The sequence below is a fragment of the Triturus cristatus genome, chromosome 5_2 (assembly GCF_964204655.1).
Source record: "Triturus cristatus chromosome 5_2, aTriCri1.1, whole genome shotgun sequence".
NCBI classification, from domain to species: domain Eukaryota; kingdom Metazoa; phylum Chordata; class Amphibia; order Caudata; family Salamandridae; genus Triturus; species Triturus cristatus.
This window is the reverse complement of record NC_140588.1, coordinates 526,761,302-526,905,480: the sequence shown is the minus strand read 5'-3', so window position 1 is coordinate 526,905,480 and position 144,179 is coordinate 526,761,302.

Below are 144,179 nucleotides of genomic sequence, written 5' to 3'. Positions count from 1 at the left end.
AATTTCTTACGGTACGATGGAAGGTACAAGGAGGTCTGGACTCAGGGGTCCCTTCGATTCAAGTCTCTCAAGATGGGGAAAGGGGGTAGCGGGACAGTCTGGTTACCAGTCTGGTAGTTGAGGTGGTACGGTGGATAGCTCACAATCCTCGAGCTCGGTGTTCTAGCTGGGACGGGCCGCTGCAGCGCCAGCAGGTCCCGGTGAAGATGGTTGATACACGTCCGCGGCAGCGCCAGCAGGGCCCGGAGAGATGGTCGATGCACGGTCCGCGGCAGCGCCAGCAGGGCCCGGAGAGATGGTCGATGCACGGTCCGCGGCAGCGCCAGCAGGTTCCGGTGAGGATGGTCGTTACAACGGGCCGCGGCAGCGCCAGCAGGTCCCGACGAGGATGGATGTTGCAGAAGGCCGCGGCAGCGCCAGCAGGCAGGACGGTAGTTCACAAGATAGGGCTACGGCAGCGCCAGTAGTCCGTCAAGGCTGAGTTCTCTCGGTGTCTCTCGACTCCAGGATACAACTGCCGTCCTGCTCCGGAGCTGCCCTAGTTATAGGTCTGGCGCCCTTTGATGTCCGGACCCTCGCACTTGGAGGTCGGAGGGTCCGGGATGAAGGTGTCCAGACACCCAGCAGGGGGTGGAGCCAGTGCCTGGGGGAGCTGGAGGCGATCGGCACCTGGCGGGGGAGAGCCCTTGACGCTTCGTTCTCCCATTGACCTGCCAAGTGGTCCGCTCACCTCCTGGGTGGATGGTGGTGCCGGGATGTCGGGGCCGGCCAGGCCCAGGGTTAGGGTCGGGTGGAGGCCACGCGGCCTCGTGGCGCAGGGCCCAAGATGGCGGCTTGATCCGGCCGGGGGAGCCGGTGGTGGCTCGGTCCCGTGATACATGGAGGTCCGGGGGCAGGAGTTCCGTCGGGAGACGGAGTGCGGGTGATTCGTGTGGGTCACGCCTGGCGGGCCGGGGCTTAGGCCCTGTCATGCGGGGAGGGAGCAAGCCCTTCGTGTGGCCTGTCCAACAGCGGAGAGTTGTTTGTTGACGATCTTCTCAATGACTATGGCCGGAAAGGGGAGGAGCGAGATGGGGCGGAAGTTCTTGAGGTTCTGTTACCAGACGGAATTCCTGCTCCTAGAATTGAACTTGTATTTCCCTTCACACTACCAATACGCAATGCATTTGGGCAGGTGTCGAGATTGTGTGTGGTCTCGTGCTAATTGAAGAGGAATCAGCTGACCTCCTGTTTAAAATGAGACACGCCCCTACGCTAATTGCTTGGCTTCTCATTTTCGTTAGAAACCTGCCCGTCCTGAACTATTGTGCCTCTCATCCTTGACACGCTGCAAGCCGTGAGAAAATCTTGAATCTGTTACCTGATACTTTTCCTTCCATGCGCAAGGAAACGCTGCATGCCGTGAAGAAGCTCTTGAATCCTGTTGCCTGATACTTTTCCCTTCACGCGCAAGGAAGTATACAAAGATCTCCGCGGGGAAAACCAACAACGCTGTTGCACTCACGTAGTGCACGGATACTTCGCCACCCAAACCTACAAGGAACCCCACAGACTTTGCGTACAATCTTGTCCGGAGCAAACACAACAAAGATACTTGTTTGCCTTCAACATATCTCACTTGGAACATTACGAACTATGGTACCGGCGCGAAACGTGCTCCTTGCTGGTATCAATTAACGCGCCTGCCTGTTTAATGTTCACACACATTCGAACAATCAGCAAGAGCGAAAGACCTTGTTTTTTAAAAAAAAAATTATCTTTATTTGAAGCGCTTGGATAGATTGACAACATTTACGAATTATACTCGAAGTAATCCTTATGAAACTAATAAGGAAAAACTTCTGGATCGTAAAGTCACATATGCTTATGTCGGTGATGGAACAGAGAACCGGCTATTAGAGAAAAAACAGAGAATAGTATTCTGAAGGTGAAACTGCTACTGATAACTTGTCACTTGAATTGAAGGTGAAAGATTCCAAGTCTGGAAGATTACCCGCTTATTATTTTGAGACAAATACTTCCCAGCTACACAGCCTCCACTCTGATTTTACGGTGAGTGCAAGACCATACACAATCTGATGCGATAGAAGTAGGAATTAACTCCGTCCCAGATAGGAATATAAAGGTGTGCTCTAGTACATTTGCTAAAGTTTTATTTTCTCTTTCAGCCCATACACTTGGTGTCCCGTCCTGTCCCCGAACACCCGCTGTGTCTTCTCCCTGGAGGTTTTGAGTCTTCTCACCGCTCCCTGGGGGGTACCACTAAGCATTCCTGGTACTCTGAGAGTTGGGGCTTGTGATACCCCAAGGGAGAGGTGGGATCTTATTCTTCGCTCCTGAGGATTACGGGCATTGGAGACACCCCAGCCTTAACAGGTTCGTGGGGTCCGCGGTGGGTTTCTTCAGGAGGGCGCTGAGCTCGGCGTGTTTCCAGCTCTCTGGGAAGGTGGCGGATGCGAAGGAGCTGTTGATGATGTTCCGGAGTTGGGGTGCGATGATGGAGTCGGCTTTGTTGAAGATGTGGTGTGGGCAGGGGTCGGTTGGGGAGCCGGAGTGGATGGTGTTCATTGTGTGGGTGGTATCTTCGGTGCTGACCGTCGTCCAGGTGCGGAGGGTGGTGGTGGGGGGCGCCGGATCGGTGGAAGGGTGCGTGGTCTGTGTGCCGAAACTGTTGTGTATGTCGGCAATCTTGCGGTGAAAGAACGAGGCGAGTGAGTCGCAGAGGTCCTGCGAGGGTGTGATGTCGTTGTTGCAGGCGCTGGGGCTGGAGAGCTCTTTGACGATGCTGAAGAGTTCCTTGCTGTTGTGGGAGTTGTTGTCCAGTCGTTCTTTGAATGTGGTCCTTTTGGTGGTGCGGATCAGTTGGTGGTGTTTGCGGGTGGCGTTCTTGAGGGCTGTCATGTTTTCTGTAGTCTGGTCGTGGCGCCAGGCTTTCTCGAGGGTACGGCAAGTTTTCTTGGAGTTTTTGAGGTCGTTGGTGAACCAGGAGGCTTTCTTGCTGCCGTGTCTGCTGGGGGGGTTCTTCAGTGGTGCGAGGTCATCGGCGCAGTTGGTGAGCCACTGTGTGAGGTTGCGGGCTGCTTCGTTGGGGTCCGTCGTGTTGGTGGGGGGGTCTGGCTGAGGGAGGTGGTGAGCTGGTCGGCGGTGATCTTGCTCCAGCTTCTGCGGGGAACCTGTTGAAGGTGGTTGTGGGTCGTGGTTCTCCTGAAGTTGAAGTGGACGCAGCTGTGGTCTGTCCAGTGCAGTCCAGTGGAGTGGCTGAAGGAGATGTGCTTGCTGGAGGAGAAGATGGGGTCAAGCGTGTGGCCGGCGATGTGGGTAGGGGTGTTCACCAGTTGCTTGAGTCCGAGGTTGTCCAGCAGGGTGGCGGTGTTGCTGTCATTGTTGTTCTCCAGGTGGAAGTTGAGGTCTCCTAGGAGGATGTAGTCTGGGGAGGTAAGGGCGTGCGGGCTGACGAAGTCTGCGATGGCTTCGCTGAATTGTGTGCGTGGTCCCGGGGGTCTGTAGATGAGGGTGCCTCTGAGGGTGGTCGTGGGGTCGGTGTGTATCTGGATGTGAATGTGTTCGGCGGCGGTGAGGGTGTCGTCGGAGTTGGTCGTGATTCGGATGGTGTTTCTGTGGACGATGGCGATGCCTCCTCCGGCTTGGTTGACGCGGTCCTTCTGGGCAATCTTGTAGCCATCCAGGATGGCTATGGCGATGTCGGGAGCTGAGGAGGCGTTCATCCATGTTTCTGTGAGGAAGGCGACTCCTGCCCTTCCCCATCCACATTCCCTCTTCCCAATCCTATCATAAGAACACACACACACCTAAGCATGCACACACTTCAACAAACCCAAGCACCACAGACAAACCCAAGACAGGCAAAAAACTAAGACATGCATGCACACAGCAGACACTCACCTCCCTCACCCCCAGCATACCCCCAGGTAGCACACCAGTACACACTGACACACCCATACCTTTAGATACCACACTAACACATACTGACCCCTCCACAGATACAACCATACCCACAGATATCCAAGCAATAGCCACCTACCCTTTCACAGACACACCAATACCCACAAACATCACAGCAACAACCACATACACCTCCACAGACACAAACATGCCCACAGACATCATAGAAACAACTAACCCTGGGCAAAACACTACGCTACGCTCGCGTAGTTTGCAAAGTTTGCGCTACTTCGCACTATGCGAATTGCACGTAGAACAGTGCAAACAAGCGTAGCGTAGTGCATCCATCATTTTTTGCTTGCTCGTGGTCCTCAACGTCAAGTTGGCGACCGTGAGCAAGCAAAATGACATCCCGGCGAGACTTTTTCCTCGTTCGCGATCAGCAACATCAAGTTGCCGATCGCGAGTGTGGAAAATAAACCTTCCGGTGAATGATCGCGACCGCTCGCGATGAGAAACTACCAGTCCGCATTGAGAAAGCTGCCGCTCGGGTAAAAATCTACTCGAGCGGCAGAAAATTACAGCTCGCACTGGGCAAGATGCCGTTATCAATGATTGCACAGTGCCAGATGCTTGTCCTCACTGTGCAATCATTGAAAACGGCATCTTGCACAGTGCGAACAGGGTACTACGCAGTTCACGAAGTGCTACGTGTAGCTCGCGTAGTGCGAAGTGCACTTTGCGTAGCTACGCGTAGTGCTACTTTGCAAACTACGCCCAGGGTTAGAAACAACTACCAACCCCTCCACAGACACAACCATACCAACAGACATCACAGCATCAGCCACAGACCCCTCCCCAACAACCAACACAACCACAACAACCCACCAAAATAACACATATGCTCACAGTCACCCACACAACAGCCACCATCATAACACACAGTGCAAACAGCAGACCCACCACACACTTCCGCTCCCTCTTCCTCCTAATCGGAACTCCATCCCAAACACCCTACCCGTTTTCCCCATGAATCTCTCTTGTTTGCCTTTGCCCTTAACTGTATGAAACCTGACTCTTCTCCCAAAGTCCCAAAAACCTCTTCAGCACCCAAACCCATCCCTTCCACTTCCCACTCCATCCCTAATAACAACCTCCTAAACCCAGTCCTATAAAGAAAAAAGCCTTCTAAACCCATCCCAAAAAGCCCTAAACCCAATATGCCCCCTCCCAAGCATAAATCCACTCCTTTCTAAACCTCTGCCCCCCCTTTCCAAGTACCATCTTTGAGGTGCCTGCTGTGCCCAATGGATGCCCCTTTGTGAGGAGGTTCCCTAGCAGTGTCAGTGAGGGCAAGTTATGTCTCAAAACCCTGTGCTATGGTACATTTTGATGATATTGACTTGCCATTGGCCTTTGAGTCCCTTGATGAGCTGTTCGAGTTTGAATCCACTTATCTTTCTTTGGAAGACATTGGTCCTGCCATTACATTTCTAGTTGATGTTATTGTTTAGTTAGGGATGTGTGAGTACTGATGTGTTTGTTTGATCCCTGATTGCTGATCCAGTTGAAGTGATTAGTATGATAAGCACTGGGAGCCAGAGCTGGAGTTAGAGAGGATAAGGGGAAATGTTACATGGATGTCTATTTGAGATGTCAACCAGATGGGGCAGAAATTGCATTGGGTGACATGTTATGGGGTAAGTGTCAAGGTAATTTAAGTTGCACTTCTCCCTACGATGTAAGTAGGGCATGTGTTTGATGTATTGAAGTTACATTTGTACATCCACACATGGAGGGTGCCAACTTGTCATCCTTTTTGTAGTTCTGCAAGGACATATGCCCATTGTGCCGTGTGTACCTTACAGCTACTTTATCTAGATGTGTACCACATGCTGTTAGTGCTGTGTTTGCTTTCCTAAGTTGCACTGACCCATTGCATGCACATGCATGGCACTTGGTTCTACTACTGGTTGTCCCTGACATACATTGGTTCCTAGGTCCTGTTCAGCTCGAGTTTGTCAGGAATGAGCAAAATGTTCTTTGCCCCAGGGCCCCAGCCTTCCACGTTCACCCTAATGGAAGCATAGCTATCCTGCAGAGAGTGTTTCTATTGTGCCCTTAAAATGGTTCTCACACTGGTTCTATGTACTCCCATTGACTTTCCTGTGAGTGAAGTTTGAGAGTCTCATACAGAGTTGTAGCGGAGAAGGTGTGTGTAACTTTACTGACATATTCACACAGATGTTTCTTTAACATCAAAAAGAACCTGTGATGTGTGCAATCATGTGAGTGTGTCACATTCCCTAAAGAATCTTAGTTTGAGTTACACTGACAAGGCCTCATGGTAGTTGCAGTCAGTTCAATGTCACTTTAGCAACACTCAAGAAATGGTAAGCTGTATGACTAGTAAAGATCAGTAGTAACATGGCAGACAAGTGAGAAAGGGCAAAGGCTATGTGTGTCAGAGATTAATAGGTGTGATATTGTTGAGGAGGTGGTATTGTGGAACACCAAATAATGCCCACATCACTATCACCTCATATATTTTGGAAGGACATATCCATTAGTGTACAGTGTGCCTGTGCTGTACCAGTGTTTTGCCCTAGGAGGGCATCCTAAACATGTATTTTTGATGAATGATGAGAAACAATCCCAGACAGGGTATGTGTATATGTGTGAATTACTTGAGGATCCCACCTCCCTTGCCTAGTCTATGGCGAGGCATCGTTTTGCATAGGAGTCTATGGCAGCAGGCAGTTGTTTGACTCAATGCCAATTTCGACTGTGACGGACTGAGTTTTGAAGGTGGTTGAGAAGGTAGAGCAGTGGCAGGACATGCAAGATGGGATCCATGACAGTAGAGTTCCAACCTTATATCCCTTCCTTTCCACCATCTCAGATGTGGTGGTTGGACTGCCACGGTCACACCGCTATAAAGCTACTCGTCATTGGGTGGGCAGTTTCACTGGTGGTCTGAACCTTCCACAGTCTCATAGGCCCGCTCCATGACAACTACGCTCAGAGTGGGCTGGAGTGTCAGCTGTTTTGCAGCTGTCTTCAGAAAGCCAAACCGTCAATTCATAATACGGAGGCTGGACCACCAAGCCCACCAGGCTCATACTGCTACCACCACTACAGCAGTCCACGGGACTGCCAAACTCATAATAAGCCCGTTAGTCTTTCTGCAGATAAGACTAGATTGGAACAAGGTGATGGTCACTGGCATATACACCTACAAAGAGGACAAAAATAGCAACACTCTCTTCAAAATCTTCACATAAAGAAAGCAGATATGAGCAACTTTGGAGACCTGACTCTCTAGAGATAGCTTTTAACAACTTTTTAGAGATGAGTCCCATGAGATAGTTCTGTGTCCAAGTAAATGCTAACATTTTTTCACGAAGGGGGCTAGATATGGGAGGTAAAAGGACTATATATCTGTGGCCAGACAGCCTTCGTTAAGGCAGCTCTGTCTCTGCTAGTTAAAGGCAGCTCTATGTTTGTGGGATTGAACTCTAAATAGATTTCAAACATTCACAAGTGTCAAGCGATTGTCAAGAGTGTATTGATCCCAAGCCCGTTCAGCTCCTTGGCACATTTCACCAAGCTAAAAATCAGCCGGTTGATATGTGCATACATGTAAAATTTGGATCCTGGCAAATGGGATAGGTTGACCAGTGGGTTCATGTATTGGGTGAAAAGAAACATTGCCCTTTGAAGAATGCCACAACTATGTTTCTGGGGCAAAGAAGCAAAAAAAAACATGGTAACCATTTGAGAGATTTCCTTCCAAAAGTGACTTCCGGCAGTCAGAATGTCACTGAAAGATTGAACAATGTTAGCCCTGAGAAAATTGATGTCTACCTCTGCACTTAAATTGTCCCGTGGTTACAGTACCATTCACTTGGTGGTGCTACAATCTGCTTAAATCTTGCCTTTTGATGATTCCTGTTAGAAATGGGGGTCTATAGTTGGCAGAGGTTGGTATCTTTGTCCAAATAGGGTCCCTTGCTTCTAGTCAGGGTTAGGGGGATACACACTTTAGATAACCCCTGCTCACCCCCTCGGTAGCTTGGCATGAGCAGACAGGCTAATCCCAAAGGCAATGTGTAAAGTATTTGTACCAAAACTCACAGTAACACAGTAAAAACACCACAAAAGGACACCATACCAGTTTAAAAAAATAAAGTAACTTCATCTAAACTAAACGAGAACAAAATGACAAAAATCGAACATACACAGGTAAAAATATGACTTTCAAAATGTTTCTAAAACTTGTACCATAGAAAACTATGGAAGTGTGACTTTTCACCAAAGTACCTATTGTTGCGTCAAAGTTCACCAAGCCAAACAGCCGCAGCGTCAGAAAACAAAGAGATGGGATGCTTCTGAGACCCTGAGGAGGCGATGTGACAGTCCCACTGCACACAGAGGAAAGGTTGTGTCGATTCCGATCTGTATGGGGAATTTTGCGTTGATTCTTTGTGCCCGTTCCGGGACGCAGGTGATCCGTCAGAAGAAGTTGCCGCACAGGTACGATGCATCGAAATCTGGGATGCATCGGCAATCGATGCGGCGGCGTTGTTTGGCGCTGTGTCCCTCCTCTTCAGCCGTGATCCCTCGATGCGTCGATTCATGCAGCGACAACAGACGCTGCGATGATTTTCGCAGCGGCGCGGCCATGTGTGGAAATTCTTCTTGCGCCGTGAAAAACAGCCGCAAGTAGAGTGATGAGTCGATTTCTGTAGTTCTTTGAGTTTCTTCTCTCTTCCACCTCCCAAACAGAAGAAACAAACTCCAGAGGCCTAAAACTGGCACATGCACCTCAAGGCAGGTCAGAACTCACAACAGCAGAGTTCAGGGGAGATAGGGGTGAAGTCTTTGTGTCCCTGAGACTTCTGAACAGGAGGCCAGCTCACTTCAAGCAGGGGACACAGCACACGACAAAGTCCTCCTTTCCTTGGCAGAAACAGCAACTGAAGGCCAGCCCCAGACACAGCCAGGTCTAACAATTCCATGAAGCATTTAATTTTCATAGGACTATAATTGAGCCTGGACCAACTTTTCCTGTAATGTTACTAAATACGTTAACAGTGATTCTGGATGTAATTGGCATTATTCCTTAATGAACAATGTTTAACATGGACGTCATCAAAGTGGATTTTAAGAGCCTCATGATAAGTTCCTCTGTTTGAAGACCTGTTAATTAGCTGGAACATCTTGTTTCCTGGAAAGAGACTGAGCAAATTCATAATGCTCTACAGTGGCTTATTTATTTATTATTAGAATGTAAGTTGGGTGATATGGTATCAAAATACGATTCACAGTGGAGAGTCAGGTAATTTCATTGCAAATAATTTCCATACAATTGTTTAAGATCTTTTCATCAAAGAAACATGAAATGTCCTCACACGAAATGTCCTCATATGAAAGACACTGCAGAAGATTAACTTGCCTTGGTAGATTGCATTTCAGCTATAATGTGAAACAGGTCTTTGAAAAGACTATGTCCTGGGTTCCCTGATTTTCTTTTCATAGTAAGCATCTAAGTTGAACATTTTTTGCCTCTGGGACATACGGGCGCCTTTATTTCATTTCAGGTTGATGAAGCTGAAGCATTTAAGTCTTGCACTTGTTTGCCTCTGGGACATACAGCTTCCTCTATTCCTCTTAAATTACTACATTTTGCTTCTTGTAAGGGGGCAACTTTCCCTAGAATAACCTGTTTCATTTCACTCTAAACTTAGGACCATGGGCCACAAGATTGACTATCTTTTAGGACCTGCATGGTAAAGGGAGCCTTGAATTGGTCAGTCCAGTATAAAGGCATATAGTTATGGATGAGAATCTGTTTATTTGAAGAGAACATAACTCCTCTAAAATGTCTAGATCCATGTTTACATTTTCTATACAGGAGTTTTAATTACGTCATCCAGTTTCTGAGCTGCAGTGGGGACCAGTGAAGGAGGGGGAGATATAGCCTGTGACCTTACATGAAAAGACTAGTGTATCATCTGCTGAAATCTGTGTCTGTTTCATTTCTACGGTGAAGGACTGATGTGCTTTAATTGTTTCTTCACCTTTTCTATCGGAAAGGTCCTTCTTGGGTAGCCCAATGTATCAACAATTGGGGCAACGTCCTCAGAGAGCCAGGATTTGGTGATATATTCTAGGTCAATATCATTTTAAGGTCTCGCCTAGGCAGCGCATGCGCTGTCTCTCCGAGACATCAAGTGATCTATATGTTGGGTGAAACTTCGCCTATTACCGGGTAATATCTACTGCTGCTCGCCATTTGTTTAACATTGATATACCTCTTGTTAGCTGGGTTTTTACTGGCTGTTGATTCTATACTGACTTCCATTTACTCCGGAAGCAGCAGCGCCTAACTACTCTTTTCGTCGACTTTTGTGTTTGATGTGTGTTTCTGGAGAACTTTCTTTTATGTTTTTTGCAGCCCAGCATGCTCAGTTGCAGTTAATGGTCTCGCTTTCTGGCTGCTTTGCTTAAGGTTTATTTAATTCATGAAGTGGGCTCGGTGTTAATAAAAGTAAGGCACAAGCCTTCCTCAGACCTCTAAACAGCCTTGTCAGTACGGACGGGCGCTTTCCACCGGCTGTACTTTGTTTAATTAAGCTGTGGATCGGGACCCTTGTGTCTAAAAGTAAGCTTTGTTTAATTAAGCTGTGGATCGGGAGCCTTGTGTCTAAAAGTAAGGCACTCGCACGCTTCTTCCGTCTTCAAAATTGCTTTGTCAGTATGGCTGGGTGCTTTCCGGCAGCTGCGCTTTATATTTAATTAGGATGGAGGAAGCGATTCACGGCTTAAACCAAAAGCGCAGCTGACGGAAAGCGCCCATCCGTACTGACAAAGCGATTTAGCTGGTAAGGGGTGCATTGACTTCATTGTACAACATTACGCCCCAGCAGCTAAAATATGGGCACCATGCTTAATGTTTCAGCATGGCCCGGCTGTCATGTAAATAACAACACGGGCAATACAAACAATGGGGGCCGCAGCTTTATTTTCACAGCAGGCGCCCGCTCAACTCGTTGTTTTTTAAAATTTACATTAAACAATGAAGGCTTTGCGTCGTCTTATTTATTTACATCCTATTCTATTTTTCTTTTCCTTTTATGTACACTTTTACCATGCCGAGACTCGAACCGGCTTTCCCAGGTCCAAAGTCGGCAGCTCTGAAGCTCCTCATGGCCAATCTGCCCTGAACATGGATAATCTCCCCGCCATAGTCACAGTGATCAATTTTTTGTAAGCTTAGTTTGTGAAAGAAATAATGGCTGAAAAAGGAAAAAGAAAGAATAACTTCACCTGACGATGTTATAGGTCCAGCAGCACAGTTTCGACGGGAAAAACTAAACCATTTGTATTGATAGGCTGAAAGACTTTGGAATAAAAGAAAACACAAAAATAGGCCACTCAAAAGCTGACATTTCTTTTTTGTGAAGATTTTAAACTGCACTGTGGTTTTTACAAAACTGTGCGTTCTTTAACCCCTTCGCTGCTGCGGACATTCCGCTGCAGCGCTGGGGGGGGCAGGGGGGCAGCGCGGCGGGCCTGTGCTCATGACGGAGCCGCTCCGTCATGAGCCACAGTTGAGCTGTGCTCATGACGGAACGGTTCCGTCATGACTCCGCCCATTTGCGTTGTCGCCCCGCACAGGCGGGGAAACAGCGCCGCGCAGGCGGAGCGGCCGCCGACAGGATTGTCATGACGGAACCGTTCCGTCATGAGCACACGGCAACCGTGGCTCATGACGGAACGGTTCCGTCATGAGCAGGGAAGGGGTTAAGAAATATGCCATTCGTTGCAAGTCTCTATTTCAGGTACCTGCTCAACAGTGTAGCGCGCCTTCGAGGTTTTGCTGGAAGTGGCCTGTATAATTGTCTTGAAACTCTTCAGTCTACGGTTCAAAATATGCCGAAAAGGGTTCTTTTTTGAAGGAACGCTAGACGCGCAGTGCTTCAACATGGGGGCAGTCGGGCTGGGGAGCGAACTTCACTTTTTATTGACACTTGATGATGAGAACAGTGCTGAAATGGAATAAATTCAATCAGTGAGGAGACAGAACTGTGGTAAGCACAAGAAACACACCCAGCCTATTTCTTTTTTTAGCCAAGGCCTCTTTTCAATAAGGGCTTTTGCTTGCGGGAGAAGATGGTGGGGTGGGGGTGGGGGTAGCAGTAGTCGCAGACAGACACAAATGCTCTTAAGTGCCCCTCCACAGATGCATTGTAATGTATTGTGCAGAATACATTATACACCAGAAGGAAGCAAGCCTTTGCAATTCAATAGGTCTCACAATTGCGAGATTTTGAGCTATTGGCATTGTAAATGACAATGCCTTTTATTTATGTGTTTAAAAACCTGCAATAATAAAAGGCATTGTCAATTACAATACCAATAGGTCAAAGTTTCTGAAATGCGAGACCTATTGCATTGCAAATGCTTGTTATCCAAGATGTCAACAGTGTGGTGTTGTGTTTCATGAAAGACCTAGGCTTCTAAAGCATACCACGTATACTGGTCTCCTTAGCAAATTACCTCTATGCGAAGGAGTCCACTTTCCTTAAGTGAATCATATGACACAGATTTTCTGATTTCAGTGATGAAGTAGTATCAACCGTTTGCTGATAATGAGAGGAAAACAGAACATTCTTAGCTGTGTTTGCGATGTGCCTTTGAGGGCAGTTTGGTAGAATAGCTAGTGCCTGGTCGCATCGAGGTACCAGCAGGCAGATGCTCACTTGAATTAGGCATACCAGTGCATTGGGTAATTATGTCTACTTCAAAGACAAGATCCAGTTGACATCAAGCACCTGTTAGCTGCCCACTCTAGCCATACAACCTAGGAATTGAAAGTGGCTTCAGTGTAGGAATTTCACGCATGAAAATCATGAGCAACAAAAGTGTAAGACTAAGTCAAAATGTCTAAAGTATTGTTTCTAGCATGATTAGAATCCTGAGCGGCTTGCAACAGTAAAAGTTACGTTTTGAACCAAGTGCAGCAAAGCATACATTTTAATTTAAAAAAGAACTAAATACAAAGAAATATACCCCCATGTCCGAGTGTGCACCCCCATCCCCAAACTATGGATGTGAGATCTCAGTTCAAGCATCACTCATTGATGGATTTCCCTAAGTGACTACTATCACAAGTTTAATAAAGTCTTGAGGCTTCATTAAGTCCTGGTTTGCACTGGCTGAATGCTTCTGACACAGCTCTTGTCACATTTGAGTAAAGACTAGGGGCAAATTAGATCTCAGGTGCGCTCTCCATGTTTGCAGCATGGTACATGCGTGGAGAAAATTAGGACAGTGCCCTCAGCTATAGAAGATGCACTATTCATGCCGGTACCAGAAACCACACTTTAGTGAAGTGCAGACTTACTGTTTGAAGCAGCCATTCTGCCTATCACTTTAGGCGGCTGATCCAGTCTTCACCCAAGAGGTGCTGTCAGGTGTGCACTGGCTATTCTTCATCCCATATGTGGCATGCAATCATTGCTCCTCCTGATAGCTTTCTTACCTCTTCATCCATGTCTATAATAGGCCATATTCACAAAGTTAAAGGTTCCTTCATTTGCAAGGGGCCAAAACCCAGTGCGACTTGGAGAATGTCCCCCTGGCTATCACTCATTCAAATGCTTTGCATTGACGGGATCTGTTTTACAGAATTGAATTCTACAATCCCTCCAATAACGGACAATGTTAATGAGTTGGAAAGAGCTTTCTCCAACTGGCAACTACGAGCATGCGAGATGCATGCCCCAATACAATGGAAAGAGAGGGGTTCCAGGCGGCATGAAACCTCTTATTGGTTCACTGCACAGTTAACACTAGTAAAATTAAAACACGCCAGGCGGAAAGAAAATGGAGGAGAAGCTACTCCCCAACGGAAAGGAAAAGTTATGATAAAGCACTCACTGAGTACAAAGCAGCCATTGTGGGGGCAAAAAAGGCCTTTTACACAAACAGGGTACTTAGCTCTGAAAATAAATCCAAGGACATTTTCAAAATAGTTAGAGAATTCTCTAGTGCAGACCGTGTCAATCTGACAATCACTCCCTCACAGGTCCTGTGTGACAATTTGAGCACCTACTTTGTTGACAAAATTAAGAACATCCAGAAATCTATCTCCTCTAACTCTCAGGATTAGAAATCTTATGAGAAATTCATGAATCCTATAACTTTGTCTCATTTCCAAAATGTTACCTTGGATCGGCTGGTAGAGCTTAGAAACAAGATACAATCTGGTTCCCCCAATGACCCTTGCCCCGCTAGGATACAAAAAGACCTTCTCACACAATTTCCGGATACCTATCTTACTCTTCGCAACACCTCTCTAGAGCAAGGGGTGGTCACACGTGCCTTCAAAGAGGCAGTGCTGGTCCCACTGCAAAAGAAAGCAGGAGTAGATCCCAGCTTAATGAGCAATTCTAGACCAATATCGCTCCTTCCTTATCCGGCAAAGATACTGGAGGCACATGTTGCAAAACTCCTCTGTGCCTTCATTGAAGAAACTAATTTCTTGGACCCCCATCAGACAGGCATCAGACAATCACACACTACCGAAGCAGTTATTGTGAGCGTAGTGGACGATCTGAAAGAGGGTGCAGATAGGGGGTGCACACAAGCCCTGGTCTTATTAGACCTATTCGCTGCATTCGATACCGTGGATCACATCATATTAGCGGATAGAATGGAAGCGGTGTGCTTGAGGGATAAGGCACTGGACTGGATGCTCTCATTGTTAAGGGAACCCACCCTGTCTGTTAGGCTGGTTCCTTCCGCCTCAGCTTGGGTCAATACCACATGTGGTGTACCACAAGGTTCATCTCTTTCCCCACACCTGTTTAACATCTATATCAGCCCCCTGATTCATGCTCTGCAAACAAGGGGAGTGAAGGCAAACAATTATGCTGATGACATGCAGCTGATCTTTCCAATTGACGAGACGGAGGAATATAAGGATTTCTTCCAATGTACTATGCTCTTCATTAAAGACTGGATGAGTCATAACTATCTCAAATTAAACTTGGATAAAACTAAGATAGTTATTTATAATAATAGGCTCAATCAGTGGATGCCAGCACACTGGCCAGCTGCATTGGGCATTCCACCTACCCCTAAAAATTCAGTCAAAAGTTTAGGGATTAAAAGCGATGCCAAGCTATCCATGCATGAACAGATCAACCTGGTTACCTCCTCTTGCGTTTACCATTTGAGGGAAATTAGGAAATTCTTTACCAGGGAAGCAAGCACGGCTGTCATGCTCGCCGTGATCATGCTAACGTCATCTACTTAGGGCTCCCTGCTAATCATACCCATAGGCTGCAGTTAATACAAAATCAAGCGGCCAGGCTGGTCCTTCAGCAACCAAGATTCTGAAGGAATTACATTGGCTTCTGGTGACTCAGCGGTCCATGTTTAAGACAGGCTGTATGGTCTTCAATGCCCTCTGTGAGAAGGGCCCTAAATTCATTTCCGCTAAGTTCTCAAGGTATTTACCCAAACAGAATCTCAGATCGGCCACAATGTTTATGCTCCTGTTTTTCTGTCCTTGGTCCCACTCTCTGGAATTCCCTGCCAATAAACATTAGACTAACACCTGAGTACACCAATTTCATGAAAAACTGAAAACATGGTTGTTCACTCTAGCTTACTGCTAGTAGCCCTTAGAAAGGTTCTCCCTCCCCTTACAGTGCCAAGAGACCTTTCAGTATACATGCGCTTAACACATTTTTCAAACATAAACATAAACATAAGGAGCCATACAAGCATCACTGACCTCTTTTGTACTAATAAAGTGCTCTGAGGGTGCAAAAAGTGGCAGTAAACGCTGGTTGCCTACAGGTACTTCATACAATAGCGCCCCATGTGTCATGGATGCATTATTGCACAGCTGTTGTTTTGTCCTATCCCACTGCTGTGCATTATGTCAACCAAAGTATATTGTATATTGCTCCAATTATGTCACTTTGGGTCACTGTATTTATGAATTTTGTGTTGTCTCTGGTCTGCACTGAACAACGTGTTGACAACAGTGATCTTGTGCGCTATTAAAGATGTTGTTGAATTTTGGCTGCTTTGAGCCATGTATCTTTATTGAATAAAAGGCAGGTATGACGGGTTTTACCCTCTGTTAATGGCATGCTCCTATGCCATATTCTGGTACAAAATGTGCCTCCCGCCTTTACGCATTTTAATGAAACTCTCTCAAGGTTTATGGTATTGTTGGGAACTTTTACTCTTGGGTGCTAATTGCTTGCAATGATGGCTCTAACAGGATATGTTACGCCTCTGCAAGCACTCTGGAGTGAGGTTGATTTCAATGATGCCTTCATATTTCCACATTTGTCTCCTAATATCACTAAATGTCAGGTGCATCAGGTACACCCACAAGGTGTTTCTGGTGCGCTAATGTGCCAGAAGAATTAGGGGTGCTTCACCCCTTCCTATTCCCAGAGCACTCTGGAGCAGCTACCTCCATCTTCGCCCCTCTGGTGGCATTCCTCATTAAAAACCGTTAGAGCTAAGGGTAAGTCTGTGGTTCCTTCTGAATGCCCTTTACAAACAAATGGCAGTCACTTGATGTAGTAGGGTCACCCCTGGCTCACAGTGGAATAATATTCCCCTTTTTCCTTCTAGCCAAGGAAAGTTACTACAATCCTCTTGTCATGAACATAGGCAGTGACTACAAGGTGACCCAGTGACCCCAAGGAATCAGTTGTACAGGTAACATCAAAAAACGTGTTCCACACTGTACTTGATTTGTGAGAAAATAAGTGCCAGCGCCCTTGCAGAAGGCCACTGCAGTTTGCACCTCCCATTGCCCACACTAGTGCTGCCAGTGACAGTACTATCATAACTAACTATCATACTCATACAAGAGTGACAATTCAGGGGGATATTCTCAAGAACGTTCATTAATCATTACCAAAATACATTAAAGCAATCTTTCATATCGCCGTCTATCGCGGTAAAATAACTCTGTGATAACGTCCTATTCACAACATGGCAGTAAAATGCGATAGTTCCCCTATAGCGCGTCAAATGTCTGCGATAAAAGTCCCTGGACAGCAATACAAATCTAAACCTAAACGTGAAAAAAGTTGCGATGGGCACAACTGCGATAAAAAGTCCAGCAAGAAACAGCGCCAGCCTGCAAGTCCCACAAGTCAGGCGGCCAAAACAAATGCAAAGCACCATGGAGGTAGCCAGAGCAAGTACAGAGGACAACCACAACCCCATAAACCCCACGAAGGACCAGCATGGGACCATCATTGGGGAGACGCTGACAGTAGTTGGGGGACCGGACACTGCACAACATGACCTGAGCCAACAGCAACAGGGTGAGTAACTGCCAGGGACTGGGAGGACGGCGGAAGATGGGCACAATAGCACACATGCACAATTAAGTATAGCACATCTGCGGACAAACCATGCCCGAGAGTCACAACTCTGACTAAGAGCCCAATTTATGCAAGTCTGCAACATCTCAGCAAAGTATAAGCATAGAAGTGAAAGGCACACTGCCTGAAAGGGATAAGGGCCAGCCAAATCAGAGCCGAAGGGGCAACTCACCCACAATGCAGCACACACACATAAGATGCAGAGCACCCCAACATTGACAACAATGTGGTACAAACTGGAACACTTTCACAACAGAACAGAGGACACAAATGCTGGCGCTTGTGGGTAGAAAATGGCCATTTGCCTTTGGCATAGCAGGAAACTGTGAGATGACAATGTACAAGAACAAACTCACATACCTGATGGTGTACAAATGTCAAGTGTCCCGTTTCAAAGAGGCGTCTCTTCATAAACAGTCACAATGGATATTGCCATGCAGTCTGACAGTAAACTTGTACAATGTGTGAACATACATGTGAACAAACACAATGTGAATCTGCATTTCCCCTTCACATTGCAGAGGGAGAATCAACACCTCCTGCAGAGCAAACCCAACAACTCAGCACTGATGATGAAGAGGACCTCCCCAACATCTACACCGACGCACTCCAACAGCTCAGGGACAGCTCCAGCACCCCACCTCCAGGAGCAGGGCAGCCCAGCTGCATCCATGAGACCCCACCCCCTGCAAAGACCACACAGCAGGAAGCACCCATCACCTCGACTGTCTCCCACGACCCCCACGACCAACACATGGCCTTCCAATGCAGTGTGTTTGGGTGCCAGGAGGAGATTTCTGACCAACTGCAGGTGGGGTTCGAGCTTATTGCAGTCAAACAAGATGCCATACGTGGGTGTCTAAGTCCCATCAGGGACCACTCACAGTCCCTAATGGACACCCACTGTTCAACTCCTTGCTCTACAACAAGCCATGGCTGACTTCGCTGGAGTCATGACTCTGAGCCAAGAACAACTGTCTAGTCAGAGTGGCCCCAGCGATGTCAGCAAGGAGTTGCTTCACATGCGAATGATCATGGAGAACATGGAACGGATGAAAGCCTCACAAATGGCTGCCGCGGCTGCACACCAGTGAGATGTAGCTGTGATCTTCCATGCCCTGCAGATCCTCGTCATGGCATTGCCACCACAAGACCTGGCGCGGATGGATGCTGGTGCTACTACTACATCTACATCTCCTCCCCTTGAAGTATCATTGTCACACAGTGCAGCAGATTTTCCACCTCTGTCCCCTGATATGTCACTGCCACACCGTGATGCAGACAACACACCACCACCCACATGTGAGGCACCTGACACATCAGAGGACGAAGATGATGATGAATCTGGCTTTATGGCTAGGATGAAGTGGTAGCATTTATCTACGCTATATGGCCGGGTTCAGCTTGGTTCTGCCCTCTGCATCATGCCCTGGAATAATACCTCCCACTGTCCCCCTATACACTGAGTGACACTCTCCCTGGACCTCGACATGGACTGCCATATTTGGTTTAGTTACCAATGACACAGCAATCACACTGCGGACTGCAGTCTTCCACTCCCTATGAACTTGTCAATCCTGAAAGCACTCTGGCTGGCCCTCCAAAGCCAACAATGTAAAGTGGGGTTTGCATGGCCCTTTACTGGTCCAGCTTCAACGCTCCACTGAATGTGAATAAAAAAATCCAATTCACTCAGATGTGTCATTGCCATGATCAATTAAGAATGAATGTATGGATGAATGCAGGGACAGTGATTCCACAAAAAGGTACTCCCTGGGTAATGCTATCAATGCGCATGTATGGCCATGACCCAGATTGGCATTGAGACACACATTGTCATTCAAATCAACACTCATCACAGTTGAATACAAGTGAAGGTGCGTAGACTTTAGCATATGCGTGTCAGTACAGGCAAGATAAGTGCCACAACATGCGGACCAATGCAGCAGTATGTCAGAATTAGGAACGTTGCCAAGCCCCGCTGTCCACTCCGGGTGAGTGCCTCACCTTTTACAGGTGTGTTAAGCAGCGTTGTTGTCCGCTCATGTATTTGGAGTGCAGGTGTATGCAGCCATGTCCACTGTTGTCATGGAATATGTGACCAGATCTCCAAGATGCAACAAGGTGTCGGGACATGTACAATTTTTTCCAATCTGTTGTGGCTGCAGGTAGGTAGTTACTCGTCCATGCAAGTGATTGCAGCTTCATAGACTAACAGGACGGCAAGGCGATCCATAAGCAGATCCCGACAGATGTGCCGCATACATCCCCTCACACCAATTACCTCTACAGCCCAATAGGGGAGTGGTTCAATGTGGTCACTGCACACGAGGATTTGTGCAATCTCCCAGGTCCAGATGCCAGCATGTATGCCAAGTATCAAGGCATCCCATAAACGGGTATCATGGTGACACTCCTGGTCGTGGGCCAACAGGGGGCGCACACACATGTCACAATCCAGTTCATCTACCGTCCTGTTGGATAGGCAAATATTCATGAACCACTCGAATATGCACGATCAACAATGCAACACAAGCTGAACGCAGGTGATGTTGGCAAGGCGGAAGCTTAGCCGGTAACCCAGCAAATATAGCATTCGTGCATGGTACAGTTCCACGTGACAGGGGTTGTGCATGTGTCCGGGATGTTCGGCCATTGCGTTAGTGGCTCTTGTTGAAGCTGCACTATTCTGACATGCGCCAGTTCTGTGGTGTGCGCCAGTTGTACGCCTGGGATGTTGTGGGAGTAAGTGTGAAGACCATTCCATGCAAGGTAACTTTGAGCAAGGACTCCTGTGTGGGGTGTGTATACATTGGTCTCTCATTGGGTGGTGCGTAGTGTGGGAGTAGGCATCAGCTGCTATAGTATCTGTCAGGGGTTGCAAAGCACATGCAATTCCGAGGTCGAAGGTACAGATGTGTTGCTGCCTGATAGTTCAGACAAAGGAGATTTCATCCCTAGTGTAAGTTTGTAATCTGCTTGCATTCATGAAATGTGAAGTGGCTTGTTGGGGGTGGGGTGGGATGAGTGCGACTTTGGGATTCATTTTTGACATGTCTTGCATGGGGCATATGACCGGCATCACTGTGTGTTACATTGCCACACAGCTGCTCCTCCCTCCTCCCGAACCCATTTAATTATGTGCGTGGTGCGATTGCATCACTTGCACTCCTACGGCACTGTATTGTCATACCTGTTTGTGCATGTCCACAAGCTTGACAGCGACACTGTGATGTAGGGGCAGCAGAGTGGAGCGTGCTCATGTGAAGAAATTGTCAATGATTGTGTCTCTTAGGGATATTCCTGCTGCAGTTGCAGTGGGGTGTGTTACACCTGCCTCATCTTCACCATCATCGTCCCAGGTCTTCTACACTGCCTGAGGTGACATTGTTGCGTTCGCAGTCTACAGCAGGTAGCTCAATCATAAAGGGTCCAAGAGTTGTGGTGCACAGAGTTAGTGGCACCTGTGGTGCTCAGGGGGTGTGTGGCCTGTGATGATGCATGGTGCAGCGGGCCGCAATGGTAGCAATGTCTGTGGCCTACTGGCCTGTGCCATGAATTAATCAAGACTGAATTCGAATTGTGAACCCTGCTGCCCGTAGTGTGGGTCGAAGGCAGTAGTCAGCACAGACATAACTCCACGATGCTGTGTCGCTGGGGGCCTGTGTCGTGGATGCCAGCAATTGGCTGAGGAGGCCAGCGGTCAGGCGGCGGCCTCGTGGCAGGTTGTGGGGCACCACCCTGGCAGATGCGTTGTCCATCCTGGAAGTGAACCACGCCCAGACCCCTGGCCTATTTATTCACACTCATATGCTGGACTGACGTACACCGGACCAGCCCACTCCACATACGTTTACAAGGGGGGGATGACACAGCTACATGACCGAGGTCTTCCTTACTGCGTGAGGTAAAATGGTTTTGTCCACTGTCCACATCACTGCAAACAGCAGCAGTATGTGTCCACATAGACATGTCTGTGCTCTGCATACTGAGGCCTGTCTAGCAACTCACCACCACACTTGGCATTGTGTGCATCCTTATTCATGGGTGACTTGCCTCCTTCACACATACTTGGTTCCCACCTCTCCCCACATTCTGCTATTGTGTGGCTGAGGGGCCATACTGTTTTCGGAACGTCTGCTGTCCTGTTCTGCACTGCCTTGGTGGTAGTCGGGGGAGGGGGTGGCCCAGGTGGGTGGCATGGGGTGGTGGCGGTAGGTGTTGTGGACCTCTTTGGTCTCTGAGCTACATGATCAATGTCTCCATGACATGTGTTGGTCTTCAGATGTGGCTCTGGGCTGGGCTCCCATTCATACTGTAGGTAGTCGTCCTGCTTTACACCAGTCAATGGCAGGTGTTAAATCCCTGCTGCTAACACGCCTTATCGCCTGTTTTTGGATTGCATCGCAGATCTGGCTGGCCGTTGTAGAATATCGCGAAGTGGTGTTTTTGCACGGGAACTCCTACTCTGCATATCATTAGTGTTAGTTGTCGCTCTTATCCGTGGCAATGTTTTTTTGCGGAAGCTACTGCTGGAAAACTGACGATTTCTGCAGTTTGCACTAGCTTAAGAATGGGGCGATAATTCTTTCACCACTTTTGCTGCCCTAAAGTGCCGATAACTCCGCGATACGTCCTTGAGAATCTGCCCCTCAGACTTTAAATATTTATTAAAAATTACTAATGAATGCCTTCCAAGCTATTCGTATAGCTTTGGGTGGCAGGTATTTGTGATTTTAATGTGCTGCTCACAAGGAATGGCAGGCTGGTGGGGTCAGAAGACCATCATGTCTGTGATCATATTTAAATAAAGTATATATTCTTTTTAATTGAGGTTGTTTTCCTTAACCCCTTCGATGCGGCGCCGATTCCCGCTGAGCGCTGACCGTTTCTTGCGCGGGCGTGGTCATGACGGAACGGTTCCGTCATGAGCACAGCTCAACCGACGCTCATGACGGAACCGTTCCGTCATGAGCACCGAAGGGGTTAATAGAAACAGAACTGCAAGAAACGTTTTTTTAAAAGGTTGTCTGAGAGCAAAATATAGTTTTCCATTCACAAAGGAAAAGAGGACACTGGGAACCTTTTTCAATGTTTTGTGGCTAGAAGACAAAAAGGCCTTGAAAGAGCTACACTGGCTTCCAGTGAAGCAGTGAGTGCAATTCAAGGTCCTATACTTTTTGCACAGCTCATTTCATAAGAGAGGCCCCTTTTTGCTAAGATCATTAGCCACCCATTCATTTCTGGGAGGTCACCCAGATCCTGTTCAGCTCATTTGCTTCAGGTTCTCAAGGTCCAGGAATCTCACTGGGGAGACTGTTCATCCTCTCATCTGGCCCCCAAAATCTGGAACACCCTCCCACTTGAACTGCATCAGCTGACTAATGAATTCAAATTTCTTAAGGCTCTGAAAACCTGGCTTTTCAGTAACTATTCTCTCTCTCAGTGGTGTACTGGCTATTATGTTGAATGTTCTAGCCGGGGAGGCCTATGGGTAGTCATGCGCTTTACAACAATCACAGAGTAGAATAGATCTCAATTGGAAAACCGTGATATATACCACAATGAATTTATTTTTGAAGGATTCCTAAACACACCCCTTCCTACTGGTGATTTATTATCCTTTTCTAAATGCCATGGAATTCAATACTCCTGTAATAAATGGCAAAATGGGTGTAGCACATTAAAAATTGCTGTTTTGCGCTGGTAAACCATGCAATTTTAAGAATCGCAGGCTTTGGGAAGGCAAACTGTCTAGCGCATTATTGTAACTGAGTTCTCAATGCTGAAAACAGTTTTTAATGTTGACAGTTCTGCTAGAAGGAGTGAATATGCTGATATGCATATTTTTTTCAGCCATGAGTGCTCATCAAAGCAGCAGCAGAGAGAAAAGAGCATAAATAATGCCCCAAGAGCAATGTTTACTTTCTGTATTTTCAACTCTTTTCCCTTCTCCTAGGGATCTGATGTGATCTGAAGTGACAGAAGTGTGAACATCCTTTCTACAACAACTGTTACATAAGCCTTTAATTAAGCAGATGATTTTCTTCTGAACATTGTTTCTCTTAAGGTATAGGAGAGTTTTATGGCCCACTATTTATTTTATTAGGGCCTTGACTATGTAGCAGTGGCACCCCTGCTTGCAGGGGTTTTGAATCATGAGTGTGTCAGAGTTTCTGACCCTTTGGAGATGTCCACAGGTGGATGTCAGCAGGTTAAACATGCTGATATTTATAGTACTTAATTTTTAAAGGAATAGGTGCCGGTGTCCAAACCTTTGTTTAGAAGCTGGCAGCCGATGCTATTGAATGCTGGAGGTGCCGAATACCAAAGGCTAAACAGTCTTGATTCCCTCTAATGCCTCTTTTAGCCATGCTAAGCATTTCCTGCCTCTTCATCAGGTTCCTGCTTTCTCTTTTATTGTCATGGTCTTTCTCTCCCTCCCTTTTCTGCTTTATGTGTGTTTTAGCTCACTCTTGCTTTGTATCAAAGCTGTGATGAGGGGATTTAAAAGGGCTAGTCGACAATAATGAGTGCTGGTGGCCTCCAACAGCAACCAATGGCTTAAATGCAGCATTGGATATTTTGCAGGAAAATGAGGACTGGAAACTACTGAACATCTGGATTTTTGTGCTGTGATCATCAAAATCCTTATCCTATTGCCCATTATCATGGGAAAACTCATGATAGTTACAAGTTAATGCACCCAACATATCCCAAGGGGATCATTACTGTTTAAAATGTTTGGACCTCATTTAATTAGTTTTGGCATGCGGCAATGCTGCAAGCCTTCCTGCTTGGCTGCCCTACTTCCACAGAAAAGGGCAGGATTGCACTGAATCTCTGATATATGGCGTATTCCTGTCCTCTTTTACTGCACATGTTCACAAATGGCTGCCTAGCACCAATACAGGCCCCCATGGTGTAAGGTAGCCTGCATTAAAATCAGGTTGTTTTTGTGTTGGAAGGGACACCTGCCTTCATAATAACAACTGTTACGCCACCCCTGGGAGGCATAGGCTTTTGATGCATTCCCAGGTTTGAAGCATATTGTAAATCTTGTAATGTGCCAAATGCCAAGGGTGTTACATGGGAGCACCCACTGTATTGGGAATGGCATGCCTCCCCATCACAGTGTGAGGCAATGCAGTGACTTGCGCTGCGTTGCCTCACACCATATTTGTGAGGCCATGAAAAGCCACGAAGGGTGTCTTTAGGTGGCCTTATAGATATGGCTCTGTAGTGTGAGCCACTGGAGCATCATTAAAAGAGACATTCCGGCGATGCACAGGACTTGTAAACAAGCCATGTTTGTTTACAGCATGGTGCATGCTGATAGTGATGCGCATATTCTCAACATGTCAACCAGGCACTTATATTCTACTATGTAATGCATCTGAAGGAAAAAAAACATAATGCTGAAGGAGACCAGGTTGTGACAACGTTTGATCAGGTATTACTAGGAATGGGCCTCATAGAGCTGCCAAAGAGTGGGATCCAACAGGATTTAATGAAAACCTCAATATTTATATCTATATATATCTTAGAAGAGTCCTTGTGTAAACAGACTGTGACAAAGACTGCAAGGTCGAAATGCTTCAGCCATCATACTAAACTGAAGCGGTAATAAGGATCCCTGGAGTGCTGGCTTTTCTTTTGTTTAACCCCTTCAGTGCCCATGACGAGCTGGACTCGTCATGGGCTGCGGTGGCGCTGTGCCCATGACGAGTCCAGCTCGTCATGAACTCCGCCCGCTAATACAAAGCGCGGCACTGGGCGGGGAAAGGGGCGGGCATGCAAGGGGTTAATGATGTTTACACAAGGACTCCTCTAATATTTACAAGCGGGGCCTGCAACCGCTGCTGTGCACAAGTCTCAAATCGTGGATGTGGTCAGGGAGTGGCAGGAAGCCATCTAACCATTTATATTTAGGTGGTTGTCAGAAGGTAGGTATAGTAAGGACCATGTTTTCATAGCAGAAGCATTTTTTGACTTGCCTATAACTTTGGCGTCATTTGAACAATCTTCCTGACATTTTCCAAAAACAGTGTCAAAGTAGGTTCTGGTTGTCATGGAAAGTTTGGGGGTGATGTATGCAGTGGGGACTGAAACATAAGGGCGCATTTGTAATGTTAATTCCCATAGGAACATTTAGCCACACCTACAGCCCGAACCGCTGAACTGACTTACACCACATTTGGCAGGGAGGTAGATGTTGGTTCAAGGAAGTGCCTTTTGCCTACTTGGTGTAAATCTGTTCAGGAGTTTTTGCAAAATTTAAGCCTAAAGTTATAGTGATATCTCTGGCTGCGGATATTTCACAGTGGTTTTGTGATTAATCATGAATGCATGCGCCAACCAGAATGCTTTGATTGGCTGGACGCAACCTGACCAGAAAGTTGAGGCTGCCATTTTATCTATCGGGAATCGTTTCTGGGGCTGAAAATTTCTGAAAAGCTAACATAAAGGGTCAGAGTAGAGGTACTCTGACCTCATGTTTGAGAAATGGGGGTGTTAGTGACACAAGTTACTTGTCCAAAATGAATGTTTTTGATTGCGTGCAATATTCTCAATGACACCTCAACCGGCAGCGAGGCCCTCATGTATCATCACGGGGACATCGCGACTATCAACATAGTCTCAAATATTGGTGGAAATATAAAAAAAGGTATTAGTGAGTCATTAATACGCAATGTTATTGAGATATATGGATTTTGATAAATGTTTTTATAGAGTAATTTATATAGTAAGTTATCTACTCTGATAGTTAAAATTAATTATATAGTTAGCATTTTTAAAAGTGATGGTGGCTATTGATTTCCTGCTTTTTCTTTCCTCTTTCACGACGTAACCGTTGGGTTAGCGACGTCCAACTTCATCGCGATCTCTGGCCTCACCGCAGCAAAAGGAAAATTGGTTTTAGAGATAGTTTTTCTAGAAATACACTAGAAAAATAAGTTTGAAGTGTACAGTAATAAATCTCTAGAATGTAAAATACTGTAATATGTGTGCATATATGTGTTTTCACTTTATGGAAAAGGTGCAACCGTCGCAGTCAACGGCAATGTCCTGAATAACTGTGAAAATAGAAAATCTGTCTGAAAGATGGTTTTTAAAGATACTTAGTACAAAAATATGAGTTTAATGTTGTGAAAGAAGAATGTATATAGTAATATGTGGTGTGCAATGTTCAGAATGGATTTTTTTACATTTCATTTTTGGATGTGCTGGTGACCATTGAATGTCTGCTTCTGTATTCCGCTTTCACGACATGTCCAAAGGCATCACGATCTCCGGAGTCACCACAAAAATATAAAATAGGTTTTAGGGATGATCTTTATTGAAACTGTCTACAAAAACATAAATTTAGAGAATGCTGTAAGAATCCCCTAGTGTGTAAAATACTGTAGTAGGTGTGGATATATGTGTTTTAGCCTTTATGAAAAAGGCGCGATCGTAATTGAGACGTCCCAAATAACTGCGAAAACAGAAAATAGGTCTGAAAGATGGTTTTCAAAGTAACTCAGTACAAAACTATGAGTTTAAACATGTTTTTAAAGAAGTATGTATGTAGTAATATGTGTAGAGTATAGTTCAGGATGGATTTTTTTACATATTTTTTTGGGATGTGTTGGTGGTCATTAAATACTTGCTTTTGCTTTCCATTTTTGCGACGTGTCCAGGGGGACCGCAACATCGTCGCGAAGATCACCAAAAACATTTGAAAAAAAACTTCAAAATATTTCGGGCACAAGGGTGGCTCTGACAAGAACCGTTGCATTGTTTGCGTGTATATGGCTGCTATACATAAGACTGGATGCAGAGCTTCAGGTTACTTAGAAACACCCTGTTTCCTTCATCTGTAAAGTGCACTCCATCATTAAATAAGTTCCTTGCATGTCAAAACGCAGATTGTTATTATAGATACAGCCCATGCGATTGTCTCTGAGGAATGAAAAAACAGCTTTGATTTGACCACTTCCATTTCTGTTGTTGGCATATATTAGAGTACAGCAAGACAGTGTGAGGGAAAGGCAACATCATTGCTGCAAAGATGTATTTCATTTAGTATTTCCAGCCCTACCACAGTCAATGTGCCTAGGTCATTGCCATCACAGTGCACAATCATGAGGCGAGGAGCTTGGGAAATCATAATGGATTTAACCAAAACCAGCAACTGATGAAACTTTAACCCTTCTGGCCAAACCAAGTATTCTGCAAATTTGGCAAACCCAGGTCCCTGTCAAAACCTCTCTTTTTTGCAGCCTCTTTAGCCAAATAGATATAGCTCTGGCCCACAATCCATACTCTAAGCATTTTGAAGTGAAGGAGATATGTATATATATATATATATATATATATATATATATATATATATATATATATATATATATATATATATATATATCACAGAAAAACAGAGGCCCAATACTGGCAAAAAGGGCTTTTTATTCACCGTTTTGCTGTACGCGTGTTGGAAGGTATTCAGGATGGATTATATCTTTCTCTGATCGTGCTGGCAAGCCAGAGTTTAGCTCATGTCATCTGAAGGAATACAGTAATGTACGAGGTATATCAACTCACCTGGCTGTTTATTATTGAAGGACTCCACACCAACATCAGTGCTACCGCTAATAAGGTATTGATTTTGAATAACGAGAATAATGAAAATACAAACGAGGACATTCTAGTTTGCATATTCTAATGTAATCAGCAGTGCACTGTGGGATTTGTATTTTAACACTCAGTCATGTGACTTTAAGAACTTTATAAGCACGCATGAGCACACTTGGCAGTTAGAATCTTACCTTCCACCTGTGAGCAAGGCCAATTGGGGCTGAAACGTTAGGTGATTGGAAGTAAGCTGCGCTGCAAGACGCTGAATAAAAAACCTTTTTTGCCAGTATTGGGCCTCTGTTTTTCCGAGATTTAAGTGGATGGGCTGCTCCATGCCCATTGTTGAGAGGCCGCCCTGAAGGGTCGAGGACTCCGGAACTGGAGAAAGCTGTGTCTATATATATATCTATATATACATTTCATTGGATGCTCTCAGCATAAAAGTAAATAAAATTAGGTAGTGTGTTGGATGAAAGAAAGACGTCTTAGAATGAAGTCTTATTATTGGCTGTTGTTTTAAAAAAAGAAATGTAATACAGACAGTGATATTCTTTTGAATCTGTGGAGTAAGCCATACCTGCTGTATGTCATTTGGAAGTAGCATGTTCCTTCTAGAATGTGCTGTGAACTTGTTACCTACTGGTTCCACTGGGTTGTTAGGTTCACTGAGCTAAGAGTGCATTTGGGGGGGAAAGGTGTTAAAGTGACAGAAAATTTGAGAAGTGATGACACAATTTAAGTAATGGCAAGCTTTAATTTCCCACTCAGAAATATGTAATAAACTGTTGTGTAGTATTTAAATGTTTTTAAAATTAAGCTAGATATAGGTCTGAACCGTTTTTTTTCATTAATTTTCCGCGATCATCACGAATGCATCGCGAACGCATAGATAGGAATCTCTTTTTGAAAGGGAGGGCAATGGTTAACAAATACTAACCATTCACAAGTGGATATAGTGCTATCTAAAATGAAAGACATAATTTTATTTCCTGCCTTTCTCATGATCACAGAGTGCAAAGTCGAAGAAGATTCCAATTCATTGTTGCTTTGTATGACAGTGGTGTACTATTCTTGTGCTTAGTTTTAAAAATTCCTAATAGTGTCAAAACTATCTAGAAAGAGCTAAAACACCAATATAATCTACAAAATGAATTCACTGGTATGTACATAACTTTTTTGATCCTTTATTAAAATTACATTGGAAACGAAGATGTATATGGGAGTTTGATAAGAAAGAGTATCACAGTGGTATGAAAAAATATATCAGATGAACTGATCTAAAGAGCGTATGTTCTTAAGAGGTTAGTGGTGAATGTTTTGGGAAGTAAGAGAAAAGTTAATTAGTGCCTCTTTATCACATTGTGTACTTTATTGAAAAATAATTGTATAGTATTGTGGAAAGTTGCAATGAGGAGCTAAGAATGTTTAAAATGTCTAAACATCATGTGCAGAAGAGATACATCTGTCATTTGCATTCTGGGAGCTGTAGTACTTTTAGTAACATTATTAAACAGGAGTATTGAAGTCACAAAAGATGAGGACATGTTTCTGCCTGTATATGAATTAGAAAGAGGTAATACTTGTTAGTTATGTATTGGGAAGTGCTTTTCGATGTGGATTTTAACTTATATGACTGCTTTGCATATGCTTAGATGGTGAGATATGGTTCTTGTGGTTGCAGATAGTTATATATATACGGCGGTACTTTTGAACTTACTTAAAGATGCAGAGAAGTATATATTTTTGGAAAGATGGATTGAAGGTGCACATCTATTAATAATCACCTATAGGTTAACATGGTGATCTATGTTCAGTAAGGTTGATGAAAATGTAATGTGTATGGTGAGGGTGGTGTTTTTTTTTAAACATGGTTTGTTTAAAATTGAGACGGATTAATAGTGCAGAATACCTAAAGAGTTCTTGTGCTAGCTTCATTTGGAGTGTAACTTTTGCTTGGGAAATGCTGAATATATGTGTTAGAAGCAGAAGAAGTATATGAGAAATTTTTAAACTATACCTTTCACAAAAGGGATTAAGCTTTGAAAAATGTTTAAATGTTGTTTTACATTTTAGAAACTTACTGATGCACTTGCGTGCTCACTAACAAACCAATGTATGCTCCTAAAGAGCCATATATGCAATTATATACCAAGTGTGATATTTAGACTTCAGTCACACATAGCTCAGTAGAAAAGCATGAATACAATAAAACAGGTAGTTTGATACTGGCAGAAGGAGTTAACCCAGGAGTCACATATATAGTTTCAACTGTTATTTATCTAACAGTAATGAAGGTACTTTCACAGTAAGTCAGGCAGTATTCAGAAACTCATGCAATCACCCAACCACTAGTGAGGCTGTCATCAAATCAGTAATTCATATCCATGGAGTTATTGAATTATCTAGACACTACACATATACTCTTCAAACCAGGCAGGCAGAAATTATGTAGTCATTGATCTATGGAGGCACTACCTATACATTCATCTAATCAACCAGACACTAACCATTTCCTTGTGTAATTAACAAGGCTGTAACTATGCAGTCATTGTAACACTTGTGCGAAAGCTATGCAGTCATCTAAACACACACTTGCGACCCATGCAGTCATGGAAATACTGAGGCACACACATGAACTCATGCAAATACTCATGTACTACTCATGCAGCAGTAGCTATGCACTCATTAAATGGCCGAGGAATACTCTTGCAGTAATACAGTCTCTCTAGCAGTACACTTACTTTCATCCAATTTGTCAGGCTTTAACAATGGAGTCATGCAATCACTCAGACACTAGTCATGCACTCATGGAGTCAGCCAGGCAACACTGATGCACCTATTAAATTATCTAGGCACTACCCATGTAGTTATCTAAACACACAGGCACTACCTGTTCACTGAACCAGAAACATATGGGCAGCAGCCATGTAGTTATGCAATTACTGAAACACTAGTCATGCGCTCATCCAATCTGCTAGGTGCTATGCACTCAATAAATCACCTATATACTACCTATGCCCTCCTGCAATCATCCAGGCACTAAAGTTACACTCATTTAATCATCCAACCACTATCTATGCATGTATGGAATTATTGAGCCATTAGTCATGCACTTATTTAATTAGTCAGGTACTACTCATGCACTCATCCAAAAACTCGATTCGTAGTGATATACTCATGAAAACAGGCAGGCAGTAAATTTGCAGATATGGAATGACCCATGTAGTTCTGATATACTCAGGGAATCATCTAGGCACTACATGCATCCTCAAAGAATCACCCAGGTACTATTTATGCACAAATTCCCAACATTAAAATATGTAGAACAGTACTGAGATACTAGGCATCCAATAGCTCTTATGTTCTGTTTTTGTATTTAATGTGTTGAGACACTGTATGTACTTGTACACTTGGGGCTCCATTTACAAGAAAGTAATGCAGTGCGGAGTCGCAAGCCATTTGGCTGTGCCATGCTGCATTAGTTTCATAGCACAGGGACACATCATATTTACAACAATATAATGGATCCCCATGCTCTCCCCTGTGCTGGCGCAGAACTGGCTGCCATGAGCCAATAGAGGCACCCTTGCATCATGGTGTAAGAGTGCCTGTGTAGTGGGGATGATTGTTTTTGTGCAGGAAGAGACACCTTCCTAGAAAAACACAATGATGAGAGGTATTTTCCTCTTTGTATGAGTGCTGCAGAATGCAGCACACATAGAAACAGGAATAAAGGAGGAGAAAGAAAAGTATTTCTCTTGTTTGCATATCCCTACACCTCCCCTGGGAACGTGTAGGATTCTGACGCATTCACAGGTTTATGAATTGCTGTAAATTTGGGTATGTGGCAGCATCCATAGGGTTGCGTGGGAACACCCATAGCAACAGCCATTGCATGCTTCTTTTACGCAAAGTGCTGCCTGAAAATTGCCTGTATTTATAAGGACATGAAAATCTAAGCAGAGTGGCTTTATGGCTTTATGGAGTACCACATTTCTGCGCCAGTGTGTCAAAAAGAGTGACGCTTTAGAAAGTGTATGGGGCTTGTAAATATGCCTCCTTGTCTTGATGTTCATTTTAAAATCTACTACTGAACAGATAAACTGTTATTTCACCATGTATAAGTGAGAAGTGAGATATGCTGTAGCTGTGTTGTACAACAGGGTGCTAAAATGTTAAAAGGTAACTAAGAATTAAAGTTTTGCGTTTTGCTTTGGGTTTGTTAGATTTAATTTAGTGCATGTAGAAATATATATAGGTTCATCTGTAAATTTAAAACCGCAATATAACATGAAAACTGTTTTTGTATTATGTATAAGTCAGTAGTAAAGTAGTTTGTAGATTAGCTAGGGAAAACATTTTAATATACTTGTTGTTTTTTTACAGAACAATATCTACATAACTACACACAGTTACAATGCCTACAAAAGCTCAGACAAAAAAGCAATCCAAGCAGGTACAGTATGTTTGCAGAAATTAGTTACAAAAAGGGCAAAGTGCAGAAAAAGTGGTGAAAGAAAAAAGAGCTACTGGTAAAAGGACAGAGTCATTTCTTAAAAATAAATCTACATATGTGCAAAGATTACAAAATAAAGAAAATCAGATTATGACTATGAGAAACGATAAGAGAGGTCAAAGTGTACATTGCAAGAACAGAAAAGATTGTAAAAAACATGGACGCAACTTAACCAGGAAGAGAAGCAGATTAAGGAAATCAGAGCCAGAATGTTTCATAGTAGAGTGGTTGAATATCTACTGAGAAATTTGAAAAAGTATACAAGAAGGAGAGATGTAATGAAGCAGAAAGAATGGGTCAAAAGAGTAGTTGATAAGACCTTTACTTTGAAGAGAAAGGTTTTCATTTTGATTCTAAATAGAATGAAGACTCTTGACAAAATAGAGTTGTGCATGAGGAGACAAAACCAGAAGAAAAGATTAGTGAATAGAAGTAAAGTTTGTACAGTTTGTAGTGAAGAATGGATACGTACTTCTAGTAAGGAGCCTTTCTTTAATGAAGAAAGCTATCTCCAGGATAACAGATTAGTTCATGCTATTGATTAAATCGGACAATGTGATTAAATAAAGAATGGCAGTCCTTTAGCAGAAGAGGTGAGGGGACCCAGAAAAGAAGAAGAAGTTATTCTAGAAGAGGTAAAAGGGAGGCGTAGACAGGCCTCTGTATAGAAATGGAATTGTAGTAGTATTTGTAGTATTAGACAGCAATCCATTCATATATTAAAGAAATTCCTGCATATATTACCAAGGCGAAGTTTAAAACACAAATAAGTACTTTACAAGGTTTGGATCCTTGCAAGCGTAGAAAGCATAAAAATGTTCAGGGACACTCACTAGCTTGTTTATCAAAGAAAGTGTTCTAAAGCACCTTTTATCATTTTAGTATGTCAACTGTACAACACTCAACAATGCAAACTTTAGTTAGGAGGCTGAACTATGTGAAAACTCCTGCTTTATGTTTAGGAGAAATGAATAGGGCACTTTTGCATGGTACTGTGGCAGAGGTAGAAAAGGTTTGTAATAACGTGCAGTTTTGTTTCTTTGGTCCAGAACAGGACTGTAGGCAAATTGAAGAGTTGATGACACAAGGAGTTGTAGAACAGGACACAGTATGTGTTGAAAAACCAGAGTATGTTTTTATATGCTGTCGACGCACTCACTACAAGAATCAAACTCGGACTATTGACATATTTAAAAAGTTAAATAGAGAATAATGATAACTGGCAAAAGTTTGCACTGTACTTAATTGTACAAAGATTTGACTTGTCCACACAACAAGTTATATGTAAGTACTAAGACAATAACTGAGAGGATAATGAAATGCATGCTAGAGCATAACAAGAGTGGACCACGAGTTCTCAATTTACTCTAATGTCTGGTTTACTTCTGATTGATTTTGACGAGAAGAAAGTAAGTGCTGATGTGACCTGTGTAACGGAGTGTAATTGGTTAAAAGCTCAATATGCTCCTCATATAGTCCAGTATCCTGTGGTTCAAAAAGCAATACTGTGTCTAAAGTGGAAAATATCAAAACAGTCTATCAGAGTCAAACATAAAGATAACCAAATTAAAATCAACAAGGAGGAAAGAACAAAAAACTAGAGCACAATGAGAAAATACAAGGCTATCACTTTGATAATAAATCTGGATTGTACTGTTATGCAAATGTAGTGTAAAATGGACTATATAATTTGCCTCATTTTACAAATTCTATTAAATAAAAGGTAGATAAAAGAATGTCTTCACAACTTTGTAGTTTAATTGAAGAATTAAGAAGTGTTAGAAGTATTATACATTCTTCTACTGGAATAAGAAAACTCACAATGACTGTACTGGATCAGTAGTGTTCTCTCAAAATCTTCAGCACGATGCTCAAGAATTTCTAATGGTAATTATTCCACTATTAGATGAAGATGATGTGGATATCAATGAATTATTTGGTTTAACTTATAAATGGACCCATAACTGTGAAGATTGTGAATTTACATCAACCACTGACATCAATTGAGAGTGATTCCTCAACTTGACATTACCAGATTGTAAAACTGTGCTGTATGAAGATTTAACTACAAACTCCCATCAAGATATGACCTGTACAATCTTCAGATCATAACTTAGGTCAACCTTGTTCCTACAAAGGTATGAAAAATATTACATAGTTATGCTACAACGATGCAGAGTGGAAGCTACTAAATTAGGAACTGAAAGTACACACTTTAAAGCTTCACAAATTTCCATCTCAAAAATAAAGTTCATAACTATAGCAATCATATTTTATGAAAGAGTTAGTGTAACTTCTGGGCATTACACAATATACTTAAGATGTCAAACAGGATGATGCAATGACATGCAATTGCCATTCAAATCAAGACTACCCAAAAAATTACTAAACTTAAATCTGCTATTTCTAGAACCGAAGTTCTAAGGAGAATCTAGGATATGAAAATGTGGTATGTGGATTATGTGTTTCTGAGACATTATTTGGCCTATTGGGGGTATTGTCTACAGCAGGCTGTTAGAAATGAAGGACTCTTTTTAATTGCAGGCAAGGAATTTATTAAAAATTAAGGATTACATTGTGTTACTACCGATAAAAAGTAAATAGAGGTACTATAATACCAGGAGCCTTAAGTTGCATGTGAAAAGTCTCTTCACCACTAAAATGAACTTACTCTTTTGTTTCTGCTACAACAACTTCCACGTAGTAATATGAGTTATGTTTTTCATACATAGACTAAGAACACGGTAGACATCATTTGGCCTAACTGGGATAATGTTTAAAAAAGGATATGCAAAAAAGAAGACTGCTTTATAATTGTTTGACTTTTTGTACCAGATATAAAAATATCTGAAACAGTTTTAACATATAGTTGCTTTCATTAAGATAGTAACCTATCTGCAAGCCAGTATTAAAAAAACTTGTTTTGAGTGCAGTGAACAGTATGAATATAGTTGTAATGATCTACTGTGCACATTTGTTGTTTTTTTTACAATCCATTGATTTTGTTTTTCCAACTGTTTAATGATGAGGCTTAATACAAAGCACTGTTAAAAGTGAACAATTATGAAAGCTGAAAACATGAAAAAACTGTAAAACATTTGTCTAAGTTGAATTAAAGTTTTTGTTAAAAAATATTGTATGTTGTTTGGTTGCCTAATGGTCAAAATTAAATTCTAATACATTGTTGTCTGCTTCTATTTTTTCACAGTGTTTGGAGGTCGACATATATTATGAGTGTCAAATCACTAATCTAGTGATGGAGTCATTGAGTTACTGCGCATGTACTCATCTCATCTCCCAGACACAACAGTTGCACTTGTGCAATCCTCCAGCAACTACCTAATACGTCAGCCAATCACTCTGGTACTGCATTTGAATTCATGTAATCTCCTAGCCTCTACTCAGGTACTCATCCAATCATGCCGGTGCTATCCATGCACTATGCATTCACCCAACACTATGTATGCACTCATCCATTCACTGAGGCACTATCCATGCACTCATTCAATCACTCAGACAATACCCTTGTCCTCATTCATTCACTGAGGCACTTCTCATAAACTCATCCACTCACTCAGGTACTACTCATGCACTCATCCAATTACCTAGGCAGTACCCATGCACTCATCCACTTACACAGACACTACTCATATATTCTTCCGATTACCCATGCCCTATCCATGCACTCACACCTTTGTCCATGCTCTACCTGTGCACGTATCCATTCACCCAGGGTCCCCCCATTCACTCATTCATTCACTCAGACATTTCCATGCACTCATCCATTCACCCAGGCACTACCCATGCACACATCTAATCACCCAGGCACTCAGGCATGATGCATGTGCTCATCCAATTCACTCAGGCACTACCCATATATTCATCCAATGACCCAGGCCCTACACTAGCACTCACCCATTCACTCACACAGTACCCATGCACTCATCCAATCACCTAGGCAGTACCCATGCACTCATCCAATTACACAGACACTACTCATATATTCATCGAATCACCCAGGCACAATCCATGCACTACACCATCATCCAGGTACTACCTTTGCACTCATCCATTCACTCAGGCATTCCCATGCACTCATCCATTTACCCAGGCACTACCCATGCACACATCTACTCACCACAGCACAACTCTTGCACTCAGGCACGATGCATGTGCTCATCCAATTCATTCAGGCACTACCCATATATTCATCCAATGACCCAGGCACTACACTAGCACTCACCCATTCACTCACGCACTACCCATGCACTCATCCAGTCACCTAGGCAGTACCCATGCACTCATCCAATTACACAGACACTACTCTATATTCTTTCAATCACCCAGGCACTATCCAGGCACTCACACCATGGACCTGGCACTACCTTTGCACTCATTCATCCACTCAGGTACTAACCATGCACTCATCCATTCACTCAGGCATTTCCATGCACTCATCCATTCACCCAGGCACTGCCCATGCACACATCTTATCACCCACACACTACCCTTGCACTCGGGCATGATGCATGTGCTCATCCAATTAACTCAGGCACTACCCATATATTCATCCAATGACCCAGGTACTACACTAGCACTCACCCATGTACTCACGCACTACCCATGTACTCAACCATTCACCCAGGCACTAACCTTACACTCATCCAATCCCTCAGGCAATACCCATGCACTCATTCATTCAATAAGCCACTGTCCATGCACTCATCCATTTACCCAGGCACTACTCATGCACTCATCCATTCATCCAGGCACTACCCATGCATTCATTCATTTACCCAGCCATTATCCATGCACTCATCCATTCACTCAGGCAATAACCTTGCACTCATCCATTCACTAATGCACTACCCATGCACTCCTCCATTCATTCAGGAACTTCCCATGCACTCATCCATTCACTCAGGCACTATGTGAGCACTAATCCATACACTCAGGCACTACCCATGAACTCATCCAGTGACTCAGCCACTACCCATGCACTCATCCATTTACTCAGGCACTACCCATGCATTCATCCAATCACTCAGGCACTACCCATGTACTCATCCAATCACCCAGGCACTATCCATGCACTCACCCAATCACCCTTGCACTGATCCATTCACTCACGCACTACCTATGCACTCATCTATTCACCCAGCTACTAACCATGCACATATCCAATCACCCAGGCACTAACGTTCCACTCATTCATTCACACAGCCACTACCAATGCAATCATCCATTCACACAAGCAGTTCCTATGCACTCATCAAATTACCTCTGCGGTATCCATGCACTCACCCAATCAGCCATGAACTATGAATGCACTCATCCATTCAATGAGGCGCTAATTATGGACTCAACCAATCACCCAAGTGGTACTTTTACACTCATCCAGTCACTCAATAACTGCCCACACACTCATACAATCAACCAGACACTACCCATGCACTAATCCACTCACCCAGACCCCGCTCATGTACTCATCCAATCACCCAGGCAGTACCCATGCACTCATCCAATCACCCAGGCACTACTCATTTATTCTTCCAATCACCCTGACACTATCCATACACTCACACAATAACCCAGGCACTACCCTTGCACTCATCCATTCACTCAGTCACTACCCATGCATTCATCCATTCACTCAGGCACTCAGTCACTACCCATGCACTAATCCAATGACCTAGGCACTACTGTTACACTCATTCATTCACTCATGCAGTACCCATGCACTCATCCATTCACTCAAGCACTACCCATGCACTCACCCAATCACCCAAACACTATCCATGCACTCAGCCAATCCCTCAGGCAGTACCCTTGTACTCATCCAATTAGCCATGCACTACCCAAGGACTCATCCGATCACTCAAGCACTACTTATGCATTTATAGATTCACTCAGGCTGCACTGCTGCACTCATATGTGTTTCAGAGTTGTTGAAAAACACGCAATAGCTGCGATCACCAACATCATTGAGACTTCCACTTTCTTCACAGAAATGAAAAATAGTGTTTGAAGATGATTATTCTGGAAACTCATTACAAAAATATAAGTTTGAAAAGTACACTAAAGTTCTACTGTAAAATATACTGTAGAATATGTCTATATATATATGTTTTACACTTTGTACAAACCACGCTCTCTTTGCGACTACTGACGGTACCGTGACGACGACAGTAATTGAGAATATAAATTGTTTTTTGAAAAGGGGGTTTTCTCCTGAATTGATCACAGAAAGAAAAGTTAAAACAATATTTTATTAAATATTTAGACTTAAACTTTATTTAAAAAATGTCTTTAAGTGTATATTTCAGTATGTGAAATACATTTGCTGATCACACATTATCCACAGTAAATGCAAAAAGGTTGTGCCAACTCACAAAACTGTTAAAAATAAACTAGTTATTAATTAAACACATACACAATCAAAATGAGTGGTATACAGTATAAATATAATACAGAATATCCAATTATAGAAAGAAAATACAAAAATCTTAGAGGTTCACTTAAAAAAATGGACGTTACAATTAAGAAATACGAATTTATAAAACCTTGGAAATTCACTGAAAAAAACAAAGGTTAACCTCTTGAGTGCCCATGACGAGCTGGTCTCGTCATGGGCCGCGGTTGCGCTGTGCCCATGACGAGACCAGCTCGTCATAAACCCCGCCCGCTAATGCAACGGCCGGCACAGGGCGGGGAAAGGGGCGGGCACTCAAGGGGTTAAAGGGATCTTATAGTTGAGAATTAGCATTGAAAAAACCTTAGAAATTCACAAAAAAAACAAAGGTTACTGGGACAATATAGTTAGAAAAAATAATTTAAAAAAACCTTAGAAATTCACTGAAAAAAACAAAAGTTACAGGGACGTTATAGTTAGGCTGACATTTCACTCATACAAAACCAGAGAAATTCAGCAGTTATAGTTAGCTGAGCTAACTATAACTCATGCCCCCGCAATGCACTGCTTATGACCTCACATATTATGTCCCTCTTGAAATGGTCAGTGACACCAATGATGACATCACTTATTACATAGTCCGGTAACTGTGAGTGTTTCTTAAAAATTTAGGAGTGTGAAATATGTAAACATCAAGGTGTATTGATGATTCAGTGGGTGTATGAGTGCCTGTATGGATGATTTAGTGGGTGCATGGCTGACTGTGTAAGTGAGTGATTGTACATGTCTTAGCGAATGTATGGGTGAGTGACTAATATGTGTGAATGTCTGTATCAGTCTGTCAGTTGGTGTGTAAGTTGTTGTATGGGTTGATGAGTAGGTACAATAGTGGCTGTATAAGTTATTGATTGGTTTGCTGAGTACCTGAATGTGTGTATGAGTGTCTGTGTGAGTGGGTGAGGGGTATGTGACTGCATGCATGGATGAGTGAGTGGGTGAGTCAGTAGCTGTATGGGTTCATGAGTATGTCTATGAGGGGCTGTATTTGTGAGTAAGTGTGTGTATGGTTGTGAAGGAGTGTGTCAATGGTATATGGGTGAATAACTGCATTTGTGAAAGGCAGTATAGGTGAGTGCTGAAGTATATAAGTGACTGTATGTGTGAGTGAGTGACTGTGAGTTTGGCTGTATGAGTTAATGTGTAATTGTGTCAGTGAGTATACGGGTGAGTAAGTCTGTGTTAGTATCTGTATGAATAATTCAATTGGTGTGTGTATAACTGTATAGGTGAGCAAGTGGCAATGTAATTGATTCTATGGGTGAGTGAATACATATATATTTTTTTCCAGAGTTTTATATAGTGCAAACTTGACCCGAAGGTATCGGGTATCAGAGTGCTTTACATACCACCAGCTGTGTTACATGAGCACACATTTATTTTTGTTAGGCACGGGGAGATGAAGTGATTTTCCCAGAATCACAGTATGTTCAGCGTCATTGCCGAGACTCAAACCAGGTTCCCCAGTATCAAGGTCGACCGCCCTGGTCATTAGGCAAACTCCTCTCCGTGCTTAGGTGTGTGAGTAGCTCTATGGGTAATTGAGAGTGTTTGAGTGGCTGTATGAGAAGATATATCAGTGGCTTTATCAGTGAGTGAGTTGGTGTACGAGTGGCTATATGGGTGACTGAGTGGATGTGTGTGTAGACCTATCAATCAGTGAGTGGATATGTAAGTACTGGTGTGGGTATGTCAATGGTTTCGCGAATGGTAGTGTAAAAGTTGGAGTGGGTGTATGAAAGGTTATATGGGGTGTGAGTGGGTATGTCAGAGATTCTATGGATGATGTAATCAGTGATGTCATTTGAGATGTCATAAGTGATGTCACTGACCATGCCATTAGTGATGCAATATGTGAGGTCATAAGCAGTGCATTGAGGGGGCGCAAGTTATAGTTAGTTCAGCTAACTATAACTGCTGAATTTCTTTGGTTTTGTATACGTGAAATGTCAGCCCAACTATAATGTCACTGTAACCTTTGTTTTTTTCAGTAAATTTCAAAGGTTTTTCAAATTCTATTTCCCAACTATAACATCCATGCAACCTAAACTCTTTTCTTCTGTCGAATAATAAGCGTTGTTTTTTCTTAACATTTTTTATATTTGTGATGACGTCGACAGGGTGTTTCTAAGTAACCGAAAACTCTGCATCCTGTCTAATGTATAGCAACCATCTACACACAACCAGTGCAGCGGCTCTTGTCAGAGGCACCCTAGTATCCTAAATATTGTGAAGTTTTTTTCTAAAGGATTTTTGTTTCTTTCATTTTTTGGGATCTTTGCATTGACGTTGTGATCCCTCCAGGCACATCATTTAAACAGAAAACAAAAGCAGACATTCAATGACCACCAAAACTCCATTCATAACATTACCCTACACATTTTACTATATACATACTTCTTCAAAAACATGTTTAAACTACATTTTTTGTACTAAGTTTCTTTAAAATCCACCTTTTGGACCTATTTTCTGTTTTTGCGGTTATTCAGGACGTCACAATGATGCCATTAACTGCAAAACACATATCCACACATTCTACAGTATTTTACACACTAGGGGTTTCTTACAGTATTCTCTAAAGTCATGTTTTTTTAAAGAGTTTCTATAAAAACCATCTCTAAAACTCATTTTATGTTTTCGCGGTGGAGGTCACAATGACGTCGGTAGTCATAATGCCCACAGATACATCGCGAAAACAAAAAACAAAAGCAGATATTCAATGGTCACCAAGATATCCAAAAATAATATGTAAAAAAATCTATGATGAGCATTGCACTATACATATTTTTACCTACATGCTTCTTTCAAAGCATGTTTAAACTCATATGTTTACATGTTTACAAGTTTCGAATTATTTCATTATTGAAATGTGTCCCTCTATCAGATTCCAAGAGACTGGAAATCCAAATCATGGGATAATCTCTCTAAGAAGCAACTTAGCAACAGTTAGGCTATCATTGCATTTTGTTGGGTAGGCCACCACCCAACAAGAAGGTGAACAGACAATCACCAGTACATATTTTAGTCCAATACATGGTGGTAGTTCTATGAAATCAGCCTGCACTCGTGTAAACAGACTAGCTGCTTCTCCAATTCGTCCCCTACTAACAGCTGTCTTTCTCCCAGCATTTTGCTGCTGACAAATGACACACCTCTGGCAAATACTTTCTTAATTGACTCTGAAATTTGGGTTAAACCGTGACAGTTTGAAGAACCTAATCATAGTGTCTCTACCTATGTGTGTGGGACCATGATAAAACCTCACCATCTGGGACATCAAACTATCTGGCATGATTGGTATTCAATCAGTGTAGATCCACACTTCATCTGCTTCCCTACGTTAACAACCTGCCTTGATCTAATTTACTTTTTCTTCAACACTTGCTTCTTCTTGTAACTGCCTAATTTCTTCCCAAGTTTCAACAGATGAGAACATCAGATTGCACACCTTTTCATCAGATTTCTGTATCTTTTTCTTGATTAAAATTGGATTTAGCGCACAATAACGTGCTACTTCGTCAGCATACCTATTTACGACTTTGATATAATCACTGCTAGATTTTTGTGCTGAACATTTCACAACCCCAATTTCTTTGGGCAACTGTAGTGCCAACAATAGTCTCTTACATATTCTCCATTTCGAATTGGTGAGCCTGCTGAGGTCAAGAAACCACGTTGAGACCACAGTCATCCAAAATCATGAACCACCCCGAAACTAAACTGACTATCAGTAGATATGGTTATTCTCAAGTTCTTTCCAAAGCAACACACCTTTGTCAATGCCACTATTTCTGATATTTGTGCAGATTCTATTCGCTTCAATTATGAAGCTTCAATGACGTTGGCCACTGTACAGACTGCACAGGAAGCTTGTAAGGTACCCATTTCATCTCTCAAGCAAGCTCCATCCACAAACATCACACAATCCAATTCAGGTAATGGAGTATCCTTTATGTCAGGTCTTGGCTTTGCACACAACTCAGTTACATCCAGACAATCATGATCTGCTTCATCCATCACCACTTCACAATTCGGATTTGCCAACAAGGTAGCTGGATTCAAATTTGTGCATCTTGTCACAGCCACATTCTCAGCTCCCAGTATCACTCGTTCATATTTTGTTAACCAACTACTCGTAAGATGCTGTGTTCGTGTCAACAACATCTCAACATAATGTGCTACATACACCCTCAATGGATGTTCCATCACAATCACTTCACTCTGTTCCAAACTCACACAAGTAGCAGCAACTGCTTTCAAACAACCTGGTAAAGCCGCAGCTACGCAATCAAATGTGGCAGAAAAATATGCCATAGGATGACATGCTGTTCCATGCATTTGCATTAGAACTGAAAGTGCAAATCCATCTCTTTCACAACAGAACTAAGAAAGTCCTTGTTGAAATCTGATATTCCCTATGCTGGTGCTCGACAAAGGCTGTCCCGCAACTCAATGAATGCCTTCATACATTCCTCATTCAATTGAATTGTATCTGACACATGTTTGTGAGTCAATATTTGTAATGGCTTGGCTGTCAATGAGAACCCACTAATCCACTGTCTACAGTATCCAACCATACCCAAAAACATTCAAATCTCTTTCTGTGTCTTGGGTGGTTTCATTTGCATGATCACATTTATTCGATCCTGTGACACTTTCCTTTTTCAATTTTTGCCCCAAATTCAGAACTTTTTTCTGGCAAAAATGCAATTTTGCTGGTGACTCTTTATGCCCACCTAATGCCAAATGATTCAGTAGAGCAATAGTATCTGTCACAAAAATCTTCTCTCGTCTTTGATGCAACTAGCAAATCATCGTTCTACTGCACTAATACCGAGTCATTGAGCATTACCAGTGACTCTAAGCACCTCTTCAAAATCTGATTGAAGTTTCAGGGGCTCTCTGTATACCCTTGAGGATCTCAGCACGATGCCAAAACACGGTCACCGTACCGGAATGCAAACAAATATTGACTCTCCGGATGCAAAGGTATCGAGAAAAAAGCTTGACACAAATCAATCACTGTGAACCACTCAGCATCACTTGGGATTTGATAAAGAATTACTGCTGGATTTGGCAACCTTGGACAGCAAGGTATGACTATCAGATTTTTTTTATTTCAAATCCTGAACGATCCTATATTTTCCACTTGGTTTCTTAATTCTCATATACGAAATACAAGGACTGCCTAATATTTCTTTTAGAAAACCTTGTTCAATCATCATTTTAATCACAGGCATTACTCCTGCATTTGTCTCAGGACTCCATTTGTAAGGTGGAGTTTTTGGAAATTCTGCACCTAGTTTAACTGAAATTTGAATAGGATCAATTCCTTTTATGAATCTAATGTCTTTCCCTGAAAAATCCCACACATCAGTCAACACAGTGTCTCAATTCAACAGGAAAACCCTTGGCTGTAAATAAAGGATACAAATCATTCACCTCTGTCCCTTGACTTGCCATCTTGAACACCACATCTTTGTCCTTTGTACGATATGCTATCCCATCTGGTGTGCAATAGATGGTGAAATTCATTTAGCACAACAAGTCTCAACCCAAAAGGTTAACTGGACTTATGTCATACACCACAAACCAATGCAAATCTCGAAATCTCCAATTCGTACTTTCATTGGTTTTGTCGCTGGAGTTTTGATCAATTGATTTGAAACACCTACAGCTCGGATAGTATCTCCCGAGAGGGGTAGGTTTGGAATTTCCACAGTTCTCACAGTGGAACGAGTAGCACCAGTGTCTTCAGGGAATATAATTACATTATCTTCTACTTCACCATCCACAAAAGGACGACACTGATCTACCTCTAGGGATGCGCCAAGCAAGCACACCCCTCCCCCTCAGGCACTGTGATAGAGATGTATCTGAATCACACCCTTGCCACTGCAACCAATATTGTGAAGTCACTTGTACATTTGGATTTACTGATTCATCTGTGAGAAAACCCATATTTGCACTGTATCTCTGTACTTGACCATTCATATTCTGATTTGGCATATGAACTTGAGGTATTTGTGAACCTTGTTCTCTCCCATCTGGTACTTGAGAACTCTGATTTTGCATCAGATTTAACTGATTGATTTCGCTAGCGCCTGTACCACCTGTATTTGTCAACAGACTCCTACACTCGCGTCTCCAATGTCCCAATTTGCCGCAAGCATGACACAGATATTTCTTCTTCAAATCCTCTTTGTTATTCCTACCTTTTCCACCACCTTTTGTAGCAGTGGTATTCTGAGCATCTTGGACAATCTGATAATTTCCCTGAAAACCTGACTGTGGAAATTTTACAAAACCACTTTTCTGTGCTGTGCTGCTTTTATCTGAGCTCACATTAATTTCTCTTTCAACTTTTTGTGTCTCAATTCAATGTCATCAATACAATACTTTGCATAATGCAATATCTCGTCAATCGTCTTACTCTGCCAACAGATTAAATGCTGTTGAAACATCATACTCATTTCTGGCTTCAAACAAAACACAACCTATAAACAAAATGACCCATATCTTTGTAAGTGATATTCTCAATGCCACTATACTGTTTAAACACGTGAAGTGGCATTTCATAATAAGCATGCGCTGTTTCTTTTGTTTCTTGAGTAGTTCTATCTATCCAGCTTTTGCGAAAATTGATCCTCTGGATTTCAGACAGGCTCTGGAAGTTTCTAGGCCCATCCTGTCAGGTGAATTGGAGGAGTGCATGCTGGGGTTTACTGGTTGGGTGTCTAGGGCGGCTGTCTCTGTGACTTCTCTTCGGCCCGTCAGACCTGCTAGAGGTACGCCCTCTAAACCTTGGTTTAACTTGACTCTTAAATCTGCTAAGCATGATTGCAACATTTTGGAGCGTGCTTGGCGTAGGAGTGGTTACTGCCCCTTAGCCCAAAGGAAGCTTAGAGCAATGCCAAAAACTTATTACGATGCTATTGCCGCGGCTAAAGGGCTATTTTTCGCAGCTCGGATTGACTCTGCCAGGAACAACGTTAAAGAAATCTTTGCCATAGTGCAGAGTTTAACATCGCCGCTGGCTCAAGCGAGTGTTATTCCATCCTCCCTCGCCTGGTGTAACACGCTCTCATGCGGTTTCCGAGATAAAAGTCTGGCCATTCAGGCTACTTTTCCTTTGGGCAATGGCCGCTGTGATGGGTCCTTGGTGGTGCAACCTGTTACTCCTCCCTGCTCTTTGTCAGCTTTTAGAGCAGTCGACCCCCTGGAATCTCTTAAAATCCTCAGGTGGCTTAAGTTCGGTTCCCCTTCGGACTCTTGCCCAGCCAGGCTCTTGGCGGCTGTGGCAGAGAGTGTATATATAGAGGTGAATTTTATCATCAATTTTTCTCTTCACTCAGCGGCTGTTCCTCAAGGATGGAAGCAGGCGAAGATCTTGCCACTTCTTAAAAAACCTTCTCTGGACCCTCTCAACCCAGGGAACTATCGGCCCATCTCCCTCCTTCCGGCTATTGCCAAGGTCTGTGAGAAGGTGGTCAATAGACAACTTACAGGATATGTGGAGACTGAGGCTCTTCTCCATCCAGCTCAATCAGGGTTTAGAGCCTCTCACAGCACTGAGACTGTCCTGGTTGAGGTGGTGGAGGCTATCCTGGAGTGCCTCGAAGACAGTTCGACGGCGGCACTAATTTTGCTGGACCTCTCGGCGGCGTTCGATACGGTACCACACGCTCTTCTCCTGGCCCGACTCGCAGAGATTGGAGTGTCGGGAGCTGTGTGGGGCTGGTTTAGGTCTTTCCTGGAGGCACGGGTTGAGCAGATTTGGCTCCCTCCTTTCTCCTCCTCCCCTCAACTGGTAACCACTGGAGTTCTGCAGGGTTCCTCCCTTAGCCTTCTCCTCTTTAACATTTATGTTACGCCATTGATATATCTGTCAGAGGAGCTAGGGCCTAAGGTGAGGGCTTATGCGGACGATACCCAGTTGTTGTTTACCTGGGACAAAACATCTGATTCCGTCTCAGTGGCGCTTCAGTGCCTAGTTTCCATCTTTAAATGGTTGGCGGATGCACAGCTTAAGTGTAATGAACAAAAATCTGAGATTCTGCTCTATGGTAAGTTCCCTGCTGACTTCCAAGAGCAGCTGTGGCCGCCCGACTCTCTATTGCCCCTCTACTCATGACCCCTTCAGATAAGTAATGACTTGATTATATTTTTTCATCACTTCATCAGATGGTGCTCCAGTTTTTGCATCTCTTGGATACTCTTCTTTCGGCCAGTCTACAGAAATTTTACACTCAACCCACAAATCAGCTGGAACCACAATATCAAACAAACCATCTAAGTCTTTCCACTAAACATTTGAAACTTTCACAAACCTCTCTACCTGTTTGTACCATTCCACTGGCTTTTCTCGCAATCTGGGAAATTAATTTGTAAAAGACAATATATCCTGTCTCTACCATGGGACATGAACATACCCACCTCCTGGTACTTCTCTCATGGGGTATGTCATGTCAGTCACATCTGCTCCTATTTCTGTCACTCGAAACATTGATAAAGCCCCTGTATTCACAACCATTTCTTCCTTCTATTTAGTCCAACTACCTTTCCAACCATCCAACTCACTCCATTGTCTCTCTGTGCTAATTAACTCCTGAATTAGCAATCGTTTCCCAGCAGTATTTAAACTTTCCAGATCCTTGTCACTGAAATCCAATCTATATGTTTTTTGTAAAGCCTTCGACTTTTCTATATCCACACCATATGTCTGTGCAACTTCAGCAAACGTCTCATGAAGATGTTTCTCTCTCATTGAAATATTATTACATAAGAATAACAACTCCTCTTCCTGATACCTGCTCAATCTATCTGGACTAATCATACCTAATATAATTTCTTTCAAATCCGCTTTTAATTTACCTACATCCATGCTATTGTTAACTTTATTAGATGTCATTCCCTAATCCACTCATCCAATTCCTCCGGCGAAGGCCCTAATGACCCCCCTGATGTAGGTGTCACTCCCTTCATATGCTGCAACAATCTCCTTGGATCTATCTGTAAACCGCGTTTTGGAGTTTCAACTGACCTTTCGGAAATATCAATTAATGATTCTAATTCACTTGCACCATTACTAGTCCTGTCATTCGCTACGGGTATAAACGTCTTATCTAGAACTGTTGAATGGTTAGAGCATGTACTTGTGAAATACTTTATCCATCAATGTATAATGGAACTATAGGACCAATAGTCACAGGAACTGACAAAGCGTCTGCATTCAAATGCAACTGATTAATTGTTTTGTTAAATCTCCTTTCGCCTGACTTCACCATACTTGTATTTACTCCATGAGAAACTTCTATCTGAACAAATGGAGCATGTGGTAAAGGTCTATCTTGTTCTTCCTGATATGGTGGAGGACTGTTCAAAAATAATTCATCGAACAACTCATCATCTACCTCATTCGGATCTGATTCTTGTTCTGAAACATTCTTCTTCTTTTCTTTAAACATTCCTCCTTCTTGATTTTCCACTAGCTCAACTGGATACATTCCTTCACCCACTGCCTCTATACCTCTCCTCCATTTTTTCACCTGTGCATCCTATTTTGCCTCTGAGTATCAATTCACAGTATTTCTTTATCTATTCTCAGTCCTGTCTCTATCTCTTTTGTATGCCTTATGTTCCTATTCTTCAGGCGCTTCATACTGCATAGGTCTAGCACTTGGTTTCAACTCATTCATCTGATATCTCAAATTCTCTAAAATCCTGGAATTAAAAAAAGTACCAAACTCTGGACATGCCAAATTACCATCTCTCGCTGTATACTTCACCTAATTTTCCACCAGGTACACATATGGTAACCCCTTTCCAATTACATAAAAGAAGCAGACATACCCTCACGAGCTACAAGGATTCCCTATTTAATGGGTATAGGCTCATCTTTTCTAAACATATTTTTCAACAATTTTAATAACTTCATTTTGTCTTGATCACTCCTTATGTACTTCTTGAAAATCTGATTAGTTCACACTCACCAGTACCAGCGCGATTCACACCAACCAACCATTAGCAGCACAACACTCGTGATGATTTTCACTAACTAACCAATGTCAGTGAGGCTCTCTGTGATGTCAGTATAACTTCTGCAACTGACCCTCCCCTTACAAAATTATCGGCCATAATTTACAAAAACCTTTTAGACATACAAGATTAGAACATGTAAGACAATGCAGCATGTCTGCTCCACTAAGAGAAAGATAGATACAATCACTCTAAGAATTCTCCCGCTCCTAGTAAAATCTCTACCAGCATGATTCTACTCTCAATCAAATTAAACATTTTTGGGCTTTCTAAAGGTACCCAAATATTTCTCCACTATACTAACTTCAAAATTCCCTGTACAATACCGACAATACGACCATTGCTCAGCACTACATTAACAGCAGACTATGCAATTCTACTTAGTGTATTCCACACTAAGACATGCCCTTGGGCTTATCCCAGAATCTTAGGCCAACTTTGGACTTGCTAACTCAATTCCTTTAAGGTCTACCGGTCTAACCACAACATGTAACAAAAGAGTACGTAGACAGTACTAACAACAAATAATGATTTCCGTCTTAATCATTTGCCAATACAATCAATCTAAACAACCATCCTCGCTCTACAACCAAAAACTGATGCAGAGAAAAACGTAGGGTAAACATATTCACCACACTTAAACAATTTAATAACCTCTGTACTTTTTTCCTTGCGAAACAAAAATTTAGCCCATACCTATAACTGGTCCTCCGATAACCTTTTGAGAGTTGACAGGGATTGACAAATGTTAAGACCGATAACACTCCAATTATGAGGACAGACAACAAAGGGAATATTCTACAAACCAGACTATACATCACAATGTTTAAATCTCATTAGTAATGACAGACTCAGTTTACTATTGACTTAGCTTTATCTAATTCTTTGAAAGCATATGAAATAGTAAAACAAAAATACAGCATTGAATCATAGTGCATCAAACTAGAGAAAACAAAGTAATTCACAATATCATCTAATAATAATGAGCATGAGTGAGTGGATAGGAAGAGAGACAAAAGAGCATTGTAACAAGATCAATGCAATTATAGAGTATCATACGAACCTAAGAAAACTATAGCACAGCGTCTATTAGTCTGAAGAGCTAACACTCCGGCTGTAAGGGAAAGCTGGGGGCAACCTCACAAAGGTATGAGGAGCAAAGTTGAAGAGTCAGGATCAGACAGCAGCAGCGAAAGAGGAACTCAAGTGAAACGGCTCACACGATGATGCTCTCCCTCACTACGATACCAAAGGGGATGATGGACGGAGCGCTTGAGCAAATCAAACACTCACCCCCAGTCAACTGATCTGGGTTTAATCATTCATCATTCTTTAGCTCACTCCACCACCCCAGTTCAGACATGGACATATGCAAATCAGTCTGACCCTGTGCATCATGGGAACAGTCCAGCCCGAACTGCCAAGCCATATTTTCCCTGGACCGGAAACAAGCATCCTGGGACCGGTTTCGGATTCATAACCCTCGTCACCCTCGTCAGCCAGGCTATCTTGAATCCAGTGGTAAAGTGAGCAAGGGACCCACGTCTGGGCATACCCTGCCAACTTAGGGCAAACAAAGCGATACCAAAGGGGATGATGGACGGAGCGCTTGAGCAAATCAAACACTCACCCCCAGTCAACTGATCTGGGTTTAATCCATCATCATTCTTTAGCTCACTCCACCACCCCAGTTCAGACATGGCCATATGCAAATCAGTCTGACCCTGTGCCTCATGGGAACAGTCCAGCCCGAACTGCCAAGCCATGTCTTCCCTGGACCGGAAACAAGCATCCTGGGACCGGTTTCGGGTTCATAACCCTCGTCAGCCAGGCTATCTTGAATCTAGTGGTAAAGTGAGCAAGGGACCCACGTCTGGGCATACCCTGCCAACTTAGGGTGAACAAAGAAATACCAAAGGGGATGATGGACGGAGCTCTTGAGCAAATCAAACACTCACCCCCAGTCAACTGATCTGGGTTTAACCCATCATCATTCTTTAGCTCACTCCACCACCCCAGTTCAGACATGACCATATGCAAATCAGTCTGACCATGTGCCTCATGGGAACAGTCCAGCCCGAACTGCCAAGCCATGCCTTCCCTGGACCAGAAACAAGCATCCTGGGACCGGTTTCGGGTTCATAACCCTCGTCAGCTAGGCGATCTTGAATCCAGTGGTAAAGTGAGCAAGGGACCCACGTCTGGGCATACCCTGCCAACTTAGGGCGAACAAAGCGATACCAAAGGGGGATGATGGACGGAGTGCTTGAGCAAATCAAACACTCACCCCCAGCCAACTGATATGGGTTTAATCCATAATCATTATTTAGCTCACTCCGCCACCCCAGTTCAGACATGGCCATATGCATATCAATCTGACCCTGTGCCTCATGGGAACAGTCAAGCCCGAACTGCCAAGCCATGTCTTCCCTGGACCGGAAACAAGCATCCTGGGACCGGTTTTGGGTTCATAACCCTCGCCAGCCAGGCTATCTTGAATCCAGTGGTAAAGTCAGCAAGGGACCCACGTCTTGGCATACCCTGCCAACTTAGGGCGAACAAAGCGATACCAAAGGGGATGATGTACGGAGCGCTTGAGCAAATCAAACACTCACCCCCAGTCAACTGATCTGGGTTTAATCAATCATCATTCTTTAGCTCACTCCACCACCCCAGTTCAGACATGGCCATATGCAAATCAGTCTGACCCTGTGCCTCATGGGAACAGTCCAGCCCGAACTGCCAAGCCATGTCTTCCCTGGACTGGAAACAAGCATCCTGGGACCGGTTTCAGGTTCATACCCTCGTCAGCCAGGCTATCTTGAATCCAGTGGTAAAGTGAGCAAGGGACCCACGTCTGGGCATACCCTGCCAACTTAGGGCGAAGAAAGCGATACCAAAGGGGATGATGGACGGAGCGCTTGAGCAAATCAAACACTCACCCCCAGTCAACTGATCTTGGTTTAATCCATCATCATTATTTAGCTCACTTCACCACCCCAGTTCAGACGTGGCCATATGCAAATCAGTCTGACCCTGTGCCTCATGGGAACAGTCCAGCCTGAACTGCCAAGCCATGTCTTCCCTGGACCGGAAACAAGCATCCTGGGACCGGTTTCGGGTTCATAACCCTCGTCAGCCAGTCTAGCTTAGTCCAACTTAGGGCAGAAACCCAAGCATAGATTCTAACACTAATAGTTATACCCTAAATGATAAAATCCATACCTAATTTAGTAACAAAGTCCAAGCAATTCACAGTTTCCAGTGGTGTTTAATCACACCACTTCCGTCCATTGCAACTCACTCTCTAGAGTTCTTTGTTTGGAGCCATGTGGTCAATATCTTCCTTCAGCAGAGAAAAGCACAATATTCTCCTTCCTAGACTCGCGCACATCTTGAAACAATTGCAACATTTTTACTAGAGCAGTTATCCTCAAAACTAAAAATTTCCCCAGACAGTAGGAAATCCCATTGCAGTTCAGTTGATATCCCGACCACACAGCCATCCGCAAGAAAAGAACACAACAATCATAATGAAGGACAAATACATTTTTCTGCAGCCTACGTAAAAAAAGCAAATTAACCCAAACAGTGGTTTGGGGCCTTCTCCCTGTAAAGTGTGCAGTTTTCTCTAGGAGAAATAAACAGACTCAGTTATTTGTTCACATAAAAAGTTCCATTTCATTATTCATTTTAATTTTTTATTATTTAATATAAATGCAAACATTTTCAACAAATATTCTATGTAATTAATATCGCTCCTGTAAAACTCTTTTGTTAATGTGTTTCATTCACGTTGCAGATGAAAAACTCAACCCCCTTATTTCTCTGCTGTCTTTTGTGTAGAAATCATTTGTGGCCTACAAAAACCATTTGTCATTTTCCTGCACATTTCTCCATTCTCTTTCCACATACCCCATGTTAATTTTTCTCTGTTAATTTCTCAACTTTTGTTAATAATTTTCACACACTAGGAGGTTTAATCCGAGCAGGCTTATTTACAAAAATCCTGCTCCATCAATCTTGTCAAGACACCAATTGTGTTGTTCATCCAGGTTTTTGTGATAGCCTCACTGAATTACTATGATGCCATATTACACATAATGCCCTTCAGTACGCGTCATTTTCTTATTGTTTTATCATTCAGCAAACTTGAAGGGATTTTACTATTCATTGCCCTGACAACCCAAACCCTACCCTGTACTGACTATTACAAGTTACTTACGTTGACTTAATCCTCGTTTTCAGCCTTCCGGCCATTTTCCTCGTGACATCACAGAACTGCTCAGTGACTTCCAATATTATACTAATGTGCGATAGAAGATAGGCTGACCCATGAATAATGTGCTACTGGGTCAGATGTGGACTGTTGACTTCTAGTACGAGCATCTTTCTGCAAGCGCTACCTATATTCCGTGGTATTAATTATCCCAGGCCACATTATCAACATCTGAAACAAGATAATGCAATCCGATAAATACTCAAGGTTAATGAATACATGAACTATGAGGTGCATTCGAACAATGAAAACGGAGTTCAAAAATAAAAATTGCTGCACAATAATGATCCTGACACAGAAAATTGCCCAATTATGTGAATTGAGCATAGAACTGAAACAAATCATGCCATATGCATATTTTCATAAGCAAACTACAATTATCGCTATTAGCACATTCTACATTAAACATCATCTAAATTGCAAAGTAGTATTGAAAACAAGAGCAATTTATGCTCTGAGAAAATATTCGCTGCACCTGAAGCAATTTATAGGCATCAGGAAACTCTGTAACCCAAGGTGGCTAAGTGAAGAAGCACCTGATCCTCATTAGAAGACAGCGAACGTAAATGTATTGCCTACCTTTGCAGTGTACTGACATTGCCATGTGTGAACAGTTGAGTAAGTTTAACATCCTTTGTGTGCTCTTCACAACATCACAGGTGACATCTCATATGACACCACCAATGGCATCCCTGATGACCTCACATATGACTCCTTCCACAGACAGAATCCAGTAAAGACCAGATACACAAAGAAGAACATTCACTGGCTGGTGAATGTTTGTGTTTTGCTAGTCATGAAATACAATGTCCAATGTACAAAAAGAAACATACAAGGTGTAGTGGATCACAAAGCTACAGAACACAAGAGCTAGTCTATTTGTAAATAGCAATCATTTGCTATCAGCCTGTCAGACACAATTGATAAACAAGCAACTGTAAAAAGCTATGCTCACCATATGTTAGCACAGACTGATGAACTCAAGCGACATGGTAAAGTCCAAAAATAGTATTGCTTTAAAAATTAATTTACAAAAATCTGAACATATATGACAGTACCGGTATGTCAGGAGAGAACAATTAACATTATGCATTTTCCCTAAATTGTTCAAACAGTAGCGCTATCACAGAACAATTGTAGTGAGCACATGCTATCACTGCAAATTGCTACATTGGGGCCGATTCCGATCCGGGTCGGAAAGCACTCCGACGAGGCGGATCCGGAGTGTTTTCCGACCGAGCCGGACCCCTACAGTCCGACCGAGCGAGTACGATGCGCACGTGTGCTGTCGGACTCGGTTCGGTCGGACTCCCATAGAAGTGAATGGGAGCCGGTCGTACGACGCGTACATGGGCTCCCATTGACTGAATGGGTGCGTCTCGAACAAGTGCGCCCCCTTCAGTGGTTACGCGTCGGTGCCACACACACCATACATGCCTGTGTTACATGCCTGTGTTGGGGAGACCCATAGGTCTCCCCCTGTGTCCGAGTCGTAGGGCTGCGGGTGTCAGGGGGTCCGACGCACACCCCCAAAGTCCGACTTCAGGAGGCTCGCACAGGCTGTCCGACGCATGCATCGTACTGGCTCGGTTGTAAATCACATCCATTGCACGCCACGGTTAGCTTCCGACCGGGAAGTACGGAGCGGTTTGGACCAGGAAACGACTCGGTCGGTGAATTTCATGTAGCTCGCATCCTACTTGCTCGCTCGTACAGCTGTACGAGTCGGCCGGAAAACACACGTACGGCTCGTAGTTTTTCCAGCCGAACCCGACTAAGTGCCCTTCCGACCGAGATCGGAAACGGCCCCATTGTAGGAGTAGAATCCAAACTCTTTGAATCTTTACATTTCGATGCTTTGGACATCCCAAATACGGTTTAAAAATGTGTATGCCCCTCCTGTAGGATTCCCAAACTCTTTGTACATCTACCCTGTTGGCCTCATAAAGGCTATAGGCCTGATTACAAGTTTAGCTGATATGTATCTCACCTCATAAATGACACCCATTTGTGGGTTAAAATGTGATTTTTGGTGTTTACTGAACAAAAATCCGAATGGTACTTTAAATACCGCATGATTTTCCCCGTTAAATTTCCAGTTTGATCTGCCGAAATTAAACAAAAGCTGAGGCATTTAACACATACAATTATTATCCAGTGCATTAAATACCTTCAAACTAGTAATTAACTCATGTTTAAATAGCAACTCGTAATTAGGTCCTATGTAGGTTATATATTCATTGAACTAATGCCCTCATAAATATTTATGGAGACCCTGGCCTGCTGTCCCTCTGTGAGCCCCCAGATGTCTACACTGAGATCCTATACTTAAGATTGTCTCTGTTACTCTTAAGTAACAGATATTCTCACAGACATTAGGGGCTACAATTATTATTCTTTATCTCAACGCAGAAACGCACCTTTGTGTGCTACACTGCTTTAAAGGGAGACAGCAGGAATGCCCCATATCCATCGAGAAATGACACATTCCTGTGCTCTGCCTCCGCAGGCATACAATCTGCTAACTAGCACCAATGCAGGCACCTCTGCACGTTGGTGTAAGGGTGCCCGCTTTGCAGGCAGGATTGTTTTGTACAGGAAGGGGCACCTTCCTGCACAAAAACAATCCTTGGAGGCTTTACCTATTTCTGAGTGTACTGCAGAATGCAACATACCTAGAAAGAAGAAACAAGAAAAAATAAAGATATTTCTTCTCGTTGCGCCTCCCCTAGGAAGGCATAGCAATTTGACGCATTCCCAGGTTTACTAGTGTTGGTAGATCTGAAAGTGCGTCAAATCCATGAGTGGTGTATAGAAACCTTCATGCTCCATCCATGGAACGCCTTCCCAGGGCAGAGTGACGCAAGGCTGTGACTTGCAAAGCCTTGCATTACTCCAGATTTACCAATCAACATAGGGCCATGCAAGGTGGCCTTGATAAATCTAACTTAGGTATTGTGTTGCCCTTTAACCACCATGCTTGATCAAAGAGCAATGCACTATCATGATAATTTTACCCCTATATGTAGATATAGGTCTGCAGTACTGCTGTCAGAAAAGAGATGTCCACACATAGAACATAGAGAGAAGGAAGGCTGGTGCAACAATATTCTGGAATATTTCACATCCTAACATGCATTAAATGAAGATGTAAGACTTTAGTATCAGTGACAGAAACTAGATTTCTTTACAGAAACTGCCCAAAAAGGAAAGGCTGCTGCAGCAATCCTCAGTATAGTACATATTTTCACAGTTATTAAATGAAGATCAGAGGTTGCTAAGGCAGCGTTGTGATTGGTCAGGGAATTTGGAAGGCTTTGAGATTCCTGCTGAGAGGAGGACAGAGAAAGAAGAGGCGGCAGCCGGGGTAGGCAATAAACAGGTAAGTGCTATTTTTTTATTATTCCCCCTTCCCTCGTTCCCCTTCCCCCAACCACTGCCCACCACTCCTGGTAGGTAGCAACGGCACTTGTCCCATAGATCCCCAACCTGGACCTTTGCTGTTAAGTACGGTTATTGCTTCAAGATGAGCATGGTTGTGTATTTTCCTGGTAACTTTGGAGGGTACATTTGCCGTGTATTTATTTTAGTTAATTGTTTTTATTCTATGGATAAAGTTTGACTACTTTTATTATTTTAGCTAGATTTTGTTTTCTGTGACTTGAGTCTTGCCTTTCTCAGCAAATTTCTGGTTTATTTGCAACCTCTGACTTCATCAGGAACTGCGGCTGCTGTGCACCTATTTGAGCATGATGGGGGAGTAGCCACGCTGTAAGAGCAGCAGAGGTGAACCCAAGGCGAGACTCTCTGTACCCGTCCACACCTCACATGCAGTTGCAGTTAGGACCTCTGCTCAGTCTGAGCCCTAACAAACCTCTTTTGTCACTTACACACCTGAGCAACTTTTAGGTTGGGCCCTTACTTATTTATCTGACAAATTGGTACATTTCAAACTAAGAGGGCTTGTACGTTTGCCTTCTTCTTTACGATTCACCCTGGGTCAGAGATCTGCTCTTCCCCAGCAGCCCCGCTGTGCTGTGCTCTGTCTCTGGTCCTTCCCAGGCAGGGTTTGAGACCGCACCTTGCTGGTGCCCGTTGCTGTGTTGCCCCTTGCTTGTGCCAGTATTGCTTCACTTTTTGCTCTCCCTACATTGTGCCCTTATCGTAGTCATATTTTGAATACTGTTTTCCCCCTGATATTTTCAATTCCTTTTCTGTTTTGTCTGGTAATCCTGTACATTCAGTTTTTCTGTCCTTAAATTCTGTTCCCCGCTTGTGCCCTTCTGTTTTCCTGTAGTGTTCCCACCGAAACCTCTTCCCCCTATCTGCCCCTGCTCCCGCCTCCCAGCTGCACGTCCCTTCCCCCTACTTAATGACAGCCGCTGCAGGGAAGCGTGAGCAAGACCTCTGACCCACGGTCAGAGATCTTCTCTTTCTCAGCAGCCCACTGTGCCATGCTCTGCCTCTGGTCCCTCCCAGGCAGGGTTCGAGACCGCACCTTGCTGGTGCCCGTTGCTGCGTTGCCCCTTGCGTGTGTCGGTATTGCTTCACTTTTCTCCCTGCATTGTACACTTATTGTGGTCATATTTTTAAGACTGTTTTCCCCCTGATATTTTCAATTCCTTTTCTGTTTTGTCTGGTAATTCTGTAAATTCTGTTCCCCGCTTGGGCCTGTGCCCTTCTGTTTTCCTGTTGTGTTCCCGCCGAAACCTTTCCCCACCTTTCTGCCCCCGCTCCTGCCTCCCAGCTGCACACCCATCCCCTTCCCCTACTTAATGGCGGGTGCTGGGCAGTACCACAGTGCATCTGCGCTGCAGACGCGTGCAGCGGGTGCGCCAAAGGCAAGCCCATCTGCACCCGTCCGCAACCCGACTGCAACCAGCGCCAGGAACCCTGGCTCTCTGACAATCCGCAGCTACGACACTACCAACCTCCTCGCACTCAACCACTGGAGATTCAGGAGCTGCAAACAGGCCACACCAAACACAACCCATGGCCAGTTCTCCTGCCTCCACTGCCGCCAGACCTTCGCCACCACCGGCCTCCAACACCCCTGACGCCAGCTCCGGAGATGCATCCTCCTCAATGTGCGCTCCATGCACAAACACGCCATAGAAATCTGGAACCAACTCGACTCTCTCTCACCAGACATCACCTTCTTCATGGAAACCTGGTCCAACGCCTCCTCCGCCCCCAACATCAACAACACAATCACAGATGGATACAAGATCCAGAGGAAGGACTGCCCAAACCACCCAGGAGGGGGCCTCGCCATCGCCCACAAGAGTACCCTCTACCACACCACCACCAGTGGAACCTTCCTTGCCACCAAACACCTGAACTTCAAGATCCAGTACACCCCCAATGCCACACTCCGAGGGACTCTCGTCTACGGGCCACACGGACCCCAGACACTCTTCGCCACCACCATCACCGACTTCATTGCACCCCACTCCATCGCTTCACTGTACTACATACTCATTGGAGACCTGAACTTCCACCTTGACAACCCCAAAGACCACCACTCCACCACCCTCCGAGACAACCTCGCTGACATCGGACTCAAACAACTTGTCACCACACCAACCCACAGAGCAGGACACACCCTGACCCCATCTTCTCAACAGGAAACAACGTTCATTTCAGCCACACAACACAACCGCCATGGACTGACCACCACTGCATACACTTCACAGTCGACAAATCCAAGGCACCCAAACCTGCCCCGCGCCCACTGCAGAGGAACTGGAGCAAGGTTACCAAGGATCAACTTAAGTCCACCCTCACCCAAAGCAACCAAACCTGGGCACCCAACGCTAACAGCGCAGCTAGAGGACTCCACACCTGGATCTCCAAGTGCGCAGACAAGCTCCCCCACTACGCAACCCCGGCAAACAGCGCCCCAGGAAAGCCGTCTGTTACACCACCAATCTCCAGGAAGCAAGGCGCACCTGCAGGCGTGTGGAGAAGAACTGGAGAAACACCAAGACAACTGAAAAACGACTCCACCTACAAGGACGCCATGACGAACTACCACAACCAAATCAGAAACACCAAGAGGAATTTTATCCACAACAAAATCCTTACAAACTCAACCAACTCCAAGGAACTCTTCAATGTCATACAGGAATTCACCAACCCACATAGTGAAGCCACAGATGTCACCCCATCAGAGGACCTCTGTGACAAACCTGGAACCTACTTCCACCTCAAGATCAAAAACCTCTATAACAACTTCATTGACCACACACCAGATACCCCAGCCAGACCCCCGCCCCCAAGAGACACCAGCCGCCCGACATCGCCAACTGGACACCCATCACCACCGAAGCCACAGCCTAGATCATGAAAGGCATCCACTCAGGGACACCCACCGACCCCTGCCCTCCTCATATCTACCATAGAGCCGCAGCCGCCATCGCACCCGAACTACAACGAGCCATCAACACCACCTTCAAAACAGGCACCTTCCCAGAGGACCGGAAACGCGCCAAAGTCAGGCCCCTGCTGTAGAAGCCCTCAGTGGACCCCACCAACCTCAAAAACTACTGGCCCATCTTGCTCCTCCCCTTTGCAGCCAAAGTTGCAGAGAAAACAGTCAACCGGCAATTAACATGGTTCATCGAAGAGAACGCCATCCTCGACCCGTCCTAATCCGGATTCCGAAGCAACCACAGCACCAAGACTATCCTACTCGCCACCACAGACAACATCCGCATCTGCCTGGACCAAGGCCACTCCACAGCCCTCATGCTACTCAAGCTATCGGCGGCCTTTGAAACCGTCTCCCACCGCATACTAGTCACAAGCCTACACGATGCCAGCATACAAGGAGCAGCCCTGCACTGGATAGAATCATTCCTCACCGGAAGAAGCTAAAGGATCAGACTGCCACCCTTCCCCTCCGATCCCACAAAAATCACCTGTGGAGTCTCACAGGGCTCATCTCTGAGCCCGACCCTCTTCAACATCTACATTGTCCCCCGTGTGGCCATCGTCTGACATCACGGCCTCAATATCGTATCCTACGCCGATGACACCCAGCTCATCCTCTCCCTCACCAAAGACCCCACCAACGCCAAACTCAACTTCCAGAAAGGAATGCAAGACCTAGCAGTCTGGATGACCAACAGCTGCCTGAAACTCAACGCTGAGAAAACAGAAGTCCTCGCTCTGGGAACCACATCCTCGGCTGGGACAACACCTGGTGGCCAACCTCCCTCGGAAGCCCACCTACCCCCACAGACTACACCAAAAACCTCCACATTGTACTCGACGCATCACTCACCATGAACCGACAGGTCAATGCCATCACCTCCAGCTGCTTCAACACACTCCGCATTCTCCGCAAGACCTTCAAATGGATCCCCCCTGAATCAAGAAAGACAGTCACCCATGCACTCATAACCAACAGACTGGACTATGGAAACACCCTCTATGCTGGCATCAACAAATCCCTACTCCTCAGACTACAGACAATACAGAACGCACTGCCAGACTTCTCCTAGGCCTCCCCTGGCACGAACACACCAGCTAACACCTACGTAGACTCCACTGGCTCCCCGTGGAGAAAAGAGTCACCTTCAAGATCCTCACCCACGCCAACAAATGCCTACACAACAACGGCCCAAAATACCTCAATGACAGAATCAACTTCCACGTACCCAAAAGAAACCTCTGATGCACCAACCTGGCACTGGCCGAAACCCCGCGCATCCACAGAGCAGGTGGAAGATCCTTCTCCCACATTGCAACCAAAATATGAAACAAGCTACCGGCAGACATCAGGCGTGCCTCCTCCCTGAACAGCTTCAGAAAAACCCTCAAGACCTGGCTCTTCGGCTAAGCAGATCTGCAACCCCCAAGCGCACCCCCTTCAGATTCTCACTGGTGAGTAGCGCACTTACAATCCCCTGATTTATTGATTGATTCACATTTGGTGCTCCCTCTTTTTCTTTGAAGACAGCACTAATCAATGTTAGGTTTTTGACCAAACATCACTTAGAAAATATTGCATTCAGAACTGATCATACAATTCACCCCCTCCATGTGACTTTGGGTTAAAGAAGATTCTGTCTCACATACAGCAATTATCTATCCAGTATTAAAGATTCGCTACAAAGATTGCAAATCAATGGTAAATCAGGGGACAGTCTCACCGTTATCTAGCTGTTATATTATCACATAATTCCCTGTGATTGAATTTAAGTAAGCTGAATGTCTTATCTTTAGTCTAAAACCTAAAACTGCCCTACCTGTTAAGGAGCACTGTCTATCACCTTCCTGGCTCAACCACTAATTGTAGGAATAGTCTTGCAGAATTATTTTCCACAGTGGATCTAATAACATCTATTTTGCTGACACTCAGAGATTCAAACTTGAGCGATGGGGGCTCTAATCATCTATCTGTAAAAAGCTTGCGAGGAGTAACATTACACTGAACCTCCTGCAACGCTTAATCAATTATATGCATTTAACTTGTAATGTATTATATCTATTCTCATAGCTGCGTTATTTTCCCATAGATTGGACTTACCATAAAACAAATTTTATTCCATGTGGTTATGAACGAGGACCATACTAAATGCTCTGCTTCAATTATTATGGGGAAATCCAGAACAATTAAATGTAAGCAAACTTTCTCTATACCTTTGGATAGCTAATTTATTTATGGGTCCTTTTATGTGAGGAACAGCATCATGAACCTTAATATCGGTGTGACTGCACCCCTGGGTATGGTAGCACCTTTATCAAAAGTGTAAAGGATATAGAATGTTTGTAAGTATGTGTAGGAAAATGGCACTTTTTGCATGATTACCCCTATTTCTTTGGACTGATGCTTCTGTATATTTGATTCTCAGTACTGGAACTCTGCTAACCAGGCTAACCAGGTCCCAACCCATGTGCTCTGACCCCTAGAACATGTTGAAACTGGCTATACTTCAAATTCCCATATTTAACTTCCTTATAAGTCCCTAGAATATGGAACACAGTATACACAGGGCCAGGAAGATAAATGTCACTAGTGGACTACAGTAACAGAGCAGAAATTACTACAGGCCTATCACTGCAAACTTGACCTTTTACAGGCCTATACTCTGCTTTTAAATATCAATAGGTCAACCCTAAGTAGGTGTTAACGCCTATAAGGCAGGGTGCATGGTATTTAAAAGTAGGACATGTACAAATGTTATGCTAAAAGTTCTTATAGTGGCAAGGCATCAACATATATTTTCACTGTAACTCCATAGGAAAGAATTGATATGAAATGTACTGATATTACCTTTGCTTAGGAGACACCTAGTTCATTCCTGGAATTTTAAAAATATTTATGGGAAACTCAATTCACTGGTAAAGTCACATTTGTAAAATATATTTTGGAAAAGGTACTTTTGAAGGTTACCTTTTCCCTGCCTGAAGCCTCTAGAAGCTGATTTGCACGTGCTTCGAACTGTTACCCAGGAGCTGGCTAGCCTCTTGATGATGCGTGAACCTGCTTTTAGAGCTGTGAAAATGATCTTTGGTGTGAAAGGAATTTTTTTCCTCTTGCAGGATGACCATCTGAGCTGTACCCACATAACTTCAAAGACACAGGCAAAATGTTAGCTGACACCTGGGTGGAGCCCTGTTTTGTCCATCTAGTTGGGCAGGGGCCAATCCTCGTGGAAGACAGAAGAAACACCACCCCTGATGTTGTGACATGTGAGGAGATTTGACAGGCTCGACTTTGCTCGCTCTGTACCCAGGACAAAGAAGAAGACTCCAAAGGTTAGTTAGCTGACCTTCTGTTAAGCTACAAGGGCACAAAAAGGCTGCTAGAAGCCCCTTATTCCTGAGGAGCCAAGCTGACCAGTTTCAACTAGTCCTGCCCTGGACTCTGCTGGTGGCTTCTGCTGGAATGAGTCATGATCCAAAAGTGCTTTTCCTGAGATCTCTGTGACATTGGCTGTGTCAAAGTACACTCCTCCTAACATCCTGGGGAAACATGGCACTTGAATACCTTTTTGCTTCAAAGATCTCCAGAGGAGTCAATCCAATGAAGGTGCATTGCCTCTAGGCCAAAGATTCAGCAACAAATCTGTTTCAGGAGGATGTCACAGATAAGGTAGCCAGCCTGGTGGATCCTTGTTAAGCTACAGCTTGCAGCCTTGCCCCACTGGAGGAATCCAAACTCTAAACAAGTAACTAAATCCAAATATGGATATTTTTTTAGGCCAAAGACGCCAAAAGTATGCATGCAGTGAGGGACCTTTCTCGGATATGAAACTTTGAATTTCTCCTGCTTGGAGCTCTCCTGCCATAAGTCAGTGGCTTCACTGATATCGCGTCCAATGGCTATCTGACCTTGAGGAGCCCTTCTTGGCCACTGCTTGCTGCCTTTCACTTCCTAGGACTTTTGATATCCATTTCAGTCAATTTAGACTTAGTGGATGGGGCTTTACTCAGTAAGTTGGGCAGAGTAAATTACTTTGCTGCCCTGACGGAGTCTCTGCTTGCCAAATTTCAAGAAATCCAAAGGCCCAGCAGACATCTCTACCAATGGCATGAATCGCTGTGACTTCGGTTCTTGTCAAGGCATTGTAAGTTTGACCGATTACTCTGTCAACATGACATTGGTCAACATGGGAGAGCCACATAGCAACCTTCTAATGTTTACATCCAATGCACACTCCATGCAGACAGCCTTAAATCATGCCTAGGTCCTGGGCCAGCACACCAGGAACCTGTGGTTGGTACGTAATACTTTTTGGCTCTATTTTTATTTAGAATTTAAATATTCATATCTCCAGCTCCCGTTGTTGGATTTTGGTTGTTTTGGCATCATTTTGTTCATTACATTATTCTCTATATTTATGAGTTGGAGCGGGATTTTTATTGTGTTATGTTTTTGACCTTTTAGTTGTTTTGTTACTTCTTAGAGCTTTACATATTGTCTCAAGTTAAGTCTGCCTGCTCTGTACCATAGCTACTAGTGGTTGAGATCAGGTTTAAATGATTGAAACCTTTAGTGCATATAACAAGAATAGTGACCTATTACTTGTAGTTTACCAACATCAACCCCAACATTCAGCCCATTTTTTCCAAAGTATATATGTATATGCTATTTCTATAAAAGTCTATATCTTGCTTTTGAAAGAGCTGACCGTATTAAAGCTAGGACACTAAAAATTGGAGTACATTTAGCATGCACATTACACTGCTAATATGGCCACAAAACAACATTCAGACAGACATAGTTTTTTTTATACCTTAGGGCTGGAATCCATGATTATTCTTCTAAAATGATTTTAGCAGATTTAAATCTAAAATCAAAAGATTTGAATAAAAAAAAATTAATCTAAAATCAACTTCCTGCTGTCATTTCTGGAATTATGTGTTTCATGCTGAGTCTTTTTTATTAAAGCTCAAATCACTATGTCAAATTGCGCGTTATTAGGTGAACTGCCGGTCTGTATTTTGTGCTTATACTTTTAGCATGAAATGCATACTTGTATCCCTTTGGCTAGGATGGTACATTTTGCTCTAAAAACTAGTATCAAAGCTCATGTAACACTAAAAACAACTGCTAGCATTCTATTTGTTTGTGTTGTTTTCAGAGGCAGCTCCTCCCTCTATGGTAGAGGAGCGTCTCACCACTGCCCTTAGAGGCAAATGGGAAATAAAATGCAGACCGTTTTATTTTTCATCCTGCGCCTAAATCCTGAGGGGGGGGGGGCAAAGCACTGCACCAAGGGAGGAGAAGTGGTAGGCCCTGCTGTGCGTGTGCATGAGGGTTTGGCCGCCCTCTCAGGCCAGCCAATCCCTAATGGACACTGACATATCTCCACCCCAGCTCTATTGCTGGGTGGAGAGATTAGAAGACATAGGCTCCAAGCTCCTGATGACGGCAAACAACCCCCATGCTGCTGTCATGGGGAGAGCAGCTAGGGATTGGCCACAGGGTCAGCTGGAAGCTTCATCCTATGCCAAGATAAGAAGCATGATAGCAGCGTGGCAAGTGAAAGACCAGAAGATAAGTTTTATTTAAAAAAATATATATATTTTAGCTCCCTCCCGCTGCCCCTGCACTCCACACCGTGATCACCCCCTCCATGATCCCTCCCTCTGTGCTGCCCACTCCAGCCCAGCACATTTATCTTAGATCAGCCTCTACTGGAACTCCTGGTGCACCCTCCATAGGATTTGTATCCGAACGAGATCTGTTACAAAACATGCAAAAATGGTGCAATCGCAGCATTTCACGTAACAAAAGTAGTGAGAAATGCTGGAAATGATGTCAGATTATGCTGGCATAAAAGAAATTTCCACGGAGCCTACATGTAACATGACCATGGGCTTTATAGCTCCCAAACTTTGCAATCCTACTACTGTTATGTGTCAGCTTCACATATTTTGGAAAGAAACATAGGTGGATATACTATTAGAAAAGCTCACAGAGAACCTATTACTACTGTAAGTCAAAAGGACATACATTTTCACCTTACTCTTTTTTTTTTTAAAACAAAGCAAACTTATAGATTATGTACAACCTGGTTACTGAACTATGCATGGGATGCAAGCTGTCCTTTTGGACTTCCACAGTATTTGTTGCATCACAACAATACGCCCTCCTTCATGCAAGAACCATACTCATTCAACAGACATTCCCAATAACTTTATTACAGCATTGCTTACCCAAGAAGGGTGCTCTTCTTCTTTTCAGGTAGCAAATGCCTTTGAACTCTATGCCTAACACATTTCTTTTTACTGAGAATCAACAAATATATATAGGAAAAATCTCCCACACGACCTATAATGCTTTCATTACAGCTTAACACAGCTCTTTTGGGCAACCCTTCCTATATAAATCAGAACATACTGCAGAATATCATTTCATCATTTTATTCAGAATATACTTTTTTGTAGATAAAACCATATTTTTACTCCATTATTTGTTTATAAATATACAACAAGCATAACATTTTTTGGATGATTTTGAAGATACTTTTTTGGGTGGAAAAATACATATATTGTTAAGACATAACAAACATGGAAGCAGTACTCCTATTTTGTGAAATACAATACATGGAAATCAGCTTCCAACAAAGTGGTAATGACTTTTCATATCCCCATCAAGAGAAAGAAAAACCTTTTCACAACATACAACATCTCTCATTTCATACCATCCTTCCCAGAATCAAGCACACATACACTCATTCAAAACCTCATCCACTACCCAGCCTAAATAGACGTGCTAATGGAACACATGGCAGGAATCCTTTTCAGCTATCCATAGTGTTGCCGCCAGCCGGGAGTACATCTAGCCAATGTATGTTTCAGTGGATTCCATCCTCCTCAGGGCCATCCAATTTTTAATCTCTTACTATATGGCAGAGGTGCAATGGGAAATCCAATTTAGTTAATCTGGATTTCCTACTTGTCTAAAATCCGTTTATCAGTGAATGTACGGGTTTGTTGTCCTTACAATACTGCTTCATTCTATGGTCATTATTTAGTTTGAGGAGATGAAGTTTTTTTCGTCCCCGTCTGGATACTGTAGAGCTCAGCCGCCAAGCTTTAATACAGAGGTTTATTTAGTGTATTTCCTCAACATGGCAACAATTGTACCAATGGATCAGGCTTTGAGCTATGCCAGGAGTGTTAGTATTATTTGTATGTGCCATCAAATCCCCGTGTTCTATGTTTCTCAGTCCTACTCCCCCGGAAAAGCTAGCGATGCTGATGAGGGATTATACTCCGAAATCGGTCCCAAGATGTTTGTTTCCGGTCCAGGAGGACTTGGCTTGGCAGTTTGGGCTGGTCTGTTTCCATGAGGAGCAGGATCAAAACTGATTTGCATATGGCTGTGTCCAAACTGGGGTGGCATGGTGAGCAAATGAACAGTGCATTTTGCCCAGATCCCCTGACTGGGGGGGGGGACGTTTTTGATTTGTTAAGCACTCCGTCCATCATTTATTTGCACAGCATTGTTATAATATTGCCATTTTCCTGTCCTTAGCCGTTTTTTGCCTGTAGCCTGTCTTGGGTCACATGACTGGGTGTGACTGACAGTTAGACTTTGTAAAGTCCTTCCAGACACTCACACAATATAGGAATTGGTGAGCTTGAATGGACCATCTGCTGTCAAAGTGGGGGACAGAGCGGAGCACAGCCCTACTGCCAACTGCATAAGTAGTGCTCAGTCTTCACACAAAGGCTCTAACACCTCTTTATTGTCACTGCTGCCAGCTTGTATACAGGGCAGGGGGTTCAGGAAATTCTATGCACTTTAAAGCCACTGTCTAGAAACATCTCCCACCATGCAGAAGGAAGGCATCATGGTATGAAAATTGTATCACAGACACCAACTCTTAAGTACACTTTTAGACCTGAGGATACTCTGCCATTAAGAAGGACTGCTTTGCTGCTGTTAGACCACAGACCTGCTGCCACCTTGATGAACTGGTGCCTTTTTGCCCTGCTGCCCTCTTGCCTGGGGAAGAAGGACTGGGCCTGTAACAAGAACCCATGACTACCAGAGTGTCCAAAGGGCTAATCTGAGCCTCATTGACACAAAAGACTCCCTTCACCTTGGACCCACACCTGAACCCAGCATGAGCGAGTCCTGGCCCTTCAAGTGGTGCCTCACCAGTCCTGGATTCTTGGAAATGGTGCTTAAGGTGACCAGATAGCCAAAGTCCAAAAGTGGGCCTTAAAGCTGCTCTGAGAACCAGCAGGAGACTGAGACCAACCTGCTCGCCTATCCGCCTGAGGTGCATTGCTGGTCAGATTTACTTCACAGCTTCTCCCGCTATGTTTTTCTCTGCCGCCGCATTCCTGTTCAGCAGTCCTTCACCAAAGGGGTATCTGGCTCAGAGGAACTGTCTTCGGCTACAGCCCTCAGCCTCATCCTACTGGAGATTTTCAACTTTCATTCAAGAGACTAAGTTCAAATCTTGACTGCGGCTTCAACCCAAGGCTATCTGTTGACGATGCTCCCTCGTGAGACACCGACTGCAGCCTTGCCCCACTGAACTTTGCTTTCTCAAAATGTTTGTCCTAAAAATTTCTTTTAAGTCCAAAAGTAAGCGCTGGTCTAGCCCAATTCACTTCTTGAATACGAACAGTGCTCCATCATGATCAGCCATATTTTTCTACTTTGACTCAGTCTGGCGCAACTTAGGAGTCTATTAGTATGGCGGGCGGATCACCACTGCCCAAACGGCAGTGGCGATCCGCTCGCCATACTACACCGCCCGCATGCCAATTACCCCCTGTCATATCAGTATGGCGGGGGTACCGCAGGAGGACAGGAAGACCGTCTCGGGAGGATCCCCAGGGATCAAGACAGAACCCCCAATTGGGAACCCCAGACAACTGAGCCTGTTTGATGCAGTAATAACAAATTTGGTCAGCAGGATATTCAAATTTGTATTGTTTGGATTTGAAACAAGCAATGATGGCCTACTGGCAAGTGCAGAATCCTAATTTGTTCCACTCTCCCCGAAGCCTGGTTCTGCGCTCGTCCAACAATATTGGATAGAGACACACAACATGTTCGAAGGATTCTTCGCAGTGGTCGCAGCCACCACAGGTTGTAAAGTCAGTGGGTTGGAGTTAACTGTCAATGGAGTGGTATGTCAAAATGCATTTTCTGATGCCCATTTTAAATGCTGATTGACTCAAATTGCTGGCCCATGGTTCATTCGTGTTCAGTAATTGCTGACAGTCCTCAAGGAACTGATGGTGCACTTGACTTGGCCCACTAGATCTAATTTCAATCTATAGCAATGTATCTAGACAACCAGCCCAGGCTTCCCGCAACCTATGATACAGGTTAAGGTATTCACCAGCACTGCTGGTTGGGAAGGGCCAGTTCCAACCTGATGCTGGCAGCAGATGAGGACTTTAGTAGCCAGAAAACCCTTTCATATATATTTATAATGAGTTTATTTAGCAGACTGCTGTCCCAACCCAGTAAACTTTCACTGCTAAAGGTCAATGAAGGTATATTTTGGCCCCCGTAATGATTTTGATCATTTCGATAGAGGCACCTGAAAGGCCATGGATTTTGCTTTGACTTCTTCCCATTGCTTTGCAAAAAAGTTCATGGCATTTATATGCACCCCAAGGTACGGGACACAGTGTTTACAACACTGTCTCCACAATGTGGTACCTTTACAACGCAGTCATTACCACGACCGCGTTGTTACCACATGTACCATTACATCACAAGTGATTTCAACGACTTGCTGTAGGGGGTGTGATGGTGTTGGACTTATAATCCGACACCTTCCCTGCTGTTGCACAAACTGGAGTAGGAATAGTAAATAATACTATTCCTAAGTCCAGCGCGCCCCCTATAGCACGTCGTTGTAATAACTTGCAATGTAGTGGTTCGCGTTGCAACAACGCGGTTGTTGTAACAACTGCGTTGTTATGGCATGCGATGTATTCGCATGCGTTGTAAGGTTGTAAGGAGACATATTCCCAGGTACTTTTAACATTGATCCCACACAATTTTATTGTCATTATAAAGCCAGCCACCTTCCCCATGTTTTCCCCTGCCAAACGTAATAAGCTTTGTTTTTTCAAATTTACCTCCAGTTTTTTGGTGGTCGTATAAGTGTGCAATTGGTTAAGCAGCCACTAAAGGCGATCCCTTACAAAACTGAACAGAGCAAGATCGTCAGCATACACCAGGTTACTGATCCATGCACCACCCGATCTTTGGAGGGCGACCGCTGGTAGCATCAAGTAGCTGTGATAAATCCACAAAACAGGTCAAAAAGCAAAGGGGGTAACACGCTCCCACGCTTTACTCCCCATGATGTAGGAATTTTTCTGGATCAGTGAACACCATCTCCCAGTTTGATACGAATCCAAAAATTGGAATTTAGCTTAATTTTGGCCTCCAGAAGTTTTGAAGGTATTCCCTATTTCTTTAGTTTGACCCACAGAGCTCTCCTTGGTACTCGGTCAAATACTCCCTTATTGTCGAGGAACTAGCAGTGCATTAAGGAAGTAGAGCGGTTGCCTAATCCATCAGAATTTATGTTACCATTAAGTTGGTTACCATGCCAGATTTTGCTGTGAGCCCTGTTTAGTTTATTGGGATTGTGAACCCTGTTTGGCAGCATTCGAAATGTTCCAACATGACAGATTGCTGGCACGCTTTGGCATGATTGTCATTAAAGATAATGCCTGGAACCAGCTTAAGTCGTTACTTGAGGACAGGAGTCAGGAAGTTTGGCTATTCTCTACTCTTCTGTTAGTCGAAAGGTGTCAGCCGGAGTCCCTTAGGGCTCTGCACTTAGTCCCATCATGTTTAACATGTTCTTGTCCCCCTTAGCGATGGTGGTGGAATCATTTGGGATAAGATTATTTCCTATGCTCAGGACACCCATATAATCTTTACCTTCAGCAAGGGGGCTTTCATGGATTCAGATGTCATTCAGCCCTGCCTCGCTGCTGTTTTTCGTTGGCTGACATTCAACCATTTGAAATGCAACACAGAGAAGACAGAGGGTCTTAGTTTTGGACATAACTTTGTTTTAAACTTCAATGTTCACTGGCCTGCAGGGGAACTTTCACCAGACACCCAAGCTGCTGCTGTAAAAAATCAAATTTGACAATAAAATGTCATTTCATAATCAAATTATCTCAGGGTTTGGTGTTTGTTTTGGCATCTTTCATATGGCAAAAAGGTCTGCATTTTTTATCTTTTTCATCGAAGATTACTGTGGTGTTGGCCCTCGTCATGTCTAGATTGGACTACGCCAACGCATTATATGCAGGGTTACCAAAACATCTCCTGAATAGACTTCAGTTCATTTAGAATACAGCAGCACGATTGGTTCTGGGCTTGCCAGGACAGGATCATATTTCCTGTTATTTGTGCAAATTACACTGGCTTACCATTGGAAAACTGATTCTTTTTAATGTATCACTCGTAATGCATTGGCATCTCCATCATTCTGGACCTGACTATCTTTGGGCTAGGATTGCTTTCTATAGCCCGGCGTGAGTCCTATGCTCATTTGGTAATCATCTGTCCAAGGTCCCTAAGGTTCTTTTGTCCATGCGGGAGATCGTTCCTCTTCCTTTCTGTGCTCTGTATGGGAGAACAAGCTCCCTTTTGACCTGCATCAAACAAAGGCTGAAGCCGGTTTTAAGAAAACGCTTAGGACCTGACTTTTTTCTCAGTAATAACCTTCTGTATCTGCCTCTTTTCACAGACCCTAGAGCACCGGGACACTCTTGAGTAACTGGGCACTCCATAAATCCCTTCATATTCACATTCATTTATTGAAATGACCTTTGTTTCCTTTAATACACCCTCCAGTATATTAACTTCATCAGAAATCTATAGAGAGATCATATTTCAGTAATTGGCTACAAAACAAATATTTTGCAACTGAGAACTTTTTCTAATTTGAGTTTGCTTTCTTGCATAATTAGTTCAGTTGTTTTCTTTACAATTGCTGGGATGTGGAGGTCACATAGGGAAGTGTCTAATAGGCTTCCTTGTTCTATTATAGTTATATCAGCCATCTTCTTGGTAGAGGCTGAGAGAATGCTAACACAGGGGCATATTATCAAGAAACGGCGTTAAAATTATCGCTGCTTTAGAGGCAGAAAACTGCCGCTAAAGCGGCGATAATGGGCTTAATAATATGCCCTCGAGAATTCCCATAGAAGCCCATGTTCTGGTGTCAACATGGGCCTCTATTGGAATTCTCTGCGGCATATTATCAAGCCCATTATTGCCGCTTTACCGGCAGTTTTCTGCCGCTAAAGCGGCGATAATTTTAACGCAGTGCTTAATAATATGCCCACAAGTGTCTCGGTTGATGATCCATTTGTCTCTATCTTCCTGATTTACTCTTAGTTGTTAATAACTGTCTTTCCCATTTCATTGAGAAGAGCAGTTGCCAATGTCCTAATAAGAGTCTCAGTAATGTTGAGCAAGATCTTTCCAAATCTGTCTTGCACCACCTGCTAAATAATTGGTAGAGCACATACTTTTATCACTTTTTATCACTTTCAGTGAAGTTGTGATGCCTTATTTACAAGGCAGTGTTAAGCCACTTTACGTGGCTTAACGCTCCCTTGTCAATAAGGCACCATTTCATGCTGTATTTAGCGTGAAGGGGGGGGGGGCAATGGGTGTTGCGGTGGGCGTTCCATCCCAAGACCCAGACTGCTGTTTTTTTTTAATGGATTGTGAAGACGACACTCTCAGCACTCTCTCCTGACTCCCCTTACTTCACTCCCACCTATTCCTCTCAATGAGCTGAACACCATCTCGCACTCACTGTGGCCCGGGCAGTCAGCAGCACAGCCTCCTGGCTAGCCAGAGTCACATCTGGATCGGCCTTCATCAGTCTTGACGCAGTACATTGGCAGTAGGACCTGGTGGGCGGCTGCAGGTGGGAGCTCTTCCGGGAGGGGCTGAGTGCCAGCGCTTTCAGGCACCAACCCGGCCATGGGCCAGAGGAGGTGAACATGGAAAGCAGGAAGAGCAGATGTAAATGCATGAGACGTCTCAATAAGTCGCCTTCCAGCAATCCTTAGTCTAATCGGAAGCGAGAAAGGACTTGCATTAAGACAGCGGACATCTTGAAATGGTGCTAGGACACAAGGATAACGAGCGCACTGCTTGAAAATGATACTAAAATAAGCTGCTTCAGCATATAGTTGTTCACACAAATTCACGATTGATTAAGACAATAAATACCAACTCTACAGTATATTTAAATTATAATTAATAATTTAAGCTGCTTCCCAAATTTTACATAAAGGCTTATAGATCAAATTTTTGTTAAATACAATTAGAGATGATTTTGTATTGCTAAGTGCCAACCCATGATGTGCCTGGACATATTAGAAAATCACTTGTTTTTTAATGTTACCGAGGTATAAACAGATCGAGCTGCTGAGTTCTCAGTGCATGTCTTTTGTTACTGTTTATTACCTGCAAGGGTTTTAGGCATGCAGAAAATAGGCAAACGGGCACAAACGGGGGAAGGGGGAGGGGGACAAGAAGGCATTGGTCTGCGGGAGGGATGGGGGCACGGAAAGAAAGTAGTCTGTGCAGTAAAGGGGCCAGTACCCATGGAAGGACACAAATAACGACATGGCCCTGAGAAGGAGGGACTAACAAGCCTACACCAATCAGAAGGCAGCATTTAAGTCACAACCCAATGAAAAAGATGGGTGGAGAGTGGGCTGTGCTTTCACAAAGCTCCCACGGTATAGTGTATACTGCATGCCTCTCAAAGCGAGCAACGCATGCGCTGCAATGCTAGGCGAGCCCTAAAAATTATCATCTGGCTGAATTAAAGCAAGATCTGGGAAAGAGGAGGCTTTAGACTATACTCCAATGAAGGTGCTGATGATGTGAGGGCACAAGCACACTGATAATAGAAGGGGTATCTTGTAAACTCAAGTGGTGTACTTGAAAATATGTTTTATCGTTAACACTGCTGTACAATAGGGAAGCAAATACATTCAAACACTGCTTGTTTTTTCTTCCTGCAAATGAGTCCACTCCCTAATGATGCAATTCACTTAGGCATTTATGAGTATGTATAGCAGTACTACTTAAGCACTACTTCACAAGCTCAAAATTTCAATTAATAAAGCAGAAAGTATGGACCTAAGCTGGCCCTATCTCTCGTGTGTAGTTCTCTGCCAAGAGTGCATAGAACTATGCACTTGTAACCCTTTATTTTAGGTGGAAATGTGGAAGTGAAAAGGAGGAATGGCTGGAAAATGAGGCATACCTTCTACAAAGTGGGAGGATGAAAAGAGAAACGAGGGAGGGGCACAGCGACGGACCTGCAAAGATAAAAATATACCTACAAATGGGTAATTTGCAATTCACATACATTACACCCACAGCTACTCAAGTAGTGGTACAGGACAAAAAACATCATGACCCATTCCTAAAACACACACACGTCACACTACTGATACATATTAAAATAACATGTCCTTCCCCCAACCCGTCCAGTAGAACCTGCAGTAATCATGTAACATTTTCCATCTGCATACATAACATCAGCCCCACATTTGTTGTGTCAGATAATTAACCTTCACTGCAAAGTTGTAAGTATACATCTACATGCATTACACTCTTAGACTATTGTCTAGAAGAATGTAAGACCTACCAGTGTTGTGTGGCACCACTACAGTGTGCATAGCTGACACGTTTTCAGTTTGCTTATGTGTGACATTTCCAGCATTTTAATGTGCCTCTGTGTCATATTTCAATGCCTTTCACATGACGCTTTAAGTGACACTTTATCAGAGCTGCATAATTTGATGAATGTCAGAAATTAGTTCCCTCTGTCCACTGTAAATGAAGAGGACAGCTGCAATGCTCCTGAAATATTATTCACTTCCCTGAATACAAAGTGCTTTTAGATAATAAAGACAGGGCTGGGAGAAGAAGTCAGTAACTTGAGAAACTAGCCTGGCAGAGATGTTATGAACTTACTGCTTCTGCTTGACCACTACCTCACGTAGTTGTAGTTTCACATTTAAACTTGTTGTCAAAAAAGCTAGGACTTGCAAACTTGTCAATGGACATAAATCTTGCTTGAACTTATGGGCCAGCATCAGAAGTGTGAAACTGCTGAAGTTTGCAGTTGTGTATTAGAAAAATGAATGATAAATTCGAAGCAGTTCTTGAATGATCAATCGTAATGATTTGTAGACTTTACTGCCATACTTGTTATGCTATGTTATGTTATGTTGATTTGTAGCACTCCCAAAAAGAATATGTTGCTCTCTACTAAAAAAGGACAAGTATCTTCAAACACATGTCTAGAGATGCACAGCACTGTCTGCACCAACCAGGGGGAAAAACTAAAGCCTGACACCGAAGTAAGTGTTACCATGCACCTCATTTACTATGATGCATTGGGGCAAACTAAGTGCTGGGATGTGAGGCAGTGTGCGCCCATCCTCCTCCTGTTTGAAAAGGCTCCCTTTAGGTAATGACCTGACGAGCTTTGGTTGATGTACCTGCGCCCTGCGAGTGGTACATAGATCTGAGAAGACTTTGGGCAGCATTTCCAGCACCCCCAAAAAGAATGTGTTGCTCTCTACTGAAGAAGGACAACTATACTGAAACACATGTCTTGAGATACACAGCACTAGCTGCACCAACAAGGATGAAAAACTAAAGCCTTACACCGAATTAAGTGTCATCATGCACTGCATTCACTATAATGCATCCGTTATGTTATGTTATGTTCATTTGTAGGACTCCCAAAAAGAATATATTGCTCTCTACTGAAGAAGGACAACTATCCTGAAACACGTGTCTAGAGATACACAGCACTGGCTGCACCAACAAGGGTGCAAAACTAAAGTTTGACACCAAAGTAAGTGTTATCATGCACTGCATTCACTATGATGCATCCGGGCAAACTGAGTGCTGGGATGTGAGGCAGTGTACACCGACCCTCCTCCAGTATTTATTTTGTTGTATCACACAGACTGCTGAGTTACACCTACATTCCTGCATTTCAACTTAAGGGAATGTCATTGTGCAATAACTTGAGTAAGAGTGGCCATCTCATTTGCCAAAATCACTGGTAAAACTGTGACACTATGTTGAAGAGAAAAATGTGTTATGCCTGCTTCTTTTGTTGCTAGTTAGGCAGTGTACAATGGAGAATGTGAGAAATCCATCAAAGCCGGGAAAATCTGAAATTAAAAGCCGACAATCTCTCTATCTGGAAAATAGAATTGGTGCACTTAGACGCACATAAAGTAGTGAAGAAATGAACAAATCTATCTCTCTCTCTTCCAATTCATCTGAAATGGCCAGCCAGGAGATGAAGGCAGTGAGAAGCAGGATGCCAGAATGAAGAAAAGAAGGATCTCAGTTTGAAGGTGAGCATGGGGCATCTCCACCATTGAGGAGCGAAAAATGAAGGTGATCAGTGATAACTGTGTGTCTACACAGAAACAGACTGGGTCTCAATCAAAGATGCTTTAGGTGAAGTTTGAAACCACTGCTGAAAGGTTGCTCACCTCTGATAGTACATACTAAGAGCAGTCTAATAATAATCCCCCTCTTGTACAGGAATAACTTGTGATGTCAGAAGAACAACCCCCTGCACCATTGAGCATTAATACCACTAACCAGGTCTGACCACACATGATCTGCATGTCTCATCATGCTGACTCGAACACCAGCACTTGTGGGTGTCCATTGCCAAACACCTCTGAGCCCTCATGTGTCCACCCTCTTTGCCATAGATTTGTCCCTCAGGATATACACCATAAGGCCATGAAGCAATTGCATGCTGAGTTGCAGGCCATGAAGCATGACCTTGAAAGTTTAGGTGACAACATTGTTGCTGTGCTTAAAACCATGCAAGATGCCCAAGCTATTCAGCATCATTAACCTATCTGCTTAAAGTCCTCCTAGACTTCCACTATATATACCCCCATCCAATTCACTCCTCGTTTCCTATTGTCATTATTGGCCTAGGTTCTTCAACCACAATGCCCCTGTCCAAGGAGGTAACAGAGGTAACGCTCTCATCAGATATTGAGAAGGCTCAGGAGCTCACTACTTAATCCAGGGCACTGGAGACCATGAGAAGATCATGTACTGGTTGGGAATTTCACTTGGTCTTTCTATTGGAACATTTTGCTGTTGACTTTTATTTCACATACTTGGGCTACTATTGGGACTTTTCATTTGGATGTTTGACCTTCACATTACTCTTCAATGCATAGATGATCCCTTTGGCCAAGGTAATCCACACACACAACATCAACATCCTTTCATACTCTCCCCTTCTCTGACAAGACTTGCAATACAAGAAATATGTTCACCTGCCCTGCATGACTGATGTCGCTAACGGGATGAAAGCCAACTGTCTCAAGCTCAACACAAGCAAGACAGAAGTAGTGCTGTTCTGCACCTCTGCATTGGACTCCAAATGGTGCACAAACTTGGACCCACACCCATAACCCATGCCAGGAACCTAAGAATAATCATCAACAGTAAACTGCCATCACTGCATCCTGCTTCCACACCCTGAAGATGCTGAGAAAGATCTTCATGCCTCTCAAGCAAAACAAGGAAAACTGTTACTCATGTCCTAGTCACCAATAAGTTGGATTATGAGAACATCCTCTATGCTGCGATTGCCAAGATACTCACTAAACGACTACAGGCCATCCAGAAATCAGCAGCCAGAGTCATTTTCAACCTCCCACACAGAATTCACATTACACCACACCTCAGGGAACTACACTGGCTTTCAAAACACACATGTGCTCAATTCAAACTCCTCACACACACATTCAAGTCACTCCACAACTCAGGCCCCACCCACCTGAACAGTTGCGTTTCCTTCCACCAACAATCCAGACACCTCCACACTGCAGGACTCCTACTCCCCAATATCCCACACATACACAGAAAGAGATCACGAGGACAAGTGGTCTCTTAGATCACGTCTAAAGCGTGGAATGACCACCTTCTCTACATCAGAACCCCTCTTCTCTTCTTGAACTCCTCAAGGAGCTGAAGAACTGGCTTTTCAATTTCCTAACCTAATATAGGCTGGGCTAAGCACACACACCTACTCAGCGCCAGGATACCCTTGAGGGAAATAGTGCACTTTACAAATACACATAACATAACGTACAATCCAAGAGAGAATTATCCACTCATACCTCACATAGGGCTATTTGGAAGCACTACCCCTTGGTGGAACATTTTAAAATGTACTTGATCCATGTGATCATGAGTGGAGAGGCCTACTTTACTTTCATTTGAATCTTTCACATCACTGAATCAAGTTTTACTTCTAGGGAGGCATTTAGACAAATGTGAGTATGTAAACTTAAAAGGTTTTTTCTGTGTTATTCTGTATTTAACACAGGCCCATACATTACATAATTTGGACATAATTTCCACATTTCTGCTCAAACACTTTGCCACTGGATTCAAGCAAACCTGGATGATGAGGGGTGTTACCCCGACACCGAACCCAGAATGCTTGTTTCTGGTCCAGGGAAGACCTGACTTGGTAGTTCGGGCTGGACTGTTCCAATGAGAAACAGGGTCAAGACTGATTTGCATATAGTTGGGTCTGAACTGGGGTGGTGAAGTTAGCTAAAGAACGATGATGGATTCAACCCAGATCTTGGACTGGGGGTGAGTATCTGAAAAGTTTCAGCACTTCGTCCATTATCTCTTGTGTTTGCTTTGTTTGCCCTAAGTTGGCAGGGTATGCCCAGACGTGGGTCCCTTGCTCTCTCTGCCACTGTATTCAAGCTAACCTCGCTGATGAGGGGTGTTATCGTGAAACCGGTACCAGGATGCTTGTTTCTGGCCCAGGGAATACCTGGCTTGGCAGTTCGGGCTGAACTTTTCCCATGACGCACAGGGTCAAGACTGATTTGCATATAGCTGGGTCTGAACTGGGGTGGCGAAGTGAGCTAAAGAACAATGATGAATTCAACCCAGATCTTTGACTGGGGTTGAGTGTCTGAAAGGTTTTAGCACTACGTCCATCATGTCCTTGTGTTTGCTTCAAACATAGTAAAAATCATAAACAGTTTCTAAATTACGCCAGCAAAAATGGAATTTCACAATGGCCTTAGTGCAATGCCACACTAAATGCTTTGGAAAAACAACTGGTCACCTTTCAGCTGCTAATTGCTGTAGCGTGGCTTTAAGAAAGGTGTTACATCAGGCAGATGTTGTACTATTTTCCTAGGATTCTTGTATAAATAAGGTAAACAAAGGACTAGGACAAACCTTCAACCTTGCACCACCCCTCAGTTATAACACTGGGTTTCTGGAAGAACAATCTTTGGACAAATAAGCGCAACGTTTTACAATGTGGCTTTAGTTGTGGCTAGACTTGACATAGCCCATTGCTGGGGAGCAGAGACACCCCAAAGATAACCGAATGGAGATTATACCTAGGCAGGTGCATGCAACAAGAGGAGGTGGTGTATCAGTCCCACTGTGTCAGTTTTTACATTGCGCATAGACCAAAAACCACTTACAGTCATCTTTTTATCTAAAAGAATAGAACGCACCATCCCACGCATTGGCAGATGAATACTTGGATACAATTTAAAAATGGAATATTTGCTGGGTAACAAGAATGTAGCAGCAGATTGCCTTTTTCAGGATGCCATTAGGTGGGGGTAAATGTAGGGACTAATAATAATAATAATGTTGATGTTTGTTGAGCGTGAACAGCTACCTCAAACAGAGGTGTCCCGGCGCTATAGCGATACAGTGGCAGGCAGGAAGTCTGCTCAGCAAGTGACCTAGGCCTGTTGATCTATGCTAAATAGCCACGTTTTCACTGCTCTCCTGAAAAGTGGTTCTGAGTCAATATGTCACAGGTTATTTGACAAGGAGTTCCATAGCTTGGCCGCCTTGACCGTGAAGGATCTGCCACCCATCCGTGCTTTCCTAAACCGTGGAGTACACAATAGGTTTTGTGTGTTTGATCTCAGTAGTCAATTCTGCTTGTAACTGTAGAGACGTTGTTTTAAGTAACTCGGGCATTTACCATGGATTGAACAGAATGCAAATGTCAGAGCCTTGAATTCGATTCTTCTGGCTACAGGCAGCCAGTGAAGCTCCTTAATGTGCGGAGAGATGCGATGACAGAATGGTACTCGTCTACTGAATCTCGCAGCCGCATTTTGCACGATCTGTAATCTTCTAATCAGGTGGGCTGGCAGACCTACAAGAGGCCATTCGCATAGTCCAAACTAGCTGTCACCATGGCATGTATTATGACTCAGCGGCAGTCCTCAAGCAACAGATGGAGGAACTTACGCAGGTTTCTCAATTTGCCAAAACAGGCTGATTTCACCTGCCTGATCTGGGCCAAAAAAGAGAGATCAGTCTCCCACTTTACCCCCAGATTTTTGGCCACCGCTGCAGGGGTGGGGGGGACCCATTTTAAGCAGCCACCATTGGTTCTCTGATGGCGGAGGATTTTTTCTAAAGAACAGCACCTCTATTTTCTCAGCATTGAGTTTCAATTTGTTATTGTTCATCCAAAAGGAGATGTCTTTTAGACAACCCTTGCAGCACTTGAAAGCGCCGTCCAATTGCTCTTTAAACAAGAACCCCAACTGTGTGTCATCGGCGTAAGATATCGCCTTCACACCCCAGTTGGAAATGAGAGAAAACTACGGGGCCATATATATGTTGAACAGAAGCAGACTAAGTGCTGACCCCTGCGGGACTCCACACCAAATCTGCTTGGGTTTAGAATTGTGGGGTTGTAAGGCAATTTGTTGTGCTCGATTAGAAAGGAGCAACTTCATCCAAGCCAAAACTGCCCCCCCTAAGTCGATGTCCTGGAGTCTTTGCAACAATCTTGAGTGGTCTATAGTATCGAATGCCATGGATAGATCTAGGAGCACCAGCATTGCTGATGTCCCTGAGTCCACTGACATTCTTACCGATTCTGCCACCTCCAAGAGGGCCGTCTCAGTACTGAAACCCGGTCTGAAACCGGTTTGGGTGCCATGTAGAATGCTATGAACCTCAATGAAGTTGGACAGTAGTCTCCATTTTTCCAGCATTTTCACGGGGGCTGGTAGTAATGAGATTGGGCGATAATTGCTCAAATCTCCTGGCACTCCATTGGATTTTTTCCAGGAGGAGGACAATGGCATGTTTCCACAGATCAGGAAAAATGCCGGATTCAAGGGAAGTAGTCCAGATATGGATCAACACCTTGATGATCGAGGGAGCCACTACTTTCCATAATTTAGAGGGGCAAGGGTCCTCCGGGGTGTTGCGTTTCAATTTAGATACCCATATATCGGTTTCCCTGAATCATGTCCTTATATAGGCACAATTTGCATTGCCCTTATTTAGGCATAGAATCCCAGTCCTTATTTAGGCATTAGCCATGCTAACCAAATACAGGCATGGTCACCTACATCCGTCCATCCCACATCACAACAAGTTCTTAGAAACCAGACCTTTAAGGCGAAAGGACTTTCCCTAGCTAGGATTATTGATTTCTCCAAGAACCCATCTATTATGCATGAACTACTATTCCTTAGGGGTTCATCCATGACATCTTCCTCTGCCTGACTTTACGTCAATGCTAGCATTCCTAAGCACCTTCCAGGTATAAATATGCCTTCCCTTACCATGGCAAACCACGGACGACTCAGCACGACTTGACTGCACGGTTCGTCATGGCAAGTTCGGAAGAGACCATATCCCGGCCTGACGCACTGACCAGACGCTGTCATCCCTGCTCGCAGAGAATCCAGCTTCCAGTGTTCTGACTCCCTTCGCGGGGTGTTAGCGTTTGAGACCCGTATAGAGATTCCCACCTCGCTCATTCTAAAGGTATGGAGCCGACTAGAACCTAGAGGGACTCAGTAACTCAGTATATACCATACTATAGAAAACAGCACCTACTTTTACCTCGCACTACACTTAGGTTAGGTACACCTGGATAGGACTATTTTAGGGGGTAGGACAGCTATGCCAACTGGGTAATATGTAACCCTTAATTTAAATTGGTATGGGCGCTCCACAGATCATATGCCTTCCGTTTCTGAGATTGTCTTGTCAGGTCATGATAAACCTGTTACAGAGTTGGCATCTTGACTTTTGGAAAAGGAGATGGCGTATGACTGATGGCTTAGCTGTCCTCAAATGTTCGATTGATTATGGATCTTATCAGTGGTCTTCTGAATACTTATTAACCTTGAAAAAGTCCTTTTGGACGAAATACGTGTCAGCTGTTTTGTACACACATGTGGTTGTTAAAAGAAGAAACAATAAAGGAATATGGAAAGGAAATCCTGAAGTATTCTGTGGACTTCAATTTGATATATACAAACAAATAGTGGAAACCAGCTTTACTGGTTTTATTATTTCTCATGTGTGCCTCGACAAGTGTGTGACAAGCTGCGGGCTACTCCCTGCATTGCGATAATAAGCTGCGCTGGTCTCCCTTTGTGGTCCATCCAGACTCCTAGATACTTGTATGCCGTCACTCTCTCTATTGACTTCCCTTCAATGTACCAAGAGTGCTTTCTGGCTCATGTACGCAAGACTATCATTACCTTAGGTTTGGAGATGTTGATCTCCAAAGTGTTTGTTTTGCAATCCAGGGCCAGAGAATCGGAGAGTCTTTGAAGGCCCACCTGGGTTTGATCGAGCAGGGTCGTGTTGTCAGCATATTGCATCTATTGAATTTTAGTGGATTCAATTCGTGGTGGGAATACTCGGGACAGGGCCAGCCACTCGGGCAGGTCTTCTAGATACAGATTGAAGAGTAGATGAGCCAATAATCATCCCTGCTTTAAGCCTCTGTTAGTCATGATTGTATTGGTGGTTGACCATCTAGAGGAAACTCTTATTTTTACCCAGGTGTCAGTATATAGGGTATGAGAGCTTTCAGGAGGGGCTGCGGAATGCCCCATTTTATTAATTTTTGCCAAAGTTTGGGGCGAGCGACGCTGTCAAAGGTTTCTCGGAAATCGATGAAGCCTAGATATAATGATTTTCCTCTGGTAGCAAGTGTAGTCTCAATCATGTGAACTAGGCAGATCAAATTATCTTCGATGTGGCAGCCCTTTTGGAGTCCAGTTTGTGTGAAGTGTATTAATTTACAATCTTCCACCCAGGTAGTCAGTTCTTGTAGTAGAACACTTGCATATGCCTCCCCTTCCACATTAGAAGGGCAATCATCCAGTAAATGTCAGAGTCGGCCCGCAAGCCTTTTTTGTGGATGGGGACGAGAAGAGATCCTCGCCAGGAGTCCGGAATGGGCCCACCCATGCTGGTTGCCTCAAATAAGGTGGCCAGCAATTTGGCCCATTTATGTGTGGATGCTTTGTATATCTGTGTTGGTATGTCATTTGGGCCTGGTGCTCCTCCTGAGCGCATTTTTCTTTATTATGAGTGCAACTTGGTTTGAAGTTACCTTTATAGTGGGTTCCAATTCAAGCTTAGAGTTAGTGTGGTTAAAACAAAGGAGGTTTGGCCATTTGGGTCTGACTGGTTCTACATAGAGTGCTTCAATGTAGGACTCCCATTCAGCAGGAGAGATGTTTGTCACTGTGGGGGGTTGGGCAGATCTAACACCTTTGTTTCATTCTCTGAGAGGTAAACCCTGCTTTCCTATATTCCTTTTGAGTGATTGATATTTTACCTAGCATAAAGCTATACATCACTAATGTACCTTATCTATTGTGTAAAATGCTAATCTGAAATGATAAATTGCGAATCTCATTAGTATGTGTGAGAAGAAGAGAATATTATTGTAAACATGCTTTTTTTTACTACCTCCAGCTAATGGCTCCATCTGTAACCCTCTACCCCTGTCACTTGTCAATGTTTAATTGGTACATTCTGCTGACAATGACAGATATAATCTTGGTCTATGGGTACAGGAGTGTGTGAGTGAACCTTGGAGGATAGCATTGAATATCAGTACAATAAACCTTATTCTACTTAATCCTTAGTGGGCTATCCTTTATAATAGTACCCTACAACATTTACTGCAGTATCTGTCCCCTTCTCTTTAAGTTTTTTTCCTTCTTTGTATTGAATGGGAAGATGTTGAATCCTGCAGGCTGTTGATGGTCTCTGGCTCCACAATTCCATGCAATGAAATGGAACAAAGTAAGTGCAATGGTGTGGGCTGAATTTATGTGCATCAACGTTTGCTCATCACTAACAGTTCTTAGTTTTCCTATGCTGATAACTGTTTACCTATTCCTTCCACTTTGTAACTCTATATAGTATAGGCAGACACCTCTGCCTATACTATGTAGAACAATGTTTGAAGTATTTACTACTAAAATGTATTTTTCTTTTCCCCACATACTGCATTGCTGTCCTTGGATCAGGGGTGGGACTTCGTCCCCCAACTTGTACAAGGGAGAAGAGGGGTCACATGTCCTGACATACTCTTAACCACCAGAGTGATCCTGCAGCACAGATCCTGCAGACAGTGGTTTGCTTTGCATGCATGCGCATTGCTGTCTCTGGAGCTCAGGTGCACAGGGGAAAGGAGGGACCACAAGCCCTAACATGCTCTTAGGCACCATAGTCATCCTGCAGCACAGGAGTGCATGGGATGCACTGTGGTGTGCCCGTCTTAGCCCAAATTGAGACAGGAAGAGGCAGGACAGGGCCACAGCTCTGACATTCACTGTTTGGACTCCTTGTCTGAACTAAGTTGACTCGACCTATTGCAGCATGAAGCTGCCTTGTTAACACTCCTATTACAATGGGAAAAAGGAAACCAAAAAAGAGTCCTCATGGGGAGGTTAAGACTGTGAAAAAAGCAGTCCCAAATGCAGCTAAAAATTGTATGATTGATAACATTGATAATTTTATAGAAGAGGGGGAAACACTACTAAATAAAGGGTACTTATCTAACCGTCCTGAGTTTGGCCCAAAAGTACCTAATATTTTTAAGAAAAAGAAAATTTCCGCAATATCTGACTCAAGAAAACCATTGCCAGCACAAACTGTTTCGCAGCCCAGTGTGGTTGTGGACTCTATACAAAAAGAGGGTGCTGGAGCCAGTTCCTGCTGACATGACCCAGTTTTGTAAAATAATGTTTCAGCAAGTGATGTAGGCGGGGATGCACTGGGAGTGGTAATTGCCCCCGAGATTGAAATTTCATATTGATATATTCTGCTGCCATCTATGGAGAATGAGAATTTATTTTATTTATTTTATTTTTTCAATTTGTAGGGCGCAACAGCTACCCAAGAAGGGTTTCCCGGAATGGTAATGTGTGTAGCCCTGTTCAATAAAGAGATCAGACTGGGGTCATTGGTTGTAAAGTATGTACTGGCTGTACTTGCCAGAATTAATCAACCCAGCTAAAGGACACCAATAAGCAATTAGTGAATGAAGTATCTCTAATAGAGCCCAAATAGGAATACTTGTGGATAAAGTTGAAATATTGCAATCACTAGGAAAAATGGGCGACAAGCTGGTCGTCAGAGATCTGAGCGGGGACAAGCTATAAATAAGATGTTCAATATTAATGTGAAGATAGTTCGGGACACCAGGTTACACCAGGGTGACCAAGGGCTATGAATGCAACGTTGTCAAGATCAGATGTTATTACCCACAAGAAATGATTACTCACGGATAAGGAATAGGGAGGTCCACCCTAGCGTTCCCACACAGAATAATGTAGACCTTCAAATGTTTAACCCACCATTATTTCCTGACTTGAGGATTAGCCATGTGAATGAAATCTTAACATCATACATAATTGATAATCGAGGTGGTTGGGAACCAAGGAATACTTATTCTGAAAGGCACAAATGGGAGGTGGATACTAACAATAGGAGAAATCTTACCCAAACAGAACCTAAGAGACCACAAAGAGGTACTGGCAGTAAAATATATGGGAAATATGCCAAAAATATCGACCAGTGCTAAAGAGAAAACTTTGATCAATAATGTGACATATTGGATCAGGCAGGTACGACACTTCTCATCAAATATTAGATCGGATATTCTAACTGCGAGGCAATGATTATTTTGCATTTGAACTAGGGGATGATAAACTTGGGATTGGATTGACTCATTTGTATCAGCGTACTTTACCCTCTAATGGACTCAACATCCAGTTTAAGTGTAATCTACCAGACAAGAGTAATAGGCAAGCTAGTAGCCATAATATTCCCTTGGCTCACAAGCCAGAAATTGCTCAAATTGTTTTTTCTGATCGGAATGTTGTGATAGTTAAAGCCAGAGGGAGGATTTTATAAACTGAGGGATTTGCACCCCAAAATCTGAACTTTAATGTGGAGGATGATGGCTCAAGTTCTTGTGTCATGAATGATTAGAGCCACTTATCAACCCAAATGTGATTAGTGATGAAGAAGAAGTCCCTAGTAACCCAAGGATGCAGGGCAATAGAGAATGATAACAAGTTGAAGATAATTTCTTGGAATATAGCGGGTCTGAAGGCCAAACTGAATAGCTTGGAATGGTGTAACTTTATTGGTACCTTTCATATGTGTCTCCTACAGGAGACATTGGCCACTACGTCATTCCATAGGGTGGGGTTTTTGAACTATAGTGCAGAAGCATCTCCCTCCTCAGCAGGGTGTCCATCCGAACATCTTATCATTTGGGGTAGAACATCTATGAATTGTACTGTCAAAAGCTTGAGATCAGATCACCAGATTTATCAGGCTTGAGGCTTACATTAAATAATGGGAATCAGTCAATCCTTTTGATTAATAATTACAACAGGTTTCACTCACAGAATCAGGACTCACCTGCCTTACTTGCACTAGATGACTATCTTGATCAGGCTGTGAAGGTAAGTTACTTAAATTTGGCAAGTGATTTAAACACAAACGTTGAGCCTCTTGGAGTAATGTTAAACTTAACTGAGGTAGAAGAAAGGGGAATTCCCAGCTTGAATAAAAACTGTTATATTAGGAATGCTAAAGTAAGTAGCAATGCAGGTTTCCTACCTCACACTTAAGTCTGGCCTTCGAGTATGTAATGGTTACACTCCATCTGATGAGGGATTGAGTCATACATTCAAATGGGCCTAAAGTAAAACTAGGATTGACTATATTCCTATGAATGTGTCTCTGTGCCCCATGTGAAGGACATGTCTGTAATCGAAAGGCTAGACAGGGACCACAATGCCCTAGTACTTGATTTGGTTCAAATGCCTTTCTTTCCCTGCAAACAAATAGAGTATAAGTCTGATATCCCTATCATACTTAGAAATAACAGGAGGAGGGTAAAGTGGCCTGTGTTTGAGAGGAATGAAGAACCCTTACCCCAGATCTATACAATCATAATACATACATTAATTGATACTGAAAAGTGCGGTTTTGGGATTCAACCAGTTGCAGGCATCTTTACTGAATCGATAGGGGAGATCAAAAAGTGTTTTTATTGGGAGGAGAAGAGTAAGGCAATCAGTGCTATTAGTGTATACGCGTATAACAAATTAATGCAAGGTGTTGAGAGAAGAACTAATGGCTGCTGTCAAAAATGGCTACGGGGGAACAATAGCCGAGAAGAGGAACAACTACAAAATGGCCCAATTAGAAGCTGAAAGGAATTGGGGATTATATGACGATACAACCCGTTCCATTACAACGCGGTTTGTCACATCGCAGTTTTTACAATGCAAGTCGTTACAACAACTTGTGCTGGAGGGCGCTGGACTTAGGAATAGTTTGATTTACTATTCCACCTCCAGTCTATGTACAGTAGGGAAGGTGTAGGAATAGTAAATCATACTATTCCTTAGGCTAGAGCGCCATCCAGCGCAAGTCTTTGTAACGACTTGCGTTGTAATGACCGTGATCTAAAGGCATTGCGATGCAATGCCTGCATTGTAACGGATGTCTCCCGGAATGGGGAATAGGGGCTGTGGAGTCACTAGACCAAGACAGCAATCCTAAAGGATGGCAGCCAATTTTGGTATTGGATACCTAAACGGACAACCCATCAGCTTAAGGAAGAAGAATTCCATGTTCAGCCACTCACTTGGATCAAACACATTAGCACCATTTATTTGCAACAGATGATTCAGGGACTGATGCAAGTGATTTGCTGTCTAAAGTCAAAAGCGGGGCAGTGAGGGAGGTTCAGCCAATTATTTGTAGTCTGGAGGAACAAAGGAGGCCATTTCCAACTTAGAAAAAGGTAAAGCACCAGGACTTGATAAAGTCCCCAGAGATCTTTTTGCTTCAGAACCAGTGATATGTGGCCATGTTTTGAATTAAATCTTAATGCAAAAACAAAGGGGGAAGATATACCTGATTCCTGGATGGGTGCAGAGGTAGTACCTTTACAAAAGAAGGGTTACAAAGGAGATCCAGCAACTTTTAGGCCCATTAGTTTGATCAACATTTCTCAGAAGTTATTCTCTCAACAACTATTAGTGAGGATTCAAACTTGGATGGAAGAGGAACAGATCTTTCCCCCAATTCAGGCAGGTTTAGGAGTGACCACTAGCACTGTGGATCGAGGATTTGGTTTTTTATTAATATTATGGAAATACGTGGTCACTAAGAGGGAACACATATATGTGATGCTTGTGGACCTACAGTCTGCCTTTAATCCCACCCCAAGAGGAAAATGTGGCCAGCATTTGAAAAGATGGGGATGCCAATGAATTTCATACACATTTTAATGAGGCTCCGCTGCAATAGATATGCTCCAGCGAGTTAGGGGAGAAATTGAGCGATAAACCAATCATATTGGGGTGAACAGAGGAGTTCTCCAAGGATGTGTACTAGCCCTGACTCTGTTCACCCTATATATAAATGGGTTGATAGAGACACTATTAGACTGTAATTGAGATCCTCCAAAGTTAGCAGATTATTTAGTACCATCCTTGCTATTTTCAGATGATACCTCATTTGTATCAAAGACACCTATGGGGCTCCGAAACTTGGTCAATCAACTTCTGAACTCATGTGAAAGATACGGTTTGGAAGTTAACGATGATAAAATGAAAGTCATGATTTTTTAGCTCACATAGGACATTTAGGAGTAGGGATGAGTTAGGGGTTAACTTTTTGGGTCAAGTAAAAAAAATATTATTTAGGAGTCAGGATTGCAAATACACTTACGTGGACACCCAAGCTAACTAAGAGCCAGCTCATACTACAGCATGCAGGTTCCACTATAAACAAAACATTAACATCTCTACCTATAGGACTGTTACTTCAGCTATAGAAATCTACCGTGCAAGATGTCTTGTGGCTTCCCTGTTTGGAGCAGAGATATGGGGTCTAAACAATGTAGTGGGCCTAGAGAAAGTAGAGTACAATAATATGATATCTGTTCTTGAACTCCTCAGGAAGGCAGCTTGACCTCGGCTTAAAGAACATTACACCTGTGGCTGCTTCTAAACTTTTGGTCTTCTGGCTGATTATATGGATCAGCAATTCACCATTTCCCCTGAGGCAATCATTCTATGAAGTACGAGAACTCGATACAAGGGGGCGAATACCCTGGTTTAAGAACATAAAAATTTATGTTGGCTATAGTAGATAGGGATGAGTGAATTTTGGCTCAATCCTGAGTGCATTTGTAAAAATACTCTGACATGCCTGAATAGGAGATTCTAGAGCTACATCAATGGGAAATGGTTTTGTAGCAATACTGCTGCGGTATTAACTGGGAGATTTTTAGATTTTAAGCATAGTATGTAGTTTGAAGTGTTTCTGAATTTAATTGAACCTTTACAAGGAAAATCGTTATATTTAGAATTCAGATTCGGTATTGTACCCAAAAACTATCTTTGCAGTAGCGGTAATGGTTGCTAAATTGTGTCAACTTGCTCTTCTTGTTTGGCTAGCTCTGAAACGGATGAGCATTTTCTCTTCCTTTGCCCTGCCTATGGTCCTTATTATGATGTCAGTTGGACCACCATTGTCAGGCAGTCAGTGGCAGTCCGACCGAGCGACAGCCCTTGGGTATCACCACCAGATTATAATCCAGGCGGTCGGACCCTAAATGGTCAGTGGGAAGATCGCTGCCTCAGTGATCCCGTCGGGGTGGCGGTCGTAATTGCAATCCTAAATGGAGACGTGCTGAGGCACGCACTGCTGTTGGGATTAAGACATCCCTTTCCAACAGCCTTTTTATATAGAAAAGACTGTAATGAAAAGGCTATCAGAAATGTATTTTGGGGTCCCCAAACAGGGTCCCCTTCCATCGTGGTCCTGGCACACAGTGCATGAAGGTGCTTCTTTACACAGTGGCTTGTGCTTCAGCCCTTTTCCTGGGTCGCAGCACTAACCCTGTGTAAAGGAGCACTTTGTGACAGCCAGCCAGGTTGTCAAATTGTAATTTGGATGTCGGACTGCCTACTGCTTGTCGGGCAGTCTCCTAACCGCTGCAATAGAGGTCAGCAGTCTGACCTACCAACATCATGATAAGGCCTCATGTTGCAATCAGGAGGACTTGGTTAATCCCAATATGTCAGATTTTAGCCACAAGGCATGTGAAGGATGTAATTAGAATCCTCAAAAGTGATAATACTGAATAGTTAGTTTTTGCACTTTCTAGATTTTTATTGTTGGCCTGGTGATTGAGATGGACGTTACTAAAATAAAATATGAGGCTGTGTTCTTAATTTTTCTCTGTGTACCACAAAATTGTACCTTTTAGCAATTTTTAGGAGTAAAATTATTAGGAAATCCCACATGGGAAGTTTTTAAGATTTTTTTTTTTGACAGCAGACTTTATTGGCATTTTAAGGACACCGGGGAACTCGTCCCCATACATGGTACCAAAACGGATATGGGAAGAGTGAGAATTGGTATCCCTGTTCGTCCCCCCCTGGTCTGCGGAACATCAGACCCACGACCCCTCCCCCCCTCCCGCACATCCCACCAACCCACTGCCCAGCATGTACATTTAACATTTCCCATCAGTTTCTGTTCCATATTCTGGTTACCCTCCTGCAGCTCAAAGTTCTTGGGGCCTCGGATGAGTGACTACCGGGGCTCTGATCAGTCTTTCTATCGGGTCCAATGTCTCTGCGCCCGTACGTATGGATAATACGATGCCCCGATATCGTGCCCATCTCTTCCATACTTTACTATGCTTGTGCGGACAGCCCCTTGCCAAGAATACTGCCTCTTCTGCGGACATGCAGCGATCCAATGCCTTCCTCCAGGCCTGAACTGGGGGCGGGGTAGATGACTTCCAGTGCTGGGCAATATCTTGCTTGGCCAGCGTCAAACCCAGAAACAGGAGGTGCCGCTTAAAGATATTGCCCCCTATCTCCTCAGTACTGTGTAATAGTGTTAACCGGGGATCGAGGGGTAGCTCCCAGCCCAGCACCCCCCCCAAGCATGACAGGACCTCAGCCCAGAACGGGCGCAACCGACCACAGTCCCACACCGTGTCTATGAAGGTGCCATCGCTGTCGCCGCATCTGAGACATGTAGGGGACTCAATTAAGTTCATGCACCAGAGGCGGTGCCGGGTGTAATATGCCCTGTGTAGGTACTTGAATTGTATAAAACGGTATTTGGTGGCCACCGCCGCATATCGCGGACTTGCAATAGCCTCAGCCCAGTCGTCCTCCGTGAGTGTGGGGATATCTTTCTGCCATGCCTCCTTGGTGTTATCTATGGTGGTTTTCGTGTATGTTGTTAATGTCTGATAAATTTTACGGATTTTGTGATCCCCGAGGTCCCCCATCAAGAGTTTGCCTCCTAGCGGATGGAACTCTGGCAGAGTGTCTAGATGTTGGATGCTAGGTGTAAGAGCATGTCTCAATTGTAGGTATCTGTGAAGCTGGGATTTATGCAGCTCAAACTCAGCCTGCAGCATCTGGAAGGATTTGAGCGACACCCCCCTCATTACGTCCCCCAGCGTGGAAATCCCAATTGTGTCCCATTAGCGAAAACCCTCCAATTGTGCCATCTCCTTGAGCAGGGTACCCTGCCACAGTGGGGTGGCCCCTATCAGCCTGCCTCGCCATCCGATGGAGTTGACCGATTGCCGCCAGATCCGGACCACCGTGGCACATGCCGGGGGCAACTGCCCTAACGATGAGCCGCTGTAGAGGAGATGCAACAGGGGCGTCCCTGCCAACGCGGCCCGGTCCAACGCATAGGCCGGATCCGTGGGGGAGGCGTACCACCATTCGTTGATAACTAGGAGATGCGCGGCCCTGTAATACGCCTGAACGTCCGCCACTGCTATTCCCCCGCAGTAAGTGGATTGCACTCACGTCGCCAGGGCGACCCTCACCGGACCGCCGTGCCATAAGAATCCATTCAATAGTGCATTAATCTGACAGAACCACGCCTGGGGCACCTGGAATGGGTAATGTTGAAGACGGTACAAGAGACGCGGCAGTGTCACCATCTTGAAGATGGCGGATCGGCCGTATAGGGAGAGTGGAAGGTGTGACCACACCGTAGTTCCATTGCGGACCTGAGTCAGCAGGGGTGCAATGTTTAGGGTCCAAGCGAGATCCGGTGTACGTGTGACCTCCACTCCCAGGTATTTGATGTGATCTGGGGCCAGTACCAACTGGGAGGCCCAAGCCTGGTTTCTCTGGTCTCCATACATTGGGAATGGAGAATACTTAGCTGGGACGGCCAATAGGACCGAAGTCTCGCCGAACACCCGCAGTATCTGGAGCACCCTGGGCCCGGAGGCCCAAGAGTCCGTTACGAAGAAGATAACATCGTCTGCATATAACGCGATGCGGTCGGAGTGGCCCAAGGGCCAGTCCATACCCCGAATGACCGGATCTGACCGGGTCCATGCCGCCAGCGGCTCGATCGCCAATGCGAACAGCAAGGGGGACAGCGGGCATCCCTGCCGCGTTCCCCGTTTTATCGGGAAAGAAGGGGAGCAGGCGCCTGCCACCCGGACCGACGCCGAGATGTCCGTATATAGCAATCTCGTATACGCCAGGAAGCGGGGCCCCAGGTTCACCGCCCCAAGCAGCTTGAACTAGTAGGTCCAGCTGAGGGAGTCGAAGGCTTTATCTATATCAGCTTGGATCAGGGCTGAGGGCCGTTCCAGTTGCCTGGCCTCGGTGATAACATTATGAAGCCTGCGTATATTGTGTCTGGTCGACCTATGAGGCATGAACCCGGATTGATCGGGGTGGACCAAGGTGGATATGCAGGTCCGCAGCCGATCCGCCAGGACCTTCCCTAGCAGTTTCGGCTCAACGTTTAATAACGAGATAGGCCGGTATGAGCCTGGGTCATCCGGAGGCCTGCCAGGTTTCAGAAAAACTACTATCTCGGCGTGTCGCCAGTCGAGGGGAAGTATGTTGTGGTCAACTGCGTCTTCCAGAGCCGCAAGAAGGTGCGGGCCCAGTGCCGCCACATGGGGCCTAAAGAAGTCTCCCGGAAAGCCGTCGGGGCTGGGGGCCCGGCCCGGGCGCATGTTTGTCATCGCGGTGCGGAGCTCGTCCAGCGTGATGGGCTCATCAAGTGCATCCCTCTGGGCATCCGTCAGACGCGCGGGGGGAATATCGGAGAGGAACTCATCTATGAGTGCCTCGTCGAGGGGCTCCCGCTTCGCATATAAATCCCGGTAGAAGGCAGCAAATGCCTGCGCTACTGCCTCTGGGGAGGTGTGGATTCGACCGTCGCCCGCGCGGAGGAACGGGACCTGTGTTTGGGCATCCCAGGACTGGCACAGCCGGTGTAGCATCTGGCTGGACTTATCGCCCCATTGATATATCCGGTGCTGGGTGGCGAGCCACGCCTCCTTAGCATTATCAGTCAGCAGCTGGCCTAGCTGGCGCTGGACATGTAGCAGATTCCGCTGAGTGTTGGGATCCGAAGTCCGGAGGAGCTGCATCTGCAGCTGCGTCTGTCTGACCTCTAGTTCCACTACATCTGACCGCCGGGCCAACTTGGCGTGCGTTCGAAAACTAATATCGACACCCCGGAGCACGGGCTTCATGACTTCCCAGAGAATCGCTGGTGAAGGCGCAGTACCCGCGTTATGCTGTATGTAGTCTGTGACTGCTTGGCCTAGTGCGTCACTGTATTCTGCGTCCCTAAGGAGCCATGGCGACATACGCCATCTATATGGCGTCCTACGAGTCAGCAGGCGCAGGTGCACCTGTGTCGGCGAATGGTCCGAGAGGCCTCTGGGCAGGATCGCTCTCCGCCTGGGACACCCTGTGGAGATAGGTATGTGCAATGAAGATGTAGTCCAGTCTAGACATAGTGGGGTGAACCGCAGAGATGTAGGTGTATCCCTGTGTTGTTGGATGGAGTGCACGCCAGGAATCGGCCCATCCCAAGGTAGTCGCTAACGTGTGTAACCGGGAGTCCGTGTGAGCTGCGGGTCGCCCAAGCATGCACAGCCTGTCTAGCCCCCCCCATTGTGGCGTTCCAGTCCCCGCCCAACAACACCAGGCCCTGTGGCAGCCCGCCCCAGACCCGAGTGATTACCTCCACAAACGTTTGGCCTAATGGCGGGGGCGCATACACACTACCAAAGGTGACCGGTTCCCCGCCCAGCGTTCCCGACACAATAATGTACCTCCCTCCGTCATCCACCCATCGCCTGCCGATCTGAAAGGGGACCCTGCAGTGAATTAATAGCGCTACTCCTCGTGAGCCTCTAGTGTAGCCGGAATGCAGGACTGTGGTGTAGCCGAAGCGTGCCAGGCACGGCGCCTTGGACCCCTGAAGATGGGTTTCTTGCAACATGAGGACATCCACGCCGTGTGTCTTACACGCCCTTAGCACCGCCCCCCGCTTGATTTTGTCTAACAGGCCCCGAACATTCCAGGACACAACATTCAGGACGGCCGAAGGGCCGGAATTATGACTCTGTGCCATTGCAAGTCTGGCGACATACCCGGAGGAGCCCCCCCTTCGGAGGGATGTGGACCTTTCGTGGTGATGTGTGTGTGAGAACAACTAATCCCTTAACAAAACAACTCTCTTCCCTCCCCTCCGTACCTCGAACCCCCAGCCCCCCCGACCACCCTAACCCCCCCCATACTTCCCCAAACATGAAGTATCTGTCGCGGTGCCAATCTCCCACCGGCTCCAACTTGAGTCCAGATGTGCGACCACCAATGTATCCCCCCCTCAAGCCCTCCCTCCCACAACTTAACAATGGACGGGCTACCATAGCCGCTAGAAGTCCCTGTCTGCCTGATCAAACGATACCATTCCGCTGAGGAGGTGATTATTGGTTAAACTCTCGGGTGCCAAATTAGTGTAGGTCCGTCTAAGAAGCTGTCTCAGCCGGGGAGCGAGAGCACCAGTTTGTGCGCGACCTGTGGCGTTTAGGGCGAGAGGACCCATCCTGCTGCGCCTGTCTGTGGGAAGTCTGAGAAGAGTCCGAGTCCAAGGCAGGTGGGGTGAGGGGCTGAATTCTGTGTCTCTCCTCAAGCCACGTAAGGGCGCTGTCTGGAGTGTCAAAGAAATGAGTTTTCTCCTGGAAGATTACTCTCAACCGGGCCGGGAAGAGCAGGGCGTAGGATAAGTTCAGTTGGCGGAGTTTCCTCTTGACCTCTACAAAGGACTGCCGCTGTTGTTGGACCGACCTGGTGTAGTCCGGGAAGACCATGATGGGCTGGGAGTCGTATCTCATGATGTCTCCGTGTAAGCGGGCATGTCGCAAGAGCGCGTCTCTATCCGCATAGTTGAGGAAGCGCGCAATCACCGGCCTGGGCCGTGCGCCCGGCGGGGGTTTCTGGGCCAGCGCCCGGTGGGCTCGTTCACTGACAAAGCAAGGAGATCTGTGTTCCGCTGGGAAGACCTTAAGGAGCCAATCCGTCAGGAATTGTAGCATGGATGGCCCCCTGAAACTTTCTGGAAAGCCCACCAGGCGCACGTTGTTGCGGCGGGCCCGGCCTTCTGCATCCTCAACTCTGGCGGCCAGGTCTCGTGTCGTGGCAGTCAATTTATCCACTGTTTCCTGGAGAGACGTGACATTGTCTTCCACTGTGGAGACCCTGTTCTCTGCTTCGGTGATTCGTTCCACCGCCTTACGCATGTCCTGACCTCCGACCCCACCGCGCCGATCTGGGCCTCCAGGGACGCGTGGGATTTGTTAATGGCGGCCAGGAGGGTAGCCGAGTCGTGGGACAGGCCTTTGGAGGAGTCCTTGGGCGTCGGTGGCTTGGCAAATTGATCGAGGGTGGGCTGTTTGGCCGACGCCCCCAGCTGCCTGTCCTTCCCCATGCCGATTATTATCCTCGTGCCACTGGTGGAGGGCCAGGGAATTTGCTGCCCCTATCGTCGTATCCTGACTACTGTGGATCCCCTGCCTCCCTGCCCACGTTGTGGGGGGCCTCCCGTGGCCAGCCCGGCCTAGGCGTGCAGCTCGTACCCCCTTCGGAAAACGGGATAGTCGCTCCGCAAGTCACCGCCGTAGTCACTCCTCAGGCTGCTGATCCCTCTGTCGTCCGAGGCCGACCAGCCCCCAGGCGTACGTGGAAGACAGGCTCCAGCCGTCCACCGCCGCGTCTCCGGCCTCTGGGCTCAGCCCGCTCCCCAGCCGCTTCCCGGGTCCGGCCCCATCTCCACACCAGAAGCTTCGGTGACGAGCTGGCCAGGGACCGCCGCCGCCGCCCACTGTGCCGGCGGCTGGCTCGTTGGCGGCCGCGGCAGCCACCGTCTCCGGCCTGTCTCTTCAAGCTGTTCCCGTCCCGGTACACACCCCGGGAGGCGGCCCTCTCCACTCCGCGCCACTTCTCCTGCTCCTGGCGTTCGGGCGACCCCCCGATGGTGTTGAGAGGTGGCCCCGGCCTCTCCGCCGCTGCGCCTACCCGGCTGGCTCAGGGCCGCGCCTCGGATCTAGCGCCTCTCTTGTGGGTGGTACTCGGCCTGGACCGGCCCCGATACCTGCACTGCCCCCCAGCCGAGGACATCTGTAGTCATTCGGGGTGCTGGCGTCCCCTGGGCAGCCGGGCCGTCCGCCGTCTCCTGCCGATGCGGTCGCCGCTGAGAGGCCCAAGCTGCGGCCTCTCGTAGCTGTGCTCCCGAGGTGGCGGAGCTCTAGCAAGAAGCGTCCGCCATGCTCGGAACCTAGGCCACGCCCCCCAGTTTTTAAGATTTTAAGGATGGTTTTAACACCATGCAATGAGCGTGTTGTCTAGTATTTTGAAATAGAAGTACTTTTTGGAATGCCTCAATTGTTATGAAATTAGTAAATATGAACTTAATAGATGATTTACTGTGTCTAATATAAAGTTGTGCTGCTCTTTACTAACATGGAAATGTGGATATTGTATGCACAAAGACTTTCTTGAAATTGAGAGTACTGTATTTAAATTATTGCCGCTGTCTGTTTAAACTATGCTGATATTCCAAAATAGTTATGTGGTACTCTAATTGTCATGCAGTAGTACTACAATGCACAAAGCACTTTGGCTGCTATGTTTCTGTAAGATGCACCAAATTAATCATTGATTTACTAAGAACATATGTATGAGTTTTCAAAAAATTAGATGGGATATATGTCAGATATGGCATCCCTTGATTAGGAGGTGGGTGTTATTATTGTTTAATAGATTTGGTATATATGTACCTTTATGGTTTATTTGAACCAAATAAAAATATTCTACTACTACTACTCTGAAAATGTTCCTATAAGGCTACTAATACTCATGTATCTGTCATGTTTAGAGTCAAATATATCCTCACACTCTGATTTATGAGGTTGTAAAAAATGGAGACACATATGTCAACTACGGGGCATAAATTTAGGTCAGTAGTTAGTGAATTTCGTCAAAGTACATAACTTTGAATTCATTGTACTTCTGTGTCAGAATACTTACCTTTTTGACCTACATGCGTTCTATTATACACACATCTTCAGCTAACAATAGGCCCTAATGATGCAACAGACACTAATTGGGGTGAGAGTATGCCACTTCTTTTGCTTGCCATTGACCTGCACCTTTTGAGCTGGAGGTACATTATTGTGGATTTAGCAGGATTGACAGGAATTTCTTGTTTATTACTAAAGACATTATTTATTTTTTTCTCATTTCATGTTCAACATGCCAAAGGCTATCTTTGCTTTAGAGTTGGAACAAAGTATATTGGTAACCAAGTACACCTATGTTTCCTTTCCATCATTATTATTTTTGAACCTTTCATGAATTCAGTTGTTATGCACCCAGTTTGCCACCCATTGAGCACCTGCAGATAGCTTAGGACACTCATCTGCAGGCTGGATATTATTCTCATGCAAAACAACAGTTTACATGCAAAAAAATGCCTCGTAGCACTTAAGTATAAAGTCGACATTTAAATCGACATCAACAGTCAGGCTAGCTTAATTAACTAAAATAGGTTAATTCAAATGTTTGCTTACAATGCCTAAATATGATTATCTGCTATAAATGTTTGCATTTACCATGCACATGTTATTTGGTAAATTAGTACATTTCAGTTAAATGTGTTTAATTTGCAAAATGAGGAAATAAACTCTATCATAAGCTTTTAGGTAAACCTGAATTATGCACAATATTAACTACATTTCCTTTTGTTGTTACCATATCTAATGTCCTGCTTCATACTAATTCTTCATGATCGTTGTCTTAGGTGGCCTTTCAGCATAGACGAGGACATTTCCACCAGTTCTTCTTTCTGAATTTAAATTGTTCAAATACATGTTTAAAGGAAAACAGATTTTTTTTTACTTTCCTCTTTTCTGCAGAAATGCTTTAATACAATAATTTACGTAATTACACATAAGTATTTGTCAATCCTAACTTCGAGCACTTCCTGGATTGCAGCTAGGGTGTTTAAATTACGCAAATTACAAAATATCCTATCTTCAAACTTATTAAACAAAGAACAACTCTGAACATCAATAAATTCGGTTGCGCATAAACGACTATGGGGTATTTTCAGCCAGATTATTGAAATTTCTACAACCTGTTGTATTTTAAGTTGTTCTGAGACCATTTGCATGTGACATTACTTTATTGGACAGATGTTGAATATATTTAAGGTAGATGACTGGAACTTACCTGGATATGGATACGTTTTTGCAATTTCTTATACTTCCTTTCCTGGACTCCATTCATATTTTACATTCTTCAGAAATCTTTTGTCCCTCATAATAAGTATTTTACTTTTAATGATGTTTACTTTGAAGTAATGATCTTCCGCATAGCATTGGAGACAGTTCAGACGTTTCTAAAGAGCCCTAGATGTGAGGTCTATAATTACAATGTCGCCTGAATACAATTAACATGCAATATTGTGGTCCCCCCACCCTTGGAGCAACCCCTTGTGGAACAGCCAAGAATGATGCCAGATCATGCTATGTCTTCTATTATGGTTAGGAAATGTTTTGGGTGTCTGGTGCTGCAAATAGTAGAAAGGTGCTATGCTCTGGTATCTCAAGACACCTCACCATATTTTGGCCCAGTACAGTAGATTCATCTGCAGAACTCCATAAAGCAATTAGGCCTGACAGGGGAAATCTGAGATATTTGGCAAAGAAGGTGACTTGCTCAGTTCCAAAATCTCCAGAGACTCAAGGCTTCTATTCAAGTGCATGTCTGGGACAGAAATTGTAAGGACATTTCAGATTGATAATCACTCTTAAGAAATTGTACCTATAATTCAAAATGCAAGATGTAGATGCAGCAGTTTATAATTCGCCTGATAAGAGTGAATGGCAGCTTTGGATCTCAAGAATGCATACCTTCATATTTTGGTGTTTCCTCCTTATCAGATATAACTGAGATTTTGTGTGCAAGGACATCACTAGCAGTTTCGTGCACACCCATTCATGCTGACTTCTTTGCTGAGGGTATTCATCAATTTTACCAAATATAACCTGATTTCATTATAACCAACACACATTTAAGGGAAAGACAATTTGTGGCAAACTAAGCAGGTTGTTTCCTCCTTCACAAAACTTCTGTCTGACCAATCATATTTTGAAGGATATTTGTCAATGATTCGGTGTCTGTTGGGTTGATCCAGTCTAGAACATACTCTGCTATCCAATTTACTCTACAGGTTTCAGGAATGCAATGTTGGGAAATAGAAGAATTGGTGTGTCCATTGCCTCCCTCTCTCCTGTATGCCTTTCATCCTTATCTAATAATTTCCTTGTTAATGGCAGACATTCGGAAGGAAAGAGCAGATCTAACATAGTTATTGTATCAGTTGTTTATCCACTAGAAGCTCCTATGATCACCATTGGACTGCATTTACACTTTTTAAGTTCAAATAATTTTATTGAAAAGAAATTGAAGTGACTAAACACATTATGCATTATGAAATTGTACATCACCACATTCCAAGCTCAATACATAAAAAATAAAAGCATAGGACTAATAATAGAAAAATTGAAACAAAGGAATGCAACGTAGGTAAGATATATATGCCTTCCAGGTACATAGAAGAAACTTATGGAACAGTTAGGGAATTTAGGGTGGTTTGGGAACCTCCTGTTGAGAGGGTTTTGGCAAAGAACATTGTTTAGTGCTTGTATCAATAAATATTGTGACAGGTGACCATAAGTCAGTACGCTTTGTAACCATGCGAGGAGGATAAACAAAGGCAGTGTCGAACCTGTGATTATGGCAGACAGTATACCACCAAGCCCTATATGAAATTTTCGAGAAGTCCTTCCAATTGACAGTAGTTTGTTGAAAGGCAACTGCCACCATTAAATCAATAATTTTGACATTAAATGAAACGTCGTCCCAAATGGAAGAAAGACTGCCTAAAAAGATGTGAATAAAAGAGAAAGGAAACTTCGTGTTGTAGATTAAATTAATTTGAGACCGTACTTGCTTCCAAAAGCTGTGTACATGTGAACAAGTAAATATCATGTGAAATAAGTAGCGTTGGGAGAAAAGCATGTCCAGCAGGTATCGGGAATGGAGGAGAAACTTTTACCCAAGGTAGATGGTGTGAATAAAAGTCTATTGTAAACAAAAAATAATGTTTTAGTGATGTTTGCCGCTCTAGAGGCCTTGCATAATTTGATCCATATGCCTTCCCAAAGTGATAATGGCCAACATGTAATACAGTCTCGCTCCCATGTCACTTCAATTTTTGTCTTCTGTCTATTGGTGCCGTTGCCTTGTAGAAATCTGTAAATAATGGAAGCCTTGGGTATGGTGACTAACAAGGCCTGTAGACTAGTATGGGGTTCTGGGTTGTTAGAGGTGTCTAGTATGGTGGGAAGGTGGGAGAGAGTTTCCAGCAAAGTTTTTTTGAGTAAGTTATATTTATTAATAAAGGAGGTCAGTAAATTGAATAAATGTGAGAGTGTAGCAAAAGGTATGAATTGTGAGTCTGATAATAATTGATAGATCCATATTAAATCTCTTTGCCTCCAAGTCTTCCAATAAAAAGGTTTATTTTGGATCAGCAACTTTTCATTGTGCCAAATCTGCTTCTCTTTCTGTTCTTAAACGGGTAGCTTCTCATGCCAGCGAAATTCTATCAAGGACAAGGAGTGATGCTAATACTGAAACTATCTTTCCTTTGATACAATTAGTGGGGGGAGCTCCGGGTGTAACATTGTAGACCTCACGTTGGTTACTCTGAAGGACCTTTAACCTGCAGTATCTAACTACAGGGAAATTTTCTCTCTTCATTCATTTGCTTTTCTCTTCTAACAGCAGGGTGAATCCGTTTTTTATTTACAACAGTGTGCCTCTCATTTCATCAACGGAATGCAGTGCTGAACGCAGAATGCTGTGTGACACCAATACTTCTGCATGTCGATGTTGCAGCATAATACTAGCACAGGTACATGCATTGTAAGGAAATATTCAAGAGGGTTCGAGCGGCATATGGTGCGAGACCTAAAGTTGTCACAAGGGCCCAGAAAGCCAAAAACCTTCCTGACTGAAACCCCCCGGGAAGAAAAGGAAAACAATGGCTAATACTAGGCAATCCAACAATAGCCAATCTAGCACTATGGAACCCTTGACTAATCCTGTGCCACAAAGGCCGCTTCCGTAGTTAACTTCCCCTGCAGAGATGGTCAGTGCCGTTCCTGCAGGCATAGGTATGAGAGAGTTCTGGCAAAGATTAGAGAAAACACTAGTGGCGGTTGTATCCCCCTTAAAAGCCGCACTCGCTAAAATTGAGAACAGACTAGTGACTCTGGAAAGTCTTATTAACCTTAACACTGTATCAACCCAAGGCCCTAGTCAATATGCTCCTAGAGTTCCATTCAATGTCTCAGAGGCCTCTGTATGTAAATCTTCCCAGACCAGAGCACCCAATCAGTTTCTTCCTCCCCCAGGGGGTCCTACTAGTGCCAGCCTGCAACTTAATACAGTTTGCACTGTTACTGAAGGTGTTCCCCCTAACCCCCTGGCAGGTCACCTTGTTTCTATTCATTCTAATCGGCAAAAGGGCCATTTGAGTCCTGTAAATTCAATATCTAATTCCTATCAGCAGCCGGTACACAAGGTGACCACGGAACAGGGGTCTCGCATGGACCCAGGACACCGGAGGGTAGCAAGTGGGGAGCCATGGGTCCAAAGGTACTTCATCTCCCGCCCGAAGCCACTCCACTCACAATGGTCCTGGTGAATGTCCCCATGCTCCCTAAGGGGGAATTTGAACACTGGTCTACTCTGCACAATAGATCCCTACATCACTTAACTGGGAAAACAGGTTTGACAAGTGAGCTTTTTCGAGATTTTAAAATGGCCCGCAGGATAGGGTGGGTGGGTCACTCACTCCGAAAAGTCCCTTGAGGGAGACTGTGTGGTCCTTTCCTTTGCATCTTCTGCACTTGTCCACACAATTTTGAGCAGGGTGGGTCTTTGGCCAGTTAGAAGTCAGGGGGTCAGTATTATGCCATTGGGTTTCTTTTACCAACCTGCAAAACACTCCCAACGTCGTCCAGAGGGCTTTGGGTGGCGGCTTACCTTATCTCAGCTACCTGATTCCTGTCAGTAATTCTTACACTCCACTTTCTAATCTGGACGAGGTTGACTGACTGGCAACCCCTACGTAGCGTGACAAAATAGCTGAGGGGGGACCCGGTAACCCTGCGGCCTCTCCTGAGGTTCAGCATAGTAGAATAGCGAGCCCCAGTATTGGTGCTAATTTACTTCCTACTACCACTGTTTGCAATTCCACGGGGCCAATTTGGGGTAATTCCCATGCACATGATTTGCATAATGACGTTAGCGCTCCACTTACCACAGAAGGGTTGCCCTCCAGTGCAAGTCAACACCTATCTATTCACCCAGCAAACTACACCTCTAAGAAAGTATTGTCTGAAACTAGTATCATCTCTTGGAATATTGCTGGGCTGCGTGCAAAGATTTCAATTCCCTTATGGGCTGAGTTTATAGTTAGTATCGATATCTTATGCCTACAAGAAACTTGGGAGCTGGAGCCAGTCTATATTTCTGGTTATATGACCTTTAATACCCCGGCGGTGAAGGGCCTGGGAGGAAGGCCTAGGGGAGGCTTATGTATGTATATATCTAACGTTAATGGTGGATAACATTGTTTTTTTCGCAGGGAACTGCTACTACCAGATAATTCAATTGCATGTAAAACCTTCTAAGAGAGTGCTTGTGGTAAATTTTTACAACAATGTACCTGCAGGAGAGTTGGGGATGGAGCTTTTTAGGATTTGCGAGGCCTTGGATGTTATTTGTAATTTGAGCTCCATGGATACTGTGATTATTCTGCTGGGGGATTTTAACTGTGCACTGTGTAAATCAGCTAACCCGAAAATTTGTGGCACTGATACCGAAGAGGGGGTACTCAATTGCCATTTTTCACACACTAAGGCTGGGGATCATCTCAACGACTTAATGTCTTGTTATGATTTGGGATTTGCAAATGAACTTGTTCCCACCCCTGTGATTATGTCCCCGACTTTTATTGGTAGAGGGTTTGTCTCCACCATTGATTTTATGCTGGTTTCACACACCCATGCCCCGAGTTTGTTGTCCTTTATGATAGAGACTATCGTGTTGAGTGACCATTATCCACTTTGTCTTAAGTTACAACTACAAGCTCAAAACATTGTGAGGAAGAATTATGTGAACCAGGTGATGGGATCCTTAGAGCTGAATAAAATGAATGGGTATGTTCTTCGTTGGTCCACAGTAGACCCTGAGGTATTGACTAAGCAGCTTATCGTATCCTGTAAAACTGAGTTCGACATCTGCTTAACCCCTTGCATGCCCGCCCCTTTCCCCGCCCAGTGCCGCGCTTTGCATTAGCGGGCGGAGTTCATGACGAGCTGGACTCGTCATGGGCACAGCGCCACCGCAGCCCATGACGAGTCCAGCTCGTCATGGGCACTGAAGGGGTTAAATGAGCTTTCCACTGCAGATGACTTAACTCGTTCTTTCCTCGAGATAACTAAAGAGGTTAGGAAGTTACTGACTGCTCAATGCCGTACTGGGCAGAAAACCACTGGCTGGTTCAATAGCGCATGCACCAAGGCATATTCCAGCCTGAAGGTAGAGCTCCATAGGCAACCTAGATCCCAGGAGGGGATAAGGAGGGCTAGAGCTTCTTATAGGAGGACAATTGCTGCTAGAAAGAGGTCATTGAGGGAGGAAGCCTGGGAGTCGCTACATGCCACAGCCCAAAAAAAGGACTCTGCGGCCTTCTGGAAGATCTTAAGGACCCCGCCTCTGTGTGGGGGTGGAGGACCTTCCATTGAGATTCCAATTCCAGAAAAGGATTGGGTAACCCACTTTTCTGCATTATATAATGGCCCAGACACTGATGAGCTGCCATCTCAGGGTTCTCTCCGCGTACACAATGGCAACCTCCATGTAACGCTGGATGAAATGGTACTGGCTCTAGCCCGTAGCAAGTGGGGGCAAGGCTCCGGGGCCGGATGGCATGCTACTTGACATCTTCAAGTCAAGTGTCCCGTTCTGGGCCCCACTACTAACCCAGATGGTCAACGCCAGTAATTGTACCACCTTCCCGAAGACTTGGACGGAGTCCATCATTGTCCCAATATTCAAGAAGGGAAATCGCCAAGATCCTGGTTGTTATAGACCAATTTCCCTTCTTGACTCTATGGTGAAGGTGGCAGGCCGAGTTGTCCTGCACCGACTACAGGACTGGGCAATAGAAAATAATGTTCTGTCTGATCTCCAGTATGGGTTTCGGGAGGGCTTGGGAACCCTGGAACAGAGTCTAAACCTGGCAATGATCGTATGGAAATACACAAGAGCCAAAAAAGGCAGACTATACTTAGTCTTCGTTGATTTGACTGCATCATTTGATTCTGTAATCCATGCAAGGTTATGGGGGATTCTTGCTGACCGTGGTGTGGATCCTAATATTATTGCCTTCCTGCACCATTTTTACGAGGGAGCTTCAGCCAGCATAAGATACGGGGTGGACGGCCAGTGCACAGCAGGATTCCCTGTTAGAAGAGGGGTCAGGCAGGCCTGCGTCCTGGCCCCCTTTCTTTTTAATTTATACATCAACGGCCTGGCTGAGGCACTCCTTAAGAGTGGGCATGATTTTCCCCAAGTAGGTGGGAGACCTATACCGGTCCTCCTCTATGCAGATGATGCCGTTTTAATGGTGCGTACAGGTAACGGGTTACAAGGGGTCCTGACCAGTTTGAACACCTTTATGCTTGAATTGTTTTTAAAGATTAATATTTCCAAAACTTTTATAATGAATTGTGCTACTGGAACCCGGAGCATTATGGGTCGGGATATCTATTTGGATTGTAGGAAGCTAGCAACTACAACTACTTTTTCGTGTTTCGGTGTCCTCTTCAGTCATAATGACACATGGATCCGAGCACTTGAGCAGAAAAAAATGGGTTTTAGTAGATCAACCAGCACCCTGGCTACTTTTGCAAAGAGACTGGAAAGGAAGTCGCCTGGTGAACTCTTGCAAATTTACAAGGCCCAGTGTACTTCAGCAGCGATATACGGGGCAGGGGTATGGGGCGTTGCCAATTCCCTTCCTTTACAAACTGTGGAAAATGCTTTCCTCGGGTATATCATCTCTGTCCCTCCTGGCACGTCCTCTTTTGTGTGCCATGAGGAGTTGGGCATTTTTATAGAACAAGGGAACCCAAAAAGGTAATTGAGGACCTTGGGTAATCGTATAATACAAGCAACAATGATCCTCAAATGAATAGAATGATGTACAGATAAATATAGTTCAGAATCGATACTATATTCTGGAAGTCCAGCCGGACAACCGATTTAATTATTCAAATTGAAAATACATATACAATTTACAATTTACAATACGTGTGGGACACAGTCCTGTGTCCAGAGTAAACATTGACATTAACAAAACAAACAAGGCATTTCAGGCAAGACAAAAAATGGAGCTTTTTTAGATTATTCAGTGTGAAAAGCTTTTTCAAAACAGCGAATGCACTTTCTTAACACAATGGGATAACGTGCATGCTATTTAAAGGGGTCGACGACGTTTCGATCCTTTTAAGGGAATAACAGGATCATCATCAGGACTAAGATGTGTACATGCCTGATTGTGAACGAAATTGCCTGTACTCATTTGAGAACGAGAGCCGTACAATGACGGGGGCAGCTGCGGAGGATCGAGAGTCTGAGCCGGGCAGAATTAAAACAGGTTGAAGTCACGTGAGGTGAATCCGTTCGGTGAGCGGCCACTGGATGATGCCAGAACGAATGACCATCCGAATAAAAACTGTCGGTAATCAAGGCGGCGTGACAATGCACGTGATACAGCCTGCTCCTTCGGGTTACAGTGAACCGAGACTCTCGAGCCTCCGCAGCTGCCCCCGTCATTGTACGGCTCTCGTTCTCAAATGAGTACAGGCAATTTCACACTGAATAATCTAAAAAAGCACCATTTTTTGTCTTGCCTGAAATGCCTTGTTTGTTTTGTTAATGTCAATGTTTACTCTGGACACAGGACTGTGTCCCACACGTATTGTAAATTGTAAATTGTATATGTATTTTCAATTTGAATAATTAAATCGGTTGTACGGCTGGACTTCCAGAATATAGTATCGATTCTGAACTATATTTATCTGTACATCATTCTATTCATTTGAGGATCATTGTTGCTTGTATTATGAGGAGTTGGGCCTCGCGGATTTAGCAGATCTTATCAAACTTGAGCCAATTCTCTTATGGCATAGGATGTGGATCAGTGACTGTATTAAGTTGGATGAGACGCTGAAGATACCCTGGCTTAGGTTTATTTATATGTTTATGAACAATCTTAGACACCCAGAGTTTTACTCAAATCCCAGCTCTATGGCTCGAGTATCGAGGAAAACCCTGAAGAAAGAGTGCCTCGAAATGTTAGGCTCTGTTAGAATAGCAGATGAGGCATTTAAACCTACAGTTATCCAACACCAGCTAAGGCTTAGTTCTCTGGGTATGGAACCTTACTTAAATTTTGTCCCAAGTGGACATGATAGAATTCTGTTGATAAGATTCAGACTGGGTGTGGTACACAGACTAGTCACTACACCCAAAATGAATGATTGGTCAAGAGTGTTACCTCTGTGTCTGTGTGACACCCTCTCAGAGCAGTCCACCATCCACCTAGTCTTTTTTTGCAAGTTTTTAAAGAATTAAGGAAAGTCTGCTTACTTCCCCTTTTAAGACAGCAGGGCCTTAGGCAATGCCATCCAGCACTTCGTTTACGACTTTTAGAGAATTAACACGTGACCTGGAGGGTATCTACTTTTTTGAAAAAGGCCCTGCGGTTGAGGAAAAGTATGTCTTTCGAACTTTGGGAGGCTGCCTTTTAGGTGAATTATTGGGACTCGTATTATGTTTGGATTTTATGTAAACTACATTTTTAATGTAAGGTGTTTTTGCTATTTAATCCTCTCTTTTAATTTGGATATTTTAGCTATGAACTTGTATTTTAAACATTTAATGATTGTGATATGTGCTTTTCTGACTGTAATTTTCATGGTTGAATAAAGCTTAATTGACTTGACTTGAATAATTGAGATCAATCAAAAAAAAATATTTTTTTTTTATTGGCATTTCGTATGAAAGAGACACACAATAACATAAAATGCAGTACATTACCGACTGGCGGGCAGGCCAGCCCGTTCAGGATACAGGGATACAACAATTTAGCAGAAAACTCATCTGCAACTACTGAGGTACAAATCTTTGCAGACAATAGCTTCATTTGCAGTTATCATATAGGTCCCCCCAAATACTTCTGCAACATTATACTCCTCATCATTGTCCCAGTGCCAGTCAGGGTTCCCAACCCAGTGAAGATTGTATCAAGGGTCATCTGCAGCAGCAGAGCTCAGCCAACTTACGAATGTATCCCAAATGTCCCGCGGGCGAGACTTTGTCGGCAAAAGTTCCCAATAGCATGCCAATTGCATCCTGCAGTATGCCACATTCCAGACCCACTCTATCACTGACGGGGGGGTCGCAGTGCCCCAATGTAGGGCTACCCGTCTCTTAGCAAAGAGCAATAGCATTGCTGGAATTTTCCTAGACTTCGGTGGCACACCTGTAATAACTCCCAACAGTGCAACCAATGGAGTGCAAGGCAGCTCTTGCCCAGTTATGTTTTTGATGTGATGTAGAATTTTGAACCAGAAGTTTGCCATGGGTTGGCACTGCCAGGCCAAATGCAGAAAGGTCGCTTGGGGGGCCCGCACTGCCAACAGCTATTATCTGGTCATAACCCCATCCTATGTAGCTGTATGGGGATGTGGTAGAGGCGGTGGAGATATTTAAAGTGGATGAGGCTGAGGCGATAGTTAGGGGACAATTGCTCTAACTGCCCACATCCGAAGTCCCACAGCTCATCTGTGATATTCTCCCAAGGTCCTCTTCCCAGGCCCTGCATGCTGTTGGTACAATGATCTGAAAGTCTTTTTGTGTGATAGTGTAAATACGAGAGATGAGTTTCCGGACCAATTCCACAGTTAATATTTTCTCAAGTGCCGGTAGGGCTGGAGGCGGATTTGGAAATGTTTTAAATTTGTTCCTGCAGGAGGCGCGTTTCTGATAGTATAGCAGTGTGTCAAGCGCTTAGGGCAGTGCAGGGCCACTCATTTATTGCAGCGTTAGGAAGGTATCTCCCGGGTAGAGATCCTGGCCGGTCTTGATATTATGTATGTGCGAACACTCCTGTGCCTAGGCCTCCATTAGTGGAGGTAGCAATTGAGTATGTCCATGTGTGCACGCTTGCAAAGACCCCCATGTCCATCGCATGGTTTCTACTGCGTCTACTTCATAGTGCGGTTGTTTGTAAGATTGGTAAAGTGCAGTGGTCAGTGGGAGAGTTGCTGCCCTGTCTATTTCTATTGCCACGTGCGGCTGAAAAAGTGTGGGGTGCACCCAAAAGTGTAAAAACTGTGCTTAGGCACTATAGGCATAAAGTACGAAATCGGGGGCCGCCAATCCGGCCTGTGCTTGCGGCAGAGTTAAGACCTCCCAGGATATCCTTGATTGTCCCCCCACCCAAACCAGCTCAATCATAAGTGATCGGAGGTGCTTGAAGAATTGTACTGTGAGGGGAAGGGGCACATTGACAAACAGATACAGTAATTTGGGTAGGATAATCATTTTTCCCACAGCTATGCGGCTGGCTAGGGAGTGGGGAAGCGTTTTCCACCGCTCCACTCTGTCCTCTATCCAGTCCACCACCCTGCCGTAGTTTGCCATCCAAACATCCTGTAAATTACCACTTATCCAAACGCCCACATATCGCGTCGGACCGGTTGTCCAAGCTATTAGGTAGTCAGTATCGAATACCTGTGTCTCTGGCATTAGTGGGATGATTACGGATTTCCTCCAATTGACTACCATGCAGGACATGCCGCCATACCTTACTAGTTCTCATGTCATGGGCACAAAGTTACCTTTTGGATCCATCATGTACAATGTGATGTTGTCTGTGTACATGGACACCGCAAGTCCCCTCGCCGTGAACCCAATCCCTCTATTTGCATGATGTTGTCGTATGTGATCCGGCAATGGCTCAATAACGGCGACAGGGGGCAGCCCTGCCTAGTGCCCCTTGTGATTGATATAGGTTCTGAAATCAAGCAGTTAATCCTCAGACATGCCATAGGCAGCGGGTAGAGAAGCTTGATCTGTTGAATAAAGAGCGGGATCAGCCCCAGCCCGTATATCAGCGGGAGCAAGAACCCCGCCGCTATACCGCAATCGCCGGGACATGTGGAGCAAGATAATGTAGCAGCTCAAATAACATTCTTAAATTATGGGAGGTGGACCTCCCCGGCACAAAGCCGGATTGTTCTGGCCTAACAATCAGCGGGAGCAGTGGTTGCAGTCTGGTGGCAAGGAGCTTAGCAAAAATCAAGATTTATCAAAGAGAGTGGGCAATAAGAATCACAATGGGCAGGGTCCTTGTCTGGCTTTAACAGCGTGATAATAATGGCCTCGCGCATGGACCCTGGGAGAGTACCCAACTGCAGTGTTTCTTGATATACCGCTAAAAGGTGAGGGGCAAGCTTTGAGTATTCTTTATAAAATTTGGCCGTGAGCCCATCCGCACCAGGCGCTTTGTCTGCTGGCACGCTGCCAATAACTTGGCGCACGTCTTCTGCTGTAAACAGAACATCTAGATATTCTCTGGGTGCCCTACTGAGCCATAGGAGTTCTATTGAGTCAAAATAATCTCCTAATACAGAGTCTGTTGGGCTAGAGCGGGATGTATATAGCACCGGAGGGGGTGTCGAGTGCAGTTATGAATGTAGCGCCTCTAGGTGGATGCAAGAGGTTTGCTAGCATCTTGCCTGGCCTGTCTCCCTCGCCATATCAGCGTGCAATTGCATGTTTATGTAAGAAATTGGTCTCTCTGACTGCCTCTTCCTGAAATTCTGTGAGTTTGCTACAAATGTGTCCCTGCATTGTGGATGATGGTGAAGTGAAGTATTGTGCCTCCAGTGTTTGTAATTCTGTTTCTATCCTGTTCAGACTCCCATGTATGTTGCGGAGCACTCCAGATTGGCCAGCTATGCAGAACCCCCGGATCACCACCTTGATCACCTCCCAAAGCGTACCAGAGGAATCCACTGACTCAGTGTTGTGTTCAAAGTACTCTGTTATTTGCTCTCTGACTCCTTCTCTGAAGGCTGCGTCTAGCAATGCGTTTGGGGGAAGGCGCCATGTATGTAGGGTTTTGGCACCGAGAGGGTTAATGTGACCGGGTCATGGTCTGAGAGTTTGCGGGCACGGTACGTGACTTCCGTAACCCAGGTGTGGAGATCCTTAGTTGTGAGCCAGAAATCAAGTCTGGACCCTTGTGATGCTGTTGTGTGATGCAGGTACCCTCCCTGGCAGTGGGATGGAACACTCGCCATGTATCAACCAGGTTGTAATCAGAGAGCAGCCCTTTAAGGACCGAGGTTGCCTGCGGGTGGTGTGTACATGAAAGTCCAGCTCTGACATCTGTCTGCGACAGAACAATGTTAAAATCGCCCCCCCAAAGAAACGGCGTGTCCCCCATGGATTGTATTTGGTGCCACACCTGCAGAAAAAGGTGGGGTCATCCACATTGGGACCATATAAGTTTACAATGACGACTTGCTGATTAAACAGTTTTTCCAGTAATAACAGATATCGACCTTCTGGGTCGCTAACGACCTTCGACACTTGCCAGGGAGTCCCTTCCTTATCAATGTTGCCACACCCCAAGAGTATTTCGAGTGGCTGGATGTTTATATTTCGCTCCATCTGTTAGATATCAATCTAGGGCTAGCGGCTTCTTTAAGATGGGTCTCCTGTAGGAGGCAAAGGTCTGCCGCATGTCGGGTAAGGTTGGACTGTACCAGTTGATATTTTCTATGGTCATTCAGACCTCGTATATTCCAAGTGATACAGTTTATCTTGGACATTTATACACAGGACATGTAGAAGTATCTGTCAGCGGTAATGGGGCAGTCTAGAGGGGCCCTCACGCACAGCCATGAGCATATAACTGTATAAATGGAGCCTACCTGGGGTGCGGTGGCTGTGCAGGAATGGAATGGTGTATTCCCTTGGCTTAATTCTAGCATCAAAGAATTCAGTACGTACTGCCACAAACCATACATAACAATAATATCTCCAACCCTTCCCCCACCTACACCAACCCCCCAATCAGGTTGTGTTTCCCCAGTTGAACACCCCACATTAAACATGTGCCCTCGGAACATGGGGCTTGTGGGAATCATCCCAGAGGGGGCATGGATCGCCGGCATACTGCACTGTCACATAGCAACAGGGTGGTCGAGCATTTGTAGGACTACCAGTATACAATTACAGCAGTTGAAATCAAACCGAAAAAGAATGTTAACTAATGGCTTATGTCTTTGTACTGATTATAACAGTATAAGCCCTAACCCGCGGGACACAATATTTAATCAGTGTCACTTAGATAAATCTGCGATGAAGTGTCCTTCACGTGGTCTTTGTCGTGTTGCTTCTTTGCGTGCTATTTGGCAAACCTCAGGGCAGCACTGGCCTCTGTGAAGATCATGGGTTTGCCCCCGGTCTGCACTCGGAGTTTGGCGGGGTAAAGCATTGCGTATTTGGTGCCAGTCTTTTGTAGCAGTTTGTTTAGCTGTAATGAACTCACGCCGTGCCGCTTGGACTGCCTGGGTGAAGTCGGGGTAAAATGCGATGACGTTGCCTTGATTTTGTAGTTCCCCTCGTTCATGGGCCAGTTGTAATATAGGGTCTGTGTCCCTATAATTGAGAAAGCGAGCAAGGATCGGACGGGGTTGAGCACGGGGGGGGGGGTCTGGACCCCAGAGTGTGGTGGGCACGCTCCACCAGGAACATAGCCGTCAGGTCTGATCCGAAAAAGTCTTGTAGGAGGCCTTCAATGTACTTCTCCATGTTTGGTATGTTTGCGGATTCCAATATGCCTGTGATGCAGATGTTATTCCTCCTTGATCTCTCTTCGAGGTCTTCGTTGGGCGCCCGTATCACTTCAAGCACTTTGTCCATGCAAAAAATGTGATCTCGGAGTCTGAGTCTCTTGTTTCCAAAGACGTTGAGTCTGTTTTCGTGTTTTCCACCTTTTGCGAACCATGATCCATACGCACTGCAAGTGAGTCCAGTTTTGAGTCGACCGCTCGCATGCTGACCTTCCCTTCGCACAACATGGTCCTGATGTCATCTTCTTGATCAGGTTCTAGCTGTGTTTCCGGTACTATCGTTATTGGCTTCGGTTCACCATCATGTAGCATGCCAGAATGCTTTTCAAAAGTAATTTTGGCTTGTTTGTTGTCCGTTTTCCCCATAGTGACCTCCCCCTGTTTATCCATAGTCCAGAGCGGGGGGCCCACCTACCCACACGGGTATAGTAGAGGGTATCGTTGAGGATGAGATGAGTGCTCGTGCCCTGTGGCGCAACTCGTTCACACAGGTTGCAACACCTCTATCTCCAGGATGGGGAGGCGAATCTTGCTATCACTGCGCCACCTGATGGGCCACCCCAGCCAGCTGCACTTAAGGGTAGACAGGCACAATTAGAGCACCACTTCTGGTGTTAAGCGCACTGGGCCTTTGGAAGTTTCCAGCACAGGCGTGTCCCTGGCCCCAAGAATTCCGAAGGGAGCGTAGGGTACTGGCCAGTGCACCCAGGGTGCGTTTATTAATAGCACTGGTAACTCACGCACATTCAACTGTTATGACTCAAAAGATGTACATTTTTCCTGCAGTTACCCAAGTGCGCCACGAGGCCTGCCGGCTTTGTAGGTCAGTGGTTTACTATTGTGGTCGAGGCCCCTTTTGTCTTGGCTTTGGGCCTCCGAGGATCATGGGTCTGATGGCCCGGCAAGATGAAGATGCCTATCACTGCAGCGCTGCTCCAGGACCCGGTCCGGCCCCAAGCCCTATCTCGGGCTAATGACCACTTCTACCAGCACCAGGCCTTGCTTCAGGCCCCAGCGTGGTCTCTGTGCCCAGGCCACTTTATCTATTGCAGTTTTGGCAGTAGGGAAGGATGCCGTGGGGGGGGCGGCTGCTGGTGCGCATTTTCTTACTCGTGTTATGGGCTTCCACAGTCGCCCCAATGCCTCCGGTGAAACTGGATGGGTGCAGTCTACTACCTGGTGGACCCCGCCACATGCCCCGTTGCCCGCTAGTCCTCTAGGCCGGTGCTGTTCGATGAATAAGAGGCCCCAGTTGCCCCTGTGAGGGGCCTCTGCCTGCTGCCGAGTGTGTGTAGCTCCTATCCTGGTTCAGAAAGCACCCTTTTTTTAAAATGGTGTAAATCCGTTCAGTAGCTTCTGAGAATTAAAAAAAAAGAGGTCGAAAAATGCATTTGCCATAGGAAACTTTAGACACGGCTACAGCTCGAACTGCTGAACGGAATTACACCAAATTTGGCAAAAAGGTAGTGCTTGCTTCAGAAAGCGCCCTTTTTTTAAATGGTGTAAATCCGTTCAGTAGTTGCTGAGACAATCAAAAAATAAAAGTTTTGATATCTATGGCCGCGGCGGATCCGCGGACCCTCCCAACCACGAGTTTTATTCTAATTGGCTGTCAACACTCCAAACCAGGAAGTGTTGGCAGCCATCTTGTGACTAGGTAGAACGGAGGCACAAGAAAAAGGAAAAACAAATGCAAAAAACATGAAAAGGGGGCAGGGTAGAAACACCCTGACCACCTAGGCCTACTTAGGGGGTCCCACAAGGACCCCCAGGGCCATAAAAAGCTTTTTTTTAATAAACAAAACGGCGAGATTCGCACACCCAGTGTGAATGTCGGCCGGAAAAAAAAAACGAAGTGTGGACTCCCGTGCTTCGTTATTATTTAGCCCCCGGGTGGGCCAAGTCCTGGGGGCATGACACAGTAGAATTGTGGGGGCCCCCCTGCAGCCCCAGGGACTGCCACCCCCGGGGCTTGTTTTATTTGATGTGTGGGGGCCTCCAAGGCCCGCCTAAGCCCCAGGGACCGCCACCCCCGGGGCTTTCCTAAAATATTTGTGGGGGGGCACATGGCCCCCCCGCAGCCCTGAGGACGGCCAGCCCCGGGGCTTGTTTTATTCGATGTGTGGGGGCCTCCAAGGCCCCCCCAAGCCCCAGGGACCGCCACCCCCCGGGGCTTTCCTAAAATATTTGTGGGGGGCACATGGCCCCCCAAGCCCGGGGACTGCCATCCCCTGTCTCCAAAAAGCACTGCTGCGTTGCAGAGAGGTTGCCCAGGCCACACCCCTTTTTACACCTCTCTGCAACGCAGCTCTATGGCGCTTACTAGTGAGCTAGTTGGACCCCAGGGACCCTCAGGATTCAAGGGGACTTAATCCCCAACGTAAAATGCACCACAGGGTGCGTTTGCACAGTGGTGAAGGGAGGGGGCAGGGCCTGAGGTGACATGTGTGCAAAGACGCCGTGTGGCGTGTTTTAAGTTGGGGAATTAATTCTCCTTCAATCGTGAGGGCTCCTGGGGACCAACTAGCCCACGTGCCACGTGTGTGGCGTGTTTTAAGTTGGGTAATTAATTCCCCTTCAATCGTGAGGGCCCCTGGGGACCAACTAGCTCACCAGGTTCCTCCAGTAAGCACAAGAAGCCTAAGTTGTAGAGAGGTGGTCCAGGCCATGCCCCTTTTTCTACCTCTCTGCAATGCAGCTCTGTGGCGCTTACTGGAGGTACCTGGTGGGCTAGTTGTACCCCAGGGACCCTCAGGATTCAAGGGGACTTAATCCCCCAACTTAAAACACGCCACACGGCACGTTTGCACAGTGGTGAAGGGAGGGGATGGGGCCTGAGGTGACATGTGAGCAAACATGCCCTGTGGAGCATTTTAATTTGGGGAATTAATTCCCCTTCAATCCTGAGGGCCCCTGGGGCCAACTAGCCCACCAGGTACCTCCAGTAAGCGCCACAGGCCTGCATTGCAGAGACGTGGTCCAGGCCACGCACCTTTTTACACCTCTCTGCAACAGAGCTCTGTGGCGCTTACTGGAGGTACCTGGTGGGCTAGTTGGTCCCCAGGGACCCTCAGGATTCAAGGGGACTTAATCACCCAACTTAAAACACACCAGGGGGTGCGTTTGCAGAGTGGTGGAGAAAGGGGGCATGGTTTTTGTCTACCTCTCACCAATCCCACTGCATGGGGCTTACTGGAAGTAAAAGGTAGGCTAGTTGGCCCCTAAAGGACCCCCAGCAGTGAAGGGGACTTCAATCCCCATCCAAGAGCATGCCAGGGAGCGCGTTTGTAGAGTGGTGGGCAAAGTGGGTGTGGCCTGGTATGACTACTTACCAATGCTGCTATGTGGGACTGACTGGAGGTAATAGTTTGGGAAGTTGGCCCCCAAGGATGTCCTTGGGGGCCAACTACCCCTTTTGTTACCTCCAGTAAGTCCCACACAGTGGGATTGCAAAGATGTCTTCGGAGGCCATGGCCCCCTTTCTCTACCACTCTGCAAACGTGCATCGTGGCAAACTACGGGATGGGGGATGAAGTCCAATTTAGTCCTGAGGGAGTTTGGGGGCCAAAAATCCCTCCTGGTACCTCCTGTAAGTCCTACGCAGCGGAATTCCTGAGCGTTCGTTGGACGCCCAGCACTCTTTCTCCACCACTCTGCAAACACGACTACTAGTTAAAGTAGCATTTTTCTGCACCTCTGACTTAGAGGTAGTTTTAATCCCCCTGCTCTACCATGTACTAGGGCCTTACAGAGGAGGTCATGCTAATCACAGGGGTACCCCAACGCATAGTGTTCCCTAGTCTATGTAGGTGTTTTCACTGTCTTTTAAGTGTCTTTTAGCATAGCTCTGGCTCTAGGCCTGGTAAGTAAGAGTCAGTTACCACCAGTACCCGTCTGAAAAAGTTGTGGGCTCAGGATGATTTAGCAACAAGGCCTCTTTCTGCTCCTCTGTTGGTTCTTTCTGCCCATGTCTTGCTTCTTCCTGCACTTTTCTTCGTCTTTGTGGACTTCTGTTGTTTCTTTCTGCATTTCTTTTGCTTCTTTCTGTGTGTTTTTTCTTCTTTCTTCACATGTCCTACCTCTGTAGGCACAGTTAGAAACTAGCATTTAAAAAACCTTTGAAATTCACTTAAAAAACCATAGGTTTCAGGCATTTAATAGTTAGAAATTAGCATTTAAAAAACCTTTGAAATTCACTGAAAAACAATAGGTTTCAGCCACGTTATAGTTAGAAATTAGCATTTAAACAACCTTATAAATTCACTGAAAAAACCATAGGTTTCAGGGGCGTTATAGTTAGTTATAGTTAGTTGTACATTTTACTCGTACAAAACCAGTAAAATTCCCCCGATATAGTTCGTTCAGCTAACTATAACTCACGCCCCCGCAATGCACTGCTGATGACGTCACATATTACATCACTCATGACATGGTCAGTGACATCACTGATGATATCACTGATGACATCTCAAATGACATCACTGATGACATCACTGATGACATCATCCATGGCATGACGTGGCATTAAAGGTACCCGGCAATGTAGGCCTTTTTTTTTAGTCTTACATATCAAATGATATTATTTTATAAACTAAGAATTTAACATATTAATTATGACTATGTATTTCTGTAGTTGAAGTATTTTGTTTAGCTCTATCTTTATTTAAAACGCAGTTGTAACTGATAACATCCAATCACCAAGTGTATATAAAGCATGTACGTCACTGGGGGGTCATGTGATCAAGGCTGTGTGTCAACAGCCGAAACGTTATGCTGACCAAGGAGGAATAAATTAAGCACGCTAAAACTTTCTTGGCACTTTGTGGTCTGTACCTGTTACACAAAGAAGAAGACAGGACTGTTGGAAGTTATTACGATTTTGGTGGAATACGGCCGTTTCCGCCATTACGGACCCTCCTCTCGCTGCTGGGCTGGCTCAAAATACGGTTGACCTCGCTGCTGCGACTGTGTGTCTTACCCGGAAGGAGTAGAAGATTAGCCAGCCCCCCGCATTTTGGATTACACAGCAAAAGTATCCGCAAACTCGAAAGTGACTTCAGGAACCTAGTGGATGTCGGAGGACGTTCTCGGGGGCTATCGAGGATCTCTTGTGGTAAGCGAACAGTGCTTGCTGAATTGTTTAAATAAGCGGGTGAGAGGATTGTGCCTTTAAAATATTATTCTATACGACAACACGCTAGAAAGCTATCAGCGTTTTGTAGAAGCTGCTAAGTCAATTTATAACCCACCAAGTATGTCTACGTCAGCGGAGACGCTCCGGAGCCGTGAGGCGTTAGCGGATTCTCTGTTCCTAAATTTGCAGAGTATGAATGATAATATTCGAGTAGAGAATACAGAGATGAAAACCCAGAACGATGTCAAAGCACTAACCAGGAAATTGGAAAAGCTGCTTCGTAATGAGATCACTAAGTGGGGGGAGAAACGTTCATTAGAGCAATACAAAGAAGTGGGACGCGTACCACGGGGGTTAAGGGTTCTGATAGCTCCATCGTTTGAGAACCCTAACCCCCTAATGCTGAAAGAATGGGCGACTAACAATTTGGAAGCGTCGATGAACATGGTATGTATCCTGATAAAGTATGCAGAAATAGACCGCAAAGAAATTTTGAAAGAATTAGAGCAACTTAATCAGGACTTGGATCAACATCAAAATCAAGAATTTGTAAAAAAAAATAGAGATGAAATTAATAGTCGTCTGGCAAAGTATGAAGAAATGATAAGAACTCGCAAACAATTCAAATTTGCCCGAGATAAACACGACTATGAAACAGGGAGAATTTTCACATTTGCCCGTAAATACGACAGAGTAAAGAGACAGGCATTAGTGGAAAAAACCCCTACAGTCCCAGTTCAGAATGTCACTAACAATGAGGCATCAGATGTGGATTCCAGTCCAGCGACCAGTAGTATTGATTCAGAAGATGGAGAAACCATGAATACTACATCAGTGCAAACAGTGACAAACTACTCACCCTCAGAAGAATTGGGTTTTTTAATAGAGGACCGACGACAAACCTTAAGGCCGCGGATACAGCAGCAAGATGCATCAGCAAAAACGAGCGGCGCAAACAAAGGAGGAAATGCAAGAGGGCGAGGCTTCGCCAAGAGAGGCAGGGGAAAGAAGTGGTAAATATAAACTCTATACCCACAACCCCGGATAATACGGTGGTTAATCTATCGGACATGGAGCTCTCTAGAGCAGAATCTCAGCTATTAACTTTAGGTTTGTCTTTTTGCCCTCGCAACAGTTTCAACTACATACAAACGCGAATTGATGTTTTCAAATTCATCCGTAAATTAAAATTACAAAAATATTTCAAGCTCAACAAAGTACAAGAACAAGCAACAAGTATTTCTCTACTGCAACAACCCACGAGTAAATTTCAAGTAGCAGACGCAGGTATCCTTAAAACATTACATGCCTTATCTACAGATGAAGAATACAACATAAGTACAACGCAGGACAATGTGACATCCATGGGCATAATAAGTAACCTACCATGTAATAGCCACTTCAAACCTCCTTCGACATTTATACCACTCATGCCTAAGGACGCTATTGATACTTTCAATGATATAGTAGTTGAAGAATTGAAAACACTACAATTTATGTCGTCTCGCAAACAAAAGAGATATAAATACATGGAAGCCCAATATGCGAAACTAATGAAAAAATTAAGAAGCAATTCCAATTTAATAATCAACAAGGCTGACAAAGGAGGTAATATTGTTATTTGGCCACGTACATTGTACATGGAAGAAGCAAAAAGACATTTGGATGACATTTCATGCTACAGAAAAGGCTCAGTCATGGATATTAGGAACTTAAAAGAAAATGTTTTCAAAGAACTAAATCAATGGAAAAGAGATGGCCTATTGAGCAAGCAGGAATTGGGTTACCTCAAAAATGAATTTCCGGTAACACCGACTCTTTATTTTATCCCTAAAATTCATAAACAGGTAGTGCCGGTTCCAGGACGACCGATTATTTCGGCCCAAAGAAGTCTCCTGGAACCCATATCTAAGTATGTGGATCATTTTTTGCACGAATCAGTGGAAAATTTACCTTCTTTTATAAAAGATACAGGACACTTTGGTGCCGATTACGATCCTGGAAAAAAATTCCCCGTACGACTCGTATCAGGTCTTTTTACCGTACGAATCGTACAAGTGCCGTACAAACTGCCAACTACGATTCGCATGGGAAAAAGTCCATACGAATCGCATTGGGAATAATTCCCCACACGTCCTCGGGTCGGAAAATGTGTCCGACACGTCCCCGGACGATTTACCGTACAAATGTGAAAAGTGAAGTCCGACCGCGCAAGTACGATCCATCCCGTGCGCCTGATGTTACAACCGGATGGAAAAAACACCGTCCGCACCGAACTCCTATAGCAACCATGGAGACATGTGCCCGCATACGCGCCCAACACCCCCCCCAGCCCCCGTATGTACGCGCGCAACCACCCCCCCAGCCCTCGTATGTACGAGTCGAACCCCCACCCGTGTATGTACACCTGTGTACGTACGAGTCGAACCCCCACCCTTGTATGTACACCCGTGTACGTACGAGTCGAACCCCCACCCGTGTATGTACACCCCCGTACGTATGAGTCGAACCCCCACCCGTGTATGTACACCCGTGTACGTTCAAGTCGAACCCCCACCCGTGTATGTACACCCGTGTACGTACGAGTCGAACCCCCACCCGTGTATGTACACCCCCGTACGTACGAGTCGAACCCCCACCCATGTATGTACACCCGTGTACGTATGAGTCGAACCCCCATCCGTGTATGTACACCCGTGTACGTACGAGTCGAACCCCCACCCGTGTATGTACACCCCCGTACATACGGCCCGTACCCCCACCCGTGTATGTATGGAGTGTACCCCCACCCCAACAGTGTATGTACGGACCGTACCCTCACCCGCATATGTATGGAGCGTACACCCACCCCAACAGTGTATGTACGGCCCGTACCCTCACCCGCGTATGTATGGAGCGTACCCCCACCCCAACAGTGTATGTACGGACCGTACCCTCACCCGCGTATGTATGGAGCGTACCCCCACCTCAACAGTGTATGTACTGACCGTACACTCACCCGCGTATGTATGGAGCGTACCCCCACCCCAACCGTGTATGTACGGCCTGTACCCACACCCGCGTATGTATGGAGCGTACCCCACCCCAACAGTGTATGTACGGCCCGTACCCTCACCCGCGTATGTATGGAGCATACCCCCACCCCAACAGTCTAAGGATGGAGCGCACCTCAGGCCCCAACACCAGCACCCTCACCTAACATCGTGCATGTACGAGTCGTACCAAGCCAGAGACAAGGACAGCACTGTACAACAAAATGGCCGATGTACACACTGTACAGACGCTAAAAACACACGTACACAACCAGGACAAAGCAAAACAACACAAGAAGACTCCATTTGAGTCGCACAAAGCCACAGAACATGTCCAACAAGCACAAATACAACACATGCACTGACCTGCAACTGCCAAACTCCCAAACAGAGGCCCAAAACACAACCACTCCTTATAACACACCCACCCAAAGTTCAAACACAGCCACACCCACCAATGGACCAATAAAAAGGCCCAACACACACAAACCATGATCCTTTGCAACAGACCCACTGCTGCCAGACCACACAGAGAAACAACTGCACCATACTACAACCTCCACTACACCTTACACCTGCACACCTTCACACAACCACCTTCACAAACACCCCCTCATCACATTCACACACCTTCCCAACCACACCCACACACCCACAACCATCCAAACCCACACCCCCCACAACCATCCACACCCACACCCCTCACCATGCCCACCAACAAGAATCCAAAGTTCACTAGCCAAGAGTTGGAGGTCCTTGTCGACGAAATCCTCAGAGTCGAGCCACACCTCTTTGGAACATTGGTCAGACAGACCAGCATTTCCGAAAAAACAGCCATGTGGCAGACGATTGTCGATGCTGTGAATGCTGTTGCGTCCACCAGAAGGACCAGGCATGAATGCCAAGCCAGGTGGTACGATCTGCGGAGGACGGTCCGCCGCAAAATGACTGACGACCACAACCAGGCCAACATCACTGGAGGAGGGCCACCCCGCAGACGCGTACAATACCATCCCTGGGAGGAGAAGGTGATGGCCATACTGCTGGTGGTGGCAGTGGACGGAGTAGAAGGACTCCGAGAGCCTGGTGAGTACACAAACAACTCACCTCACATGGGGGGAACGTCATCCACAACCAAACTCACAATCATGCACGCAACCACCCCAAGCTATCGCATGACTCAACCACACTCCATAAACACGCACATGCCACTAGCGCCACCATGCCCCATGCACCCAGCTGGACAATGCCAAGTCACAGGCCACAGAAAACACCAACACAAGACACGGTAACCCGGATGGCGGGAGTGTGGGCCTCAAAAATCACATAGTGCAACTCAGAAGCAGACAACAATGTCCTCTGCCCATATGGCCTAGGTCACAGCCAGACAAACAGTGTGTTCCCACACAGGAAAGACTTGCCTGCAAATGGTGGACGCCTTGCATGAAGACATGGGGGTGAAGGCACCTTTTTGCACATGACAGCAGCCAATGAACAGCCAACACTGTGAAAGAGTGGCAGCACACACCACCACAGCAGCAGCGCAGACACAGACACTACACCCAATGGGTGCCTGGAGATCAGAAACAAACTCACATGAACAAGCCAAGGGACATTCAAAGATCTGCAAAAAGTGTGTGCCTAGGAAGCTGGGCTGAGGTGACAGAGGGTGACACACAGAGGGAGGGAGAGGGGGAGAGAGAGGGAGGGAGACACAGGGAGACGGACAGAGGGAGGAGGCTGACACAGGGAGGGAGGGAGAGGGGGACAGAGAGGGAGTGAGAAAGGGATACACAGGGAGACCAATTCAGCCTTGGGTGGTGTGGGAATGTCTGCTCGTCAGCAGGTGGACTGCGTGCATGTAGACAAGGGTGGCCAGTGCCTGAATCCCCCTCTCTTCTCCATGGCAAAACACTGGGCCATGTCTCAACCTGTGCACGAGCACAACGACAGCTACCTGCATTATATAAGTGTGTGGAACAACTCCATGTGCCCACGTACAGTGCAACATGGAAGGCGCCAATGCATGGCTCGCCACACCTGCTCACTCCACTGCTGACTGCAGTCACAATTGACGCAGCAAGTAAGACTGTGTCACACATAGGTAAAGTCTCAAAAGCTGTGGCCAAGGGACATACCCATGCACAAGTGCACTGTGAGTGGAATGCAAGACATATCCAAATACCCAGAGGAAATGTGCCAACTTTGAAACTAATGAAACATGGATGTTGCATGGAACAAAAATAACATTGTCTCTCACACACACAGGTCAATGTCGTGGATCACCCCCCAACACTGGGGGGGAAGACTCACAGGACCCGGCTCTGCGGGATGACGATCCCACCAGCAGCGATGACTCTCACCACTCTGTGGACGACCCCGACCAACCTGGCCCCTCTGGTGTCCAACCACCTGCAGCACCTGCGTCAGGTACAACTGGGCCAACCACCACCCCCACTCCTGCCACATCCCAGGAGACACCCAGGATCCCTGCCCCACCACCACAATGCAGCCAGGCTGACCAGGAGGAACACGGTGTACCGGGCACCCAGGAGGAGGCAGGCGACAACGCAAATGCCACCCCTCAGGGGTCCCGGAGACCCGATGTGCCGACAAGGGCAGGCCAGGTGCAAGTGGGCAGGGGTGGTGGGAGTGGAGGACGGCGGAGGCGCGAGCCTGACCAGTTGGCTGTGGAACCGGTATATTCCCATGTAAGAAACATCCTGGACACATACCGGCAGGACACCACGGGCATGAGCCAGGTTGTGTCCACCCTCAACGAGATGAAGGGGACCCTCGAGGAGATCAAGACCCAGCAGGCCCAGCAACATGCGGAGCAACATGCCTGTCAACTGCGACACCAAGGGCGGATGGAAGACAGACAGGCTGAGCTTGTGACGGTGCTCACAGGAATTAACCGTTCACTCCGTCGGATAGCCGACAACATGGGCAACACTCCCTGTGCCACCAGGCGAAGAACATCACCACCCACAGGGAGGGACCAGGTGGAGGAAGATACATCCGACGGAGCATCCCAAACATCGTCACGGGCTGCTTCTGAGGGTTCCCGCAGGAGGGCGGGCCGTCCACGGAAAAGACCGTGAGGGTCGGCGCAAAAGCACCATCTCCCAGGACACCTGGCCTGGCACCTGGCCCACTGGACCAACAGCAGCACATCAGCAAATGACATTCTCTGCCACATGGACTTGCTGGTCACTGTCTGACCAATGTTGACAAAGACTGTGGCATGGACTCTGATGATTTCCAATGGCAAGGACACCAACTGCCCCAGTGAACTTTGGTTTCCACACACCCGGAAAGCCCCTCTTGTCATACCCCCCCCCCCCAAAACGTACCCCAACACAAATAAAAACTTACACGATAAAGAGATGATGCCTACATTTTGCATAATTACCTTGCATGTGTCTTGTAAAGTCTAACCATGCCTGAGTTCTCATATGACTTCAACCATCCATACCCTGGCGCCTGAGTCTGGGACAGGACACACATGGGTCACAATGTATTAGGCAAGACACACATGGAGCACCATACACACCCGTGATGGGCCCAACCAGCTGAGGGGGTGGCCGCACAACCGTGCCGACAGACATATTGAGTACAGCAACAGTCATGCGCAGAGGTCAGGGATCATGTGGAGTGTCCTGGGGAGCACCCAGGTAAGTGTAGACAGGTGGCAGAACCATGTCCTGCAAGCTTGAGTCAGGTGGATGCAGAGAATGGTGGCCTGGCCAACGTTGGATGCATGGGGATGGCACATGTCACAATACCCACACAGTCATGGACATCATGCACAATGCAGAGTCTAATCCCACACAAACAGCTTGCATCTTGCTACTCTACACATAGACACATTGCCACTATCACTGAAAACCATGCCAGACATGCCGTATGCACCGTGGCAACACACCAGCATTGACTGAGAAGAGGCACCTTGGAGGCATAGGGACACCTTTATTAGTCATGTATTCCGGAATGCAGAGGCAACTCGGAGTACACATACACAGGTCATGTGGATTAACATGTGGGTCCAACACTGGCACCCCCCTTCTGCACCACAAATGCGTGATATCCATGGAACTGGCACACAAGTGTAGGGTAACAGCTAAACACCCCCTGCTGCTCACGGAGAGGCTGCCATACACCATTGATCCTCTGATGTGGAAGTCCCACACCATGTCAAGCCAATGCAAACCGTATGTGTCCGAGGGCAGTGTTACACACATTGATGCCATCATCACAATCCACTATCCCATTACAGATGACTGTCAACAAGTCTGACCATCTATTCAGGTGTATCCAGCAACATGTAATGTGTCCCATGGTGATGCGACATGTCTGCAGAGGAACCAAACATCGACAGGGGCAGTGTGCACACATCGTAAACAACTGCCACACCCAATACACCCCTGATGCATCCCTTACCCTAAGGAGACTTCCAAACTTGTCCGTGCATGTAACGCTGAGTCAGCACACGATGACGTGTCCACGAGGAATAGCAGTGCCACAACAATGCAACCAGCAGACGGCATGCGCAAGTACCTGGGGATGGGAGACACACAAGAAGTCAGCCACAAAAAGCACAGCCACTTGCATGTGCATGTACTCAACACATGTATGGATGACAACATGCTAGGTCACAATTATGACTGGGGAAATATACCCATCACTGGCACCATCACTCCAGTGACACATCCACACACACCTCTGACTCACGTGGCATACATGCAGATGGACACACACATCGCAACACATGCCACACGGGGACCAATGCGTGCACACTCAGACACTGGTACTCACCACTAAGCAAAGAAGTCACGTATGAGCCGACTCCAGATGTCCTCTTGCAGAACCACATCCTCCACATCACTAGCCCCATTGCCAAGCCCTTCGTCCTCCACGGGTGGATGGTCCTGATCATCTTGATCCAGGATGAGTGGCACAGCTTTCTCAACTGCCATGTTGTGCAGCATGCAGCAGACCATGAAGATTTTGCAGACCTTCAACGGGGCATATGGGAGGGCGCCGCCGGTCTTGTGTAGGCACCTGAATCGGCTCTTCAGGAGGCCAAATGTCCTCTCTATCACTCGCCTTGTCCGGCCATGGGAGGTGTTGTAGCGGAGCTGGGCCGGCGTGCTGGGGTTGCGGAGAGGTGTGATCAGCCATGGCATGTTGGGATAGCCAGCGTCCCCTACATGGAAACCACATGGACATAAGTAGGACAGGAGAAGCGGTCGGGCTGGAAGTCTACGCAAAATACAGGACAGACAGAGTGTACCCACCAACAACACATGCTCGTTCGTTGCGCATATGCGTCATCATTTCAGGCACCCTGCTACGCCTCATGATGTAGGCATCGTGTGCTGATCCTGGAAAACGAGCACAGACATGTGAAATCATCATGTTGGACAGACACACCACAAGGGCATTGATGTAGTGGTAGTGCTTGCGATTCCTGTTCGCTACCTCCTGTGCCTGTGGTGGTAACAAAGCCACATGTGTCCCATCTATGGACCCAATGACATGGGGCATCCCTCCCAGGGCATAGAATCCACGCTTGACAACAGTCAACTGTTCAGGAGTTGGGAAATGGATGAACTCATCCAGGTGAAGCAACATGGCCTCTAAAAAATCATGCAGCACACGGCAGAACATGCTCTAGGGACATGCCACCAACATGAGCTATGGTGTATTGAAAGGTACCCGTGGCAAGAAAATGTAGGGCTGACATTACCTTCAGCTTGGGTGTCAGTGCCGTAGGATACCTGTGCAGCGGTTGCAGGTGTGGTGCCAGCCTTGCCGTCAACTCCTCAATCAACGGTTGGGGGAAGCGGTAGCAGCGTATACAGTCATTCTCCCGCATGTCAGCCAAGTCCGGAATTGGTCGGGGAAGAGGCGGCGCTCTGCAGTAATTTGGAAGTGACAAGGAAGAGTGAGTGCACTACAACAACAATTTATATGTAATGAGCACATGTTAATCTGTCAATACACATATGCTACATAGGGAGTCAGGTATGTGCTACATGCCCTGGACACGTATGGCTGCCAGGTGACACTCCTACCAAGACCCAGCTACACACGGAGATTGTGAACCTCCACATCCCATGGCATGGGACTAGCTGTGTCCCAGTGTAAGTGAACAGCCAGACGCAATACAGGAGTGACATACATCAACATATCAGCAGAAGTAGGATGTTGATTGCAGAGACAGGTAGCGGAACACTAGAGCCACAGGTCACATGACATTACACTAGGACAGCCCACACACCTTACCATGAAGGTGTACATGTCATGACTGACCACACATACATTGAGAGGATGCAGACAGGTCCTTGTTACGCTACTCCGTGTCCCATGCATACATACACACCTTACATCCGATACCACATGTGGCCTGGTGTGCGTGACAGTGTGCCATGTCCATCTACACACAGACACATGTTGGTTGCAGCAACAGCAGATGTTTATGAGGGAACACCAACATCAAGCTAATGTGAACACACCACACATACATGACATAGTCACATCGTGCACCGTGGGTAGTCACATGTCTGGTGTGGTAACCCCTGTAGCGGGCATCAGGGGACACTTGCGTGTGTTGTTGACTGTGCGATGCCAGTGACGCTCATCTCAAGTGTGCTGTACGACATGCACACATGTCAAAGGAGTGAAGGGCATGTCTGGCACATATAGCACCGTCACACATAACATCTGTACACATCTCATCATACATCTATTGCCTTCACAACTCAGGAGTAATGTGCCACCTCACAGCCTTTCACACCTGTGCCCCACACATGTAGTACTGGCCGGACAATGCCTTGATGTCCATCCATGGACAAGTATGTCAGCTCTATTCCTTTCTGTGTGCTGCCTGTCACCACTGTTATGTGTGTAAGGCACCGTACATTCGCTCTGAGGGCGTGTGTACATTCCCTATCACTATGGGAGTGCTGCCGTAGGCCTACCCATAGTGATAGTGAGCGTACACGCGTGTGTACGGTCCGTATCACTATGGGTACGCATACGCGACCACACCCATAGTGATAGTGAGCGTACGCGCGTGTGTACGGTCCGTATCACTATAGGTACGCATACGCGAGCACACCCATAGTGATAGTGAGCGTATGCGCGTGTGTACGGTCCGTATCACTATGGGTACGCATACGCGAGCACACCCATAGTGATAGTGAGCGTACGCACGTGTGTACGGTCCGTATCACTATGGATACGCATACGCGAGCACACCCATAGTGATAGTGAGCATACACGCGTGTGTACGGTCCGTATCACTATGGGTACGCAAACACGAGCACACCCATAGTGATAGTGAGCGTACACGCGTGTGTACGGTCCGTATCACTATGGGTGTGCTCGCGTATGCATACCCATAGTGATACGGACCGTACACACGCCTGTACGGGCCGTTGCTATGCATTTGGGGTGCCCTAGGGCCCCGGAACGCACCGTACCTGTGTGTGAATCTCCAAATTACATAGGGGACACATGAGGGACAAGTATAAAGGCCTACATGCATGCTGGTTGTCATGGAGACCAAGTTTAAAGTATGAATTTTTTTCAGCAGGTGCACAGCAAAAGTCGGTTTGAATGAATCTACTTTGTTGCAAAGTGGTTGTGGAGTTTACATCATGCTCAAGAAAAAAAAAGAGCAAAGCCACTGACTGTGCTAGGTTTAAAGGGATTGGAGGAAACATAGTATGCAAATGTGAGTGACCAATCATTCTGTACTCCTGTGCGTGAAACAGGCCAGCAAGGCAGATATAAGGCAGCCAGGTCCCATGAGAGAGCACTTGCCTGCACATCTTTGTATTCTACGACACTGCTGCTGCTCGTGATTCCCTGGCACCATGTCAAGGTCTGTGGAGAGGGCCCAGCCTTTCACCCTGGAGGAGAATCTGGCATTCCTGGATGTGATCCTCCCACAGTACCCCCTGCTGTATGGGCGACCAGGGTTTCAGGTGAGTGCAGAGTCCACTAGCACAGACTGTGTCCCTTTTTTGTGACTGTGACTTCTGGCATTGTGTCCAGGTGTGACACACATGCAATGTACTGTAGGGGGGTCCCAGGGGGGGAATGCCTGATGTCTCCCAGCCAGAGCATGCTGAGGTGCATGTCTGCCATCCTCACTTGCCTTGTGTTTACTGTGACAATCACTGCATGGTGCATGCCACATTCTGCCTGTCTTATCCTCCTGGGAATGTTGCCTCTACAGTCCTCATGTGATTATGTGGTCAGCCCAGTGTGACAGGTGACTGTACCCACAGATGTGTGTTAGTTCTGTGTACCTGTGCTGAGAGTGTCCACATGATGTGTTCGTACCCTGGACATCGGTGTGTGTGTAAGTCCCCTGTCATGTGGGTGGGTGCATATGTGGAGTGTAGCACCCAAGCTGCATGAGGGATGGATATACCCTGCCCATCTGATGTGAGCAGGGAGCAGTGCTGTGTGTCTGACGTGCAGAGCCAGCCCCACACCTGTGAGCCCCCCTGTCTAGTGGCACATGTGCAGAGTGAGGTTTGTAGCTGCATTTGGCAATGGCAGGTGAATGTCCTGTGCCTGTGTGTGTCTGTGTACTCTGCTGAGGTAGCGTCAGTGGCCTGTGGCATGTGACTGCTCTGAGGTGCTGCACATAATCCTGGTGTACCTTCTGATGCACAGTGTGAGTCTGGATCATTTATTGTGTCGTACCCCTCATGCCACCTGTGTACTTTCAATGGCACGTGGTGCATTTGCCATTACACAGAGAAAAATGTCCCTATGACAAAGGTGCAATGCTTTGGCTGCATACTATGCCTTGTTGAAACCAGCAACATTGATCTAATGTGTGTCTCTGTGACATGTGGCAGGTGTATTGATGTAGTCTCACTTTTTCAAACCCACAGGTAGGCGCCGCTGCCAAGGAGCAGATCTGGAGCGACGCCGTCAGTGCCATGAGGAGGACGGATGGTCGCAAGCGGCGCCTGGCCCAGGTGAGAAAACGCTGGCAGGATATCCGGTGCTGGATGCGGAGTATCGCACGGGTCCTGCTGGGGGACTCACCTGTGGGCCCTAAGAACCATGGGCGTCGCCGTCTGACCCACATCCACAAGCGTGTACTGGCGGTGGTCTTTCCAGACATGGACAGGCGCTTACGGGAGAAGCAGCAGCAGGAAGGGGGTAGGTACATGTGTGTTTGTTGTGTGTCACCAGCATTTGCAAGTGCGCAGTTGCATAGATACACTGCCAGTGTTTAATTTTGCAGTGCAGGTCCTGTCACACACAGTATAGCGGTGCTGTCCTTCCTCCCTTCCCCTCCTTGCCATGTGTTCCCTGGTCTGTGTGTAGTCCCTCTTTCACAAGGTCATCTGGGCTGGCAGTTAATCCACGTGACCAATGCTTGCAGCATCATGTGTGGGGGTGGTGTGTAACAGGTTTTGGCACCTTGCCTGTGCCCTGTCCAGTACAGTACTTGTGGGGTCCATGTCAATTGGCACTGAATCTGAGTCCAGACATAGGAGTATGTTTCTGAAGTGTAATGCCTTACAGCAAGCATGTCCTATGTTGTGGCCTGTGACATGATGTGCATGAGTGTGCGATACGCAGAGTGCAGGGATGGTGGCCTGTGTTGCAGTCATTACCATTCAGGACCATGGAATATTCTGGCCACTACTGTCCCCTGGGGCATACTTTGCTAGGTATCATGTGTGTCATCACAATATGTGGACACTCTCAGTGTCTACAGCATAGGATGTGCTCTGTGCCATTGTCCCCTGGCACCATGTAGATTTACGTAACGTGTTCTACAAGTGTCCACTGTACAGCCTGACCTAATTTTCCTCATTCATACTCACGGTGGCCAGTGCCTGTGTGTCTTGTTACAATTACTGATGATGGCCATTTGTAAATGAGATCGTTGTACAGGCGCACATGGGGTATTTTGGGTGCAATATGGGTTTCTGGCAGCCCATGTGTATTTCTCCCAGACTAAGAGATGCGAGTGCTTCCTGTGTCTCATCACATCGTCTCATGTAGGGGGTGGTTGGTGCGGGCAAGGCCTACATGTCGACCCCTGAAATCTCATTGCTCGGTCTGGCCAGTGTGTGCTGTTTGTCTGGACATACACTCAAGGTGCAGTGTCCCATTCATGTTGGGCATGTCTTTAAGTATTACCTTTGCAGCATGTGCCTCAAGTTCATGGAGATGGTCCCTGGTCATCCCTAGTTAGGGCAACGCTGTGTGGTGCAGATGCAGTGCTGGATTGTCCCCAGAGCCTGGCTCCTCTGTCCAATTCCATATCATGTCATTTGCAAATGTGTCATGCTCTCCTTAGTTTCTCAGTGGCATGGTGGGTGAACCAACTGTGTGTTGCAGGGCCTATATATGTACCTTGTATTGTAGATGTTACTCATCTTTCATTTCAGGCTATGCACTGTAACCTATGTTGATTTGACTCATGTGAGATATGTATACAGGTGTCTGATTAATTCCTGTTCATTCACCTTGCCCACAGCATCGTCGGGGGACACGGATGGAGACACCGGCATGGACCGTGCGGAGGGACCGGGCACCAGTGCCAGCAGTGACACCATAGCTGGCACATCGAGTGTAACTGAGGCCGAGGGGAGTGAGCCGGAGGACCTGTCCACTGCCACCACAGATAATGAAGCTGACGGGTCCGAGGCTGACCACTCCGAGGGGGCGGAGGATGCTCCAACAGCTGACAGCAGCACAACATCTCACCCCGCCCCCTCCATTGCCATCACCGGCCTCCCACTTGCTCGTGTCCCTTCCTGGCGTGCTAGGTCACCACGTGTCTCCTTCCTGCCAGGCACCGCACCCCCTGCCCCTGTATCCACCGCTGCCGCCAATGCCGAGTCTGTGGACATCCTGCGGCAGTTGCAGGTTGGTCAGGCTGCGATGCTTAATGTCCTCCATGGCCACGGCCAAGTGCTCACCAACATGGAGGCATACTTGGAGGACATTTCAGCATCGCAGGCTGACCATCGCAACTTGCTGCGGTCTATTGACTCGACACTGTCTGCAGCAGTGGGTCTCCTGCAGCACTTCGTCCCACCCCCTGCCCCATCCACACTTCCCACTCCCATGCCTGTCCCACGTACACCCAGACGTCAGCATGCACACACCCCACCAGACACAGGCACCACACCAGCAGGGAAGGCAAAGCGCACACCTCCTGGCACGCACACACAGGGTGAAGTAGGCACACCCACTGGGTCGGGGGGGAAACGGAAGACACGCAGCCAGAGTGGGAGTCCACATTCCTCGTGACCACCACCCTCCAAATCCACTCCCCTCAGCTCTCCTGGCCAAGAGTCGGACACAGGGTCAGTCCTGCCCAGTCTGTCCATCAGCCCCAGTGTGGCACCACCCCGCAAGCGGTGGAGGCGGGACACCGGCAGGGGAGTTGAGTCCCCCCCCTGTCCACACCCCCCCAGTAGCGCTGCGACCCATCCCTGTGACCCCCCACTCCTTGGGGCCTGTGGTTCCTTCGGGTGCAGGGGAGACGCTGAGCGACCTGGCAGTAGTGTGCAGCGCAGTGCTCGAATCCACCTTTGGCGCTGCCCCACCCCCTGTGTTGGAGTCGTCCGTCCCTGCACCCACAACACCTCCCCTTGCCCCTCCTGTCCCTGCGGTGCCTGGTCCTTCCCCCCAACATGATGCCCCCCCCCCTGTGGAAGACAAAGGAGTCTGACTGTGCAGGCAAGCAAGAGGACACACGTACCACTGTGTCCCCCATCCGGATTGGAGTCATGGACTGCCCTATTGGCCTTGTATATATTGACATTTATGTTGCTTTTTACTTACATCATGCTGAATAAAGCAATTTGTGTTTTCCTTTGAACACTACTGTTTATCTGGTGTTGCTGTTGGTGGACCAGCTCCATGATTTTGGGTGGTGATAATGTGTTGGGTGTGTGGGAAATGTAGTCTTGTGCTGGTCATAGGGTGGACCCTGGTATCTGTGTGCCATCATAAGCTGTTGGCTAAATTACTTTGTTCATGTAAGCAGTTACTGCATGGTGACATCGTCCCAAGGTGTGTTCCTTCCTCTGTGTAACCTGACATCTTCCCTGCAGGGTGTTTCCACTATGTGGTGCTGAGCTGTGTCTACATCAGCTGGGGGTGTGACGGACTCCTTCAACTTTGCACATGCATGCTGTGCGATGTCTCCACCTGCATCATTTGTGGCATCCTTGGTGGTCACTGTACTTGTGTGTGTAGACATGTTCTCTTTTAGGCGCTATGCATGTGTGTACTCCCAGCCTCGCACACATGTGGTACATGTACTGCAGGGTCTTTGTGCACCTGACTGACATTTGTGGGCATTGTATCTGTGGGTACTCCACCCTTTGCATTCCATGGGCACTGCTGGGAGGACTCTACACCCACCCCTCCTGTGTCTGGGCACTGCTGGGAGGACTCTGCACACACCCCTCCTGTGTCTGGGCACTGCTGGTACTGATAGGCACCCACCCCTCCTGTGTCTGGGCACTGCTGGGAGGACTCTGCACCCACCCCCCCTGCGTGTGGCCATGTGTGCTCCATACATACACTGTTGGGGTGGGGGTATGCTCCATACATACGCGGGTGTGGGTACGGTCCGTACATACACGGGTGGGGGTACGGTCCGTACATACACTGTTGGGGTGGGGGTACGCTCCATACATACGCGGGTGTGGGTACGGTCCATTCATACACGGGTGTGGGTACGGTCCATTCATACACGGGTGGGGGTACGGTCCATTCATACACGGGTGGGGGTACGGTCCGTACATACACTGTTGGGGTGGGGGTACGCTCCATACATACGCGGGTGTGGGTACGGTCCATTCATACACGGGTGGGGGTACGGTCCATTCATACACGGGTGGGGGTAAGGTCCGTACATACACTGTTGGGGTGGGGGTATGCTCCATACATACGCGGGTGGGGTATGGTCCGTACATACACTGTTGGGGTGGGGGTACACTCCATACATACGCAGGTGGGGGTACGGTCCGTACATACACGGGTGGGGGTACGGTCTGTACATACACTGTTGGGGTGGGGGTACGCTCCATACATACGCGGGTGTGGGTACGGTCCGTACATACACGGGTGGGGGTACGGTCCGTACATACACTGTTGGGGTGGGGGTACGCTCCATACATACGTGGGTGTGGGTACGGTCCATTCATACGCGTGTGTGGGTACGGTCCATTCATACACGGGTGGGGGTATGGTCCATTCATACACGGGTGGGGGTACGGTCCGTACATACACTGTTGGGGTGGGGGTAGGCTCCATACATACGCGGGTGGGGGTATGGTCCGTACATACAGGGGTGGGGGTACGGTCCGTACATACACTGTTGGGGTGGGGGTACGGTCCGTACATACACTGTTGGGGTGGGGGTACGCTCCATACATACGCGGGTGAGGGTACGGGCCGTACATACACTGTTGGGGTGGGGGTACACTCCATACATACGCGGGTGGGGGTACGGTCCGTACATACACTGTTGGGGTGGGGGTACGCTCCATACATACGCGGGTGGGGGTATGGTCCATACGTACCCGTGCCCACGCTGTGGAGTTCTTGTGCGGCCCGTACCCAGGCCTTTGGCACATGGGTACGGGCCGTACCGCCATTGTTGGGGTGATGTGGGTGTGGGCGTGGTACGACTCGTACCCACGCTCTTATGGCGTGGGTACGGTACGTACCTGTATGGTTGTGTTGCCGATTCGCGTCGTCGCCCACTTCCGTTGTGGCGGACGCTGGCGTTGCTGGACACGCCCCCACCCCCTCGAAGTGACCAGGGCCTGGAGGTCAGGTATGTCCAGGGCATGTGTGCTGTGTGACTTGGGTGGGGGTTTTGTGTCCTGCCCCTGCCCCCCCCCTTTGCCCCTGGGTGTTGTTCTGACCTTCTGCGGCGTCTGCGTCGGTACCTGTAGAGGAGGTCGACTGCTATGAGGGCCGGGATGACACGTAGGTTCGGGTCCATGTCTGTCCGTCGCGTACAGGTGCTCCTTGTGCGCGTCGTCTTGATTTCCCGGCAGTTTTTGGCTGCCGGAAAATTTTCTCCGCGCGGGATGACGTCGGTGCGAATCGTACTTCCTGGTTCGTGGAACGCAGGCTGCATGCGTCCCGACGTCACGTCGGCGCTTTTCCTGATGTCATTTGTGTGTATATTTTCCTCAGTTGGTGTTTTGTATGATTCGTATGGAAATAGTGTTTCCGTGCGAATCGTACTTTCATGTTTGTAAAGTTTTGCAACCGGGTACGAGTTGGACGGAGAATACGCTCCGACCGACGGTTCGTACCCGGTTTCTCCAGGATCCTAATCGGCACCTTTTTGTCTAAATTGAAGAAAGTGAAATGGGAAAATGATTATGTATTAGTGGTTATGGACATTTGTACCCTATACACAAGTATCCATCATGCTAATGGACTCAATGCTGTTAAATATTTTTTGGACAAAGGCAATGTTAATTATTGTCAGCATAATGGCATGATATTGCGCATGATACAAATTTGTTTAGAGAATAATTACTTCCTGTTTAATAAGGAGATTTATCAGCAACAGAGAGGAGTTGCCATGGGGGCATGTTTTTCCCCATCATATGCCTGCCTACATGTTGGATGGTGGGAGGAACTTGTCCTCAGAGGCATCCATAAAACGACCTATGACATGAATGTAATTAGATTTTGGCGATTCATTGATGACATCTGCATGATATGGAAGGGTACCCAAGAAACTGTGAAGACATTTATTAATGTACTTAACCAGAATAATTTGAATCTGAAATTCACTGCTGATATCAATAAGTCCTCAGTCCAATTCTTGGACGTAGAAATCTACATTAGGGACAATGAAATTCAGACTAGGCTACATAGAAAATCGACAGCAGGGAACTCAATCCTCCATGCTAGTAGTGCTCACCCAGGTCACCTTATCAAAAGTATACCCTACGGAGTATTTCTACGTATGCGTAGAATATGTAGTTCTGATATAGATTTGGAAAAATGCCAAGAAGAGGCCCTAGTGAGATTTTTGGCTCGTGGCTACCATTTAAAAGAGTTAATACAAGCCAAGGACAAGGCTAATAGCCATACTAGAGAGGAGTGTTTAAACACTACTGCTACATCTAAAAAAAAGAGCCAAAGAAATAATGATGAGGATCAACCTAATAGCCAAGGTGGAGTTAGACTTATAACTACATACAATGTAGAAGAAAAGAAAATAAGGGGTATTATAACAAAACATTGGCCTTTATTAAAAACGGACATAACTTTAGCCCCCCTACTTCTGACTAAACCTCTCATTACTTTTAGAAGAGCGCCCTCAATGAGAGATGCACTAGTCAAATCCAACCCTGAGGTAATCAACTCCACCAATTGGCTATCTAATAAATCTGGGTTCCATAAATGTATTTCATGCAGGGCATGTAAGTTTGGCATCAACACTACTGAATATATAAGCGTATTTGAGAAGAATCCTATTAAAATTCAAAGTCTTTTTACTTGCCTCACTGACTATGCAGTATACGTTTTGGAATGTACTTGTAAAATGAAATATGTAGGTAGTACTAAATTACAAGTGTTCAATCGTATCCTGCAACATTTAAAAGCAATAGTCAATTCCGATGATACTTATCCGGTAGCTCGTCATTTTAAATTAGCTCACAATAAAAACTTGAATGACTTATGCTATTATGTTATTGACTCTGTAAAAAAGAACATAAGAGGCGGCAACAGAGAAAAACAACTTAGACAGTTGGAATCTAAATATATTCTTCTCTTAGATACTAGAATTCCGAAGGGATTAAACACAGGAGAAGATTTACATAATTTTTTATGAAAGTATCTTTTATGATAGTATATTTTTTATGGGGAAAATACATTTTAGAACTTTTCAGGATTTTTTACTTCTCTTATGTATCCACTTACCTGTATTAAATGTAGGGTTAACCTGAGTCAAACTTTTAAGAACTGCAATACTTATTTATGTTAAGAAACTGAGATCTGGGGGATCATATCTGTATATAAAACTGGTTTAGATGTGAGTTTGTAACCATGAGAGTTTTTATTGGATACAATGTTATCATTTTAATCCAATGAATAGACCATGTATATCAAAATAGGAACTGGTATTTTTGAGCATCATAAGAATATGTGTGATTTATTTAATTTTTATCACTTTTTTAGCACTAATTTTTACTATTACCGTGATTTAGGATGTAATATGAAGTTTTTCATCAACATGTATGGGATCAATATTACCATTGCTTTGTGTCTAATTTTGAGACAACAATGAGAGCATTTGCACTTTCAGTTGGCAAGTTACGACGAAGTTTTGGAAAAATAATTTATTAGAGCGTAATTCATGTAACTGGGATCTTATCGTGTCACTATGGCATTAAAGGTACCCGGCAATGTAGGCCTTTTTTTTTGTCTTACATATCAAATCTCGGGTTTATCTCTTAATATTCAAATGATATTATTTTATAAACTAAGAATTTTATCATATTAATTATGACTATGTATTTAACCATGACAATATTTGGTTTTAGAGTTATTTATATATTTATGGATTTTAACAAGTATTTCTGTAGTTGAAGTATTTTGTTTAGCTCTATCTTTATTTAAAACGCAGTTGTAACTGATAACATCCAATCACTAAGTGTATATAAAGCATGTACGTCACTGGGGGTTCATGTGAACAAGGCTGTGTGTCAACAGCCGAAACGTTATGCTGACCAAGGAGGAATAAATTAAGCACGCTAAAACTTTCTTGGCACTTTGTGGTCTGTACCTGTTATACAAAGAAGAAGACAGGACTGTTGGGAGTTATATATATATGTATATATATATATATATATATATATATATATATATATATATATATATATTCACTGAAAAAGCCATAGGTTTCACATATGTTATAGTTAGCTGGACATTTCACTCGTACAAAACCATTGAAATTCCCCCGTTTTAGTTAGTTCAGCTAACTATAACTCGCGCGACCGCAATCCACTGCTGATGACGTCACATATTACATCACTCATGACATGGTCAGTGACATCACTCATGACATCACTGATGACATCTCAAATTACATCACTCATGACATCACTGATGACATCATCCTTGTGTAAGAGTGGCAGACCTCCTCTTATCTTATCCAGGATACTGACCTAAATGAGGAGCATAGCTTCTTCTTAATCTATTATACCCCTTTACACAATTTGCATCAGCATTAACTTTTGAGTCATCAAAGTCTATCATGAATAAACCAGATAATGTTTTCACTCGTGACAAAGCAGCATATGCCATACCTTCTTTAAACACACTAGCTCCAATGTTTACAAAAGCACTATCTACAGTTAATCCTTGAGATTTGTGAATAGTTACAGCATATGCTAGAGAAAACGGAAACTGCTTCCTACGTACATCTTTCACAAGCAAAAAACGAACTGAACAACGACTAATGTCTTTAACCTCGTCAATCTGATCAAATTTTATTTTTAAAAATTCAATTCCATCTTTTTTCTGGTAATTAACAAAACCCACAACTTTAACCATAGCTCCATTCACTAAACCTTTTTCTATATTCAAATTACGTCTTAAAATTACTCGACAGTTCATACATACATAAAGATTATTTTCTAAACCAGCTGTTTTCGATATGTTTTTCTCTAGAGAATCCAATTTAGTTTTCAATTTGCCTGTCAATATAATAGTTATTCCTTCATGCTGTATTTTATCCACGGATTCCATTTTCATAATCTCTTCATTTTCCAATTTCAAAAGTTCTTCATTGAATATAGAGCATTCATGTAGTGTTGGCATTAAGCAGATTACAGTATTTTTTCTGCAATTTCCTTGTATATTTTCCCTGGAACTATTTGTTCTGTTGGAAACAAATTACATAGCAATCGACTCTGTAAAGCTTTTCTGCCATGTTCTGTGAGTAGTCCAATTCTGATATCTTTGAGAATACTTGCATAATCATCATCATTTGCTTGCCGCATATTGGTAATGAGTTCTTTGTACTCAAAGTATGACCAAATATTCACATTACCTATACTTCCTAAGGACTTTTTCGTGTCTTCATGTGCAAGAGTATTAAATACTGGTTGTCCTTTAACTGGAGTGAGCTGCAGTAGATCCCCAAAAACTATAACATGTTTTCCTCCAAATAACACGTCATAGTCTGTCTTTAGAATTTGCTGCATTCATAAATGCACAAAGGCAAGCAATAAGTTTGATACCATGCTTACCTCATCAATAATGAGAACTTTCATTTTCTTCAACACTCTTGAAACTTCAAAACATGCTTCTCCTGTTAGCTTGCGGTATTCTATTTTGTTCTCATGCTCTACTGGTAACATTAGCAAACGATGTAAGGTAATTCCTTTTATGTTATATGCTGCTAACCCAGTTGGAGCAGTAACAACACAAGACAAAGTTGAATCAGTTTTTTTCTGTAGGTAGCTTCTAATTACTTTAATTAAGAAACTTTTTCCAGTTCCAGCTTGTCCACTCACATACATTCTGATTGGTTCAAATGATGTGCATGAGCACTCTTTATTTTCATGTAGTAATCCATGATCAATTTGTTTTGTGACTTCTTCGTAAATTTGTTGTTGTTCATCATTCAGTTGTTGTTCCAAATTTGGTAAGTCTATTAAATCTTCCTGAGCTTGATTCATAGCTGTTTCCACTTCAGTCATGGCTATTGCAGCTTCATTTTCTACGATTGGTTGTCCTAGGGGATCTTGACTGAGCGTACCAGAACTTTGACTGTCTTGAGAACTGTCTCTAGCTACTTCAGCTGCAATGGTAGCTTCTTGTTCAATTTCTTCATTTAACATTTGTACATAATTTGTGAAAGTACTGCATTATATGCTATCTATACATGCATTAAAGGAATCTTCATATCTCTGAAAATCTCCAAGTAATTCATCCTCTGAACGCCATGGTTTAAACAGCTGTAAAAGTGCTAAGTAGTAAAATTCCTTTTTGTCAGTAGTGTCGCAACTCAGCTTCCTGTGATTAATCAAACTTCCTTTTGTTTGTTTCACCAAACATCCTTCCTCACCAATGACTTTATATTTTCCATTGTTGATGTCTTCTGTGGCATTCCGTGTAAAAATGTAGTTCTGCAGCACTTCATAGAGACACATGTTCTCAAGATGATGACTTCTGTTTGGGTAATATGTGTCCAACATATTTGTTTTCAAAATGTCTGTACTTTCTGGTTCGTTCTCTGCTAAAAATTCAATTTCTCGAATAGATTTCAGTACCCAATTTCGCATTCCTGCAAGGCCTAAACTTAGCCGAATTATTCTTCTGGATTTGGAGTACCGACTTGCAGATGATAACCTATCTGAGCATTCGTATGACCCAATTTCTCAATGCGATAACATCTTTGAACTGAAACTGTATAGCTTTTTACTGACAGTCTTCTCGTGAGAAATCTCTTCCCACATTTCTTTCAATTCTGTTTTCTCAGATTTAGTGATGTAAGATGTGACATACCAAGCAACAGCAATAGAATTGTCAGCTACATACTGAATATCCATGTTAGCATTCCACATGGATAAAATGACTGGGTTGTAGTCATTTATATATTTTGACTCTTCTTTTCTTCTTAGGTTGTAGGTATTTTTCGGAGATTTTCTTGTAATGGTATGTCGCACAGCTGACATAAAACTGTTTACTCTTCCTTTTGAAAGAACAGGTCGTGGAAATCCAAATTGACATTTTGTGTAGAATTTATCTTTACTCTTGTACTTTCGTCGACAGTATTTTCCACACCGATCACTTTAGAAACGTAAAACTTGCTCTTTTAAGTTTTTTTCTTCTGTGCTTTTAGGTATAGCACATGTTGCATATTCTTCAATGAAAGATAAAACTGCATCATCAGAATCTGTTCCAAATTTTGGGGCATCCTTGATCCATAACAGCATATGAATATGAGGAGCACCTCTTGCTTGGTACTCTTTTCTCCAAAAGAAATCCACAACTTCTCCAAGAGGTGGATTTTTTTATTGCAGATAGTAGGTAAGTAATTTATTTAGCATAGTTACTTAAAACCATTGCTGTACAAAATAGATTAAAAGCAGAGAGTAATAAAAATACAATTCTAATAAAATCAGAATAAGACATTCACATTCACATTTCCTTAGTTCGTATGTACGCGCGACAACATCATGAGCAGAAAAGTTTTTTTTAAAAAGATAGTTCAAGTTTGTGTTTGTAAGATATTTCTTCTTTCCCGATCTCCTCATGAGCTCATGGGGACTGTAATGTCGATCGACAAAGTAATATTGAATCGATAGTACCAGGATCGTTATAAACTGATTTTTGGCATCTTTTTTCCCACTGCCTTCATGAATTTTACGAAGCTGCAGTTCAAGCGAGGGTCATGGGGGGAAAAGCAAGCGAGAACTGCCTTCCTTCGTGTGTGGATCCCTTGCTTATTAAAATGGTGTATTAACTAGTGTTTCCGTTCATCACGTAGTTTCTCGCAAGAACATATCAGGTGCAGCATGTCCTCTTGCCCCAAACCACATAGCCGACAAAGGGGATCCGCTTTTATTTTAATCCAGTTTGGAAGATTTTGAATACATGGTAACAGACCCAGCCTGTGCTTTAAGAAGCACATTTTTACAGATTTGGAATATCCCTCGCCAAAGTAGCTCTGTGGTGCCTTTGTTGTATACGAGTTTAGGGTCATCCAGCCATGCGTTCTTTTAGAGAGGGCTGCCTTATCTTGGACCCATGATAGTTGTTTAATCGATTTCTTGACCAATTTTTTAAATGTTATATGATTTACTGGAGTATCGCAGAGCTGCTTTAATCCCGTGTTCGTCAGGCTTTTCCCTAGGAACTTTGCTGCTGGTGAGGATGGGTATTGTACTAACTCCATCCACAAATGTTCATTTAGTGTTCCTTGCTTAGATTTCCTCACTTTGTCCCAGGCTATCATGTAGGCTCCCTGCCTTGCCAGGAGCTGTTGATCGATGCCGAATTCGAGCCTGATTTGAGCTGGTGAAGTTTGCTTGGGCAGGCTGAAGATGATTCTATAGGCAGCTGTTATTGTATTATCAAGGATTTTGGCGTCCCTTCCTCTAAGTGCCTCACTCCCATAGGTAATTGTTGGGAGAAGTTTAGCACGGATTACTTGCGTCAAGGGCAGAAGGGAGGGGCCAGAAAGTTTGCGGCTTAGAGACTTCAGCGAGATTGCCAAAGATAGCCCTTTCCCTCGTATACTCATTCTCTGGGCGGAGAATTGCCCACTGTAGTCGATCTTCACTCCTAAATATTTATATATTGGTGTGTTTCCAATTCTTGTCTTATCCCAGAACCATGATGTTAATTTCCTTTTTTTCGTGCTGATGGTCATTGTCTGGGTTTTCTCAAGATTTATTGTAAGCTCATTTTTATTTGAGTAACATTGTGTTGCATTCAAGAGATGCGGAAGTCCTACCTTGGTGTAGCTTATAAGGGCGATATTGTCAGCATATAGTAGACAAGGTAGTTGCAGTCCTCCCAGCTTGGGAGCATGGGAGTTGCAACCGTTTAAAATGGGGACAAGATCGCTTAGGAACAGATTAAATAGGGTGGGGGCCAGGACACAGCCTTGTTTCAGGCCCTTGTTGGTCGATTTAAGTATAATTGAGGTAGTAGTGGACTACATTGGACTAATTACTGGATTTGTGGACCATCCGACTATATTGTGAGGTGGGTTTAGTTATACACATTAGTTGTTGACATGAGTATTGTGCTTTAGACATCTATTTATATGCGTCTCAGCAGTCATCTCTAGACTGTCAGCTTTATCTTATATGATGAGTCTCCTTATCGCTATGACGACTAGCATATTACCACTCCCACTTCACACATATATATACCTCAACTTATATTGTCTCTTAAATGTCTTTCAACTTCCGTGATATTTTTGGGCATATTCGTGGTCATCTTGATTACACTTTCTTCCTTCTAATCCCACTCAGGTTTGGTCACGGTGGTGTTTCTAGTTGATCGGGTCCTTTTCTTCTTCTCTTTTCCTTTTTTCTTGTTCTTTTTCATTGGGACTATGCTTCATCTAATTAGAGAATCTCTACTTCACTTTTGTATTTTGATACTTGGGTATAAACCATCATCACAAGATAACTCTGTCTCCCATCTTTCTTAATGTTTTGAAATGTGTTTCCTATTTGTTTATATATATATATATTCCTTGTCAACAGCCTTGAAAAAGTCATTGTACAAATATAAGTACAGACGAAACACGTGTCGGCTGCTTTGGATACTGATCCACAATCAATAAAGAAGAATACATTTTTGGAAAAACTTGTCAACTTCTGTATCCTGTTCGGTTATTTCTATTTGTGAATCGTCCAGAGACTATAACAATTTGTACATTTATTTCAAAGAATTGGTCTTTAGACTTATTTGATAGACTCTTAGCCTTGTTGGTCGATATGCGCCTGGACAAAACGGATCCATCCCCCACCTTTATCTGTACCCAGGTCTCTGTGTGGAGGTTAATTAGCAGGTCCAAAAGGGGTCTCGATATCCCCCAGTCGTTCAGTTTAGACCATAAGAGTTTCCGGTTTATGTGATCAAAAGCGGCCTTATAGTCGATGAAGCAGAAGTGAATGGGCATTTTGTTAGATTCCGCCTTGTCTATTAGCATGCCCATGCTCAAAATGTTAGTCATTGTGCCTACTGCTTTGGCGAAGCCTGTCTGGTTGGTCGGGATTAAGGATCTCTCTGTTGCCCAGGCCATCAGCTCTTCTAAAAGGATACCTGCAAAATATTTTACCTCATTGTCGATTAAAGCCACCAATCGATAGTTTTGAGGGGAAACCTTGTCTCCTGCCTTGTAAATTGGGGAGATAATTGAGCCCTTCCAAGAGCTTGGCAGGATGTTAAAATGTCTTATCTCCAAAAAAAGGGGTTCAAGGGCTGCTGCCCAGCCTACCACATCTTGTTTACAGTCCTTTGTATATAATATCGTGACGTTCCTTCCGCTTCCTCTTTCTTCACTGCTCGTCAGTTAAGTGCATTACTTACATTCTTGGCATAACCCTTTCTGTGCCCATGACGAGCTGAACTCGTCATGGAGTCCAGCTCGTCATGACACCTACACACGGGGGAAGCGCTGGCGCTCCCCCCCCCGTGAGTGGTCGATCTTTTTTTTTTTACTGGGAAGGCAGGGGAAGACCTTCTTTCATATAGTTGCTTCCCTGTGAAATGGATCCAAAAGAGAAAAACGCTCTTCCGAGAAATGCCCTTTTTCTGACATTTTTCTATTCCAAAGTGCAGCAGGATGGCGAGAAATAGAAGATTTTAAATATGAAAAATAAATACATAACTAAAT